Source organism: Medicago truncatula, chromosome 6, assembly GCF_003473485.1.
Source record: "Medicago truncatula cultivar Jemalong A17 chromosome 6, MtrunA17r5.0-ANR, whole genome shotgun sequence".
Lineage (NCBI taxonomy): Eukaryota > Viridiplantae > Streptophyta > Magnoliopsida > Fabales > Fabaceae > Medicago > Medicago truncatula.
In genome coordinates, this window is record NC_053047.1 from 24727614 (window position 1) to 24871432 (window position 143819).

Sequence of the window (143819 nt, forward strand, 5' to 3'; positions counted from 1 at the left end):
CAATAGTATTTAAGAGTATTAAACTTCTTCAAAGAATTAATACAAAAGAGCTGCTTGCTCAAAACAAAGATATAGATCTTGAGTGATTTGTAAACAAAGAAATTCTTGATGAATATTGTCTTTTCTCTTTTTCTCAAAAGTTGTTTTTCTCACTTGCTGAAGTCTTCTATTTATAGGAGAAAAACTCTTGATGAATTCTTCCTTTCTTGCAGCGCAAGAATCATGGGAGCCGTTGAGATGAAACTGTTCCTTTTAAAGTTGAGATCGATCTCTAAATCTGCTGAAGCTTTCCTTTGTACTTTGTTGCTTGCTACGTGAGACATGAGCTTTGTACAGCTCATTTCCTTTTCACTTGTTGCTGTAACATAAGTCTTGAGCCCAAATAAAAGGCTTTTCTTGTACTAGGTAGCTTTCTTGTCATGTTGTGAGGTGACCATAAAGTGAATATCCAAAGGTTCATAGTTTTGTATTTGTCCTACACTCTTGATGTGTTGTCGAAATTATAGTGGTCATTCTCATGCCAACCTTTTTGCACATGACATTAAATATGTTCTTTTTGTTCATATGTTCATTTGTAGTAAGCTTCAAATAATATTTCCTTGTCATGATATAGTATATGCTTGAAATATTTATTGCTTCCTTAAATGTAACATTCCATTGCCCTGTACGTGCTTGGCCTTATTTGAACTTAAATCCATATTTGAGACCAATATTTGAGATCAATCTCTCCATCATAACTTGGTGCTTTCCTTGATAATTGTACAATGCTTTTATACCTTTAACTTAAAAGAGATACTCAAGAGCACAAGTTATATAACAATTAAAATCAGAATTAATAAAGTTTAATTTAATTAGTTTGTTATCTTTAAAACTAAAAATAGGGATTTAGATTTTATATCAACAAGCATACCTACTTTGTTACTACTTTGCAAATATAATGTCTTCTAGTTAATTTTGGCAAAAAAATAGGTATTTTGTTGTAAGCTGCATACAAGATACGTATGATTTTTTTTGTTATTCCAAATCAAAGAACACATCTGTTATTGCTTATAATAAGGAAATCAAGCATAATAATAGGAGTGATATTTGGTAACTGAAATCAAGCATAATAATAGGAGTGATATTTGGTAGCCAAATAACTTAATTCATTCATACACCAGATAAAAAAGATCCAATGGCTTTCGCTCAAAACAAAGGTTCTTCAAAAAATAGAAACTAAGGTTCTTCAACAAATAAAAACCCAGATAATAGAAACATAAACACAGGTTCTTCAAAAAGAAACATGAACACAGAAATAGTTTCCATCTTCCTTCTATACCATTCATCGTGTCAAAGTCTCTTCATCTTTGTAGTGTCTCTTCTATGTCATTCATATTGTCTAACTCTCTCAATCTTCCATCTATGGAATTCTTCAAAACCTAAAAACCAGGAAAATAAATTAAGATTTGATTTTAACTCACAGACATGAACATAATAATATCAAAATAAATAAATTAGTTCTTACCAAAACTATGGAGATTATTTGTTAGGACAATTGCGGCTGTCATGATGCGCATATTCACCACATGCCTTGCAAAGTCTCGTTCTTTTTTGTTGTTGTTCGACAGCCTTCTCTTTGCCACTTTTGATTCTTTTACCACTGCCTTTAGTCTTTGCAAACTGTGGTGGAAGAATTTCTACTTTCTCAGGAATATTTGTTCTGATGTAAGTTCCCAAATCATTTGTCTTGGTTTGCTTAGAACTCCCTTCAAACTCATCCAACTCTTTTTCCATTATAACAGCCCCATTTAACACAATAAGCAGCTTTTCTTTATCTTGCCCAGCCTTCTCCACACACCTAAATAACTTATCCCAGACATTTGAAACGAGTCCACCTTGCCCAGCCTTTTCATAGACAATATCACCTATGTCAAACACAGGTTTTTTATTTGCAAACTTAGTCCACCTATTCAATATGTACTTACTTGGTATTTCATTCAATTTTTTTCCCTTTACAACACAAAGTATGTGTCTACAAGGTATTCCTTCAGCCTGGAACATTTTGCAGGAGCAGTTTGCATTGTGATCAGACAAATTGTACACTACTTCTCGAAGATTACGATTGACCTTACTATTATCATGCACCAGAAATATTTCCATTCCATCTTCCTCTTTCTTATTTTCAATTCCACAATCAAGACAAGCCATCCATAATTCCTTCTGAAATATATAAAAGTTCTCGCGAGTATACACATCTCTTGCATGCCGCTCTATGTCACGATCCAACATTAGTTTTGGTATGGAATGAATTGAACTGTTATCGGCAAGTAACTCCTTATGTCGTTGTGCTTCGATTGCTGAATCAAACCTCATCCAAAATTCAACCAAGTTGACATTAGGATTCAAGAAATTTCCATAAAACGAATTCTCACTTTCTGATCTTGATGTTGTTCTCATTATCCCAGCCAACAAAACGTCTTTAAAGTATGTTGGAATCCACATGCTTCGAATTTCAAACATATATGACAGCCACTCATTCTCTTCTAACTCAAAGTCAAAAATGATATTGTCCCATGTTTCTTCAAACTCATCTGGTGTCTCTGATCCCCAAACACATGATTTGAAAGATTGGTTGAACTCTTCATCATCATTCAAGGAAGCACCTATTTTTTCGGAAACTTTTTTCATTATATGCCACATGCACAATCTATGAAAACAAGTAGGAAAAGTCTGCTTTACAGCCACTTTCATTGCAGGATCTTGATCAGTTATTATAAGAGTTGGCTGACGTCCTCCCATCGCTTCCAAAAACTTTTCAAACAACCATGTGAATGAATCAATTTTCTCATTTGCCAAAAATCCTGCTCCGAAAGTAATAGATTGTCTATGGTGGTTTACACCAGTGAAAGGTGCAAAAATCATAGAATACTTATTTGTTCGATATGTAGTATCGAATGAAACCACATCCCCGAATAATGAATAATTTTTCCTACAAATATTATCTGCCCAAAAAACATACCTTAGTCGGCCTTCTTCATCTACCTCGTATGCATAAAAAAATGATGGATTAAGTTCTTGCTTCCTTCTAAAGTTATCAATAAAAACATTTGCATCAGAATCTTTGAGCAAAGCCTGTAAATCTCTTTTATAATTTTGAAGATCCTTTTGCGTGCATCCAACATTTTCATAACCCCCAAATTGTTCTTTCATTAAGTGGAATGATTTTGAAGGCCCAATATTTGCTCTACCATATGCATGTAATAAGCTCTTGTGCATTGGATTCACCTTTCTTGATGATCTTAGAAATGGCCTCTTCGAGGGTGAAGCAAGTGCATGTGTATGACTTTCATTAAATCGAGCAAGCTCATACTTACCTCCTTCAACCCATTTGAAAACGGCATTTGCATTGCATCCTTCTCTTGTAAGACTCCTTCTTCTAGATTTGACAGCAACTGCATCAAGCACTTCATCTTTTTTCTTATCCGGTAAATAACCTTCTTTCGAGCAAACAAAGTATTTCCAACGTTTCACACCATTTTTATCTGTAGTTTCCGATGATGAACGCACACTAAACCCGACGTTATGTGCATAATTCTGGTAAAACAGTTTACCTTCTGCTAACGTATCAAATATTTGTCCAACCTTCGGCTTCAATTCGTCGTCACAGTTCGGCATGGAATCATTTTCCTATAAAGTAAAACATATATAACGTTTATGAATACTCCAATTTTTGTCCAATTTCAAACAAAATGACATAAAAATTTTGTATGACAACCACGTTTATGAATACTCCATTTCAAACAAAATGATAGGAACGTGTGTGTATATTCACATAAAAGGTATAAGTAATCTAACAGCACCTAGTAATCTAACAACACCATTTATGAATAAATCACTTTGTAACAAACATACAGGAACGTATATGCATGAATAATATAAATTACAATTTGAATAATAGAATTTGTGAAATTACCAATAACTGATTGGCTCCAAGCAAAGAGTTTTCCTGCAAATTCAAGCTTGAGTTTTTGTCCATTGAAAGGAGAAAAAGGAATTTCAGTGGGAAGAGAGAAAAATTGGTTGTTAGTAACAGAGTGAAGAAGAGGAAGTGGGAACGTTTCAGTAGACTGTGTGGAAAAAGAAGCGCGTGTTATGTTTGTTAAGTTTAGAAAAGTGGGTCACATGAGTTTTAAAGTGAGAATTAAATTACAACCATTTGATTTAATCCAAGGGCCATTATTTCACCCTCTCATCTCTCATTATAAATGGTCCTCTCATTTGAGTCATCCTCATGGTTATAAATATTTATATATTTGATTTTAAAATTATAAATAACAAAACGAGTAAATATAATTTTATATTTGTGTTAGTTCATTGAATTTTCACTTTTATTTATTACTTTGATAATCAACTAAGTAAAGAATTATTTGAAAAATATATAGAATTTATAGGATTTTTTTGGTTATGCGGGCTAGCGGACTATCCTCAACCCGTTCGGGCTAGCCCTAACGGATAGCGGGCTTTTTAGGGCCGGGCTAAAAAGCCCTATTAAAATTCGGGCTCAATATTTAAAGCCCAAACCCTATAATTAATCGGGCTAAACGGACCGGCCGATATGGCCCGGTTTTGACAGCTCTACTCCCAGCCCCACCAATAATCAACAACATAAATAGATAAAGACTCATGATATAAGACATGATAGCTTGAATTTATGCATGGATAAAATGTGGGTTAATTAGGATAAAAAAGCTCCGGTATTTTACTTTGTTGTTACCATTCTAAAACAAAACTAAAAAAGGGACAGAGTAATTAACCAAATTTTATAAAAAATAAAATGTAATCAACCAAATAAAAAGGGTAATTTTGTAAAAAAAAAAAAAAAAAAAACCAAAAAATATATATAAAATGTGATACAAAAGCACAAAGTGTCTTCCTCTAAGGAAAGGGTTTAAGAAATTGGACACAAACAAACAAGCAGAGCTTCAGCGTAAGGGTTTCTCATCACAATGGCCGACGATGACTACAATGACTTGGACATCGGGTTCTCTCTCTCTCTCTCTCTCTCTCTCTCTCTCTCACACATACGCACACACACACATTGTCAAACCCACCAAATTAGAGTTTTTCTCCAATTTATTTTTCATTTTTTAAACACCTTATTGATAATTTAGTGTTCTGTTTGTGAAAACCAAATCAAAATGTAACCTTTTTGTTTTTTCTTCCTATATATTCATGTTTTTAAGCTTGTTTTGAACTGTGGGTATGTTTGAATTGGCTTATTTGAGTTTATCTAGTGGCATAAGCAGTTGTGAGCTATGAAGCACAAACACCAAACACGACACTACACGCCAACACCAGTAATAATATGAGTAAATGAATTGTTTGTACGTAATCACATGTGTTGGCGTCGGACACCAACACAACACATGTCGGACTCCGGACACAGCCTTTGATCAGAGGTGCTGGTGCTACAGAGGTTTTAAGACTTTTGGCCGTACTTATGAAAATAGCTTATGACATGATAATAAGCTATTTTCATCTTTTTTGTTTTATTTTTTTTGTAAGTTCTCCAGGACAGGTTATAGAAATAAGTAAAAAAATAATATAACATTATTTTATTTTTTGTTATAGAAATAACTTATACATAAGCGTTTATCATGTAAAACGCTTATGTTATAAGCTGCTAAGTAAACTGTTTAGCGAAACATGGTCTAAGTTATATACATGTCTTTAAAGATTTAAGGTTTTCTTGCACTAAGTTTATTTCAAGTATACACTTAGAATATAATTGACGTATGACCTATGAAGCACTGACACGGACACGACACTGACACCGGTAGTAATTTGAAAAAGTGACAGAATTGAATGTAATAACATGTGTTAGTGTTCTGTTGGTATCGGACACGGACACGTGTCCGACATCGGACACACCTTCGATCAGAAGTGTTAGTGCTATTGAGCATATGAAAGAACAAAATTTTCCTAAAAAAAGATCAGAAAGTTTAATAGGAATGGAGGGAGTATGATTATGCAATTGCCAGTTTATGAGATATGTGTTTTGTAGTATGTTACTAGTGGAACATATCTCTCATACCAAATTTGAATGGTGATGCAGATACGAAGATGAGCCACCAGAGCCTGGGATTGAAGTAAGGAATTCTATACACACTGACTGACACAAACATATATGAATATTAAGGAACATACCGTTGATGAGTTTTTTAAATTATTGGTTGATACTTGATAGGAAGGTGCAGAGGTGGATGCAGATGACAACGACAACAATGATGAGATGGCTGGAGAGCCTATTGAAACCGAGGAAAAGGAACAAGAAGAGCCAACAGAAAGGCCTCGAAAGACATCGAAATATATGACCAAGTATGAGCGTGCACGGATTTTGGGTACCCGTGCTCTTCAAATCAGGTAATTTTTTTTTAGTTTTCATCTTTGTGAAGTTAAGATTTTGTTCTAGTGAATGATTCCTTGTAAATGTTTTAACATGATGTCTTGTCATTTGGTTGATGAAGTATGAATGCACCTGTCATGGTTGAGTTGGAAGGGGAGACTGACCCGCTTGAGGTACGATAAACTTCGGTTTACTCAATTGATGTTTAATTTCACATAATGTTTGCTGCATTTGAGTTTGTCTGAAGGGTTATTGAAAATTGTGCTTGCCTAACTTGTTATGCTAGTATCTAATTTCTTTTGTTTTTTAACAAAAACTAGCATCTGATCTAATTTCGAAACATATGTCGGTATAGACCAGTGGTCTTCATATGGAATGTGGGGAAGATTTCTTTAAGACACTCACTAACTTTGATCATTCACTTTGGTGACCCTCCTTCCTAGTTAATGGAGTCCTTGACTTTAACTATGGCTGTGGAGATTTTTATTTCTTTTTAGTTTCTTATAATTTACCTAATCCATATTTCAAAATAAAAATATACAAAAATATAATGTTAATGTATGGGCTATTCGTATGAAATCCCTTTCCATATTTTCATATTACAATAATAACAAATTTTAATATGGGAAGGCTGATTTTCTTGTGAGGCGGTTTTTTTTTTTTTAAATCAGGTCTTTTATCATTCTCTTATTCTTGCCTATGATTTGTATGTTTAGCTCATAGCAAAGTTTCGTTTCTTATAGGTCATGTTTCCTTTGCCCTGCCCCTGTAAATGAAAAGGTTCCAGGCTTTGGACATTAAAACTTAAACATTCACTTTGTGGATCATTGACGAATTAATGCTCTTTCTAATGTTGAAACTTAAAAGATTATAATGTTGATCGAAAAGAACTGGTTACTTCTATTAAGTTTTGCCCGTTGACTTCAAAACATATTTATACTATTGTCGTTGAATGTTGATTCTGATAAACCTTTGAATAATAAGATTGTAAATATCTCCTTTGGATGGCCAATGCCATATATCAATTCCAAATTGATTTTTAACTATTTTATGTAATTTCAAATTCTTTAGTTTGCATGGGATTTTTCGTTCATGTATCATTTAACAATTTGATACATCTTGGATGTGAATGTCTGATATCTTGTTCACTCAACTTCACAGATTGCCATGAAAGAGCTTCGAGAGAAAAAGATACCCTTTACCATCCGTCGTTATTTGCCTGATGGAAGGTAATTACTGTGCTTGATTCCTTTTTTTTTTTTTTTTTTTTTTTTTTTTAGTTTTGGAAAGGGGTGAGAGGGTATGTTAAGACTTAAGTTGAATTTTCCTTCATGTCATGCGTTTTCTGTTTTTGCAAAATTGTGCAGCTATGAAGACTGGGGAGTTGATGAATTGATTGTGGAAGACTCATGGAAGAGGCAAGTTGGTGGTGATTGATGGCTGAAACTAGAACTGACAAGATTAGTCTGACGTTTAAATACACTAATCATAAACTTGACTTGTAGTGTGGCACTAATTTTGGATGTCTATGTATCTTTGATGCTTATACTTTGATGTTTGTACACTATCATAACCTCTGATTATCGCGTGGTACTAATTTTTCGATGTTTGTACACTATCATAACCTCTGATTATCGCGTGGTACTAATTTTTCGATGTTTATGTCTCATTGATGCTTATACTTTGCTTTAGTTTAACGTCATCGTTAAATATTGAACAAACCACCATTTTGGTCATCAAAAGCATAACTCACTGTCACATTGGTGCTCGATACAAAACCCCTATTAGATCCTTCAATTTGTTAGTCAATTTAGTCTCTGATGTGGAAAATGAAAGAGGCACATGGACTGCTGATGTATTCCCAGCGACCAAAATGAAAAAAAAAAACCAAAAAAATTCTTCATTTCCCAAACATTTTAAAAGAACTTGAATACTTTGATGAAATGCTTGTCATTCTCCGTAGCTGTGTTTGGGTTTGTTGTATTCTTTTTAAGGGTGGCTTGTTTAATTAATGTGCTGTAAACAAAAAAGTATAAAATATTGATGGTTTAGTTGATCGAAAATAGTGAATGTAACTTTGAAAAAAAAAACTTTGAAATTTCAAAATGATAAGATAAAAAATAAATTTGTATATGTTATTGAATGTTGATTCTGATAAAATTTTGAATGATAAAGTTGTAAAGTAAATATTTTATTTGGATGACCAGTGTAGAATATATCAATGATTTAATTTGTTATTTTTTTTTCACATATATATCCTATCAGTGTGATTTGTTTGGACGCATGAGTAAAAATATTTTATACCGTAAATGCATGAAAATCAATCTCATATATCAATTCTCATTTGATTCTTAATAGTTTTATATGGTTAACATATGGTTAATAGTTCTTTCATTTTATAAAGAATACATTAAACTGTTGTTGATACTAACAATGAAAATTGGTTATATATATATATTATGTGTTCTAGAAATCCATAAGCATTATTTTTTTGGGTATACTATATACTTTATATATTAAACTGTTGTTGATACTTTTATAATATTATTTTACTTGTAGTGTATCCTTATTGTTATTTTTTGTAGCATCGTTTTAAATTGAAAACATGTCTAGGTCAAACAACAATATAATAACGACACATGTAACTAGTTAGATTCAATTATTTGATTTTCTCCAATTATCATAGGTGTCGACGTGTCAATGTTTCCCGTGTCCGTGTTTCATATATCTCTAATGTTGTTTTTTTTTTTGTTTTTTTTTTTTTTTCTTTCTGAATCAGGTTATATATCTATTTTTTGAGAATTAAAAAAGTGTATAAAGATAAAAATAATCCAATCACTTGATATATCTAATAGCATGACTGTTTTACCAGTGAAAATATGTTTTTCTTTGATACGACCATTTTCGAATCATGATAAGCTCAAGATAAAAATAAGGACTATAAGAACACAAATTGAGATATATTTTAAAATAATGGACTATAAGAACACAAATTGAGAACAAGGACTTATCAAAAAGAATTTAACTATAACACAAGGAGTAAAAATGTTTCCTAACCATGAACAACTTAGATTTCTTCCAATTTATGTAACAAGAAAAAATTCCAAATGCTATAACATGAACCAGCTAGCATATCAAATGACACCTCCAAACTATGGAGAGAATAATCTGAAACCATACAGGGCATATGATATGCCTTTTCATATGTAGTCCATAACCATAAGTCATACTGCAAGAGTAATATCTATGAGCATATGCCACCAAATTTCTAAAGCATCAATCTATGAGTATCTTGTTGTCTCTAAGAGTAACATGTCAATCAAACGTCCCTAAATTTGATTATGTTTACATAATCTTTATAACAAAGCACTTTCTATGAGCCAAATCTGTCTCTTAAGCCACCTAATCTAAACCAAAATCACATAAAACCCAAGCTACATACACTATCAACACCAAGAGTAGCACCGGAGAATAGAAAACAACATCCTTCCATCAAACCAATAGCAGCAACACGCCTCATCAAAAACAAGCTACATACACTATCACTCGAGACTATGATCACTAGTTCGCCGCATCATCCCCATCATCCTCCATGTCATCCACGCCATGAACACTAGCAGTCCTCTCCTCGTCGTTGACAGGACCACCGAATGCACCATCCCCTTCAGAGTAGACTGGCCTGTCCCCAGGCCACATGCAAGACTGGTAATAATGGGCGGGAGTCAACATCGCATAAGTCGGATCCAAGTGAGCATCATAGAGATGCTGGTAGATCCCCTGCTTACTCCTGAAGACAGCAGCTTGCTGGTCCATCATGAGGAGGTCCCTCTTCTCCTGTTGCCGAGCTCTCTGCTCCTACCTATGATCCTGCTAAGTCAACATGGCAGCAAAAGAAGAAAAGTCGAAAGTGCCAGACTACTGAGACGTAGCATGCTCTGGGAAGTCCTGGTGGGGCATATCCGACTCTGGTATCTCAGGTTCTTGGTGCGGGATGCTGGAGGATGGGTCCGCAAGTCTTTCTGCCACTGTCTTTGCAAGACCCTTAAGAAATTTGTCATCCATAGGTCCCACAAGGGTCTCACTAAAGGGTCCGGCAATCTGCACACATTGGCTTTGGATCAATCCCATAATGAACCCAGGAAAAGACAGCTTGGTGACCTTATGTGTCAGACCACTCAAAGCCACATGCTTCAGCTCTTTGGAAATGATCCTAGAAACATCAACCTCCCCTCCTTTTCAAATATGCCAAATAAGAGGGGTGACGGCCTTTGGGGAGGTGCTGACATGACTCTTGGGCCACACATTGTGCACCAAGAATTTGAAAACGAAAGCGGCTTCAAAAGTCATGTCACCGTAACTGGCCGTGGTTGTATCATCCAATCTTCCTTTGTTATACCGCTTTCCAGGCAACAAGATGTCCCTTACTATCTCGTCATAGTCCCACTCTTTCTCTTCCTCTTTTCGACCATACTCGCATAAAGTAGGGACTGTGGGGTCCTCGGGTGGTGGTAAAGTGAGAGGGTTACCAAGGTAGGCATTGATGATATCTCGGTCAAAAAGAATGGTCTTTCCCCTCACAAAGGTCGTGTACGAGAACTGGGCATCCATGTCCCTTTTATCACACTCGGGCATGGCATTAGCATAGAATTCCTTCACGATGTCCGGGTCGATTAATGTGGGTGGACTTAAGAGCTTGTCCCACTTCCTATCGGTTAACATCTGGAGGAGGTTAGCATAAGGTCCTAAAGGGTTAACTCTGAACACTTTGTCATGCCAAGTTCCCTTGGTTAACTTTAGGAACCTATCATAGTGTTTGTTCGAGGTGAACCGGGTCCTATCAGGATTTCTAGGTAAGGGTATGGATCGGTTAATGGTACCGAAGGATGAAACTGTGGTTTTTCGTTTGGCGGGTAATTGATTTTTCGGTGCCATCTGCAAAACAACCAGAAGAATCCATATATAGAGTATAAACAATTAGCATATTATACAGAAGCAAATGGGTTTAGGCAGATTAGACCATAAAAAAAAAAAAAGGCAAGTATGGGCTCAGTTCGCTTAAGCGACCTCATAAGCGAACATTCATGTGAAAATCTGGGCTCAGTTCGCTTTGAGTTCGTTTAAGCGAACTTGTCAGCGAACAGTCAACAAAAATTGGGTTTCACATGAATATTCGCTTACGCCAACAGTCCCTGTACTTGCGAAATTCAATCAAATTTCAGCAAATTTACCACAATCCAGCATATTTTCAATAGCAATCAACTCCCTAAGCCTCTACATCTCAAAATTGATCAAGAAATGAACCTAAATCACAACATTTTCACAAAAATCATTCAATCCCAAAGTTTTCAAAAGTTACAAAAATGGGTCAAATTCCAAAAGTTGAATGTTCATGGCATTTGTGTTGTGATTCTTGTTCCTTTCATCACTATATTCATATCAAAACAGTCTCTAATCATAGCAAACTAGCCCTAACCTAGCCATTTCTAAAAATGCTTCAAAACTTTTTTTTTTTTTAATTTAAATCAAGAGAAAGGATAGGAAAATCAAACCTGTTAAATGATGAAAGCAAAGACAAGATGAAATGATGTAGTGTGTGAGTGCTTGACTTGAATAAAGTTGGATTTGATTTTTAGGGTTAGTGTGAGTGAAGAGAGAAAAAGTTTTTAGAAAGTGTGGAGAAAAGAAGTTGAAAACCGTAAATGAGAGGAAAATGAGTGGTTGGGATGTTAGTGCAGAGTAATGGTCTTGAGAACCGTTACCTTTGGATTGCCAAGACTCGGTTCGCTTAAGCGAACCTCTGGTCGCTTAAGCGAACCTCTGGTCGCTTAAGCGAACATGACACAATTTCCTCAAAGTTGCTTAAATTTTTGCTTTGCAATGCTTGTGATCTAATGCTACAATGAAAGAAATATAAAATTAACTTACAAAACTGGGTTGCCTCCCAGCAAGCGTTTGTTTCACGTCATAAGCTCGACGCCTTTCTCAATAAAGAATCATGGGTCACTTAGTGAAATTGTCGACGTTTGCCGATCAACTTCACCACTAAAGTAGGGCTTCAATCTTTGCCCATTCACCGTCTAGCTGGACTTTGACATTGGAACTTCCAACACTATCGTTCCATAAGGCTCTTCTTCTCTGATTATAAACGGACCTGACCACTTCGGCTTGAGCTTTCCTAGAAATAACTCAATTTTGAGTTTAAAAAGTAACACCATTTGTCCGGGCTCAAAGTTCTATTTCACAGTCCGCTTGCCATGATAACGTCTCACCTTCTCCTTGTATAATTTAGAGGATTCATACGCTTGAACACGCATTTCTTCCAATTCTTGCATTTGAACCTTCCTCTTTTTCCCCCACTTGCTCTTGCTACAAGAAAAACTGCATTTTGCGACATTTAAAATTGCTGATTGCGACAGTTAGAAGGGTCGCAAATGTACATTTGCGACTGTTTTCCAACAGTCGCGGATGTTGGGGTCGCAACTGTCATTTGCGACCCTTCATAGAACAGTCGCACCATCTGCTGCAAAAGGTGCTGCGACAGTTCCCAACCATCGCAATACTATATCTGCGACCCTTCAGAACTGTCGCAAAGTAGGTGGTTTAATTTAAATTAAATGGACTTGTGACCCCTCACAACTGTCGCAAATGTTCAATTTTGTTAAAAATAAAATAAAATTGAATGTGACAATTTTTGTTGACAATATAAATAAATACTTAAAATACATAAATATATAACTAAAAATTTCTAAATCCCATAAATATAATTATTTTAATAGTAACAATCAAAACAATAGATAAAGTACATGGTTTAAACATTCAAAAACCAAAACACTAGTGGAAATTTAAGTCGCCTAGACGTTCAAAACTATTGTATCAGAGTTAAAAACTATATAAAAATATCTAGGTATCCCTTAATCAAGTTGCTCCATGATCCTCAAGACGATAGCTAGACTCAGATGAATGTCTTTCCAAATAATTTGACAAATGCTTCATTCGCAAATTGACATATCCAACATGTCCCTTTCCAAACCCTTTGACAAATGCTTCATTCTCAAATTGAGTTGGTTTGCATTTCAGCTTGCAATTGTTCCTGCATATAGTAGTTCAGCAAATACTTGTGAAATGTTTTCAATTGACTATATATGCAGTTCAACAAATTACAACAGTTCAACAGAGAAGCTAAACTAGGTTGTGTTCTTTTAGAGGTAGGACTTTTTTATTCCCTTCTAAATATAAGCATATAGCAGAAAAGCTAAACTAAATCACACAGAACAGCAAAACTTAGACAAATGTTTGGAAAATGAATAAGAAATGACACACCAATAATATATTAAACTTACTAGGAAATGACAAATTTTCACCAGCTGTTGTCAGCGATGATGCTGAAATTTGGAGTGCCGGAGATGGAATGTTGGGAGAACAAGTAAGGGCATTAAAAATAGACAAGGAGGAAGAGGAGTAACATCAGCAACACGTGCAACCAACTCAAGTACTGGTGCTAAGCAACACATGTATGAGGGACCGTTAGCCTTTCCCGATTAATTGCATTTTACTACGCGTTCTCCTGCATTGGTAACAAATGAATTCTGAATCACTATTCAATGAAAAGATTTTCACTTATGTAACCATATATAGGTGAGCCTTATTAATCCCAGCAAAATCTTTAACAGTGAAACCAACTCAACAAGAACAAATGATAAACAAACAAAATATTACCCTAGGCAAACTAACAACCCAAGGCTGGTCCAAAGACCAAACCTACTACCCAAGCAGCTGCAACGTGAAATCAATTAGTTTGAATGATTATAACAATAACAATGGAGGTGTGATTCAAAGAAATGATACACAAAGGTTTGTGTGAGTTAGAGTTGATTGTCCTAAAGCTTGGCATTCTTCTCTAAAAATTTCAAAATAATAAGCCTATTAATGTAGGAGGTAAACAAATTATAAAAATAAATTGAGATATTCAAGTATTCAAATATAGAAATCTAAACATTTAGTATAGTGTTTTGAGTTAAAAAAAAATGCTTATAGTACAAACAATTTTCATACAAGTACTTATGTTTAATCTATTCAACTAAAAAAAAAAAGTCATTGTTTTCATATAAGCTATGTACTGTTTTCACAAACTATTTTGGAGTACATGAAACTCAACCCATCAACTATAGAAAAAAGGATGAAAGGCTAATTTGACACTTACATTTGCTGCCCAAAAAGGATGTTGAGACTACCACCGATCTAAACTAAACACTTCTTGCAGCAGGAACACAAATATAAGTAACTATGGATAACCTAAGTAAAACATAGAATGGGTATCAGATATGATAAAAAGGGGAAAAAATGTGAGATTGAAAATTAACCATCTGAGATTCGAATTCAGATTCAGAAATTCATAAAATTGAAAATGAACATTCAAAATCATAGAATGAGTATCATATTCAAACTTTGAAATTAATCATCTCAATGCATAAACAAAAAGAGTGTAATTCAATTTCAAAGTAAATTTAACTATTCAAATAATGGCTGAGAAGGGACTTACAACTCAAGCCAATGTTGCATAGCTAGATTTTGGGTCATTGGCATCATTGTTCTAAACCGCCTTCCACTCATAACACAAAACTAGAACTGAATTTATAATCTCAACAGCCAGTGATTTTTTTTTTTCTGGTTCCATATCCAATTTGTTTGATTCTACCATATGCCCCATATCGCCATCAACACGTGACTTACCACTTCTTCAGGTTCATGCATGAAAACATCAAGCACCAATGCTCCCACCGTATCAAATATGTGCACAACGGCTCTGCAAAAGGGACAATAACCCTGCAACAATCCAACAGTCGACATTGGTTGGACATTGAATAAAAACGTGCCACTTAGTTTCTGAACAATCCAACAGTCGACACTTTGTTGGACATTAATTGTAATTAATTCACTAACATGTCCTTCGAAAATACTACACTATAGCTTAAGATACACCAGAAAATTAAAATTTGGAACCTAATGCAGAATAAGGTAGTAAAGATATGTTCGTCTCCTAATTAACTAGGAACACTCAGCAACAAAGAATTAATAACTCAGATAAATCTTTGATAAAATTAATCACAACACAGTTAACATAGTTTTACCTGTTATTTTGCTTCCTTTAGGTACCAGCAACAACATCATGGTTCTGCTCATGAGTATCAAATTTGTATCATCTCTCTAACCTCGGACTGCTCTTCACTTAGTTTAGCCACATCCCTTTCATAAACTTCTCAACAGACATTGTGGAGTCTAAGAAGTTTGATTGAAAAGTGCAATAAACAAAGAGATTGATGTCAGAATAAAAGCGTGTATGTGTTGAGCATGCAAGTAGTTTAGTTATAATTGAAGAAGAGATATAGGTAGCGGCCCTTCCCCCATATTTTATATGTGTAACTACTTCACCTATATATGGTTAAATGGACAAATACACAACGTTTAAAATAAATACACAACAGCTTACACTACAACCATAAATATGAAATGCTAAATACCAATACTTTATACTAAGTAACATATGAAAACACACTTTGCATAGGCATAAGATCAGTTCATGGCATCCCTCACAAAGAAGCCACCAAGAAGCATACCCATATATACCAGCTTGATTAGAGGACACAAAAAGGATACAAACAAACCTCCAATCTAAAGGATCCTCCTTTCTATCAAGCTCAAACTTTTCTCTTTCACTCATATCCTTAACATGAATAAATCAAAGTAGCCACTAGAAAACTATTTCCTATAACTTGTTTGCAGTAATCAAACAAAAAAAAAAGCTAACTTCATAGAAAACAAAACAGTAAATACCATTCTACTGTAACCAAATAGGTAGACATTATCAAAAACTGTGTTGACAACTTAACATTGAAGAAAATGAACAATACCCAAATCAAATTCTACAAACCAACCTGAACAAATTGGACTCGCGTGACATTAGTTTTGAAAATGAAGAAACTATAGATAATAGCAAACTATTGATTTGTCGCATCAACAACAACAACAATAATAATAATAACAATACAAAAAATTAAGTAGATGAAAATGACCATCCAAAATCTGAAATCAAAGGTTGGATACTTACTTGAAAATTTGTGAAACGAGAACAAGAGCCCAGTGGAAATCTGAAAAATCTGTGAAATGAGATCAAGAACGCAGTGGAAATCTGTTGAAAAACTGAATGGGTCGAGCTAGAGAGTGAACCCAGCAGAAATTTGTTGAAAACGAGAGCTTAATGATAGTGAACCGAATGAGATTGTTGGTCGAGTGTGAAAACGGAATGGGTCGAGCTAGAGAGTGAACCGAATGAAATTGTTGGTGATAGCTTAAATTGAAATTAGAAAATGAAATTGGGGGAATTCTTCGATTGAGTTATGGGTGGTAGAGATTAAGGTTTCAATTTGGGGGAAAGTGAATAAAATTTGGTATTAGGGTTTTGGAAGTATGGGAGAGGGAGAATGAAATTGGAAAAGTGGGAGTGATAGATATTTCGCTAAAGGAAGTGCGTATTAAGGAATTTTAGCGCCCAAAACGCGTTGGGCTCTATTTCAACCGGTAAGTGGCAAGACTTCCCATACACCAATTTAAACGATGTGAAATCCATGGGAACGCCTCATCAAGCTTTAATGACCAATTTATCCGTGATGACAACACGGTCTTCTCTAAGATCCCTTTGAATACTCGATTGGACACTTCGGCTTGACTAAATGATTAGTAACATAAAATATATATATATGTACAAGAAAGAATTTTGCGCAAAATTGCTTAAAATGACAAAATTGTTTCGATATTTATGACATTACTTCACTACTCCCCGGCAGCGGTGCCATTTTGATGTAAGATTTTTACATATATTAAAACTATTTACACGTGAGTATAATAGGATCGTTTCCGCAGGGAGTTGCATATTTCATAAGCATTTTCACAATATTTGTCACATTAAGTGTTTGGGTATAAATTGTTTGTTTGTGTAAAACTATTTTCCTATTCGACATAAAAGTAAAACAGGAAGAGATAGGGCTATTTCGCTTGCGGTCAGAGACATCAACCAAGCGTAACAACTGCAATCTCTCGATCAATTAACGGATTCTAACTTTTTAAACAATATTATCACAATCACTCGACAATATCATTCGTGTCCAAATGATATCGTTATTTATAAGGGATCGTTTAAACATCGATTTCCCAAACATTTAAACGATCACAAAGTCGATTGGATAGTTTAATCGACGATTTCCCAACCGATTAAATTATCCAAAAGCATTAAGTCCTAGATTAAAAGCGATTATCAAATATTAACATCCATGTCTAGAGTGATAACTTAAGATAGATTGCTATTCTATTTCTAGATTCAAAAGTATGTGTCCATATCATTTTGAATCTCAATAAAACATTAAATTCAAGAATAACAACAATATTGAATTAATAGCTAGAACCATATATTAAATGATCAAAAGATTACATAATAGCTTGTTTAAATACCTCAAAACCACAAGAGTAGATGTAGCTACATATGTCTATGATAGCTTTGCAAAGGATGAAGAAAAGATGAGGATTCCATGACAAGATCCATGATGTCTCAACAAATCTTGGCTTGAATCTACTCCTAACTACCTTGCTTTGTGTTTCTCTCTCTAGAAAATGCCCTAACCTCTCTAAAAACCAGAAAAATGTAAAAGACAATGTAAAATAATGGTTGGAAAGAGAAGAGAAAAATATTTATATAGGCCATATTCGTGCTCGTTCGCTTAAGCGAACATCCAGGGAATCTTCCATTGTCCATTGAGGAGTTACCACGTGGTCCTTATCTTCTGAAGTTTGATGAACTTCGCTCCAGCGAACAGTAAGCGAACTTGTGAGCGAACAATTCTGGAGCTCTTTGAAACTTGTTTGCTTAAGCGAACAAGAGGTCGCTTAAGCGAACTGAACTTTTCTTCAGGAGCAAACTGAAAGCGTACTGGTAAGCGAACATTTTGGGGCTCTCTGGAACTGGTTCGCTTAAGCAAACAATAGGTCGCTTAAGCGAACATAACTTTTCTCATGAGCGAACTGAGAGTGTGCTTGTCAGCGAACATATTGGTTGCTCTCTGGAACTTGTTCGCTTAAGCGAACGGACCTTGGTTCATGAGCTTCCTTCTTTTGGTCCTTGTTTGTCATTTCCTGCATAAATTGGGTAGAATCAGACATGTAAAGCATAAATGGTATAAACACACTCAAATGGTAGCTTTTCCTTAGATAACTTTCAAAACAAGTCACTAAATTGCCTAGATTAACACATGAAATATGTTACTTTTGAGCACTTATCAATGTTTCATCAACAAGCTTCCAAACACAAGAGATTCTTCTTGATCAACAAAAATCAAGATATACTATCAGACTTTCTTATGTGGTAACAGCTACACCCATCACCTGAGAAATACTTGAAGAGGAAATCAGATCATTACAGAAGCCCATTTCAAAAATTTGCCTTCAAATAGAACTAGGTATGTCTACTTGAGGGAAAGAAGTATCTGGAAACATCACAATGTCTTTGAAAATCAGATCATACCCAAATTGAAGTTTGTCAATAAATTTGATTGGTTAGACAATTATTTATCTCCAATTGAATCTTCACTGCTTGAGGAATTCTGTAAATTTTGGTTGTAAGCTATGATGACTTAATAAGAACTTTGTCTAGTAGCAAATGCCATTAACTTTGTTTCCTTAAAACATGTCTACTATTGTTATCTCATTTAATCTTTAGGCTGTTACTTCCTCCGTCCCTAATTATAAGATCCTTTTGAGAATTTTTTTTGTCCCTTTTTATAAGACCCCTTTGTTATTTTCAACTACATTAATTATTTATTTACATACATGCCCCTATTTATTATACATCTTTTTCTTCAATCAGCAATAAGTAGCATATGGAAAACATAAACTAACTCTCTCTCTTAAGGATAAAATTGTAAAAACAATAGTGATTACAAACAACTTTAATACAAATATCCGTTTTCTTAATTCCGTGATTTTAACAAAAGAGTCTTATAATTAGAAATGGAGGGAGTATAAGTTTACCCCATTTCAAGGTAATAATACTTACAGGTGACTTCTTGAATGAATCCATGACACCAATGATATTTTATCATTTCAATTGAACCAATCCATAACATAGAAGATTTCCTCATTCCAAGGTAACAAAAAGTTAGAATTTGTTACTAAAAATGAGTCAATAACAATTGATGGTAACAATTTGCAAAGAGGGGAATCGTTCAGTATAGTAAACATTTAGTGATAGAGCAATGCTTTAATGTAAAAGGAGAAAAGCTTGGAGGAGAGTTCTCAACTGTCACCTACTGTTTAAATAAAACCGTTCCTTCTTTTCAATTGAACTTCTTGGTTCCAAACAACTGGTCCGACCTGCCAGATACTCACGGACCTACCTACGTAAATAGAGGAAGAGTTGAGTTAATATTAATAGATTATTTTGTGGCATTGCTGAAGGGAGACAGTGATCATGCAACCCTGCATTCTTTAAGGAAGAGCCTTATCGAGCTCAAAACGATGGTGAAACAAGCAATGGGGAGGCATGGATTTGGTTGCATCCAAGAAAGGTAGGAGCCACCGAGAGTTATAAATCCTGGATAGCGGCAGACCTTAAAAACATTATAGTGGGATAGCGCACACGAGATGATCGCTATCCCAATTTTTTTATACATATTACATAATTATTATTATATATATAAATACTGAAAAATTAAAATAATACTCAATATTCGTAAATAGTCATAGGTCTTAAGCAAACATAGAATGAACTAAATACCAAAACAAGTCAAGAAAACAACAAGTTTAAGCATCTAAGGCTTAGAAGAACTAAACATTAAATTCAAATTAAAAAAATGGTTAATTAAACACGGTTTTTAGCAGCTGTTGCAGCCACAAACAGCAGTGACTTAGATGCTATAGTGGGCACTCCAGCAAACTGCTCCACTGCCGACTTTCAATAGCAGCCATGCATCCTTCTGCTTTGCTATACCGCTACAGATGTGCTATAGCACGCTATTGACATCCTTTTGGGTACAAAAGAATGTCGAGAGGACAAGACAAAACCATGCATTCGCTGGGTCGTCGTGAGGTGAAAAAGGCGGCGATGATAATTGCTTCGAACAAGTGTTAGTGTCAGAAGCAGAAAAGAATGACTAAGTTTTGGTGCAACTAGCCCATTGGATTGGTGTGCTGGGAAGGAAAGAAACAGAACCAGAATCAGTTTGGCCCATTGAGTCGATGCTGGAAAAACACGAAACAAGATCAATGGTGACTGTGTTTACATGATCAAGCTGAAATCTGAGTCAAGATGGAGCAACAGTGAATGACCCAATCATGGTGAACCATAAGGTAACTTTATAGCCAAATGACGTGGCCTTCAGATTATACCACTAAAGGAACTACGCTGGTAGACGACTCAAACTCACGGAATATGCTGCTCAGTCAGCATCCAAAAGAGTTAAAGTACTCCTCGTTTCGAATTCGGTGAAAAAAGCAACTCTTCTCCATGCAAATTTCTCAATACCTGCTCTGATTGTTGCTTGGTCTGCCCACATTATTTTCCAAAGGCAGATAGTCTGTTCTAAATGTCAACTTCCTACAAATGAAGAGAGTAGTAAAAGGGAAGGTATCAGACATACTTCTCAACTAGTAATAATAAAAATATACATACTCAAATAGGAAAATATCCTAAACTTGTGAACAAATCAATTCATACTACGAAAGCAGAGATTGAAATCATGATAAAAGTATGGTTACTCAAGCATATCGAAACCATAATACAACAACCAATTCCGTTTCAAAATCTGAGGGCAATGTAAAGGTATCATTGGACTTTTTATACTTTTTATCTATTTATTCATCTTCCTAACTATTTTCATGTATATTTTAAAGGACAACATACAATGTTATTGAAGATGAAAGCACCATGGGCACAATACCAATACAATATTACAAGAATGAAAACACACCCACACCCCCTTTGCTTAACTCACCACCAGTAAGATCACCAAACTAATAAAACATGGAAAGTTCCCAACCAAATCAAATCCTAATAAAAAAAAATCAGCAATATTGAAAACAGGAAACATGTCAGTAAGATAACTTTATTCTAAAGAATTTTCACTGCTGCAGGAAAAGGAGAGAAGAAAAAAACTCCCACCTTTTTGATCGACCACCCTCACATTGCAACCTATTTCTTTCTTTTTGTTTTTGGATAAATAGAGGGTCAAATACCGAAAAAGAAGACTACGCGTTAACTAAACGTGGAGTCGTAACTCCTACAAAATCAGCAAAAAATAAAGGTCTGCCATGAGTCCGACACTGCTCAGAGAAAATCTACTCAGAATCTTCTTCACAACCCAAAGAAGCCAAAGCATCCACACATTTGTTGGCTTCACAATAAGAGTGGCACACATTCACTTCATGATCCAATTCTAACCATAAGAGTGGCACACATTGCCACCTAGTTCGCTTACAGCATTTTCTGCATAAAAGATGCTGCTATAAGCAGCCGCACTACCACCACCAGTACATTATTTCTTATGCATGATGCCAGAGTGGAATATTCAAATTTAACGTAGGAAGTTAATGCAAATCACAGTTATAGTGATTACTTATTACAATTGATTGATATATTACATCTATAGAGAGAGAGAAGTTCAATGTATAAATTTTAAAGTTGTCTTTGTTTTTCCTCTTTTAATAAAAGTGATTATCAAATACATATTTATACGCAGACTTGTGAGTAACCCATTTTTCCAATATATATGACTTGCATAGACTTATTACTTCATCTCAACAATCAATAAATCATATATATTATACAACACTGCCATATACAGAAATTTTAACGTTCAAAGCTCCTACTTTCTCAAATTGTTTTGTGATTTGACTCACTAAAATTGGGCAATGAAAAGAAAAAAATTCTTATAAGTAAATAAAGCTGATTGACAATACATTGCAAAGATAAAGGATAACTATGGCAAGAAAAAGGATAACTATATTGAAATTAACATTCTGACTTTTGAGTAGTCCACCTTTAACAAAATAAATAAATAAAGAAATCATAATGATTGCACAATTATCATTGAAATTCAAATAACCTACAATATGATAGTGGTCAATCATATGGTAAATAGACAAACATAACGGTACGAAAAGAGAAAAAAATTAAAAACTATGTCATGAGAGTGGTTAGCCGTTAAACATGTAAATTTATAATGATTGTTATGCTGTAATTTTGAGTTATCATTAAATATTTAATAAGTTATTTATTACCAAGAACTTGTAAGCGTGTTATCATATTCCGTTTTTGAAATATTTATTTATTTTAAGCAAGGGAGGAAGATGCATAGAGCATCAACCCTAATTCATTGAAAGGAAAAAAGGAGTGCAAAGAAGAAAAGGGGACTAGGCCGAATCCTTTTTAAAAGATTTACAAACCTAAACTTAGGTAAACCTATCCTATTCATAGTGTACTCCCCCCTGATTTCCTCAGGGATAGAACTATGCCAAGCCAAAAAATTAAGAGGAAGTGTAGTGCTAGATTAGCCATACCATCATCACATGCATTTCCTTCTCTATACACATGGGAAAAAGTGAAATTAATGGATCTAATATAACTCAAACAATTATGCCACCTATTTCTGACGCACCAGGGAATGGATGAAGAAGATTTTAAAGCCAAATAAACTAGCTGGGAATCCGTTTCTAGCCATAAGTGGTTGAAGTTTCTGCTTTGTGCAATTTCCATAGCAATGATGGCAGCCATTAATTCTCCATGGTAAGCATTTACATTTCCCAGATTTTGAGCAACACAGCCTATACACAAACCTTCCTTGTCTCTGAATATATCACCTGTAGAAGCATTTCTAGGGTTTCTAGTTGCAGCACCATCAGTATTTACCTTGGATGGAAAATAGAACATGAAAATTTATTGGAAACAGGTTGTCAATCTATGATCTTCTTAATTCAGTATAATTTTTTCTTTTTTTAAAAAAAAAAAAAAACCAATCTTGTAAATTGATTGAACTAAATTTGTTTTTTCTCGTTTGATAATTTACATTTAAGAGTATATAAATTAAGATGATTATTAAAGTTAACTGGATTTTGAAATTAAATGTGCTCCTTTTAAGGTGTTAAATTTGATTTTTTCGATGTCAATTTTAGTTGGTTAGTTTGCCTTCTTGAAAATGAAAATCAAAGACATTGATATAAATCAGAAGTGCACAAAATAATAAAAATCAAAATACACCACTAACACTCATAACTTTGTCAGTAATGTTTGTTACTTGAGCAGTTGGTTTGTTATTGCACTGCTTCTCTAGTTTAGTCACTCACCTCCATTCGACACACACATCCTTTAAGTGAGGTGCCATGTCAGCGAAGATTAAGTTAAAAGTGGCCTTGGGAGCCAAAACTGCCAAAGATCCAATACATAGGGGGCTGTTTTGTATTTTAATTAGTTAGGAGGCCAAAATCGCAACTTTTGGAAAGATAGGGGGCCAAAAGTGCAATTAAGCCTTTTGAAAACAGAAAACTGTGTACAATTCAACATCAAATGACCAAACCAGATCCAAGATATCATTGTAATGACCAAACCTCTTCTATTATCCCAAACTTATTTTTACATTCCTGAACTGTATCACACACCAGTCAAAGATCACAAATACTACAAGACAGACTAGACAATATATGAACGAATTATAACATAGCAGTCAGAAACCGTAAGTAGCTTATGTCATACTTTAGCTTCTTCAACTGAATATTTTTTGCTGCCAATTGCATCTAGTTTCTAGAACAATACCTGATAAGAAAATTATAAAGTATGTCAAACCTTCCCCCTTTATGTTTGGCAACTAGAGAGTTCAGAATGCTGATAAGAATGAAAAGTGTGCTAGGCATTCATTATGCAAAACTGACCAGAACATAGAGAGGTCTAACTAACATTCAAAGAATAGATTAGTTCCAATTGATACATTGTAAAGACTCCTAAAACTCTCAATCTCAGCCAAATTTCTAACAGACATCATAGGAAAGACACATTGTTGAACTCAATCTCGCTCTCAAAATTCTAAGTCTACCTCATTTAAATTCTCAAATCCTTAATAAACCATTGAGACCATTAAAATATAAAAATGAACATAACAACATGCATAACTGTTTTAATCAATTATTATTCAAAAGAACATACATTTTGCCTTTCAGAGTAATAAATCACGAAGCAATTGATGCGCTTAACAGGGAACAGTTGACGTGCAAACCTACTTTTAACAACCAAAAATTGCATTAGAATTTGAATATGATGAATTAAAATCAACAAAAAGTGTGCTAGGCATTCATTATGCAAAACTGATGAGCAAGTTCATTTCTAGTTCTCACTTTTGTATATAATCTCAGCAAATTTCTAAGATACATCATAGGATAACCACATTGTTGAACTCAATCTCACTCACACAATTCTAGCTCTACCTCAATTCAAAACTCTCAAAACCTTAATAAACCATTGGTATCATAAAAATATGAAAATGAACATTACAACACATGAAGTTTAATTAAAACTAAAGTGACAATGAATACATTGTGTAGTTCAGCATCCTTTGTAAATGCAAATACAAGTGAATAAACAAATTAAGTAAAAAGACTAGACATTGTCGTTCAAATTCAAAAGTAACAATTAATCATCTAAACTAGTACTTTCGTTATAGTAGACCTCTAGCAATCATTTCATGTAGAAGTTTCTCTGCTTTTCGTTCTCATCATTTTTAAAAAGAGCGTGGATAATTGTTTCTTAAGTTACTACATTAGGAATGCAACCATTGTCTTCCATTTTTGACAACAGAGTCAGAGCTTCATAATAGTAAATGCAAATATAACAAAGTAGGCTATTGTTATTTGTTTTCATCATGTCTTAGTTTTGCCTCAAAAAGTAAATGCAAATAATATGTATGCAGACGTGTAGATAACCAATTTTGCCAATATACAGAACTTGTATAGACTTATTGCTTCGGTCAAATACCACTTTTGGTCCTTTTAGTTTGACAAAATTCCCAAGTTAGTCCTTTAAGTTTCAAAAGTTTCAAACAGGTGCTTTTAGTTTGACAGAATTCCCAATTTAGTCTTTAAGTTTCAAAAGTTTCAAACTAAAATGACCTATTTGAAATTTTTGAAACGGTGATGGTGAAATAGTTTATCAACTAAAAGGACCAACTTGGGAATTCTGTCAAACTAAAAAGACCTAATTGAAACTTTCGAAACTTAAAGGACTAACTTGGAAATTCTGTCAAACTAAAAGGACCTAATTGAAACTTTCGAAACTTAAAGGACTAACTTGGGAATTATATCAAACAAAAAGGACCAAAAGTGGTATTTGGCCTATTGCTTCATTTCAACACTCAATAAATCATATAAAAAAAAAACCATATACAAGAACAATATCAACTTTCAAAGCTCCTACCTTCTCAGATTGGTTTTTTATTTGACTCACTAAAAGTGATCGACACTACATTGCAAAGATAATGGACAACTACGTGAAGAAATTCAAACTACCAATATGTGCATTGAAACTCCAACCTCTTATTCTGTTAAAAATATATTTGCAAACTACTTTTTAAGCACAGAAATTTGGTATTAAATGTGATAAATAATCAATCTACTAATAACTAAAACTTATTCATCATGACTATGAAAAAATCACTCACTAACAATCAATGTCCATTATGATATTCTTCCAGCCAGCCTATTTTTTTTTTTTGCAAAATCAACCACTCCTTGGTTCTGCTTCACTGAATATACTACATCAAACTCTTCATTTAGAAATGAAGCTTGTAGCATACGACAAAACTTAATCCTCATGTGAAAATATTCACCTCTACTGAAAATGCAGGCTAGAGACATACACATGAAAACAAGGTTTACAAATTGTGACCAATGTTTCCATAAGTAGAAATAACAACCTTCTAAAAACAAGATTACAAAGTAAAAAAGAAAATGATAATATACCGAAACTGCGATCTTTAAACATCAATTTCACGTAAACAATCATAGATATATTAAATCAACCCATTGTACTTCATGGCACATTTGGATCTCTAGCCAACACAGTAGTAGGCACTGTGAATTTCAAGTGCATAAAAATAAGTCAAATGGTAGTTAAATCGCAAGCAATATGCGGAGCAAATTACATAGTCAGTAAATTATTGAGAAGGAGAAAGCATTTCCCAAATTGACTTCAATGAAATAAATATTTTTTATTTCTAAAAGTAAACAATTACAGCTATCATAACAGTGGTGGAGTATTACAAGAGACAAAAACAGCCAAAAGATATCATAGTAACGGATAAGCACGTGAAAAAGGAGCGTAGAGCTACCTAATATTTCAAGTGTATGAGAGAATTATTAGATAAATTACAACATTGCAATGGTCTCTTATCATTTAAACTTGATAACACCAAATAAAAAAGCTCCTAAAATATATAAAAATTAAAATTGGATAGCTGTCGTCAAAATTCAAAAACCAAATGTATATAGAGAAATCATCTTACCTAGTGTTTCCATTTAAGTAGACCTCTAGCAATCATTTCACGAAGAAGTTTCTCCGCCTTTTCATTCTCATCTTTATGAAAGAAAGCCCGGATGATAGTTTCATAAGTTACAGCATCAGGAATTATGCCATTGTCTTCCATTTTTGACAGCAAGACCTCCGCTTCATCAAATAAACCCACTTTACAAAGTCCATTGATCATAATATTATACGTTTGAACATCTAGACTATAACCCTTGATCAAAAGATCTTGAAAAACATCTCGTGCATTATGAAGTCGTCCTCCTTTGCATAGTCCATCAATAAGTATATTGTATGTGCACATATCTGGTTGAATGCCTTGATCTTTGATTTTCTTAACTAATGCAATAGCCTTGTCAATCTGATGGTTTTTGCATAAAGCATCTATTAAGGAATTGTAAGTGAATATATTGGGTGGATGGCCATGATCATGCATCTCATCAACAAGGTCCCAAGCATAAGAGTATCTCCCAGATTTGCACAAACCATCAATGAGCGAACTGTAAGTTACCGTATTAGGAGCAATTCCTCTGCAACGCATTTCATAAAAGAGACTCAAGGCTTCGTCGACCATTTTAACCTTACATAATCCATTAATCATGATACTATAGCTATGAGCATCAGGAGCCACTCTTATTTTAGAAATAATGATTAGCACATGTTTGGCCTTATTGACTTCATTAACTAGGCAATATCCATCCATTAATGAATTGTAGGTAACAACATCGGGCATCACACATTCTTTCATCATCACAGCTATCACACTTTTAGCTTCTTTCATCTTTCCTTCCTTACATAGAGCATCAACCATTATATTAAAAGTATAAACATCTGGGTTGATGTTTTTCAATACTATTTCATGGAACAAACGAAACGCATCTTTGAATTGACCAACAATACAAAATCCATAAATTAGAGAATTGAAAGTGACAACATTGGGAGAAATTCTCTTTGTAATCATTTCAGAATATAACTCATAGGCATCGTTTACAAGTTTATCTTTACACAAACTATCGATTATTGTGCTGTACATTACCACATTGGTGTTGACCAATTTCCCTTCAATCTTTCTCAACATTTGCAAGGCTGCTCTTGTTTCCCCTATTTTACACAAGCCATTGATCAAGGTCCCATAGCTAACTTGGTCCAAGTGGAATCCAAGTGAAAGCACATGATCGTGAAAGTGCAGAGCCTCCTTGACCTTACCATTAACACACAAACCTTTGATAAGAGTATTAAAGGTAATGGTATCCGGCTGATAACCCATTTTAAGAATCTTGGCCAACATAGAAAAGGAAAAATCCATTTCCCGAAGATGGCAGTAACAATTAATGAGAATATTGAAAGTAACAATATCAGGAATAATTCCGTTGAATTCTAATTGGTGAAAAAGAGAAATAGCAGTAGGGTAGTGTTTGTTGTTAGACTTAACAAGGGAACCTAAAATCTTGTTAAATTGAATGATGGATGGAGAAGGATTCATACGAAACATGTGATTGAATGAAGAAACAGCATTATCAACATCATCAAAATTATTGGGAATGAATGTAGAGTGAGAATATGGTCTTCTTGTTAAGAAGGGAAAAATAAAAGAAGAAGAAGAAAAAGAAGAACGAAACCTGGATGACAATAACAACCAAGACATTTGAGCGTCAGCAACTGGCACTTCGTGGGTGATTGTGAGGGTTTTAAGACACAAACAAAACAAAGCTTCGACGGAAATTAGTGATTTTCCCCAATTCAATTTTCTTTGAGAATTGCCGTTCACACCTTTGATTTGACCGAGAAACACGAGTAAATTACTCAAATATCCATCGGTAGTTAACTGCCGAAATTTTAAAGAATCGGTTGTAGTTAACTGCAGAGGAAAACTTCGGCAGTTAACTGCCGAGTAATTTCCAAAATGAAATTAAATAAGGAAATGAACATAATTTTTCCTTAATAAATATTAATTCCTTAATCCATTAAACATAATTATTTTTATGATTTCATTCATATGATTTTGTTGCCATAAATGAAAAAATATGAGAGATGAATAATATCTGCAATCGGTAGTTAATGGACCTAAAATGATGATTCAATAAAAAAAATGCAACAACAAAAATGTTACAAATGATAGAATAATTATATTTGTAATTATTATTAATTAATTTCATTGATGTCTGTCATTATTCATAGGTTTGACTGACCAATTATTACTTTATACTAATATTTCGATATTATTACTTTAATTAACATGAAAAACGCAACAACAAAAAATAAAAATGTTTGTCATCGATAATTAATGGACCTAAAATGCTGATTCAATAAAAAAAATGCAACAACAAAAAACATTATAAATGATAGAATAATTATATTTGTAATTAATTTCATTGATGTCTTTCATTATTAATAGGTTTGACTAACCTATTATTACTTTATAATATTTTAGATATTATTCATCTCTCTTTCAAATAATTATATTTGTAATTATTCTATTAATAAAACCTCTTTTTTTTTTTTTTTATAGAAATAAAACCTCTTTTCTATTACTAGTAAGAAACGTGATCGAATACTGTAATTGTTTGAAACGTACAAAATAATGATTGAAACATTCAAAATCAATAAATATTAGGCTTAATTACATTTTTGATCCTCGTGTTTTGGCCTACTCACGAAACTGGTCCTGCCCTTTTAAAACAGAACAAAACGGTCCTTCAATTATCATTTTTGTTGCATTTTTCGTCCTACCTCCTATTTTCAAACTCCAGAAACGCAGAGAAATGACAGTTTATGCGGTTTTAGACCTACCCCTATGCTCAACCATGAAATCAACAAGGAATAAAACATGTGGGCACAAGGAATCTATTCTTTTCAGCACACTAACATACAAAACCCTAATTTGAAACATATCTTAGAAATTAGGGTTTTCTTGGTTAGTGTGTTGAATAAAGTGGATTCTTTGTACCCACATGCTTTATTCCTTATTTATTTCATGGTTGAGCATAGGGGGTAGGTCTAAAACTGTCATTTCTCTGCGTTTTTGGAGAATAAAATGGGGGGTAGGACGAAAAATGCAACAAAAATGTTAATTGAAGGATCGTTTTGTTCTGTATTAAAAGGGCATGACTAGTTTCGTGAGTAGGCCAAAACACGAGGACCAAAAGTGTAATTAAGCCTAAATATTATTAATGACAATTTATGGTTTTTGTCAAAAAAAAAAAACAGGTTTGAGGTTTCCTCGGCAGTTAACTGCCGAAGTTTTCAGTTTTCTTCGGAAGTTTACTGCCGAAGTTTTCCTCGGTAGTTAACTGCAGCCGGTTCTATAATTCGGCAGTTAACTGCCGAGGAGCATTTCGGTAAATTACTAGTGTGACACAGCCAATGCATATGTGTCAACATCAATTCTCATTTTGTTTTGTTACTTTCCATATCGTATTAGAAGAGGAAGGTAAAAAACAAAAGACTTGTGTTTAGTCATTTACTTTCATTTCAGTTGTATTTACTTTTATTTTTTCAAAGTTAATTATTTTAAAAAAAAATTGCTTTAATTATTTATACTTTTATTTTTTTTAACCAAATGGGTGCTGGGCCGTATATATATATATTAGTCAGAGTTCGAACCCCGAACCTTGCATATATTATACATTGTTCTTAGCAATTGAGTTAAACCAGTGGCGGAGCCAGAAAATTTACAGAGTCTGGCGAAAAATTTATCGCAAATTCACATGTGACATAATATATATAAATAGTCATATATCAAAATAAAAGAGGATCGTCATTTTTTCTACAAAAGTACAGTTTGAAATAAGAGAGATGAAATATAACCTATCAATAGCGTGCTAAATAAAATTAGGAGGTAAATGCCCTTTCCGAGACCTCTTTCCGGTGAATGTTCGAATAATATCAACATCATCAAGTGACTTGAATATCTCCCGCTCGGTGTAACATATCATCAAGTCATTTAACCACACATTGTTCATCTTGTTGCACAATTTAGTCTTGATAATCTTCATTGCTGAAAAAGCTCTTTCAACGGATGCTGTTGACACCGGCAATATCAAAGCCAACTCAATGAGTTTGTAGACCAATGGAAATACCAAATGTTTCTCAGTTTGAACCATCTTCATAGCCAAACTTTGAACATCTTCACAAGAAGAAAAGGAAGCATGCCTTTTCACTTGAAGAAAGGAACACAAAACAGGCATCAACAACAACAATTCAGATCATTCCAGCAATCATACAAAACTTCTCCAATTTTTCCAACCGATTCTAATTTCATTCAAATTCTGATCACAACAACATTATAGATTAAGAAATCATTCTGAACATCAAATTACAACACATTAAACATGATCCTTACACCATTCCTTTCAAAATCAGCATCAACCCTAATTTCCCAATTTTTATCTCAAGAACAATTCATGTTAAAACAATTTTCAGAAATTATATACTATGATTATTGAGAGATAGTCTCACCCTTACCTTAGATTTTCAGAAAGATTGCACAGCAAAATCGGTTCTTAGGCTCTTCTCTCTTGTTCTTGCTTTTCCTCTCCAAAACTTGTTTCACGTAAAACGTTTTTCTGACTTCTCTTTTTCTTAACTCCCAAAACTTAACTCCCCTTAATTCTATTAATTCTTAATTAACTCCCCACACTCCAAAATAACTCTATTTCTCATATTATTCTAATTATATTAAAATAAATCATATAATAAAATAATACACACCACATAAATCACAAATATTATTTAAAATCACATAAAAGACTCTAAATAATTTCAAAATAAATAAAATAATGACTAGGGCGTTACAACTCTCCCCAACTTAGAGAATTTCGTCCTCGAAATCTTACCTCAAGCAAACAACTCCGGATACGACTGCCGCATCTTGCTCTCCAGCTCCCAAGTCAAACTTTCACCAGTTACTCCACCCCAAACAACCTTCACTAGAGGTATATCCTTGCCTCTCAACTTCTTCAGCTCACGGTCTTCAATCCTCAACGGTAAGGTCTCAACTGTAAGGTTGTCTCTAACCTGCACATCATCTCTCGGGATAACATCCGAAGGATCCGCTACATACTTCCGAAGTTGCGACACGTGAAACACATCATGCAAGTTCGAAAGATGTGGTGGAAAACCAACTCTATATGCCACAGTTCCAACTCTCTCTGAAATCTGATACGGACCAATGAACTTTGGAGTCAACTTCCTCGACTTCAATGCACGTCCTACACCTCCGACCATACAAAGCTTCGAACGGTGCCATACCAATACTCGAATTGTAACTGTTGTTGTATGTGAACTCTATCAACGGTAGGTGACTATCCCAAGCTCCACCTTGCTCAAGTATGTAACACCCCGTTTTCCCAACATAAATATTTCATAAATTAATCAGAGTAAAACACCTTAAACGGAATGTTACACTTCTTTTCTTAAAAATCACAAATGGAATAATTAAATAATTATCCTTCAAATTTCAACTACGTAATAATTAAAACTTTGCAGCGGAATTAATTCAACGACAATAAAAGCTTCAACAACATGTTCCAAAATTGACACAAAGGAATGATAAACATAGCAACAATTTCCCATCCCGTTACGTATCAGAACCCTAAGACACTTGAGCCACCACTCCTACTAATCTTTATTACCTGCAAGTTACCCATACGAAGGGCAACATTTTCAAGCAGAAGGGGTGAGATTCACAATCAATAATAATAATATATAATTCATCAAATGCATCTAACAACTTAAACTCCATCAATTAGTAATAATAATTCTTTTAACGACTCCTAAACCATATCATGTACTCATCATATCAACAGTCATAACTCGATATCATAAACAACATCTTAACAACATCATTTAACTTCATAATCAACATCTTAATCATAATCATATAACATCATACTCATAATTCGTATACAACATGACAACTTCATAATCAATGACATAAACAACGTAACAACATCATATTCATAGTTCATATAACGTCATACTCATAATTCGTAAACAACATGACAACTTCATTAATTCGTATTAACATTCTCCACCAAGCACGTCATTAACAACTCATGAATAGAGGACAACTTAGCAACTATACGTAACATCATCATTTCATAATAATAATGATTCATCAAACATTCCATTAGCAATTCATGAATAAAAGACAACTTATCAACTTAACATAACCATCATCAAGTACATTTAACAACTCATAGGTAACATCACACAATCATCATCACAACATTCATAATCATCATCATGTAACATCATAACAACCTCATATTCAACACCATAAACAGTCATCATAACATCGTAATCAATATCATAAACATCTTCTCATAATAATATAAACGACACAACATAATCATCACATCATAATAATATAAACAACTACATATATTCAACAATAATGTTCTTACTTCTTTAACTTTAGTACACTTACTAATTCAACCAACAACGACGACAACAACAAGATTCAACAACAACGACAACAACTCACTCAACAACGAAAACCACAACTTAATCAACAACAACAACAATTATCCAATATATGTATATATTTCATAATCAACAACATCATCAATAACATGGCAATTCAAACCAACGACAACGACTCATGCAATGACATGACGACACATCTAAGACTCCTCACAAATGCAACTATGCATGTGGTACCATATTCAGGGCCGTGACCCACACCGTTGTCGAATGGTTAAAGCATTCTCATCAGGACATAAGTCCTCACCGCTCAACACCGCTTTGAACAACTAATGTTCCACCGCTTTGAACGACAAGGCGTTCCAGAGCCGAAGCTCTCCCACTTTTATGCTTATGCAACTGACCCACTTGTGTATATCTACATACAACTCAACAACATCAACGACAACCACTACTCATCAATGCATATATGTAAATATGACTTCACCTCGACAATCCAATTAATAATACTTCAACCTTTGAAAAGAATTCAGCAACATGTATAATTTATTTAAATATAAATATACATCACAGTCAACAATAATCCATCATAATTGATCCAATGATTCCAGAAAATACACAATTAATCATAATCAAACTAATGCATCAAGTTCATTCAACATAGTATATGTTCACTTGGTTTCATACTCAATCATCTCCAAATTCACTAAACTCAACAACAGCAACATCAACGACAACGTAGACAACGACAACTGCGCATAAATAATTATGACTTACTCCACAACTTGGTCAACATCAACAACTTAAGACTCCAATACTTTGGACGACATCTTACATCTTAGACCGACACATGCAGCTTAATCAATTTACAACAACAACATAGGCAGCACATAAACATCTCAAGATATAACAATATCAAATGATAATCAACATCAACTTAAACATCTTATATAATCCACATAATGCATATACAAATATATCTTATTACTAACAACATCAAATCATATTATATCTGACTCACTCAACATCAACAGTACTATAATCAACCTCCATTCCTACCCCAAGGGTCAACTCACAACATGAGTTAAATACACTTAAACCTCTTAATTGAACTCATATTACTTCTAGTTTTGAGCCTTGGAATTATCCCATAAGTTTTGGATTAACTTGAAAATGGTTGTGCTGAATTTTCATAAGATTTCCCTAAGACCTACTTTGAGTATTTTCATCATAACTCCTAAACCAAAAATCATTTAAAAGTCAAACCAAAGCCATTGAAAAGCTAACAAAATTATCTAAAACTTTCATGTTTACACCAAAGTCCAATTCAAAACAGAACGCGAAATAACAAAATTTTCGAAGACTCGTTCGCTTAAGCGAAGTGCCTTTTGACAGCATTTCTTATTTCGCGTTCTTGTGTCTTTTTCACACGTTTATGTTTTGAATTGGACTTTGGTGTAAGCATGGAAATTTTAGATAATTTTGTTAGCTTTCCAATGGCTTTAGTTTGACTTTAAAATGATTTTTTGTTTAGGAGTTATGTTGAAAATACTCCAAGTAGGTCTTAGGGAAATCTTATGAAAATTCAGCACAACCATTTCCAAGTTAATCCAAAACTTATGGGATAATTCCAAGGCTCAAAACTAGAAGTAATATGAGTGCAATTAAGGTGTTTAAGAGTATTTAACCCATGTTGTAAGTTGACCCTTGGGGTAGGAATGGAGGTTGATTATAGTACTGTTGATGTTGAGTGAGTCAGATATAATATGATTTGATGTTGTTAGTAATGAGATATATTTGTATATGCATTATGTGGATTTTATAAGATGTTTAAGTTGATGTTGATTATCATTTGATATTGTTATATCTTGAGATGTTTATGTGCTGCCTATGTTGCTGTTGTAAATTGATTAGGCTGCATGTGACGGTCTAAGATGTAAGATGTCGTCCAAAGTATTGGAGTCTTAAGTTGTTGATGTTGACCAAGTTGTGGAGTAACTTATAATTATTTATGCGCAGTTGTCGTTGTCTATGTTGTCGTTGATGTTGCCGTTGTTGAGTTTAGTGACTTTGGAGATGATTGAGTATGAAACCAAGTGAACATATACTATGTTGAATGAACTTGATGCATTAGTTTGATTATGATTAATTGTGTATTTTCTGGAATCATTGGATCAATTATGATGGATTATTGTTGACTGTGATGTATATTTATATTTAAATAAATTATACATGTTGCTGAATTCTTTTCAAAGGTTGAAGTATTATTAATTGGATTGTCGAGGTGAAGTCATATTTACATATATGCATTGATGAGTAGTGGTCGTCGTTGATGTTGTTGAGTTGTATGTAGATATACACAAGTGGGTCAGTTGCATAAGCATAAAAGTGGGAGAGCTTCGGCTCTGGAACGCCTTGTCGTTCAAAGCGGTGGAACACTAGTTGTTCAAAGCGGTGTTGAGCGGTGAGGACTTATGTCCTGATGAGAATGCTTTAACCATTCGACAGCGGTGTGGGTCACGGCCCTGAATATGGTACCACATGCATAGTTGCATTTGTGAGGAGTCTTAGATGTGTCGTCATGTCATTGCATGAGTCGTTGTCTTGGTTTGAATTGCCATGTTATCGATGATGTTGTCGATTATGAAATATATACATATATTGGATAATTGTTGCTGTTGTTGATTAAGTTGTGGTTTTCGTTGTTGTTGTTGTTGATTAAGTTGTTGTCGTCGTTGTTGAGTGAGTTGTTGTTGTTGTTGAATCTTGTTGTTGTCGTCGTTGTTGGTTGAATTAGTAAGTGTTACTAAAGTTAAAGAAGTAAGAACATTATTGTTGAATATATGTAGTTGTTTATATTATTATGATGTGATGATTATGTTGTGTCGTTTATATTATTATGATATGATGAATTATGTTGTTATACAATGAGGTTTATCATATGATGAATTATGTTGTTATGATGTTGTTGATGATATTGATTATAATGTTATGATGACTGTTTATGGTGTTGAATATGAGGTTGTTATGATGTTACATGATAACGATTATGAATGTTGTGATGATAACTACATGATGTTAAGCTATGAGTTGTTAAATGTACTTGATGATGGTTATGTTAAGTTGATAAGTTGTCTTTTATTCATGAATTGCTAATGAAATGTTTGATGAATAATTATTATTATGAATTGATGATGTTACATATAGTTGTTAAGTTGTCTTTTATTCATGAGTTGTTAATGAGATGCTTGGTGGAGAATGTTAATACGAATTAATGATGTTGTTATGTTGTATATGATTATGATTAAGATGTTGATTATGATGCTAAATGATGCTGTTATGATGTTGTTTATGATATCGAGTAATGACTGTTGATATGATGAGTACATGATATGGTTTAGGAGTTGTTAAAAGAATTATTATTACTAATTGATGGAGTTTAAGTTGTTAGATGCATTTGATGAATTATATATTATTATTATTGATTGTGAATCTCACTCCTTCTGCTTGAAAATGTTGCCCTTCGTATGGGTAACTTGCAGGTAATAAAGGTTAGTAGGAGTGGTGGCTCAAGTGTCTTAGGGCTCTGATACGTAACGGGATGGGAAATTGTTGCTATGTTTATCATTCCTTTATGTGTCAATTTTGGAACATGTTGTTGAAGCTTTTATTGTCGTTGAATTAATTCCGCTGCAAAGTTTTAATTATTACGTTGTTGATATTTGAAGGATAATTATTTAATTATTCCATTTGTGATTTTTAAGAAAAGAAGTGTAACATTCCGTTTAAGGTGTTTTACTCTGATTAATTTATGAAATTTTTATGTTGGGAAAACGGGGTGTTACACTTTCAACAGAAAATTCCAATCTAAAGTATCAAAGGCTTTGGTAATATCAATTTTCAAAGCAATGTTCCCTGCATATGACTTCTTATGGAGAAGATTAATAGCTTCTGAGGCTAAACAAAGACAATCTTTTATATTCCTTCCCTGAATAAAGCCTTTTTGGTTCTTTGAGATAATTGTAGGAAGAATTTGTGCTAACCTGTCAGCAATGATCTTTGAAATGACTTTGAATTTGAATTTGGCCATTGCAATTGGTCTAAATTGCTCTATTGTGTCAGCATTATTGGATTTTGGAATGAGAATCAAGATGTTTGCATTGTAGTTTGGAAGTAACCATCCAGATGTAAAAAATTGTAACACAGCATCAATCACTTCTCTTTGAACTATATCCCAATATGTTTGGAAGAAAAAGGCCCTGAAACCATCTGGCCTTGGAGCACTTTCTTTGTTCAAGCTAAACACTGCATTTCTGATTTCTTCATGGCTTGGTAACATAGTTAGCATAGCATTGATGTTTCCCCCAACAAGTTGAGGAATGACCTCCTCCACTAGCATTTGATCCTGCAAAAAAGGGTTAGTACCAAATAAATTCATAAAATAGTTCACAACATGATTGGAAATCTCTTGTGGATCACTAATAATATTCTCTTCAACTCTCAGTGTATTTATGAGTTTAGTTTTACACTTAATTTTTGAAATTCTATGAAAAAAAGAAGTATTCCTATCACCCTCTAAGTGCCAAGATAATCTAGCTTTTTCCAGCCAAAAACACTCTTGCCTCGCTAAAGCTGTGTTTAATTCACACCGAGCCATCTTCTCTTGGTTTAAAAGGTTGTCTGAAGGGTTGGTCAATTGGATTTGGTTTTGGATTGCATGAAGGTTTTGTTCAGCTTGCTTGACATACTGATGAACATTTCCAAACACATTCACATTCCAGCTTTTCAATCTATCTTTCAACAATTTCAGTTTCTTTGTAAGAATATACATTGGACAACCTACTACTCTGGTTTGCCAACTATCTGAAATGAATTCTTTGCAATTCTCATGCATTGACCACATCTTTAAGAACTTAAAGGATGAGGTGAAAAGAACCTCTGTTGTTTTAAATTCCAGAAGAAGGGGATAGTGGTCAGAGGTGAGCCTTATTAAAGTTGAACAAGATGTTGTGCTACATGCATCTAACCAATCTTGATTGCAAATAGACCTGTCCAGTCTCCTTTGAGTGAATCTTCATCCCTATCTTCCATTTTTCCATGTAAAAAGCGCGCCCTTTGTTGGTAAATGTAATAAATCATAAGTATCTGTCCATGCTTGAAAATCTTGCATGGGAGTTCTAGAAGGAGAGCAGCTGCCCTGATGTTCATAAGCTCCCAATATTGTGTTAAAATCACCAATAAAGTTCCAAGGGAGGCTGAACTGACTTAACAAATTACCAAGAGTATTCCACAATTTCCTTCTCTTCAAGTAACAAGTTGATGCATATATTGCTGCCAATGCTAGCTCCTTACCGTTATCAGAGATAGAGAAGGAAACATGTTGATCATCAATTTGGATTATGTTCGGGTTAAGGTGGGTTAGACACAAACACTAGAGGTTAGGTATGTTGTTTTCTCTTACATTCATAGCAAAGGGTTTGTAATTTTGTCTGAGGAACCAATTTTTAGGTAAGTCTTCAAATCTCATCCAAGGCTCTGCAATGAGAATTATATCAGGTTCGTTATTTTGTATTAGGTTTTTGAGTGCCAATCTTGTAGGTTGATTGGCTAAGCCTCTTAGGTTCCAATAAAGGATCTTCATCTAAAAGGTTTGGGGTGTGCAGCCTTTGATCTGGTAGAGTAAAGGTTAGAAGGCGTAGGTTGTGTTTTATGTTGTTTTTGTTTTGGTTTTGGTTTCTGATGTGTTACAATCTTGAAGGGAGGGTTGTCCAAGGTCTGTGCTTGACTATCAACATGTTCCTTCTCTAGATTCTCTAATAAATTGAACTTCAGCCGGCTCATCTTCTGCAATATTTGCCCATGACTGTTTCAAAAATTCTGCATTTTTCTTGACTCTATCTTCTGTAATTTCTTGCTCTTCCTCCTCTTCCTCCTCTGGTAAGTTATTCCCCTCTCCCATTTGTGTTGCATCCACAAATTCAGAGTCTTGTGATGAATTCTCCTCCATTTCATTTTCAATATTCTCCACCAATTGGTCTTCTAAAGCACTAAACCTGTTATTGTTTACAATTGGTTCCACCTCTTGCAAGATGGGAGTTTTGCTTTTACTTTGAGCAGATTTTTCCTGTCTTTCTAATTCTGCATCAATCTCTCTTTGCAGCCTCTCATCTGGCGTTTCAGGTGCATTAGCAACATGTGCGCCTTCAGCTACTTCATTTTGAGCCTTCCCCTGAATACCTCTGCCATCCCTGGTTTGTACATATACTGGTTTAGGATTTTTACCATGTTTCCTCTTATTTTCTGCATCCATCTTCGCAGTTGTCTCTTTCATCGGGACATCAACCTCTTCACAGTTTAGTTTTTTGCAAATCTCCACATAATGTGCTAATGACTTACAATTCGTGCAATAATCAGGTAAATTCTCGTATTCAACATCCACAAAGAATGCATACCCCTTTCTTTCCACAAACAGTTTATACCTTATTGTTTGTGAAACATCCATGTCCACTAAAACCCTAGCATAGTGTCCGAAAGTTCTTTCGATCCTGGGCTTGGCCGTTGTTGAATCAGTACATATAGGAGACCCTAAGCTACCCGCAATCGTAAAAAGAATGTTTTGTACCCAATACTCTTGAGACAAACCATAAAGTCTAACCCAAACTTGAGCATAAGTATTACGCTGATTTTTAGGGCTAAAATCTTTCGACCAAGCGAAAAGTTTAGGAATACCTGGGCTCAGATTCCATGATGCGATCGATCTCACCCTCTTGACATCCTCCAGTGAAGTAAAGATGAATTCATAGTATCCCCTTCCCAGTGATGTGATTCCCCACTGTGACAAATTCTTCCAGTATTGTGAAAGCTTCTTCTTCAAGTCAAAAACTGTCAGTGGTGTTGCGCCTTTGGGCCAGATGATTTTCCCATGGAGATTTAGCTTGCATGCGTCTGTACCAGATTCATATTCATGTTCTGGAATCTCGATTGATCGCATGTCCCCGTTGATTACCGATTGAGGGAGTTGCGAGTTTGGGATGCTACAGACATTCGGAACGACTTGTGCGAAAGTTTTGTTGATTTTTGTTTTGTTGATGGTTGTTTTGATAGGTGTAGGTGAATCATCCAAACATTTCCAAGGTATCTGAAAAGAACCCATGAGAAATGGAGGTTAATTGGCTAAGGCGGTGGTGCAACGGTGTTTTCTTTTAGGTTAAGCAAGAAGATGGTGAAGAGTGTAAATTCTCCACAGCTTCTCTCTCATCTCTCTAAAACCAAGAAAATTGACTCTAGAGGTGTACCACAAGCAGATGTTAAGCTTTTTCTTTTCATAGCCTTTGATGAGCAGCAACATAAAAAAGGGTTAATAATGTTTTTCACCCCTGTAATATATGACATTTTCGGTTTTCGCCCCTATAAAATTTTTGGTTTGATTTGCACCCTCGTAAAATTTTTATTTTCCAGAAAACACCCCCAATAGGCCATTTTCAGAATTTTTTTTTGCAGAAATTTTTCGTTTTTTTATGACCTATTAGGGGGGTGTTCCAAATTTTTTTTATAGGGGGTAAATAAAAATAAAATAAAATTATACGGTGGAAAATTGGAAATGGCCTAATATTACTGGGGGGTAAAGCACCATTAACCCCTTAAAGTATGATTAAAGGAGACCACCAAAGAAAGAGAAGAGAGCCTCTTAACGAGAGAGAACAAGTTTGCATGAGGATGAAAGTCATTCTTATTAGTATCCGCAATAATATCCAAAGCTGTCTGAAAGTAAGATTCTATGATGTGTCACAATCAAATTCTTTTCTAATTACACAAATCTACTCTAAAAAAAGTAAACGCAAATCTGATAGTTTTCAACTGGTCAAATATGCTATTAACCTTTAACAATAAAAAGTATAAAATTGACCCTCAGACCAACCTATTTCACTTTTGTAACAAAAATAGTAGACAAGTTTTTCTTTCAAGAGCAAAAAAAAACTCTAGTCAAAATAAAGTAAAATTAATAGTTGAATAAACAAATTGCTTGTTAAAAAAAATAGTTGAATAAACAAATGGAGATTGCCAAGCATGTTTTTTATTTTTTGAAGAGGATTCTATTCATTTTTGAATTATAACTAATGAAGTTAAATAAAAATCAATGTTATTTTATTTGCTGCTTTTTTTTTTTTTTTAGTATTTCTAACATTTATCACCACATAACTATAAATTATATATTTTTAAAAAAAAAATGCAACTTGTATTTATTTTATAAAGATAGAGTACAACATGTATTTAGGTTACAACACAAAGAGTCTGCAAATACCTGTTTAGGTTACAATTACTATGGACCACCATAACTAAAGTTAAATTTGTTTCAATACCACTGAATTGGTTTTTGTAACACCCCGTTACCCAAAAGTAATATAATAGTAATTAAATACACAACATCAGAGTTCAACCCAACGGGCATGTCACACTACTATTTTCAAAATATCTTAAATAGAATATAAAACTATTTAATTAAACATCTTTCATAAACTTCAATAATTATGCAGCGAAATATTTGCATTAAACAGCAACAACAACGGTTAAATTCTCCATAAAATGATCCTGGCATAGAAGCCTCATCAAAGAAATCTAAACAACCACAGGGCTACATCATCATGTTTCAAAAATTGATACATTGGAAAGAAAAACAATAATAATTCCCATCCCAGGTATCAGAGCCCCAGACACGACACTTGAGCCACCGCCAACTACTCAGGATCACCTGCAAGTTACCCATAGGAAGGGCAACATTTTCAAGCAGAAGGGGTGAGATTCACAACAATAAAATATAGATATTAAAATCATCAATTGAATCTAACACCCTATTAAACATCAATACATTATCTTGTAAATATAAATATATATATTTCACAAAGCAACAACATCATCTTCAAATCAATTCATAATAATATATGTATAAATATATATTCATCAACAACATCATCATCATCATCAATATGGCAATTACAACCAACAACAAAGACTCATGCATGACATGACGACACCACTAAGACCCCTCAATAAATGCAATTATGCATGTGGTACCAAACAGGACCGAAGCCCTCACCGCTTTTGAATGGTTAAAGCATTCATCAGGACCGAAGCCCTCCCCGTTGTGAACAACTAGTGCTCCAGGACATGAGTCCTCCCGCTGTTTATGCATATGCAATGGACCCACTTGTGTATATCTACATACAACTTGACCATGCATACATTCTCATATGACTGCGGAAATAAACGACATGTATGGTTTAGCAAATACAACATACATCACAGTCATTATCAATATCAACAACCAGTGATCCAGCAATCCAGAAAAAAATGCACAATTAAACATAACTATGCTCAAACATCAACATCATTCAACAATATTCAAAACAAAATAAACACCTCAGGTTCTGGGCTACTCGCCTCGCGAGCACATCTGCTCGCTATGGCGAACTCATAAAACGGGTTGCTCTCCATGGCGAGTTCAAGGCGAACTCGAGGCGAGCGAAAATAAGGTGCTCTAGGGAGTTTTGACATTTTTCTCACTCAAACTTCAATTCTAAGCTCCCTATTCATCTTTTTCATCTAAAACTTGCTCCAGTCCTCTTTAAAATCATTTAGGCACATTAAACTATCCCAAAAACATCTTATAACAACAATTTGAAAATCAAGTTTTGATCTGGGTTACTCGCCACAGCTAGTTGGTCTGCTCGTGAGGCGAGCTATGAAGTTGCTCACTCGCGTGGCGAGCACAAGCTACTCGCAAGGCGAGCGATGAACTTATGTACGGGCAAAAAACAAGTTTTTCCCCAAAATCCCATTTTTCTCCAATTCACTCCCCAAATCAGTTTACAGATATGAATTAACTTGCTGTATACACTCAGAACCTATTTCTATCATCAGAACAACAATCTCTACCCCAAAATCATCATTTCATCACAAAACCCAAAATCCCCAATTCTCACCAAAAACTCTGTTAAACTCAAAATCAGAAATTAACATCTACACTACTGAAGCAAACCTCACCCTTACCTTAAAATTGCAGAAGAAATGCACAACAATATGGTTCCTGGACTCTACTTGCTCTTCTCTCCCTTTCTCCCAACTTGACAGTTTCTACGTAAAAACGTTTCTGACTTCTCTTTTCCTAACTTCCCATTACTTAACTCCCCTTTATTTCATTTTACTCCCTCTTAATTCTTATAAATTCTAATTACTCCCCAACCCTCAAAATAATTATTATTTCTCACCTAATTAAATTAATATTAAAACCAACCATATAATAAAATATATCACACCACATAACACCACAAATATTAATTAAAATCACATATAAGACTCTAATTAATTAAAATAAATAAATATATCGACTAGGCGTTACAGTTTTCCATAACACAATATCTAGAAATAATATATTACAAACAAACCAACCATAATTAGCATCAAGAACAACAAAATGCAGCAACCTTGTGATTTCTCAAACTTCATCTTTAGCTATCTTAACTTTTTTGTTCGCAGAATCCTTCTGTTTCACAATAATATCTGGAATGGTGTCTTGCATGACCTTTGGGGATGAAAAATCAAAATCCAAAGCAGATACACATTGGGTTGTGGATGATCTTTAAGATATGCTGCTATCTCATTGTGAGATCTCAGTTGTTTACCTGTAGGTGTTATGTAGTAGGAGTCCAATTTAGAGTAATCATCTCTAAGCACTGAAATTCTCTTGAATTCTTTTGGAGTCTTTGGAATGTTAGGCTTGTATTTGACCCATGTCCGAGAAGAATCATATTTTATATCAGCAGGATCATCACACCTACAATTATCCTTTTTGCTACAATCAAAAGGCTCTTGTTTGATTTTATGAAGGATCTCCTCAAACTCCTCCTGCGTATCAATCTCTCTAAATTTCATGCAAAAAACCCACCAAATATGATATCACAGTCTATCTAATCAGGTCACCCACCAAATTATTCGTGCAAGACTTAAACATGGATAATTTGGACGTGCAAAAATAACCCTTTTTTACTCGTACAATTTTGAAATCCAGACAAATCAACGGGTAGGAAGAGAAAAAATTTCACAACAAATATGAAATTCTCATTCAATTCAACATTGAGTCTATCAGCTTGCATTTTTTCTTCTTGTTATGGAAGACAAATCTATAAGATTTCATTCAATTCAACATTAATTCAACATTGATTATGAAACTAACACATAATTTTTTCTTGATTCTCACAAGATCCAGGTGAAAGATAAATATGCACGCAAAAAAAACTTTTTTTTTCTTACGCCCCTGGGGATTAGAATTAAATTCAAAAGAACCTATAATTAGAGGATCTAAATCCCTCCGATTCAATTAACAAGTAACTATAAACCCTAAAACTAAAAAAGAACATCATCCCAGAAGAGTTAACAAGAATGGATCAAGAAAAAGAGTTGAAAATTAAAGTATGATAAAACCCTAAAAAAAAAAAAAGAGGAATCGAGTGTTGAAAATAATAGTTAGTAATAGTACCTTGCTAGACGAAGTTAGAGTTTTGGAGTTTGCCATTGATTTAGCAAAAAAATATCCGTAATCTCTCACCAACCACCTTTTGTGAAGTTTGTGAAATGAGTGCCCAACCCCAATTTCTTACCAGAGTTATCCATATATAGTCTCACTAAAAGGGCTAGGTTTCCCTCATCTTAATGGGCCTAAGAACTTTCTCATCTCATTAAAATGTTGCTACAAAATTACTTCATTAAAACCCTCAATATTACTCATACACCACTATATTATTAATTATCCCAAGTTAATACCGTTAGTTTTCAATATTTTTAATTTTACACTTTTTTATTCACTATGCTAATATTTACACATCTACCTAGCGGTTTATGTTATTTTCATTGTAACAATCGATTTTTTTTTTCTTTATCAAGGGGAAAATAAAAGAACTAAGCAATCTGTTATCTAAATACCTTAAAATCTATATCCACAAGCAGAGTGATATTCAACTAAGGAGGATAATACTTCCACATCTTCAAGGAATCAACATTGTTAGCACCAAACTAGGTCAACTAGTCAGCACATTCATTGTCTTCTCTCAAAGTATGATTAAAGGAGAAACACTCAAGAAAGAGAAGAGTGCCTCTTAACGAGGGAGAACAACTTTGCATGAGGATGAAAATCATTCTTATTAGTATCTGCAATAAGATCCAAAGCTGTCCGAGAGTAAGATTCTATGATGTGTCACAATCGAATTCTTTTCTAAGTACTAAAATCTACCCTAAATAAAGTAAACGCAAATCTAATAGTTTTCAACTGGTCATATCTGCTATTAACCTTTAACAATAAAAAGTAAAAAAATTGACCCACAAACCAAGCTATTTCACGTTTGTAATAAAAATAGTAGACAAGTTTTTCTTTCAAGAGAAAAAAAAAACTCTAGTTTAAATAAAGTAAAATTAACCGTTGAATGAACAAATTGAGGTAGCCAAACATGTTTTTTTACAAGAGGATGTCATTCATGTTTGAATTATAACTAATGCAGTTAAATAAAAATCAATGTTATTCTATTTGCAGTTTTTTTTATAGTATTTCTAACATTTATCACCACATAACTATAAATTATATATATATTTTTTTAAAATGCAACTTGTATTTATTTTATAAAGATAGAGTACAAGATGTATTTAGGTTAAAACACAAAGAGCCTGCATATACCTGTTTAGGTTACAATTACTATGGACCACCATAACTAAAGTTTAATTTGTTTCAATACCACTGAATTGGTTTGCCATAACACAATATCTAGAAATAATATATTACAAACAAACCAACCATAATTAGCATCAAGAACAACAAAATGCAGCAACCTTGTGATGACATTTCTCAAACTTCATCTTTAGCTATCTTAACTTTTTTGTTCGCAGAATCCTTCTGTTTCACAATAATATCTGGAATGGTGTCTTGCATGACCTTTGGGGATGAAAAATCAAAATCCAAAGCAGATACACCATTGGGCTGTGGATGATCTTTAAGATATGCTGCTATCTCATTGCGAGATCTCAGTTGTTTACCTGTAGGTGTTATGTAGTAGGAGTCCAATTTAGAGTAATCATCTCTAAGCACTGAGATTCTCTTGAATCCTTTTGGAGTCTTTGGAATGTTAGGCTTGTATTTGACCCATGTCCGCGTAGAATCATATTCTATATCAGCAGGATCATCACACCTACAATTATCCTTTTTGCTACAATCAAAAGGCTCTTGTTTGATTTTATGAAGGATCTCCTCAAACTCCTCCTGCGTATCAATCTCTCTAAATTTCATGCAAAGTTTGCATTGTGCCACATATATATCATTCTGGGATATCACTGGTCTCTGTCACAATAATTCACCATCAGTTTATAAAGCAGCAGAAGTTCAGCTTTTAGATTAAACCTAATAAAGACCTATTGATAAAAACCCAAGTCCCGTGTTTAAAAGTGATAAGCTCTGAAAAAGGTTTATGAAGAATGATGACACCTTATAAGCCGGTTCTAGGATGAGTTAGACTAAATATAAAAACCCAATATGATATCACAGTCTATCCAATCAGGTCACCCACCAAATTATTCGTGCAAGACTTAAACATGGATAATTTGGACGTGCAAAAATAACCCTTTTTTACTCGTACAATTTTGAAATCCAGACAAATCAACGGGTAGGAAGAGAAAAAATTTCACAACAAATATGAAATTCTCATTCAATTCAACATTGAGTCTATCAGCTTGCATTTTTTCTTCTTGTTATGAAAGACAAATCTATAAGATTTCATTCAATTCAACATTAATTCAACATTGATTATGAAACTAACATAATTTTATCTTGATTCTCACAAGATCCAGGTGAAAGACAAATATGCACGCAAAAAAAACTTTTTTTTTCTTACGCCCCTGGGGATTAGAATTAAATTCAAAAGCACCTATAATTAGAGGATCTAAATCCCTCTGGTTCAATTAACGAGTAACTATAAACCCTAAAACTAAAAAAGAACATCATCCCAGAAGAGTTAACAAGAATGGATCAAGAAAAAGAGTTGAAAATTAAAGTATGATAAAACCCTAAAAAAAAAAAAAAAAGAAGAATCGAGTGTTGAAAATAATAGTTAGTAATAGTACCTTGCTAGACGAAGTTAGAGTTTTGGAGTCTGCCATTGATTTAGCAAAAAAATATCCGTAATCTCTCACCAACCACCTTTTGTGAAGTTTGTGAAATGAGTGCTCAACCCCAATTTCTTACCAGAGTTATCCATATATAGTCTCACTAAATGGGCTAGGTTTCCCTCATCTTAATGGGCCTAAGAACTTTCTCATCTCATTAAAATGTTGCTACAAAATTACTTCATTAAAACCCTCAATATTACTCATACACCACTATTTTATTAATTATCCCAAGTTAATACCGTTAGTTTTCAATATTTTTACTTTTACACTTTTTTATTCACTATGCTAATATTTACACATCTACCTAGCGGTTTATGTTATTTTCATTGTCACAATCGATTTTTTTTTTCTTTATCAAGGGGAAAATAAAAGAACTAAGCAATCTGTTATCTAAATACCTTAAAATCTATATCCACAAGCAGAGTGATATTCAACTAAGGAGGATAATACTTCCACATCTTCAAGGAATCAACATTGTTAGCACCAAACTAGGTCAACTAGTCAGCACATTCATTGTCTTCTCTCAAAGTATGATTAAAGGAGAAACACACAAGAAAGAGAAGAGTGCCTCTTAACGAGGGAGAACAACTTTGCATGAGGATGAAAATCATTCTTATTAGTATCTGCAATAAGATCCAAAGCTGTCCGAGAGTAAGATTCTATGATGTGTCACAATCGAATTCTTTTCTAAGTACTAAAATCTACCCTAAATAAAGTAAACGCAAATCTAATAGTTTTCAACTGGTCATATACGCTATTAACCTTTAACAATAAAAAGTAAAAAAATTGACCCACAAACCAAGCTATTTCACGTTTGTAATAAAAATAGTAGACAAGTTTTTCTTTCAAGAGAAAAAAAAAACTCTAGTTTAAATAAAGTAAAATTAACTGTTGAATGAACAAATTGAGGTAGCCAAACATGTTTTTTAACAAGAGGATGTCATTCATGTTTGAATTATAACTAATGCAGTTAAATAAAAATAAATGTTATTCTATTTGCAGTTTTTTTTATAGTATTTCTAACATTTATCACCACATAACTATAAATTATATATATATTTTTTTAAAATGCAACTTGTATTTATTTTATAAAGATAGAGTACAAGATGTATTTAGGTTAAAACACAAAGAGCCTGCAAATACCTGTTTAGGTTACAATTACTATGGACCACCATAACTAAAGTTTAATTTGTTTCAATACCACTGAATTGGTTTTCCATAACACAATATCTAGAAATAATATATTACAAACAAACCAACCATAATTAGCATCAAGAACAACAAAATGCAGCAACCTTGTGATGACATTTCTCAAACTTCATCTTTAGCTATCTTAACTTTTTTGTTCGCAGAATCCTTCTGTTTCACAATAATATCTGGAATGGTGTCTTGCATGACCTTTGGGGATGAAAAATCAAAATCCAAAGCAGATACACCATTGGGCTGTGGATGATCTTTAAGATATGCTGCTATCTCATTGCGAGATCTCAGTTGTTTACCTGTAGGTGTTATGTAGTAGGGTCCAATTTAGAGTAATCATCTCTAAGCACTGAGATTCTCTTGAATCCTTTTGGAGTCTTTGGAATGTTAGGCTTGTATTTGACCCATGTCCGCGTAGAATCATATTCTATATCAGCAGGATCATCACACCTACAATTATCCTTTTTGCTACAATCAAAAGGCTCTTGTTTGATTTTCTGAAGGATCTCCTCAAACTCCTCCTGCGTATCAATCTCTCTAAATTTCATGCAAAGTTTGCATTGTGCCACATATATATCATTCTGGGATATCACTGGTCTCTGTCACAATAATTCACCATCAGTTTATAAAGCAGCAGAAGTTCAGCGTTTAGATTAAACCTAATAAAGACCTATTGATAAAAACCCAAGTCCCGTGTTTAAAAGTGATAAGCTCTGAAAAAGGTTTATGAAGAATGATGACACCTTATAAGCCGGTTCTGGAATGAGTTAGACTAAATATAAAAACCCAATATGATATCACAGTCTATCCAATCAGGTCACCCACCAAATTATTCGTGCAAGACTTAAACATGGATAATTTGGACGTGCAAAAATAACCCTTTTTTACTCGTACAATTTTGAAATCCAGACAAATCAACGGGTAGGAAGAGAAAAAATTTCACAACAAATATGAAATTCTCATTCAATTCAACATTGAGTCTATCAGCTTGCATTTTTTCTTCTTGTTATGAAAGACAAATCTATAAGATTTCATTCAATTCAACATTAATTCAACATTGATTATGAAACTAACACATAATTTTATCTTGATTCTCACAAGATCCAGGTGAAAGACAAATATGCACGCAAAAAAAACTTTTTTTTTCTTACGCCCCTGGGGATTAGAATTAAATTCAAAAGCACCTATAATTAAAGGATCTAAATCCCTCTGGTTCAATTAACGAGTAACTATAAACCCTAAAACTAAAAAAGAACATCATCCCAGAAGAGTTAACAAGAATGGATCAAGAAAAAGAGTTGAAAATTAAAGTATGATAAAACCCTAAAAAAAAAAAAAAAAGAGGAATCGAGTGTTGAAAATAATAGTTAGTAATAGTACCTTGCTAGACGAAGTTAGAGTTTTGGAGTCTGCCATTGATTTAGCAAAAAAATATCCGTAATCTCTCACCAACCACCTTTTGTGAAGTTTGTGAAATGAGTGCTCAACCCCAATTTCTTACCAGAGTTATCCATATATAGTCTCACTAAATGGGCTAGGTTTCCCTCATCTTAATGGGCCTAAGAACTTTCTCATCTCATTAAAATGTTGCTACAAAATTACTTCATTAAAACCCTCAATATTACTCATACACCACTATTTTATTAATTATCCCAAGTTAATACCGTTAGTTTTCAATATTTTTACTTTTACACTTTTTTATTCACTATGCTAATATTTACACATCTACCTAGCGGTTTATGTTTTTTTCATTGTCACAATCGATTTTTTTTTTCTTTATCAAGGGGAAAATAAAAGAACTAAGCAATCTGTTATCTAAATACCTTAAAATCTATATCCACAAGCAGAGTGATATTCAACTAAGGAGGATAATACTTCCACATCTTCAAGGAATCAACATTGTTAGCACCAAACTAGGTCAACTAGTCAGCACATTCATTGTCTTCTCTCAAAGTATGATTAAAGGAGAAACACACAAGAAAGAGAAGAGTGCCTCTTAACGAGGGAGAACAACTTTGCATGAGGATGAAAATCATTCTTATTAGTATCTGCAATAAGATCCAAAGCTGTCCGAGAGTAAGATTCTATGATGTGTCACAATCGAATTCTTTTCTAAGTACTAAAATCTACCCTAAATAAAGTAAACGCAAATCTAATAATTTTCAACTGGTCATATCTGCTATTAACCTTTAACAATAAAAAGTAAAAAAATTGACCCACAAACCAAGCTATTTCACGTTTGTAATAAAAATAGTAGACAAGTTTTTCTTTCAAGAGAAAAAAAAAAACTCTAGTTTAAATAAAGTAAAATTAACTGTTGAATGAACAAATTGAGGTAGCCAAACATGTTTTTTAACAAGAGGATGTCATTCATGTTTGAATTATAACTAATGCAGTTAAATAAAAATCAATGTTATTCTATTTGCAGTTTTTTTTATAGTATTTCTAACATTTATCACCACATAACTATAAATTATATATATATTTTTTAAAATGCAACTTGTATTTATTTTATAAAGATAGAGTACAAGATGTATTTAGGTTAAAACACAAAGAGCCTGCAAATACCTGTTTAGGTTACAATTACTATGGACCACCATAACTAAAGTTTAATTTGTTTCAATACCACTGAATTGGTTTTCCATAACACAATATCTAGAAATAATATATTACAAACAAACCAACCATAATTAGCATCAAGAACAACAAAATGCAGCAACCTTGTGATGACATTTCTCAAACTTCATCTTTAGCTATCTTAACTTTTTTGTTCGCAGAATCCTTCTGTTTCACAATAATATCTGGAATGGTGTCTTGCATGACCTTTGGGGATGAAAAATCAAAATCCTAAGCAGATACACCATTGGGTTGTGGATGATCTTTAAGATATGCTGCTATCTCATTGCGAGATCTCAGTTGTTTACCTGTAGGTGTTATGTAGTAGGAGTCCAATTTAGAGTAATCATCTCTAAGCACTGAGATTCTCTTGAATCCTTTTGGAGTCTTTGGAATGTTAGGCTTGTATTTGACCCATGTCCGCGTAGAATCATATTCTATATCAGCAGGATCATCACACCTACAATTATCCTTTTTGCTACAATCAAAAGGCTCTTGTTTGATTTTATGAAGGATCTCCTCAAACTCCTCCTGTGTATCAATCTCTCTAAATTTCATGCAAAGTTTGCATTGTGCCACATATATATCATTCTGGGATATCACTGGTCTCTGTCACAATAATTCACCATCAGTTTATAAAGCAGCAGAAGTTCAGCTTTTAGATTAAACCTAATAAAGACCTATTGATAAAAACCCAAGTCCCGTGTTTAAAAGTGATAAGCTCTGAAAAAGGTTTATGAAGGATGATGACACCTTATAAGCTGGTTTTGGGATGAGTTAGACTAAATATAAAAACCCAATATGATATCACAGTCTATCCAATCAGGTCACCCACCAAATTATTCGTGCAAGACTTAAACATGGATAATTTGGACGTGCAAAAATAACCCTTTTTTACTCGTACAATTTTGAAATCCAGACAAATCAACGGGTAGGAAGAGAAAAAATTTCACAACAAATATGAAATTCTCATTCAATTCAACATTGAGTCTATCAGCTTGCATTTTTTCTTCTTGTTATGAAAGACAAATCTATAAGATTTCATTCAATTCAACATTAATTCAACATTGATTATGAAACTAACACATAATTTTATCTTGATTCTCACAAGATCCAGGTGAAAGACAAATATGCACGCAAAAAAAACTTTTTTTTTCTTACGCCCTTGGGGATCAGAATTAAATTCAAAAGCACCTATACTTAGAGGATCTAAATCCCTCCGATTCAATTAACGAGTAACTATAAACCCTAAAACTAAAAAAGAACATCATCCCAGAAGAGTTAACAAGAATGGATCAAGAAAAAGAGTTGAAAATTAAAGTATGATAAAACCCTAAAAAAAAAAAAAAGAGGAATCGAGTGTTGAAAATAATAGTTAGTAATAGTACCTTGCTAGACGAAGTTAGAGTTTTGGAGTCTGCCATTTATTTAGCAAAAAAATATCCGTAATCTCTCACCAACCACCTTTTGGGAAGTTTGTGAAATGAGTGCTCAACCCCAATTTCTTACCAGAGTTATCCATATATAGTCTCACTAAATGGGCTAGGTTTCCCTCATCTTAATGGGCCTAAGAACTTTCTCATCTCATTAAAATGTTGCTACAAAATTACTTCATTAAAACCCTCAATATTATTCATACACCACTATTTTATAAATTATCCCAAGTTAATACCGTTAGTTTTCAATATTTTTACTTTTACACTTTTTTATTCACTATGCTAATATTTACACATCTACCTAGCGGTTTATGTTATTTTCATTGTCACAATCGATTTTTTTTTCTTTATCAAGGGGAAAATAAAAGAACTAAGCAATCTGTTATCTAAATACCTTAAAATCTATATCCACAAGCAGAGTGATATTCAACTAAGGAGGATAATACTTCCACATCTTCAAGGAATCAACATTGTTAGCACCAAACTAGGTCAACTAGTCAGCACATTTATTGTCTTCTCTCAAAGTATGATTAAAGGAGAAACACTCAAGAAAGAGAAGAGTGCCTCTTAACGAGGGAGAACAACTTTGCATGAGGATGAAAATCATTCTTATTAGTATCTGCAATAAGATCCAAAGCTGTCCGAGAGTAAGATTCTATGATGTGTCACAATCGAATTCTTTTCTAAGTACTAAAATCTACCCTAAATAAAGTAAACGCAAATCTAATAGTTTTCAACTGGTCATATCTGCTATTAACCTTTAACAATAAAAAGTAAAAAAATTGACCCACAAACCAAGCTATTTCACGTTTGTAATAAAAATAGTAGACAAGTTTTTCTTTCAAGAGAAAAAAAAAACTCTAGTTTAAATAAAGTAAAATTAACTGTTGAATGAACAAATTGAGGTAGCCAAACATGTTTTTTAACAAGAGGATGTCATTCATGTTTGAATTATAACTAATGCAGTTAAATAAAAATCAATGTTATTCTATTTGCAGTTTTTTTTATAGTATTTCTAACATTTATCACCACATAACTATAAATTATATATATATTTTTTTAAAATGCAACTTGTATTTATTTTATAAAGATAGAGTACAAGATGTATTTAGGTTAAAACACAAAGAGCCTGCAAATACCTGTTTAGGTTACAATTACTATGGACCACCATAACTAAAGTTTAATTTGTTTCAATACCACTGAATTGGTTTTCCATAACACAATATCTAGAAATAATATATTACAAACAAACCAACCATAATTAGCATCAAGAACAACAAAATGCAGCAACCTTGTGATGACATTTCTCAAACTTCATCTTTAGCTATCTTAACTTTTTTGTTCGCAGAATCCTTCTGTTTCACAATAATATCTGGAATGGTGTCTTGCATGACCTTTGGGGATGAAAAATCAAAATCCTAAGCAGATACACCATTGGGTTGTGGATGATCTTTAAGATATGCTGCTATCTCATTGCGAGATCTCAGTTGTTTACCTGTAGGTGTTATGTAGTAGGAGTCCAATTTAGAGTAATCATCTCTAAGCACTGAGATTCTCTTGAATCCTTTTGGAGTCTTTGGAATGTTAGGCTTGTATTTGACCCATGTCCGCGTAGAATCATATTCTATATCAGCAGGATCATCACACCTACAATTATCCTTTTTGCTACAATCAAAAGGCTCTTGTTTGATTTTATGAAGGATCTCCTCAAACTCCTCCTGCGTATCAATCTCTCTAAATTTCATGCAAAGTTTGCATTGTGCCACATATATATCATTCTGGGATATCACTGGTCTCTGTCACAATAATTCACCATCAGTTTATAAAGCAGCAGAAGTTCAGCTTTTAGATTAAACCTAATAAAGACCTATTGATAAAAACCCAAGTCCCGTGTTTAAAAGTGATAAGCTCTGAAAAAGGTTTATGAAGGATGATGACACCTTATAAGCTGGTTCTGGGATGAGTTAGACTAAATATAAAAACCCAATATGATATCACAGTCTATCCAATCAGGTCACCCACCAAATTATTCGTGCAAGACTTAAACATGGATAATTTGGACGTGCAAAAATAACCCTTTTTTACTCGTACAATTTTGAAATCCAGACAAATCAACGGGTAGGAAGAGAAAAAATTTCACAACAAATATGAAATTCTCATTCAATTCAACATTGAGTCTATCAGCTTGCATTTTTTCTTCTTGTTATGAAAGACAAATCTATAAGATTTCATTCAATTCAACATTAATTCAACATTGATTATGAAACTAACACATAATTTTATCTTGATTCTCACAAGATCCAGGTGAAAGACAAATATGCACGCAAAAAAAACTTTTTTTTTCTTACGCCCTTGGGGATCAGAATTAAATTCAAAAGCACCTATACTTAGAGGATCTAAATCCCTCCGATTCAATTAACGAGTAACTATAAACCCTAAAACTAAAAAAGAACATCATCCCAGAAGAGTTAACAAGAATGGATCAAGAAAAAGAGTTGAAAATTAAAGTATGATAAAACCCTAAAAAAAAAAAAAAGAGGAATCGAGTGTTGAAAATAATAGTTAGTAATAGTACCTTGCTAGACGAAGTTAGAGTTTTGGAGTCTGCCATTTATTTAGCAAAAAAATATCCGTAATCTCTCACCAACCACCTTTTGCGAAGTTTGTGAAATGAGTGCTCAACCCCAATTTCTTACCAGAGTTATCCATATATAGTCTCACTAAATGGGCTAGGTTTCCCTCATCTTAATGGGCCTAAGAACTTTCTCATCTCATTAAAATGTTGCTACAAAATTACTTCATTAAAACCCTCAATATTATTCATACACCACTATTTTATAAATTATCCCAAGTTAATACCGTTAGTTTTCAATATTTTTACTTTTACACTTTTTTATTCACTATGCTAATATTTACACATCTACCTAGCGGTTTATGTTATTTTCATTGTCACAATCGATTTTTTTTTCTTTATCAAGGGGAAAATAAAAGAACTAAGCAATCTGTTATCTAAATACCTTAAAATCTATATCCACAAGCAGAGTGATATTCAACTAAGGAGGATAATACTTCCACATCTTCAAGGAATCAACATTGTTAGCACCAAACTAGGTCAACTAGTCAGCACATTCATTGTCTTCTCTCAAAGTATGATTAAAGGAGAAACACTCAAGAAAGAGAAGAGTGCCTCTTAACGAGGGAGAACAACTTTGCATGAGGATGAAAATCATTCTTATTAGTATCTGCAATAAGATCCAAAGCTGTCCGAGAGTAAGATTCTATGATGTGTCACAATCGAATTCTTTTCTAAGTACTAAAATCTACCCTAAATAAAGTAAACGCAAATCTAATAGTTTTCAACTGGTCATATCTGCTATTAACCTTTAACAATAAAAAGTAAAAAAATTGACCCACAAACCAAGCTATTTCACGTTTGTAATAAAAATAGTAGACAAGTTTTTCTTTCAAGAGAAAAAAAAAACTCTAGTTTAAATAAAGTAAAATTAACTGTTGAATGAACAAATTGAGGTAGCCAAACATGTTTTTTTACAAGAGGATGTCATTCATGTTTGAATTATAACTAATGCAGTTAAATAAAAATCAATGTTATTCTATTTGCAGTTTTTTTTATAGTATTTCTAACATTTATCACCACATAACTATAAATTATAAATATTTTTTTTAAAATGAAACTTGTATTTATTTTATAAAGATAGAGTACAAGATGTATTTAGGTTAAAACACAAAGAGCCTGCAAATACCTGTTTAGGTTACAATTACTATGGACCACCATAACTAAAGCTTAATTTGTTTCAATACTACTGAATTGGTTTTCCATAACACAATATCTAGAAATAATATATTACAAACAAACCAACCATAATTAGCATCAAGAACAACAAAATGCAGCAACCTTGTGATGACATTTCTCAAACTTCATCTTTAGCTATCTTAACTTTTTTGTTCGCAGAATCCTTCTGTTTCACAATAATATCTGGAATGGTGTCTTGCATGACCTTTGGGGATGAAAAATCAAAATCCAAAGCAGATACACCATTGGGTTGTGGATGATCTTTAAGATATGCTGCTATCTCATTGCGAGATCTCAGTTGTTTACCTGTAGGTGTTATGTAGTAGGAGTCCAATTTAGAGTAATCATCTCTAAGCACTGAGATTCTCTTGAATCCTTTTGGAGTCTTTGGAATGTTAGGCTTGTATTTGACCCATGTCCGTGTAGAATCATATTCTATATCAGCAGGATCATCACACCTACAATTATCCTTTTTGCTACAATCAAAAGGCTCTTGTTTGATTTTATGAAGGATCTCCTCAAACTCCTCCTGCGTATCAATCTCTCTAAATTTCATGCAAAGTTTGCATTGTGCCACATATATATCATTCTGGGATATCACTGGTCTCTGTCACAATAATTCACCATCAGTTTATAAAGCAGCAGAAGTTCAGCTTTTAGATTAAACCTAATAAAGACCTATTGATAAAAACCCAAGTCCCGTGTTTAAAAGTGATAAGCTCTGAAAAAGGTTTATGAAGGATGATGACACCTTATAAGCCGGTTCTGGGATGAGTTAGACTAAATATAAAAACCCAATATGATATCACAGTCTATCCAATCAGGTCACCCACCAAATTATTCGTGCAAGACTTAAACATGGATAATTTGGACGTGCAAAAATAACCCTTTTTTACTCGTACAATTTTGAAATCCAGACAAATCAACGGGTAGGAAGAGAAAAAATTTCACAACAAATATGAAATTCTCATTCAATTCAACATTGAGTCTATCAGCTTGCATTTTTTCTTCTTGTTATGAAAGACAAATCTATAAGATTTCATTCAATTCAACATTGATTATGAAACTAACACATAATTTTATCTTGATTCTCACAAGATCCAGGTGAAACACAAATATGCACGCAAAAAAAACTTTTTTTTTCTTACGCCCTTGGGGATCAGAATTAAATTCAAAAGCACCTATACTTAGAGGATCTAAATCCCTCCGATTCAATTAATGAGTAACTATAAACCCTAAAACTAAAAAAGAACATCATCCCAGAAGAGTTAACAAGAATGGATCAAGAAAAAGAGTTGAAAATTAAAGTATGATAAAACCCTAAAAAAAAAAAAAAAGAGGAATCGAGTGTTGAAAATAATAGTTAGTAATAGTACCTTGCTAGACGAAGTTAGAGTTTTGGAGTCTGCCATTGATTTAGCAAAAAAATATCCGTAATCTCTCACCAACCACCTTTTGTGAAGTTTGTGAAATGAGTGCTCAACCCCAATTTCTTACCAGAGTTATCCATATATAGTCTCACTAAATGGGCTAGGTTTCCCTCATCTTAATGGGCCTAAGAACTTTCTCATCTCATTAAAATGTTGCTACAAAATTACTTCATTAAAACCCTCAATATTACTCATACACCACTATTTTATTAATTATCCCAAGTTAATACCGTTAGTTTTCAATATTTTTACTTTTACACTTTTTTATTCACTATGCTAATATTTACACATCTACCTAGCGGTTTATGTTATTTTCATTGTCACAATCGATTTTTTTTTTCTTTATCAAGGGGAAAATAAAAGAACTAAGCAATCTGTTATCTAAATACCTTAAAATCTATATCCACAAGCAGAATGATATTCAACTAAGGAGGATAATACTTCCACATCTTCAAGGAATCAACATTGTTAGCACCAAACTAGGTCAACTAGTCAGCACATTCATTGTCTTCTCTCAAAGTATGATTAAAGGAGAAACACTCAAGAAAGAGAAGAGTGCCTCTTAACGAGGGAGAACAACTTTGCATGAGGATGAAAATCATTCTTATTAGTATCTGCAATAAGATCCAAAGCTGTCCGAGAGTAAGATTCTATGATGTGTCACAATCGAATTCTTTTCTAAGTACTAAAATCTACCCTAAATAAAGTAAACGCAAATCTAATAGTTTTCAACTGGTCATATCTGCCATTAACCTTTAACAATAAAAAGTAGAAAAATTGACCCACAAACCAAGCTATTTCACGTTTGTAATAAAAATAGTAGACAAGTTTTTCTTTTAAGAGAAAAAAAAAACTCTAGTTTAAATAAAGTAAAATTAACTGTTGAATGAACAAATTGAGGTAGCCAAACATGTTTTTTAACAAGAGGATGTCATTCATGTTTGAATTATAACTAATGCAGTTAAATAAAAATAAATGTTATTCTATTTGCAGTTTTTTTTATAGTATTTCTAACATTTATCACCACATAACTATAAATTATATATATATTTTTTTAAAATGCAACTTGTATTTATTTTATAAAGATAGAGTACAAGATGTATTTAGGTTAAAACACAAAGAGCCTGCAAATACCTGTTTAGGTTACAATTACTATGGACCACCATAACTAAAGTTTAATTTGTTTCAATACCACTGAATTGGTTTTCCATAACACAATATCTAGAAATAATATATTACAAACAAACCAACCATAATTAGCATCAAGAACAACAAAATGCAGCAACCTTGTGATGACATTTCTCAAACTTCATCTTTAGCTATCTTAACTTTTTTGTTCGCAAAATCCTTCTGTTTCACAATAATATCTGGAATGGTGTCTTGCATGACCTTTGGGGATGAAAAATCAAAATCCAAAGCAGATACACCATTGGGCTGTGGATGATCTTTAAGATATGCTGCTATCTCATTGCGAGATCTCAGTTGTTTACCTGTAGGTGTTATGTAGTAGGAGTCCAATTTAGAGTAATCATCTCTAAGCACTGAGATTCTCTTGAATCCTTTTGGAGTCTTTGGAATGTTAGGCTTGTATTTGACCCATGTCCGCGTAGAATCATATTCTATATCAGCAGGATCATCACACCTACAATTATCCTTTTTGCTACAATCAAAAGGCTCTTGTTTGATTTTATGAAGGATCTCCTCAAACTCCTCCTGCGCATCAATCTCTCTAAATTTCATGCAAAGTTTGCATTGTGCCACATATATATCATTCTGGGATATCACTGGTCTCTGTCACAATAATTCACCATCAGTTTATAAAGCAGCAGAAGTTCAGCTTTTAGATTAAACCTAATAAAGACCTATTGATAAAAACCCAAGTCCCGTGTTTAAAAGTGATAAGCTCTGAAAAAGGTTTATGAAGAATGATGACACCTTATAAGCCGGTTCTGGGATGAGTTAGACTAAATATAAAAACCCAATATGATATCATAGTCTATCCAATCAGGTCACCCACCATATTATTCGTGCAAGACTTAAACATGGATAATTTGGACGTGCAAAAATAACCCTTTTTTACTCGTACAATTTTGAAATCCAGACAAATCAACGGGTAGGAAGAGAAAAAATTTCACAACAAATATGAAATTCTCATTCAATTCAACATTGAGTCTATCAGCTTGCATTTTTTCTTCTTGTTATGAAAGTCAAATCTATAAGATTTCATTCAATTCAACATTAATTCAACATTGATTATGAAACTAACACATAATTTTATCTTGATTCTCACAAGATCCAGGTGAAAGACAAATATGCACGCAAAAAAAACTTTTTTTTTCTTACGCCCCTGGGGATTAGAATTAAATTCAAAAGCACCTATAATTAGAGGATCTAAATCCCTCTGGTTCAATTAACGAGTAACTATAAACCCTAAAACTAAAAAAGAACATCATCCCAGAAGAGTTAACAAGAATGGATCAAGAAAAAGAGTTGAAAATTAAAGTATGATAAAACCCTAAAAAACAAAAAAAAAAAAAAAGAGGAATCGAGTGTTGAAAATAATAGTTAGTAATAGTACCTTGCTAGACGAAGTTAGAGTTTTGGAGTCTGCCATTGATTTAGCAAAAAAATATCCGTAATCTCTCACCAACCACCTTTTGTGAAGTTTGTGAAATGAGTGCTCAACCCCAATTTCTTACCAGAGTTATCCATATATAGTCTCACTAAATGGGCTAGGTTTCCCTCATCTTAATGGGCCTAAGAACTTTCTCATCTCATTAAAATGTTGCTACAAAATTACTTCATTAAAACCCTCAATATTACTCATACACCACTATTTTATTAATTATCCCAAGTTAATACCGTTAGTTTTCAATATTTTTACTTTTACACTTTTTTATTCACTATGCTAATATTTACACATCTACCTAGCGGTTTATGTTATTTTCATTGTCACAATCGATTTTTTTTTTCTTTATCAAGGGGAAAATAAAAGAACTAAGCAATCTGTTATCTAAATACCTTAAAATCTATATCCACAAGCAGAGTGATATTCAACTAAGGAGGATAATACTTCCACATCTTCAAGGAATCAACATTGTTAGCACCAAACTAGGTCAACTAGTCAGCACATTCATTGTCTTCTCTCAAAGTATGATTAAAGGAGAAACACACAAGAAAGAGAAGAGTGCCTCTTAACGAGGGAGAACAACTTTGCATGAGGATGAAAATCATTCTTATTAGTATCTGCAATAAGATCCAAAGCTGTCCGAGAGTAAGATTCTATGATGTGTCACAATCGAATTCTTTTCTAAGTACTAAAATCTACCCTAAATAAAGTAAACGCAAATCTAATAGTTTTCAACTGGTCATATATGCTATTAACCTTTAACAATAAAAAGTAAAAAAATTGACCCACAAACCAAGCTATTTCACGTTTGTAATAAAAATAGTAGACAAGTTTTTCTTTCAAGAGAAAAAAAAAACTCTAGTTTAAATAAAGTAAAATTAACTGTTGAATGAACAAATTGAGGTAGCCAAACATGTTTTTTAACAAGAGGATGTCATTCATGTTTGAATTATAACTAATGCAGTTAAATAAAAATAAATGTTATTCTATTTGCAGTTTTTTTTATAGTATTTCTAACATTTATCACCACATAACTATAAATTATATATATATTTTTTTAAAATGCAACTTGTATTTATTTTATAAAGATAGAGTACAAGATGTATTTAGGTTAAAACACAAAGAGCCTGCAAATACCTGTTTAGGTTACAATTACTATGGACCACCATAACTAAAGTTTAATTTGTTTCAATACCACTGAATTGGTTTTCCATAACACAATATCTAGAAATAATATATTACAAACAAACCAACCATAATTAGCATCAAGAACAACAAAATGCAGCAACCTTGTGATGACATTTCTCAAACTTCATCTTTAGCTATCTTAACTTTTTTGTTCGCAGAATCCTTCTGTTTCACAATAATATCTGGAATGGTGTTTTGCATGACCTTTGGGGATGAAAAATCAAAATCCAAAGCAGATACACCATTGGGCTGTGGATGATCTTTAAGATATGCTGCTATCTCATTGCGAGATCTCAGTTGTTTACCTGTAGGTGTTATGTAGTAGGAGTCCAATTTAGAGTAATCATCTCTAAGCACTGAGATTCTCTTGAATCCTTTTGGAGTCTTTGGAATGTTAGGCTTGTATTTGACCCATGTCCGCGTAGAATCATATTCTATATCAGCAGGATCATCACACCTACAATTATCCTTTTTGCTACAATCAAAAGGCTCTTGTTTGATTTTATGAAGGATCTCCTCAAACTCCTCCTGCGTATCAATCTCTCTAAATTTCATGCAAAGTTTGCATTGTGCCACATATATATCATTCTGGGATATCACTGGTCTCTGTCACAATAATTCACCATCAGTTTATAAAGCAGCAGAAGTTCAGCTTTTAGATTAAACCTAATAAAGACCTATTGATAAAAACCCAAGTCCCGTGTTTAAAAGTGATAAGCTCTGAAAAAGGTTTATGAAGAATGATGATGTAACACCCCGTTTTCCCAATATACAAATTTCTTAAACAATTATCAGAGTAAAAACCATAAACGGGATATCACATAGAAACGTAATCCAAAACAGTTAAATAATGATTTAACCTTCACAAATTATCTTTAACATAGCAGCGGAAAATCATAATCATAATTCGTAAAACGATTTTGGCACGCAGGCCCAATAAGTATCTCAAAAGAGTTTATCAAAACATAAGCAGTTCACGTAAAAGAATGAAGCATGTTATAGCATATAACCCCATCCCGTTACGTATCAGAGCGACCTAGACGACACAGTGAAGGCAAGGCCAACTCACGAAGCAACTGCACACTAAGCACGATCACCTGCAAGTTACCCATACGAAGGGCAACATTTTCAAGCAGAAGGGGTGAGATTTCATAATAAAATAACATTAATCAATGTAATTGCGAATCATAATTAACATCATAAACATTCCATTATTAACTTTGCATAAATGCTAAACAGTTATCACGTAATCATATATCCAATTCATTATGAACAACGAAACATAATCAAATAACACTTATCACATAATCACATATTCATTCATTATCAACAAGGCATCTTAATCATGACAATGTGACAATGCTCCTAGACTCCTTATATGCATGTGGTACCAATCGTCATCATAAGTATTAATATACTTTAATCGTGCGGAGGACAAAGCTCCTATAAAACGTGCGGAGGACAAAGCTCCTAATTTTCGTGGTGAGGACTAAGCTCAATGATATGCTATGCATGGACACATATGAACAAAACATCATAATCATCGTAAGCATGTGCATTCAATAACTTGATGCAAAACGTCATCATTTTCATTATATTCATATATAAACATTGCATACTCAGTTAAATAACAGCAGCAGCATAGTCAAGTCGCATAACAGCAAGGAGATATCAATATATCAACAACAATTTACTAGAATCATAATCATTTCAATTATATCTTACATATTGCATAATACCTTAATCATGCTCAAATAATATCAACTTAACTCAATAGCTTTACAGACTGCATTAAACGTTATCATAAGGTTTCATTACCAATTCGGGGTTCACTCTGGACCAAAAAGTGCGACACAGATCGCACAAACACATAATCAAGTTCATCCTGGTTGTACTCGCGAGGCGAGAGTACTTACTCGCCATGGCGAGCACCACTCAACTCACAAACTAAGCTTGTTCTGGGTTCCCTCTGATCCTACATTCATTCCTAATCAATACTAGGTAAGTTCAGGTACTCAAAGGCATACAAGATTCAACTAAAAAGGTCGAAACACGAAATATGACATGCACTCTGCCTAAGCTCGCGAGGCGAGGAAGGTTGCTCGCCATGGCGAGTTGAACCAAACAACTCGCGAGGCGAAGGAAGGGGGCTCGCGTGGCGAGCGATGAAGTTCATCACTCGCGAGGCGAGGATCATCACTCGCCGTGGCGAGCGATGAACAGAAGCACGGGCAGACTAGGGTTTTTCTCAAAAATCCAACACACAACATGGTTCAAAGCCTAATTTTGATTCCAGAATTCATCCTAAACATATTCTAAGGTTAAAGGACGGTTTCTACATCAATCTAAACAAGTTTTACCGTTTGATCATCAATTTTTAGGGTTTTAACCTAATTCCAAAACTTTTCTAAATCAATCCTAACTTTGTCAATTAATCATCAGAATTACAACAATCAATGCTATTGAATTACTAGTCTCACCCTTACCTGGTTATGAAGAAATCGCAGCACTCTACCTTGGTTCCTCTAGACTTGGCTTTTTCTCCCTTTTCCAAAAGTTTTCACGTACAATGAGTTTCTAAAATATTAGGTCTTCTCCTATTTATACCTCTTTCTAATAACTTATCTTATCTCACTTTCTCCCCCAAAACTATCTAAAATATCAAAACAGCCCTCAACTAAATATTTTTCAAATCTTTATCTTATTTAACAATAAAATAAATTCTATAATCTTATCAATTCCTCCAAAACTCATAACCTAACACGTCATCAATCAAATCACCAAAATCACCACAATTTATCAAAACATATCAAAATCATACATATATTATATAAATATAATATAATCACTTAAACTCGATTAAATAACTATTAAACGAAAGTGGGCGTTACAACTCTCCCCCACTTAAAGGATTTTCGTCCTCGAAAATTTACCTCAAGCAAACAACTCTGGATAAGACTCCAGCATCTTACTCTCAAGCTCCCACGTCAAGCTTTCACCAGTCGCTCCCGACCAAACGACTCTCACGAGAGGTATCTCCTTGCCTCTCAACGTCTTCACTTTACGATCATCAATCCTTACCGGTAAAGTCTCTACTGTAAGGTTGTCTCTAACTTGCACATCGTCGCTTTGGATTACATGAGATGGATCCGGAACATACTTTCGAAGTTGCGACACATGGAAAACGTTGTGCAAATTCGAAAGATGCGGCGGTAAACCCACTCGGTAAGCCACCGTTCCAACTCTTTCCAATATCTGATACGGACCAATGAACTTCGGGGTCAACTTCTTTGACTTCAAAGCACGTCCTACACCAGTCATAGGAGTGACTCTCAAAAACACGTGGTCTCCTTCTTGGAACTCAAGATCTTTTCTACGCTTATCATGATAACTCTTTTGTCGACTCTGCGACGCCTTCATTTTCTCTTGGATCATCTGAACTTTCTCAGTAGTTTGCTGAACAATCTCTGGTCCTAAGACCACTCTTTCTCCTGATTCAAACCAACACAACGGAGTTCTGCATCTCCGACCATACAAAGCCTCGAACGGTGCCATTCCAATACTAGAATGATAACTATTATTATAAGTGAACTCGATCAACGGAAGATGACTATCCCAAGTTCCTCCTTGCTCAAGAACACAAATTCTCAACAAATCCTCTAGCGACTGAATTGTCCTCTCCGACTGACCATCTGTCTGTGGATGATACGCCGAACTCAATCTCAACTTCGAACCCAAAGCCTCTTGCAAACTTTTCCAAAATCTAGAAGTAAATCTTGGATCTCTATCTGACACAATGCTCGAAGGAACACCATGCAACTTCACAATCTCCTTGATATAAATCTCTGCCAACTGGGCAACGGGGAAACTAATATTAATCGGTAGAAAATGAGCCGACTTCGTCAATCTATCAACAATAACCCAAATTGCGTCGTTCCCTCTAGGAGTATTTGGCAAACTCGTCACAAAATCCATGGATATACTATCCCATTTCCATTCTGGCACGTCTAAAGGTACCATCATTCCAGCAGGTTTCTGATGCTCAACTTTAGACTTCTGACAAACTAAGCAGGAATACACAAACTGTGCCACATCTCGTTTCAAACCAGACCACCAGAAAATCTTCTTTAAATCATGATACATCTTCGTAGCTCCCGGATGAATACTCAAGCTACTCCTATGACTCTCTTCAAGAATCATTTTCTTAATCTCTTCATTGTCTGGGATACAAATTCTTCCTCGGAATCTCAGCACACCTTGATTGTCGATTTTAAAATCACTGTCTTCAGTCTGATCTCTAGCAACCAACAAGTCCACAAACTTGACATCAACTTTCTGCGCTTCCTTGATACTTTTCAGGAATTCACTATCAATCTTCAGCATACCCAGTCTCACACTCTGAGGTGACCATTCGCAAACCAAACTCATATCTCTAAACTGTTCAAGCAATTCGAACTCTCTGACCATCATGGCGGACATATGCAATGTCTTCCTACTCAAGGCATCTGCAACAACATTAGCTTTACCTGGATGATAATTCAAACCAAAGTCATAATCCTTCAACAATTCGAGCCATCTTCGCTGTCTCATATTCAATTCCTTCTGATCGAACAAATACTTCAAACTCTTGTGATCACTAAACACCTCAAACCTCGAACCATACAAGTAATGTCTCCATATCTTCAATACAAAGACTACAGCCGCCAACTCGAGATCATGCGTAGGATAATTCTTCTCATGAACTCTCAACTGTCTTGAAGCATAAGCTACCACTTTACCTTCTTGCATAAGTACACCTCCTAAACCCAACTTGGACGCATCACAATATACCACAAAAGGTTCATCTGACTTCGGCAAAATTAACACTGGAGCAGTCGTCAACCGTTTCTTCAATTCACCGAAACTTTTCTCACAATGAACGTCCCACACAAAAGTTTTACCTTTACAAGTCAACTGCGTTAGCGGAAGAGCTAACTTAGAAAACCCTTCAATAAACCTTCTATAGTAACCAGCTAAACCCAAGAAACTTCTAATCTCAGTAACGGACTTTGGAGTCTCCCACCGTGATACCGCTTCAACTTTAGACGGATCTACTGCAATACCATCACCAGAAATAACATGGCCTAGAAAACTCACTTCTTTCAACCAGAATTCACACTTAGACAATTTAGCATAAAGCTTCTTCTCTTTCAACACTTGTAAGACAATCTTCAGATGCTCAGCATGTTCTTCTTCAGTCTTGGAGTAGATCAAAATATCGTCGATAAACACAACTACGAACCGATCCAAAAATGCATGGAAGATGCGATTCATATACTCCATAAACACTCCAGGTGCATTGATCACACCGAAAGGCATAACTTTATATTCATAGTGACCATAACGCGTTCTGAAAGCCGTCTTCTGCATATCTTCGTCTTTTACTTTAATCTGGTGATAGCCTGATCTCAAATCAATCTTGCTGAAAACTCGTGCACCCACTAGCTGATCCATCAAATCATCAATTCTCGGAAGTGGATACCTATTCTTGATAGTTACCTTGTTCAACTGCCGATAATCAATACACAACCGCATACTACCATCTTTCTTCTTTACTAGCAAAACCGGCGCTCCCCAAGGTGAAACACTTGGTCTAACAAACTTCTTCTCAAGCAAGTCTTCTAACTGTTTCTTCAACTCAGATAACTCAGAAGCAGACATACGATAAGGTGCCATCGAGACCGGCTTCGTTCCAGGAACAAGATCAATAGAAAACTCAACTTCTCTCTCTGGAGGCACATCAGGAATCTCATCTGGAAAAACTTCAGGAAATTCACACACCACCGGTAACCTGTCAATCACTACTTGATTCTCAATAGATAAAGTAGCCATCAACGAAAACATCAAGATACCGTCGCGTTCCAGTTGCTTCAGCTGCTTAGTAGATAAAAACTCTGCACCACTTTCCTCTTCGACGGAAGAGAAATGTACTGACTTGCTAAAACAATTAATAAGAACGTGGTTGTACTCTAACCAGTTCATACCCAAAATCACATCCATACCACTCAAAGGTAGACAAACTAAATCCATTTCAAAATCACGACCAAACATAGACAAAGGACATTTCAAACATACGAGAGAAGTAGTCACCGAACCCTTAGCTGGAGTTTCGACAACCATCTCTCCATTCATATCAGACAAATCAAGACCCAAAGCAGAAACACAATCGAAAGCAATAAAACAATGCGTAGCACCAGTATCAATAATAGCAACTAAAGGAGTATTGTTAATATAGCAAGTACCTCTGATCAAACGATCCTCATTCTCTGTCTGAGTCCCAGTCAAAGCAAAGACCCTACCAGTAGTCGGCGCCCTCTTAGGCTGAGTACACTGTGAACTAATGTGACCCTCTCCGTTGCAATTAAAGCAAACAATGTCTGTACGGTTGCAATCAGCCACCACATGACCCTTCTTACCACACCGGACACACTTCTTGATTTCCTCAGGACAGGCGTTGCTCTTGTGGCCTTTCTCACCACAATTGAAACACACAATCTCTGCAGCATCCTTCTTCTTAGGCCGCCTAACATCGACCATCTTCTGTTTCCCTTTGTCAGCGGGGGCACTGTACGGCTTAGGACGACTCTGCTGTCCCTTGCCCTTCCTCTCATTCACTACCTTGTAGTGAGCCTTGGTATCCTCCTCATAGATCCTGCAGCTATTAACCAAGTCCTGAAAAACTCTCAGCTGTTGGTATCCAATCGCCCTCTTAATGTCGGGCCTCAAACCGTTCTCGAACTTGATGCATCTCGAGAACTCAGCATTCTCTGCAGTATAGTGCGGATAGAACTTAGACAGCTCCACGAACTTGGCAGCATACTCTGTCACGGACATATTTCCTTGCTTCAGCTCAAGGAATTCGATCTCTTTCTTCCCGCGAACATCTTCCGGAAAGTATCTTCTCAGGAACTCTCTCCTGAACACAGCCCAAGTCACGACAGCTCCTTCCTGCTCGAGGGTAGGCAGAATAGCAACCCACCAGTCATCAGCTTCCTCGGCCAGCTGATGAGTACCAAACCGCACTTTCTGATCTTCAGTGCACTGCATAACTCGGAAAATCCTCTCAATCTCCTTAAGCCACGTCTGGGCTCCATCAGGGTCATAACGTCCTTTGAAAGTCGGAGGGTTCTTCTTCATGAACGTCTCCAACATCCTAGCTTCAGCATTTGCACCAGCATTCACGTTAGGTTGTTGTCCCACAGCTTGGGCAACAGCTTGTAGAGCAGCAGCTAACGCAGCATCATTCCTTCCAGCCATTTCTGATATTCTACAAAAGTAGCAACAGCAACATAAGATAGTAATATAAATATTACTAAGACTCGACACGACTCTCTAATTGACCGGACGGATCGACCTGCTCTGATACCAATTGTAACACCCCGTTTTCCCAATATACAAATTTCTTAAACAATTATCAGAGTAAAAACCATAAACGGGATATCACATAGAAACGTAATCCAAAACAGTTAAATAATGATTTAACCTTCACAAATTATCTTTAACATAGCAGCGGAAAATCATAATCATAATTCGTAAAACGATTTTGGCACGCAGGCCCAATAAGTATCTCAAAAGAGTTTATCAAAACATAAGCAGTTCACGTAAAAGAATGAAGCATGTTATAGCATATAACCCCATCCCGTTACGTATCAGAGCGACCTAGACGACACAGTGAAGGCAAGGCCAACTCACGAAGCAACTGCACACTAAGCACGATCACCTGCAAGTTACCCATACGAAGGGCAACATTTTCAAGCAGAAGGGGTGAGATTTCATAATAAAATAACATTAATCAATGTAATTGCGAATCATAATTAACATCATAAACATTCCATTATTAACTTTGCATAAATGCTAAACAGTTATCACGTAATCATATATCCAATTCATTATGAACAACGAAACATAATCAAATAACACTTATCACATAATCACATATTCATTCATTATCAACAAGGCATCTTAATCATGACAATGTGACAATGCTCCTAGACTCCTTATATGCATGTGGTACCAATCGTCATCATAAGTATTAATATACTTTAATCGTGCGGAGGACAAAGCTCCTATAAAACGTGCGGAGGACAAAGCTCCTAATTTTCGTGGTGAGGACTAAGCTCAATGATATGCTATGCATGGACACATATGAACAAAACATCATAATCATCGTAAGCATGTGCATTCAATAACTTGATGCAAAACGTCATCATTTTCATTATATTCATATATAAACATTGCATACTCAGTTAAATAACAGCAGCAGCATAGTCAAGTCGCATAACAGCAAGGAGATATCAATATATCAACAACAATTTACTAGAATCATAATCATTTCAATTATATCTTACATATTGCATAATACCTTAATCATGCTCAAATAATATCAACTTAACTCAATAGCTTTACAGACTGCATTAAACGTTATCATAAGGTTTCATTACCAATTCGGGGTTCACTCTGGACCAAAAAGTGCGACACAGATCGCACAAACACATAATCAAGTTCATCCTGGTTGTACTCGCGAGGCGAGAGTACTTACTCGCCATGGCGAGCACCACTCAACTCACAAACTAAGCTTGTTCTGGGTTCCCTCTGATCCTACATTCATTCCTAATCAATACTAGGTAAGTTCAGGTACTCAAAGGCATACAAGATTCAACTAAAAAGGTCGAAACACGAAATATGACATGCACTCTGCCTAAGCTCGCGAGGCGAGGAAGGTTGCTCGCCATGGCGAGTTGAACCAAACAACTCGCGAGGCGAAGGAAGGGGGCTCGCGTGGCGAGCGATGAAGTTCATCACTCGCGAGGCGAGGATCATCACTCGCCGTGGCGAGCGATGAACAGAAGCACGGGCAGACTAGGGTTTTTCTCAAAAATCCAACACACAACATGGTTCAAAGCCTAATTTTGATTCCAGAATTCATCCTAAACATATTCTAAGGTTAAAGGACGGTTTCTACATCAATCTAAACAAGTTTTACCGTTTGATCATCAATTTTTAGGGTTTTAACCTAATTCCAAAACTTTTCTAAATCAATCCTAACTTTGTCAATTAATCATCAGAATTACAACAATCAATGCTATTGAATTACTAGTCTCACCCTTACCTGGTTATGAAGAAATCGCAGCACTCTACCTTGGTTCCTCTAGACTTGGCTTTTTCTCCCTTTTCCAAAAGTTTTCACGTACAATGAGTTTCTAAAATATTAGGTCTTCTCCTATTTATACCTCTTTCTAATAACTTATCTTATCTCACTTTCTCCCCCAAAACTATCTAAAATATCAAAACAGCCCTCAACTAAATATTTTTCAAATCTTTATCTTATTTAACAATAAAATAAATTCTATAATCTTATCAATTCCTCCAAAACTCATAACCTAACACGTCATCAATCAAATCACCAAAATCACCACAATTTATCAAAACATATCAAAATCATACATATATTATATAAATATAATATAATCACTTAAACTCGATTAAATAACTATTAAACGAAAGTGGGCGTTACAGATGACACCTTATAAGCCGGTTCTGGGATGAGTTAGACTAAATATAAAAACCCAATATGATATCACAGTCTATCCAATCAGGTCACCCACCATATTATTCGTGCAAGACTTAAACATGGATAATTTGGACGTGCAAAAATAACCCTTTTTTACTCGTACAATTTTGAAATCCAGACAAATCAACGGGTAGGAAGAGAAAAAATTTCACAACAAATATGAAATTCTCATTCAATTCAACATTGAGTCTATCAGCTTGCATTTTTTCTTCTTGTTATGAAAGTCAAATCTATAAGATTTCATTCAATTCAACATTAATTCAACATTGATTATGAAACTAACACATAATTTTATCTTGATTCTCACAAGATCCAGGTGAAAGACAAATATGCACGCAAAAAAAACTTTTTTTTTCTTACGCCCCTGGGGATTAGAATTAAATTCAAAAGCACCTATAATTAGAGGATCTAAATCCCTCTGGTTCAATTAACGAGTAACTATAAACCCTAAAACTAAAAAAGAACATCATCCCAGAAGAGTTAACAAGAATGGATCAAGAAAAAGAGTTGAAAATTAAAGTATGATAAAACCCTAAAAAACAAAAAAAAAAAAAAAGAGGAATCGAGTGTTGAAAATAATAGTTAGTAATAGTACCTTGCTAGACGAAGTTAGAGTTTTGGAGTCTGCCATTGATTTAGCAAAAAAATATCCGTAATCTCTCACCAACCACCTTTTGTGAAGTTTGTGAAATGAGTGCTCAACCCCAATTTCTTACCAGAGTTATCCATATATAGTCTCACTAAATGGGCTAGGTTTCCCTCATCTTAATGGGCCTAAGAACTTTCTCATCTCATTAAAATGTTGCTACAAAATTACTTCATTAAAACCCTCAATATTACTCATACACCACTATTTTATTAATTATCCCAAGTTAATACCGTTAGTTTTCAATATTTTTACTTTTACACTTTTTTATTCACTATGCTAATATTTACACATCTACCTAGCGGTTTATGTTATTTTCATTGTCACAATCGATTTTTTTTTTCTTTATCAAGGGGAAAATAAAAGAACTAAGCAATCTGTTATCTAAATACCTTAAAATCTATATCCACAAGCAGAGTGATATTCAACTAAGGAGGATAATACTTCCACATCTTCAAGGAATCAACATTGTTAGCACCAAACTAGGTCAACTAGTCAACACATTCATTGTCTTCTCTCAAAGTATGATTAAAGGAGAAACACACAAGAAAGAGAAGAGTGCCTCTTAACGAGGGAGAACAACTTTGCATGAGGATGAAAATCATTCTTATTAGTATCTGCAATAAGATCCCAAGCTGTCCGAGAGTAAGATTCTATGATGTGTCACAATCGAATTCTTTTCTAAGTACTAAAATCTACCCTAAATAAAGTAAACGCAAATCTAATAGTTTTCAACTGGTCATATATGCTATTAACCTTTAACAATAAAAAGTAAAAAAATTGACCCACAAACCAAGCTATTTCACGTTTGTAATAAAAATAGTAGACAAGTTTTTCTTTCAAGAGAAAAAAAAAACTCTAGTTTAAATAAAGTAAAATTAACTGTTGAATGAACAAATTGAGGTAGCCAAACATGTTTTTTAACAAGAGGATGTCATTCATGTTTGAATTATAACTAATGCAGTTAAATAAAAATAAATGTTATTCTATTTGCAGTTTTTTTTATAGTATTTCTAACATTTATCACCACATAACTATAAATTATATATATATTTTTTTAAAATGCAACTTGTATTTATTTTATAAAGATAGAGTACAAGATGTATTTAGGTTAAAACACAAAGAGCCTGCAAATACCTGTTTAGGTTACAATTACTATGGACCACCATAACTAAAGTTTAATTTGTTTCAATACCACTGAATTGGTTTTCCATAACACAATATCTAGAAATAATATATTACAAACAAACCAACCATAATTAGCATCAAGAACAACAAAATGCAGCAACCTTGTGATGACATTTCTCAAACTTCATCTTTAGCTATCTTAACTTTTTTGTTCGCAGAATCCTTCTGTTTCACAATAATATCTGGAATGGTGTCTTGCATGACCTTTGGGGATGAAAAATCAAAATCCAAAGCAGATACACCATTGGGCTGTGGATGATCTTTAAGATATGCTGCTATCTCATTGCGAGATCTCAGTTGTTTACCTGTAGGTGTTATGTAGTAGGAGTCCAATTTAGAGTAATCATCTCTAAGCACTGAGATTCTCTTGAATCCTTTTGGAGTCTTTGGAATGTTAGGCTTGTATTTGACCCATGTCCGCGTAGAATCATATTCTATATCAGCAGGATCATCACACCTACAATTATCCTTTTTGCTACAATCAAAAGGCTCTTGTTTGATTTTATGAAGGATCTCCTCAAACTCCTCCTGCGTATCAATCTCTCTAAATTTCATGCAAAGTTTGCATTGTGCCACATATATATCATTCTGGGATATCACTGGTCTCTGTCACAATAATTCACCATCAGTTTATAAAGCAGCAGAAGTTCAGCTTTTAGATTAAACCTAATAAAGACCTATTGATAAAAACCCAAGTCCCGTGTTTAAAAGTGATAAGCTCTGAAAAAGGTTTATGAAGAATGATGACACCTTATAAGCCGGTTCTGGGATGAGTTAGACTAAATATAAAAACCCAATATGATATCACAGTCTATCCAATCAGGTCACCCACCATATTATTCGTGCAAGACTTAAACATGGATAATTTGGACGTGCAAAAATAACCCTTTTTTACTCGTACAATTTTGAAATCCAGACAAATCAACGGGTAGGAAGAGAAAAAATTTCACAACAAATATGAAATTCTCATTCAATTCAACATTGAGTCTATCAGCTTGCATTTTTTCTTCTTGTTATGAAAGTCAAATCTATAAGATTTCATTCAATTCAACATTAATTCAACATTGATTATGAAACTAACACATAATTTTATCTTGATTCTCACAAGATCCAGGTGAAAGACAAATATGCACGCAAAAAAAACTTTTTTTTTCTTACGCCCCTGGGGATTAGAATTAAATTCAAAAGCACCTATAATTAGAGGATCTAAATCCCTCTGGTTCAATTAACGAGTAACTATAAACCCTAAAACTAAAAAAGAACATCATCCCAGAAGAGTTAACAAGAATGGATCAAGAAAAAGAGTTGAAAATTAAAGTATGATAAAACCCTAAAAAACAAAAAAAAAAAAAAAGAGGAATCGAGTGTTGAAAATAATAGTTAGTAATAGTACCTTGCTAGACGAAGTTAGAGTTTTGGAGTCTGCCATTGATTTAGCAAAAAAATATCCGTAATCTCTCACCAACCACCTTTTGTGAAGTTTGTGAAATGAGTGCTCAACCCCAATTTCTTACCAGAGTTATCCATATATAGTCTCACTAAATGGGCTAGGTTTCCCTCATCTTAATGGGCCTAAGAACTTTCTCATCTCATTAAAATGTTGCTACAAAATTACTTCATTAAAACCCTCAATATTACTCATACACCACTATTTTATTAATTATCCCAAGTTAATACCGTTAGTTTTCAATATTTTTACTTTTACACTTTTTTATTCACTATGCTAATATTTACACATCTACCTAGCGGTTTATTTTATTTTCATTGTCACAATCGATTTTTTTTTCTTTATCAAGGGGAAAATAAAAGAACTAAGCAATCTGTTATCTAAATACCTTAAAATCTATATCCACAAGCAGAGTGATATTCAACTAAGGAGGATAATACTTCCACATCTTCAACGAATCAACATTGTTAGCACCAAACTAGGTCAACTAGTCAGCACATTCATTGTCTTCTCTCAAAGTATGATTAAAGGAGAAACACACAAGAAAGAGAAGAGTGCCTCTTAACGAGGGAGAACAACTTTGCATGAGGATGAAAATCATTCTTATTAGTATCTGCAATAAGATCCAAAGCTGTCCGAGAGTAAGATTCTATGATGTGTCACAATCGAATTCTTTTCTAAGTACTAAAATCTACCCTAAATAAAGTAAACGCAAATCTAATAGTTTTCAACTGGTCATATCTGCTATTAACCTTTAACAATAAAAAGTAAAAAAATTGACCCACAAACCAAGCTATTTCACGTTTGTAATAAAAATAGTAGACAAGTTTTTCTTTCAAGAGAAAAAAAAAACTCTAGTTTAAATAAAGTAAAATTAACTGTTGAATGAACAAATTGAGGTAGCCAAACATGTTTTTTAACAAGAGGATGTCATTCATGTTTGAATTATAACTAATGCAGTTAAATAAAAATCAATGTTATTCTATTTGCAGTTTTTTTTATAGTATTTCTAACATTTATCACCACATAACTATAAATTATATATATATTTTTTTAAAATGCAACTTGTATTTATTTTATAAAGATAGAGTACAAGATGTATTTAGGTTAAAACACAAAGAGCCTGCAAATACCTGTTTAGGTTACAATTACTATGGACCACCATAACTAAAGTTTAATTTGTTTCAATACCACTGAATTGGTTTTCCATAACACAATATCTAGAAATAATATATTACAAACAAACCAACCATAATTAGCATCAAGAACAACAAAATGCAGCAACCTTGTGATGACATTTCTCAAACTTCATCTTTAGCTATCTTAACTTTTTTGTTCGCAGAATCCTTCTGTTTCACAATAATATCTGGAATGGTGTCTTGCATGACCTTTGGGGATGAAAAATCAAAATCCAAAGCAGATACACCATTGGGCTGTGGATGATCTTTAAGATATGCTGCTATCTCATTGCGAGATCTCAGTTGTTTACCTGTAGGTGTTATGTAGTAGGAGTCCAATTTAGAGTAATCATCTCTAAGCACTGAGATTCTCTTGAATCCTTTTGGAGTCTTTGGAATGTTAGGCTTGTATTTGACCCATGTCCGCGTAGAATCATATTCTATATCAGCAGGATCATCACACCTACAATTATCCTTTTTGCTACAATCAAAAGGCTCTTGTTTGATTTTATGAAGGATCTCCTCAAACTCCTCCTGCGTATCAATCTCTCTAAATTTCATGCAAAGTTTGCATTGTGCCACATATATATCATTCTGGGATATCACTGGTCTCTGTCACAATAATTCACCATCAGTTTATAAAGCAGCAGAAGTTCAGCTTTTAGATTAAACCTAATAAAGACCTATTGATAAAAACCCAAGTCCCGTGTTTAAAAGTGATAAGCTCTGAAAAAGGTTTATGAAGAATGATGACACCTTATAAGCCGGTTCTGGGATGAGTTAGACTAAATATAAAAACCCAATATGATATCACAGTCTATCCAATCAGGTCACCCACCATATTATTCGTGCAAGACTTAAACATGGATAATTTGGACGTGCAAAAATAACCCTTTTTTACTCGTACAATTTTGAAATCCAGACAAATCAACGGGTAGGAAGAGAAAAAATTTCACAACAAATATGAAATTCTCATTCAATTCAACATTGAGTCTATCAGCTTGCATTTTTTCTTCTTGTTATGAAAGTCAAATCTATAAGATTTCATTCAATTCAACATTAATTCAACATTGATTATGAAACTAACACATAATTTTATCTTGATTCTCACAAGATCCAGGTGAAAGACAAATATGCACGCAAAAAAAACTTTTTTTTTCTTACGCCCCTGGGGATTAGAATTAAATTCAAAAGCACCTATAATTAGAGGATCTAAATCCCTCTGGTTCAATTAACGAGTAACTATAAACCCTAAAACTAAAAAAGAACATCATCCCAGAAGAGTTAACAAGAATGGATCAAGAAAAAGAGTTGAAAATTAAAGTATGATAAAACCCTAAAAAAAAAAAAAAAAAAAAAGAGGAATCGAGTGTTGAAAATAATAGTTAGTAATAGTACCTTGCTAGACGAAGTTAGAGTTTTGGAGTCTGCCATTGATTTAGCAAAAAAATATCCGTAATCTCTCACCAACCACCTTTTGTGAAGTTTGTGAAATGAGTGCTCAACCCCAATTTCTTACCAGAGTTATCCATATATAGTCTCACTAAATGGGCTAGGTTTCCCTCATCTTAATGGGCCTAAGAACTTTCTCATCTCATTAAAATGTTGCTACAAAATTACTTCATTAAAACCCTCAATATTACTCATACACCACTATTTTATTAATTATCCCAAGTTAATACCGTTAGTTTTCAATATTTTTACTTTTACACTTTTTTATTCACTATGCTAATATTTACACATCTACCTAGCGGTTTATTTTATTTTCATTGTCACAATCGATTTTTTTTTTCTTTATCAAGGGGAAAATAAAAGAACTAAGCAATCTGTTATCTAAATACCTTAAAATCTATATCCACAAGCAGAGTGATATTCAACTAAGGAGGATAATACTTCCACATCTTCAACGAATCAACATTGTTAGCACCAAACTAGGTCAACTAGTCAGCACATTCATTGTCTTCTCTCAAAGTATGATTAAAGGAGAAACACACAAGAAAGAGAAGAGTGCCTCTTAACGAGGGAGAACAACTTTGCATGAGGATGAAAATCATTCTTATTAGTATCTGCAATAAGATCCAAAGCTGTCCGAGAGTAAGATTCTATGATGTGTCACAATCGAATTCTTTTCTAAGTACTAAAATCTACCCTAAATAAAGTAAACGCAAATCTAATAGTTTTCAACTGGTCATATCTGCTATTAACCTTTAACAATAAAAAGTAAAAAAATTGACCCACAAACCAAGCTATTTCACGTTTGTAATAAAAATAGTAGACAAGTTTTTCTTTCAAGAGAAAAAAAAAACTCTAGTTTAAATAAAGTAAAATTAACTGTTGAATGAACAAATTGAGGTAGCCAAACATGTTTTTTAACAAGAGGATGTCATTCATGTTTGAATTATAACTAATGCAGTTAAATAAAAATCAATGTTATTCTATTTGCAGTTTTTTTTATAGTATTTCTAACATTTATCACCACATAACTATAAATTATATATATATTTTTTTAAAATGCAACTTGTATTTATTTTATAAAGATAGAGTACAAGATGTATTTAGGTTAAAACACAAAGAGCCTGCAAATACCTGTTTAGGTTACAATTACTATGGACCACCATAACTAAAGTTTAATTTGTTTCAATACCACTGAATTGGTTTTCCATAACACAATATCTAGAAATAATATATTACAAACAAACCAACCATAATTAGCATCAAGAACAACAAAATGCAGCAACCTTGTGATGACATTTCTCAAACTTCATCTTTAGCTATCTTAACTTTTTTGTTCGCAGAATCCTTCTGTTTCACAATAATATCTGGAATGGTGTCTTGCATGACCTTTGGGGATGAAAAATCAAAATCCAAAGCAGATACACCATTGGGCTGTGGATGATCTTTAAGATATGCTGCTATCTCATTGCGAGATCTCAGTTGTTTACCTGTAGGTGTTATGTAGTAGGAGTCCAATTTAGAGTAATCATCTCTAAGCACTGAGATTCTCTTGAATCCTTTTGGAGTCTTTGGAATGTTAGGCTTGTATTTGACCCATGTCCGCGTAGAATCATATTCTATATCAGCAGGATCATCACACCTACAATTATCCTTTTTGCTACAATCAAAAGGCTCTTGTTTGATTTTATGAAGGATCTCCTCAAACTCCTCCTGCGTATCAATCTCTCTAAATTTCATGCAAAGTTTGCATTGTGCCACATATATATCATTCTGGGATATCACTGGTCTCTGTCACAATAATTCACCATCAGTTTATAAAGCAGCAGAAGTTCAGCTTTTAGATTAAACCTAATAAAGACCTATTGATAAAAACCCAAGTCCCGTGTTTAAAAGTGATAAGCTCTGAAAAAGGTTTATGAAGAATGATGACACCTTATAAGCCGGTTCTGGGATGAGTTAGACTAAATATAAAAACCCAATATGATATCACAGTCTATCCAATCAGGTCACCCACCATATTATTCGTGCAAGACTTAAACATGGATAATTTGGACGTGCAAAAATAACCCTTTTTTACTCGTACAATTTTGAAATCCAGACAAATCAACGGGTAGGAAGAGAAAAAATTTCACAACAAATATGAAATTCTCATTCAATTCAACATTGAGTCTATCAGCTTGCATTTTTTCTTCTTGTTATGAAAGTCAAATCTATAAGATTTCATTCAATTCAACATTAATTCAACATTGATTATGAAACTAACACATAATTTTATCTTGATTCTCACAAGATCCAGGTGAAAGACAAATATGCACGCAAAAAAAACTTTTTTTTTCTTACGCCCCTGGGGATTAGAATTAAATTCAAAAGCACCTATAATTAGAGGATCTAAATCCCTCTGGTTCAATTAACGAGTAACTATAAACCCTAAAACTAAAAAAGAACATCATCCCAGAAGAGTTAACAAGAATGGATCAAGAAAAAGAGTTGAAAATTAAAGTATGATAAAACCCTAAAAAACAAAAAAAAAAAAAAAGAGGAATCGAGTGTTGAAAATAATAGTTAGTAATAGTACCTTGCTAGACGAAGTTAGAGTTTTGGAGTCTGCCATTGATTTAGCAAAAAAATATCCGTAATCTCTCACCAACCACCTTTTGTGAAGTTTGTGAAATGAGTGCTCAACCCCAATTTCTTACCAGAGTTATCCATATATAGTCTCACTAAATGGGCTAGGTTTCCCTCATCTTAATGGGCCTAAGAACTTTCTCATCTCATTAAAATGTTGCTACAAAATTACTTCATTAAAACCCTCAATATTACTCATACACCACTATTTTATTAATTATCCCAAGTTAATACCGTTAGTTTTCAATATTTTTACTTTTACACTTTTTTATTCACTATGCTAATATTTACACATCTACCTAGCGGTTTATTTTATTTTCATTGTCACAATCGATTTTTTTTTTCTTTATCAAGGGGAAAATAAAAGAACTAAGCAATCTGTTATCTAAATACCTTAAAATCTATATCCACAAGCAGAGTGATATTCAACTAAGGAGGATAATACTTCCACATCTTCAACGAATCAACATTGTTAGCACCAAACTAGGTCAACTAGTCAGCACATTCATTGTCTTCTCTCAAAGTATGATTAAAGGAGAAACACACAAGAAAGAGAAGAGTGCCTCTTAACGAGGGAGAACAACTTTGCATGAGGATGAAAATCATTCTTATTAGTATCTGCAATAAGATCCAAAGCTGTCCGAGAGTAAGATTCTATGATGTGTCACAATCGAATTCTTTTCTAAGTACTAAAATCTACCCTAAATAAAGTAAACGCAAATCTAATAGTTTTCAACTGGTCATATCTGCTATTAACCTTTAACAATAAAAAGTAAAAAATTGACCCACAAACCAAGCTATTTCACGTTTGTAATAAAAATAGTAGACAAGTTTTTCTTTCAAGAGAAAAAAAAAACTCTAGTTTAAATAAAGTAAAATTAACTGTTGAATGAACAAATTGAGGTAGCCAAACATGTTTTTTAACAAGAGGATGTCATTCATGTTTGAATTATAACTAATGCAGTTAAATAAAAATCAATGTTATTCTATTTGCAGTTTTTTTATAGTATTTCTAACATTTATCACCACATAACTATAAATTATATATATATTTTTTTAAAATGCAACTTGTATTTATTTTATAAAGATAGAGTACAAGATGTATTTAGGTTAAAACACAAAGAGCCTGCAAATACCTGTTTAGGTTACAATTACTATGGACCACCATAACTAAAGTTTAATTTGTTTCAATACCACTGAATTGGTTTTCCATAACACAATATCTAGAAATAATATATTACAAACAAACCAACCATAATTAGCATCAAGAACAACAAAATGTAGCAACCTTGTGATGACATTTCTCAAACTTCATCTTTAGCTATCTTAACTTTTTTGTTCGCAGAATCCTTCTGTTTCACAATAATATCTGGAATGGTGTCTTGCATGACCTTTGGGGATGAAAAATCAAAATCCAAAGCAGATACACCATTGGGTTGTGGATGATCTATAAGATATGCTGCTATCTCATTGCGAGATCTCAGTTGTTTACCTGTAGGTGTTATGTAGTAGGAGTCCAATTTAGAGTAATCATCTCTAAGCACTGAGATTCTCTTGAATCCTTTTGGAGTCTTTGGAATGTTAGGCTTGTATTTGACCCATGTCCGCGTAGAATCATATTTTATATCAGCAGGATCATCACACCTACAATTATCCTTTTTGCTACAATCAAAAGGCTCTTGTTTGATTTTATGAAGGATCTCCTCAAACTCCTCCTGCGTATCAATCTCTCTAAATTTCATGCAAAGTTTGCATTGTGCCACATATATATCATTCTGGGATATCACTGGTCTCTGTCACAATAATTCACCATCAGTTTATAAAGCAGCAGAAGTTCAGCTTTTAGATTAAACCTAATAAAGACCTATTGATAAAAACCCAAGTCCCGTGTTTAAAAGTGATAAGCTCTGAAAAAGGTTTATGAAGAATGATGACACCTTATAAGCCGGTTCTGGGATGAGTTAGACTAAATATAAAAACCCAATATGATATCACAGTCTATCCAATCAGGTCACCCACCAAATTATTCGTGCAAGACTTAAACATGGATAATTTGGACGTGCAAAAATAACCCTTTTTTACTCGTACAATTTTGAAATCCAGACAAATCAACGGGTAGGAAGAGAAAAAATTTCACAACAAATATGAAATTCTCATTCAATTCAAAATTGAGTCTATCAGCTTGTATTTTTTCTTCTTGTTATGAAAGACAAATCTATAAGATTTCATTCAATTCAACATTAATTCAACATTGATTATGAAACTAACACATAATTTTATCTTGATTCTCACAAGATCCAGGTGAAAGACAAATATGCACGCAAAAAAAACTTTTTTTTTCTTACGCCCCTGGGGATCAGAATTAAATTCAAAAGCACCTATAATTAGAGGATCTAAATCCCTCCGGTTCAATTAACGAGTAACTATAAACCCTAAAACTAAAAAAGAACATCATCCAAGAAGAGTTAACAAGAATGGATCAAGAAAAAGAGTTGAAAATTAAAGTATGATAAAACCCTAAAAAAAAAAAAAAAAAAAGAGGAATCGAGTGTTGAAAATAATAGTTAGTAATAGTACCTTGCTAGACGAAGTTAGAGTTTTGGAGTCTGCCATTGATTTAGCAAAAAAATATCCGTAATCTCTCACCAACCACCTTTTGCGAAGTTTATGAAATGAGTGCTCAACCCCAATTTCTTACCAGAGTTATCCATATATAGTCTCACTAAATGGGCTAGGTTTCCCTCATCTTAATGGGCCTAAGAACTTTCTCATCTCATTAAAATGTTGCTACAAAATTACTTCATTAAAACCCTCAATATTACTCATACACCACTATTTTATTAATGATCCCAAGTTAATACCGTTAGTTTTCAATATTTTTACTTTTACACTTTTTTATTCACTATGCTAATATTTACACATCTACCTTGCGGTTTATGTTATTTTCATTGTCACAATCGATTTTTTTTTCTTTATCAAGGGGAAAATAAAAGAACTAAGCAATCTGTTATCTAAATACCTTAAAATCTATATCCACAAGCAGAGTGATATTCAACTAAGGAGGATAATACTTCCACATCTTCAACGAATCAACATTGTTAGCACCAAACTAGGTCAACTAGTCAGCACATTCATTGTCTTCTCTCAAAGTATGATTAAAGGAGTAACACTCAAGAAAGAGAAGAGTGCCTCTTAACGAGGGAGAACAACTTTGCATGAGGATGAAAATCATTCTTATTAGTATCTGCAATAAGATCCAAAGCTGTCCGAGAGTAAGATTCTATGATGTGTCACAATCGAATTCTTTTCTAAGTACTAAAATCTACCCTAAATAAAGTAAACGCAAATCTAATAGTTTTCAACTGGTCATATCTGCTATTAACCTTTAACAATAAAAAGTAAAAAAATTGACCCACAAACCAAGCTATTTCACGTTTGTAATAAAAATAGTAGACAAGTTTTTCTTTCAAGAGAAAAAAAAAACTCTAGTTTAAATAAAGTAAAATTAACTGTTGAATGAACAAATTGAGGTAGCCAAACATGTTTTTTAACAAGAGGATGTCATTCATGTTTGAATTATAACTAATGCAGTTAAATAAAAATCAATGTTATTCTATTTGCAGTTTTTTTTATAGTATTTCTAACATTTATCACCACATAACTATAAATTATATATATATTTTTTTAAAATGCAACTTGTATTTATTTTATAAAGATAGAGTACAAGATGTATTTAGGTTAAAACACAAAGAGCCTGCAAATACCTGTTTAGGTTACAATTACTATGGACCACCATAACTAAAGTTTAATTTGTTTCAATACCACTGAATTGGTTTTCCATAACACAATATCTAGAAATAATATATTACAAACAAACCAACCATAATTAGTATCAAGAACAACAAAATGCAGCAACCTTGTGATGACATTTCTCAAACTTCATCTTTAGCTATCTTAACTTTTTTGTTCGCAGAATCCTTCTGTTTCACAATAATATCTGGAATGGTGTCTTGCATGACCTTTGGGGATGAAAAATCAAAATCCAAAGCAGATACACCATTGGGCTGTGGATGATCTTTAAGATATGCTGCTATCTCATTGCGAGATCTCAGTTGTTTACCTGTAGGTGTTATGTAGTAGGAGTCCAATTTAGAGTAATCATCTCTAAGCACTGAGATTCTCTTGAATCCTTTTGGAGTCTTTGGAATGTTAGGCTTGTATTTGACCCATGTCCGCGTAGAATCATATTCTATATCAGCAGGATCATCACACCTACAATTATCCTTTTTGCTACAATCAAAAGGCTCTTGTTTGATTTTATGAAGGATCTCCTCAAACTCCTCCTGCGTATCAATCTCTCTAAATTTCATGCAAAGTTTGCATTGTGCCACATATATATCATTCTGGGATATCACTGGTCTCTGTCACAATAATTCACCATCAGTTTATAAAGCAGCAGAAGTTCAGCTTTTAGATTAAACCTAATAAAGACCTATTGATAAAAACCCAAGTCCCGTGTTTAAAAGTGATAAGCTCTGAAAAAGGTTTATGAAGAATGATGACACCTTATAAGCCGGTTCTGGGATGAGTTAGACTAAATATAAAAACCCAATATGATATCACAGTCTATCCAATCAGGTCACCCACCATATTATTCGTGCAAGACTTAAACATGGATAATTTGGACGTGCAAAAATAACCCTTTTTTACTCGTACAATTTTGAAATCCAGACAAATCAACGGGTAGGAAGAGAAAAAATTTCACAACAAATATGAAATTCTCATTCAATTCAACATTGAGTCTATCAGCTTGCATTTTTTCTTCTTGTTATGAAAGTCAAATCTATAAGATTTCATTCAATTCAACATTAATTCAACATTGATTATGAAACTAACACATAATTTTATCTTGATTCTCACAAGATCCAGGTGAAAGACAAATATGCACGCAAAAAAAACTTTTTTTTCTTACGCCCCTGGGGATTAGAATTAAATTCAAAAGCACCTATAATTAGAGGATCTAAATCCCTCTGGTTCAATTAACGAGTAACTATAAACCCTAAAACTAAAAAAGAACATCATCCCAGAAGAGTTAACAAGAATGGATCAAGAAAAAGAGTTGAAAATTAAAGTATGATAAAACCCTAAAAAACAAAAAAAAAAAAAAAGAGGAATCGAGTGTTGAAAATAATAGTTAGTAATAGTACCTTGCTAGACGAAGTTAGAGTTTTGGAGTCTGCCATTGATTTAGCAAAAAAATATCCGTAATCTCTCACCAACCACCTTTTGTGAAGTTTGTGAAATGAGTGCTCAACCCCAATTTCTTACCAGAGTTATCCATATATAGTCTCACTAAATGGGCTAGGTTTCCCTCATCTTAATGGGCCTAAGAACTTTCTCATCTCATTAAAATGTTGCTACAAAATTACTTCATTAAAACCCTCAATATTACTCATACACCACTATTTTATTAATGATCCCAAGTTAATACCGTTAGTTTTCAATATTTTTACTTTTACACTTTTTTATTCACTATGCTAATATTTACACATCTACCTAGCGGTTTATGTTATTTTCATTGTCACAATCGATTTTTTTTTTCTTTATCAAGGGGAAAATAAAAGAACTAAGCAATCTGTTATCTAAATACCTTAAAATCTATATCCACAAGCAGAGTGATATTCAACTAAGGAGGATAATACTTCCACATCTTCAAGGAATCAACATTGTTAGCACCAAACTAGGTCAACTAGTCAGCACATTCATTGTCTTCTCTCAAAGTATGATTAAAGGAGAAACACTCAAGAAAGAGAAGAGTGCCTCTTAACGAGGGAGAACAACTTTGCATGAGGATGAAAATCATTCTTATTAGTATCTGCAATAAGATCCAAAGCTGTCCGAGAGTAAGATTCTATGATGTGTCAAAATCAATGTTATTCTATTTGCAGTTTTTTTTATAGTATTTCTAACATTTATCACCACATAACTATAAATTAGTAGACCTTCCACCTGTTTTGCTGCACGGGTCATATATATCGAAAATGTAGCAGGCGAAAACAAAATGACATTTATATACCAAACTTAAAACTTTAACGTCACGATAAGTAATGCAATTATATTTTGAAGGAATTCATGTTTATACATTGCAGAAAATTTCTTTGAAACCTGCGTTTGAAGTACACTATCAATGCAAAGGTCATCCGCATTTGTTAGCGGAATTCTACCCGTGTAATTTCCCTCTCTATCCGATCAACATGCCTTCAAATTATGATCCGCCTAAATTGCATCTCTCTTAAGACAACATGAAACCTTAGCCCTATTCACAATGTTAAAAGCTTGCTCTCAAACATTATAAATTGTGTTCCATTGTAAATCACATAATACAAAATTGATGTGTTCGCTATAAAATAAAAAATTGCATTTAATGTTCATCCATTACAATTGTGTTCCATCTTCTATTTTTTGAGTCTTAGTCAATTTACTTTTGCCTCCTTAGAGTTTACTTTAACAAAATAGGTTAAAGCATGTATTCCTTGCATTTGGTTTTTGGCTTCTGTAACAAACAACGTAAAGGAATCCAATTTATAAAATAGCAATGTACTTTGACAATATAAAAGGAGGAGGAGAAGACTGTACACTGGGGAAGAAACTTTGATACACACTTCATTCTTCCACTATGTCAAAAAGTAAGATACCTTCATATCATTTCCATGCCAAATCGAAGGGAAAACAGAAAGAAAGAAAATTCACTACATAGAAGCAAGATGTGAGGAGAAGAAACATATTAATAGAACAATCATTGCATAATCCTCCAAGCTATCTAGTGATCAGGTCTCACTTGATTTCCTGCTATGAATTCGATCCACATACGCAATACAACACAAATGTCTTAACACAAAAAGAAAGTGGTCATTGAGAAAATTAATAACCATTGTTCTGAAACTCGGGCAACTATAGAATTATATGACACTACCATTCTAGTATAATTATAACAAATCAAGTCCTTATAAAGTTAGCACTTTTGCTTTTCTATTTGTAATTGGCATGGCTGAAAAGTTAAAGAATGACTATCAAAACCTACTTGTTTAATCATGATGAATACCCAAAAGCAAAAACGCCCAAAACCCCGACCAAGAACAAATACCCAACCTAAAGGCAAAGTTATGACGTTGAAATCTAGTTAAAGGCACCATATTTCATTCCCATAGCTCCACACCATCAGACTACACAGCACAGGGAAGGGGAATACACGAAAAACCAAACCGATGCCACACCAGGAAGGAACAAAAATGTAGCAGCAACCACTGCAATCTATGCAAAACAGGGGCCAGACAACAGCAAAAAAAAAAAAAGATAGCAGATGGACAGCAGACACGTCCAACAACCACAACATAAGAACACTCCATTGGCAATCTTCCCCCAAACTTAAGGTACACCATAAGAAAGAAGTTGATAACTGCAAACATATTGACTCTCAATAAATGTTCAAATTGAAGAGATTTTTTTTTTAGCAAAGACACATATCTACCATTTTAATATAGGGAAAACATATGCCAAAGTATGCTTAAGTTTCTTAATGAAGGATCTATCTATGGACATTATGAAGCAATCAAGTTTAAATCCTTCATTTGGAAAACATTGAACAAAGACAAATAGCCAATTTTATTGTCTTTTCTTTAGTTCCACTACTGAGAAATAGAAACACCAACCACAAAAATGTTTATATAAACTTCAATAAATGGTCACAGAATGTCAAAAACCAATCAAGATAAAAAATTTCCATAATAATAATAACCAGCAATCAAAAATCACTATAAAAACCTTTCAATAGCAGCAATAAAACACCATAAACCATGAAAATAAATTACATTCAAAAGAATGGACCAAAATTATTAACAATGAAACTTTCTAATAAAGAGAAAATCATAAAAGACAATGGATATGCAAAAATAAAGTAACAATACATTACCTTTCCATTAGAAAATGAACCTGTAAAAATAAAATGAAAATGAGGTGTTAGTTAATGTTAAATAAACCAGAACACAAAATCACATTCACATTAAACAAAATTGATAGAAATAACACTTGTAGAGGTGTTTACACTGAAATTTGGTAAACAATTGCTGGTTTCAAAGAAGTTCACTTGCAAGATCAACCAGTAAATCTTAAGAGCATATTGTGCTTTTATTATCCGTTTCAGACGTAATACTTGTTCTTAAAGAATTTGATAAAAACAAGAACAAAATACAGACAATCGAATCCAACCCAGTTGAATCCAATCGAAGTTAGGTGCAAATAACAGTAAAGAAAATACTTGAAATGCTTAAGTAAATTGCAAAGATGTTTAAAGAAATGTATTGAAATTGCAAAGACTTAATGAAAATTGGTGCACATGTTCATACTTTGCAACTTGTGACTCGTTTGTCGCTTCCATACGGATAGTATTGAGTGTAAGTTTTTAGTATGATTGAATTGTGACCCCTTTTTCCTAAGAAAAACTACTATTTATACAAATAGGCCTATAACTACCTAGCCATAGCCATTCGATTTGAATATCGAATATAGCCGTTACTATATTTTGACCTTATCCACAAAGATGATATCGCTTCGATAACTTCTCCACCCATCGAACCGGAACTAGCGCCTTCGATTCTCGCCACGAACGTATCTTCGATAGATTTTCATAAAGTCAAGTCCATCTTCTTAGGTCAAACCCTTTGACCGTATTAAATGATACCCTTTTCACAAATATTGGCTAACAAATTTCCCCCCAGAAACATTATGTTCGAACTCGTTCTTCGATAAGGAGAAACTGACATTTCTGAAAATAAAACGATTGTCGATAAAGTATAACATCTTTGAGTGACGTCACTTTCTCAAAAAAGGGCATTTTAAGAGTTACTCTTCAAACTGTCCCCACCATGGCTTAGTGGGCCATATTTTATCATTGGGAACCATAAAAAACAACCGTTCCACGCGATTGCTGACATCTGTAAAATATCAAAGGTTATATATAACCCTGAGACCTTATTTTACTTTCACTTTGTCTCCTTTTATCAGTTTTTTACTCTTCTCACTGCACCCTCCTTCTTCCTTACGATAAAACACTGTTCATCGTTTTCAACCAAAAAATCATGTTCATGACTCGCGCTGAGGGTTCATCTTCTCAGACAACAGAACATCATGAAACAACTGATCCTAAACCTCGCGGAAGCATTCAGTTCATGGAAGAACCAGACATCAAAGAAGCTGAAGATGAAATCTGGAAATCCCAAGTAATTATCTCATGCCCCAACTCATCGCATGCATACCTAGGGCCTTTGCCGGATGACTCCGAAGATCTGGAAAAACTAAGTGCTGTTTTCCCTTGTAATGAGGCACAGTTACCTCTCATTTTTTCAAAAGGTCCTTATGACCTAAGTTTTTTGAAATCCATGTTTAGGACTGAGCCTAAAATAGAAAACAATGAGAAATACCTTGGTTGGTTGGACAAAGTAGAAAGAATCAAAGGTTCCTTTTGGAGGAAAATGGGGATTTTTGATCTTATCCAGCTATCCCGACAAGGACCAAAATATCATACTGAAATGATCATTGCTGCCTTACATTTCTGGAATCCTTCGACCAATAGTCTTCATCTAAAATATGGGATGCTCACACCCACTTTGTTAGACGTTGCTGGTCTTATTGGTTTAAAACCTATTGGCCAAACCTTCGACCCTGATACACACTCATCAGAACTGTCTTTCGATTTTACTAGACCTGCTTATGGCAATTTCATAATTGACCATCATGATACCTCCAGTACTGGAGTATCCGATCAAGAGCACATTGCGTTTTTGACTTATTGGCTGTCAATGTATATTTTTTGCTCGAGATCAATTCAGATTCCTAAGAAGTTTACAACTTTAGCTATTCAATTGCATGAAGGGAGAGATATTTGCTTGAGTAAGCTTATTTTGGGATCTCTATATGAGAATCTGAATCAAGTAGTATCTAGCATTAAAGATTTCCAACCTGGTAACAGCCTTATCATACCTGGCCCCATTTGGTTATTCCAATTATGGCTCTTAGCCACTTTCAGAACGAGGTTAGTAGTGCATCTGCCCCCCACTCTTTCGAAAGCTTATGAGGATAGACCAATCAAAGGCTTAGGTTTGGCCATGCTCCAATATGGCAACAGGAGCTCTCCAGATTTGTTTGCTATTGCTTACAATGTTTTCTTAAGTTGTACATCTTTCACCCCTTCGATGGCTCCTTTTACTACTAGGACTCGCGGGCCTACTTGGTTTACAGCAAAGTTTCCAACTGATTCTACTGAAGATGAAGTTGACGTTAATGCCACATGAGAAGCTTATCTAACTCCCACCTTTCTATCTAGTAGAGTTACTGCTGGAAGCCCATATGGAGTGTATGGCTATCAACCCAACCATGTAGCCAGGCAGTTTGGCTTGGTTCAAATTAGGCCAAACTCACTGTACAAATGCGTAGATGACCTGAGGCAACCCCTCATAGAACACGTATGGAGATCCACCTTGCGTCGGGCTCAACGACAAAAACTCATTTTCGAGCCGAAGCCCTTTATTTCATCTTTTGCATGCACAGAAACATTCTATCGATGGTGGCAATGCTATTTCAAGCGCTAAATCGATCGTATAGATCCTGATACTCTACTTCTTGAACTGATTCTTGCTTTTCATGCTGTGCAGAGGAAATCGAAGAAAAACAAAGGTACGCATATTCGAGAAATTCAAGCTTTTCAAAACTTCTTTCAAACTGTATACGACCCTCTGCATCTAAAGAGGACAGTTTATTATGACAAAATTCCCTCAATGACATTTCCTCCTTTCACTCCTAGTAAATATCATTTTGCACTCCATTTTAAAATGAAGTTTCCCTCTTTGCCAACTAGCCAGTTGGCAGTGGCCTTTAGGCCACCCTATCCCAAATGGTTGTTTTGCGATAGTTTAATGGGAATGAAACAAAAATTTATAAATAAAGACAAGGACAAAGTGACTGCCACTAAGTACAACTTGTACACCTTTAGAGGCCATCTACACATAAATCATCCTCACATTCGAATTCTGTCCGAAATAGGATTAGGTATGAAATCTTCCAATTCCTGCAGAATTCAATCAACCTTGAATTTCTTATTTAGATGAAAGAGGAATTTTACTTATCTACTTTATATACTTCTGGCTCGTAGCTCTTCCTTTGGCCTCAGGGGACGTAGAGCATCACGAAGAAGAGAGCTCTCAAAAGACCTCTAAATTGAAATCCGACAAGGCGTCCAAAAAGAAGAAATCTTCGAAGACGGAAAAAAGGAAGCATTCCGAAAAATCTTCCAAGGAAAATAAAGCTTTCACTGTCGAGGATGTTGTAAGTTGTTGTACCCTGATTTTGGACCTAAAAATACTTGTTCAAATTTCTTTTCTACCACTGATAATTGTCAATTTACTGTTGTTTTACTTTGAATCTTCACTTTATTTTCATCTGCATATTTTACTGTCTCTGTCTCAAGGTATTTTCAAATCATGGTTTTGCCTGTGTTTTTCTTGCATAGGATCATCCCAAAGTGTGTTTCTTACATTACAAGTCATTTGAAAACTCTCTGAATCATTGCATTGCTTTTCCTGCATGTTATTTCAAAAATCATACAAAAGGGGTATTTTGGTCATTTCCTGCAGTGGAACCCATTTTAGTCCCTGTGTTTGTCTCTGAGTCTTTTCGGCTTGTTTTACAAATCATCGTTGAGTCTTTGTTTAAAAAAACATTTCAAAATTGTGTCCGAGTCAGTTTGAGTCAGCTTAGTCCCTAGGGGCATTTTAGTCTTTTCCCGTCCAAAATTCGACAGAGAGGTATTTTAAAATACCTCATTGTTGTAATTGGTTCATTTTAGTCCTTTGTTGGTTTTATTTTAGGTTTCACTTTACTTTTTTTTTTCCAATTTACCAATTTTAATTCAATTTTATTTTTAATTGCATTCTGGTCCCTCAAGCAAGTTTCTAGAATTGCACTTTAGTCCAAAGCTTTTTAAATTTGCATTTTAGTCCATTATTATTAATTGCAGTTTAGTCCTCAATTTTACATTTTTTGCAGAAAGGTCCTTAGGTCACAACAAGTCCAAGTCCGAGCCATTTTTCATACATGTCCAGGTGTCACCATTTCATTGGATCTCAAGTACAAGTGGTAGCTTATAAATAGTGCACAGTGTCAGAGAAATACACACAGAGACCCATTCAACCAGTGCCACATCACAAACACATGAAAAACTTCTCTCTCTTGGTAGTTAGGATCAAAACAGAAAATCCACCAAGAACAATTCACAAACCCTAACTTTCAGAACCAAATTTCATCAACAAATTCACCGAAATCGCATCAGTTCTCAGAGATTCATGGATGAATCTTCATCACTGAACTGAAGTCTCTGCAATTCCAGGCGCGAATTCCTCACCGGAGGTGAGAAACTCAAGCATCGATCACAGGGAGAAGAAGAAGAAAAGGAAAAGAGTTTCAAATCGGCGAAGAAGATGAAGAAAGTGAACCGGTGAAGACACCGATTTATTTTCGGTTTCCAAGCAAAATCAACAAAACAGAGCCAAGAATCAAGTTTTTCCGAAGAATCTCGTGAAATCTCCGATTAAAAACTCAGGTAAAACTCAAACTTCATCTTTCTTTCTCAAGAACAGTAACAAAGACGAAACTATGTAGATCTGTAGGAGTTTGAACGGTTACATTCAAAAAGTTGAAAAAACCTAAAAATGATTTTCAAAACCGTATGAAAATTCTAGATCTACGTTGTTTCAAGCCTTGTTTGTAAAAATCAGTGTTAGATTCGTGTTTAGGGTTTAGAGGCGAGTAGAAAGACGTAAAATTTTTGAAGTTCTGGTGAGGTTAGAGGTTGCCGGAAACTGGAGATCTCACCGGAGAAGATGAAGATTCCGGCGGACCTATGAAGGTTCCGGCCAGATCTTCATCTTCCCCGGCCGTTCGTTCATGAGTCTGGCGGAGGAAGTCAGAGAGAGATGAGAGAAGTGAGAAGTTAGAGAGAGAAAGGACAATAGCAAATGAAATAAACCGGTGCTCCCCTCCTTGTATAGGCCAGTGAGCCGGACCGGTCCAACACCGGTCCATTTCCCTTCAATCCTGGCCGTTTGATCTAGGGTTTGATCCCCTGGATCAATCCTGTGGTTCCTGTGCGTTCGGACCCTTTAGGTTTGGGCTTGGGCCTGTTCCCTTTGGTTTAGCTGCGTTTTTGCTGTTTTCTTGCTATTCACACCTTGTTTTCTTGCTGTTTGAACCACTGTTCATTCTAATTTTCTCGTAAAAATTCCTAAAAAAACTTCTATGTGTTTCTTGATACATTTTTGACTTTTTTGTGATGTTTTACATGTTATAAAATTGATAAAAAATATATGTGTTTTACATGTTGAATTTCATGCAATTTCTCGTTTTTCCGTTCGTGATATCTTGATCTATGGTATGAATGTCCGATGTGCAATTTCATGATGAGAATGTCGCTGTTTGTGTGTGTGTTTCGCTGTTTTCGACATGATTTGTTGATTTCTTGCCTTGCAACTATTGCATTTCTCTTTGTATTGTGGTTATCGTCGTTATTTTACCGTTTATCCTATATTCCTTTGTTTGCTCTCCTTGCCATATTTTCATGCCTTATTTTACTAACCATTTTTGTTCTATGTCTCATCCATTTTATAGCATTTCATCATTTCATTCCTATTCATTCTTATGTTAAGTGGACATGTAATAGTTCTAGGTAGTTTAATTTCCTTTTAATTTCTTGCAAGACCATAGCATGTAAACTAGGGCAAAGTGTAAAGGACAATGGACTCTCTATAATGATGTACACCGACACGCACACACGTTGTATGTTTACCACTTAGATGTATGTTTAGGAAACGCAATACTTAGAAAAAATATCATTTTCCCGGAAATAACTCCATAACTCAAACTTTTTTTTTCTCTAATAAACCTTGGAGTCAACACTCCATTGTATTTTCCTTTATTTTCTTAATCAAAACTTCAATGAATCTTAATTTCTACTTAGACACTCTTTCTTTAATAATTGAACCAACCATTCACTGTTGTCTCGTCTCATGCCTTCACGGCCTCCTTCTCTTCTTCAAAACCATTTGCAAAACTTAAAATCAATCAAACACACAAAAACATTTTTTTGAGAGAGAACTACATGGAATTTTGATCCCTTAAAAGGGTATGTAGGCAAGAGGTCAAAACCTCTCCAAGTCCAATAAAATAAAATCTCAAACATTTTCCTCCCTCCGTTCTTAAACTAAATAAATTTTCTTTTCCATAAATAAGCATAAAAATAAAGCGTAGTCATAAACTTAGGAAAACGGTTCCTATAGAATACTATAGTCGTTCCGGATGCTTAACACCTTCCCGTAACGAAAACGACCCCCGAACTTAGAGTTTCAAAGGGTTTTCTCAATTTTCCCCTTCCCAAGAAAAAATAGAGAATATCAAAGATTGAAAGGTTCAAGCCTAATTAATGACTTGACACCCCAAAATCCAGATAACAGAATGGCGACTTCACAGGGGATATTTTAAGCGGGTCACACCTAGTTTTCCGTAGTTTATGTTTACGCTTTATTTTATTGCTTACATATGTGAATATTTGCTTATTTTCGTGTAACATGTGGGGTGAGAATATCAAAAGTCCTACACCCGGGCTGAGTGAACTTAAGAATAGGTAGAGATATAATCGACAATTCAATCCGGGGGTTGCCTCGTGTATTGGGTTATGCGATCAATCTCACATAGCTGAGGCATTTTGGAGGTGATGTTGTCGGCGTGTGTTGTCATGCTTAGGCACTTTGCTTTCAATTGTTCGACGATGCTATGGACCATAGTTACCAAACCCATCCTTGGCCTTTTTAGGGCGTAGTGTGGTGGCTAAACCGAGTGTTGTCTCGAGTTTTAGTCGTCACGCGATACTACACTCAAACTAGACCTTCTTGCGAATAAACATGGAACGGACGTTGTCTCGTGCTACCATGATATGCGTAGGAGAGGTTGCAGTTTGGGAACTTCATTAGAACCTTGGTTACTACTATCGTAAGCCCTAGTTTCGCCGGACGCCGTGCCCACCCGTGGCTCCTCGACCTTGAAACTCAACCCACCATGTTTTCTCTGTAACTGAAAAACAATCATGCATACATGCATTCATGCATAAAACTTTTCCATGCATTCGTCGAAGGGTTTAAACAAATTAAAATTTTGTAAATAATCGCAGGTATGAAGAAGACTAAGTCCTACAAATTCAAGGAAGTGGATTTGGTTAGCTTAAGGGAGTTGGCACTCAAGGTTAAAAGTCCAACCGGTTTCCGACTCCGATATGGTGGTTTGCTTAGCATTCTCCGGACCAATGTTGAAGAGAAGTTGGTACACACTCTGGTGCAATTCTATGACCCGGACTTCCGTTGCTTCACTTTCCCGGACTTTCAGTTGGTTCCTACTCTCGAGGCTTATTCCGATTTGGTGGGTTTACCTATAGCCGAGAGGACGCCCTTCACCGGTCCCGGGTCTTCTCTTACTCCTTTGGTTATCGCTAAGGATCTCTATCTCAAGACTTCCGATGTCTCCAACTATCTCGTCACCAAATCTCACATCCGAGGGTTCACTTCAAAGTATCTACTAGAGAAGGCTAATCTCGACACTACTTGTCAAGACACTCGTGAAGCTATTCTTGCATTACTTATCTATGGGCTCGTTCTCTTTCCAAATCTTGACAACTTCGTGGATATGAACGCTATTGAAATCTTTCATTCCAAGAATCCGGTTCCTACTTTGCTAGCTGACACATACCATGCTATCCATGATCGGACTCTCAAAGGTCGTGGATATATCCTTTGCTGCGTGCCTCTCCTATATAGGTGGTTTATTTCTCACCTTCCGAGATTTTTCCATACCAACCTGGAGAATTGGTCTTACTCACAGCGGATTATGGCTCTCACTCCTAATGAGGTGATCTGGCTTACTCCCGCCGCTCAGGCTAAGGAGATCATTACTGGTTGTGGGGATTTCCTCAACGTACCTCTCCTTGGTACCCGTGGAGGAATCAACTAAAATCCTAAACTTGCTATGAGACAATTTGGTTTCCCGATGAAGGCAAAGCCCATCAATCTTGCTACATCTCCGGAGTTCTTCTACTATTCAAATGCCCCCACCGGACAAAGGGCGGCTTTCGTGGATGCTTGGTCCAAAGTTCGTAGGAAGAGTGTGAAGCATTTGGGTGTGAGATCTGACATTGCTCATGAGGCCTATACCCAGTGGGTGATAGATCGGGCCGAGAAGATTGGTATGCCTTACCCTGCTATGAGATATGTATCTGCATCTGCTCCATCTATACCTTTATCTCTACCTCCCGCGACTCAGGAGATGTATCAGGAGCATCAAACCATGGAGAGTCACGAGAAGCAGATGTGGAAAGCTCGATACAATAAGGCTGAGAATCTGATTATGACTTTGGATGGTAAGGATGAGCAGAAGACTCATGAAAACCTGACGTTGAAAAGAGAGTTAGCTAAAGTCCGGAAGGAACTTGAGGAGAAAGATAAGTTGCTCATGCGGGACCCCAAGAGAGCTAGAGGACGACGTGATTTCTATGCTAGATACTGCGGTTCGGATTCAGAGTCCGAGTCCGACGACCATCCCATCGCTTCCTATGCTTGAGAGTCTTATTTGTCTGTATTGTTAAAATTTCAAAGTCTGCCCTTGGCTTAGCACTTTAAAGGGATTTACCTTGTAAAACTTCGTATTGCTTTTCTCGTTAAATAATGTTTACAAAGTGTCTAATTTGTCTAAAACCCTTCGATGACAAAAAAGAGTCATTTTTGCATCTGCATTTGTACATATCATGCATCATATGCATCATTCATCGGTCACAAAAAGCTTCCAAGTGCTCATCGCCTCCTGGTTCTTCTGCCACAGTTTGAAAGGTGGCTCGTGCCCGAAAGATTTATCAACCTACCAGAGTTCACCAGACTAGATCATACAGAAGAAGGAATAAGGTAGCCATGGAAGAAGAAAATGCTCAGCTCCATACCGAGTTAGCTTCTCTGAGGGAAGAATTGGCTAAGGCCAATGACACCATGACTGCTCTGCTAGCCGCCCAGGAACAACCGGCCACATCCATGCCGGCATCTACAGGTGTGATCCCAACTACATCTCCCAACGCTCAATTTGCTATGCCAAACAGGTTTCCTTATGGACTGTCACCATATTACTCTCCTAATACTGCAGCTGGCGTTTCTGGTACTGTCAATAATGGCCAGATTCCTGGGACGAACCCTGTCTCTATCAATACCACCTTGCCTCAGACAACGGCCACTGTCACTGAGCCCATTGTGCATGCCATATCTCAAGGTGTTAACATCAACGCGCATCGCGGAAACATCCCCATGATTAAAACAATGGAAGAAAGGATGGAGGAACTTGCTAAAGAACTCCGTCGGGAAATCAAAGCTAATCGGGGAAGTAGCGATACTGTTAAGACTCATGATCTCTGCTTGGTACCAAAGGTGGATGTCCCTAAGAAGTTCAAGGTTACAAATTTCGACCGATACAATGGGCTAACTTGTCCACAGAATCACATCATCAAATATGTCCGGAAGATGGCTAACTACTCAGACAATGATTCACTCATGATCCACTGTTTTCAGGATAGTCTAATGGAAGATGCTGCAGAATGGTATACCAGCTTAAGCCAAGACGACATTCACACTTTTGATGAATTGGCTGCTGCTTTCAAAAGCCACTATGGGTTCAACACCAGACTGAAACCAAACAGGGAATTCCTCAGGTCCCTTTGCCAGAAGAAAGATGAAAGCTTCCGTGAGTATGCACAAAGATGGAGGGGGGCGGCTGCCCGTGTTACTCCTACTCTTAATGAAGAGGAGATGACTCAGACATTCCTGAAGACTCTGAAAAAGGATTATGTCGAAAGAATGATCATCGCTGCTCCAAGTGACTTCTCTGAGATGGTCACCATGGGAACCCGCTTAGAAGAGGCTGTCAGAGATGACATTATTGTGTTTGAGAAAGGTGAATCCTCTACAAATGCATCAAGGAAGTATGGCAATGGTCATCATAAGAAGAAAGAGACAGAAGTAGGGATGATATCTGCCGGAACCAGTCAATCCATGGCTACTGTTACCCCCATCAATGCTGCTCAGCTACCTCCGCCGTATCAATACATGCAATACTCTCAGCATCCTTTCTTCCCACCATTTTATCACCAGTATCCGCCATCGCCGGGTCAACCTCAGGTACCCGTCAATGCCATTGCTCAGCAAATGCAGCAACAGCCGCTGGCTCAACAGCAGCAGCAACAAACCAGACCTACCTTTCCTCCGATACCAATGTTGTACGCCGAGCTGCTCCCGACTTTGCTTCTCAAAGGGCACTGCACAACCAGGCAGGGCAAGCCTCCACCTAACCTGTTGCCTCCCAGGTTCCGTTCTGACCTCAAGTGCGATTTCCATCAAGGTGCTTTGGGCCATGATGTTGAAGGATGTTACGCTTTGAAGTACATTGTAAAGAAGCTCATTGACCAGGGAAAGTTAACTTTTGAGAACAATGTCCCTCATGTTCTTGACAATCCTCTTCCGAATCACGCTGCTGTGAACATGATCGAGACTCATGAAGAAGTTCCCAGTCTTGACGTCCGTAATGTTGCAACTCCTCTGGTACCGCTACACATCAAGCTATGCCAAGCCTCCTTGTTTGACCATGATCATGCCAATTGCCCAGAATGCCGCCATAATCCTTGGGGTTGCTACGTTGTTTAGAATGATATCTAGAGCCTGATGAACGACAATTATCTGACTGTCAGCGACATTTGTGTGATTGTGCCAGTCTTTCGTGATCCGCCTGCCAGGAGTATGCCTCCAAAAGGGAGTATCGAGCCTCTAGTGATAAGACTGCCCGAACCAGTACCTTACACTGCTACAAAGGCTATTCCTTACAAGTACAATGCCACCATGATTGAAAATGAGTAGAGGTGCCCCTAGCGTCCTCAACCGTGATAAGCAACATTACCGAGGAGACTACAACCCTGAGGAGCGGAAAAGTCCGCCCGCCGCTGTTCCCAAAGAAGACCGCTATACCCAATGATAAAGTGCCTCCACCAGATGTTTCCCGGCCAGGCCAGTCTATCGAGGATTCCAACTTAGATGAGATTTTGAGGTTAATCAAGAGAAGTGACTACAAGATCGTGGATCAGCTGTTACAAACTTCGTCAAAGATATCCATCTTGTCTTTACTTCTGAGTTCCGCGGCTCACAGAAACACCCTCTTGAAAGTACTAGAACAAGCCTATGTGGACCACGAGGTCACTGTGGACCACTTCGGCAGCATAGTGGGGAATATCACTGCTTGCAATAATCTGTGGTTTGGCGAAGATGAGCTTCCTGAAGCAGGGAAATACCACAATCTGGCTCTACACATCTCTATGAATTGCAAATCTGACATGCTATCGAATGTACTGGTGGACACTGGCTCGTCCTTGAATGTAATGCCTAAATCGACTCTGGATCAGTTGAGCTATCGGGGAACTCCTTTGAGAAGGAGTACCTTTCTGGTTAAAGCCTTCGACGGATCCCGTAAGAACGTTCTTGGGGAGATAGATCTGCTAATAACTATCGGTCCCGAAACCTTTCTAATCACGTTCCAGGTCATGGACATCAATGCTTCTTATAGCTGTCTCCTGGGAAGACCATGGATACATGACGCTGGGGCAGTGACCTCTACCCTGCACCAGAAGTTAAAGTTTGTAAAGAATGGAAAGCTCATTACAGTCCATGGAGAGGAGGCATATTTGGTTAGCCAGCTATCATCTTTCTCTTGCATTGAAGTAGGGTCTACAGAAGGAACCGCTTTTCAAGGTTTGACTATCGAAGGTACGGAGCCCAGGAGGGCTGGAGCTGCTATGGCCTCTTTGAAGGATGCTCAGAGGGCTGTCCAAGAAGGTCAAGCTACCAGCTGGGGCAAGTTAATACAACTCCTTGAGAATAAGCACAGAGAGGGTCTCGGATAATCCCCAACTTCAGGAGTCTCCACATGAACCTTCTACAATGCTGGGTTTGTCAATGCAATTACTGAAGATGCAACTGAATGTAGTCCTGGGCCTATGTTTGTTATACCAGGAGGCATTGCGAGAAATTGGGATGCCATCAACATTCCTTCAATCATGCATAATTCTGAGTAATGTGTCTTGTTGCTTAAGTGTTTTGTTTTTCAAAATAACAATCCTCTCACTCTGCCCGAAGCGGGAGTGATATTTCTGAAAGGGCGTGTTTGTTTCGGCATCGCCGTTATTAATAAAAATCGTCGTTTCTTTCACGGCTTTTTACTTTTAGTGCTTTTTTCCTTGGAAATAATGGTAATGCCAGAAGAAACCAAAACATCTTTATTTTTCTTGTTAATTACAAAGATTTGCAAAAAAAAAAAAAAACCTTTTCTAAAATCATTCAACCATTTTATGCAGTTTGAACCATAATAAACCCGTTGAACATAGTAACCCTACGGTTCCTCCAAATTTTGAATTCCTTGTATACGAAGCCGAAGATGAGGAGGATGATGATATACCATATGAGATCACTCGACTGCTTGAACAAGAGGGAAAAGCCATTCAGCCTCACCAGGAAGAGATCGAGATCATCAACTTGGGTACCAAAGAAAACAAGCGAGAGATCAAGGTCGGTGCTGCTCTTGAGGAGAGGGTTAAAAAGTAGATCTTCCAACTTCTCCGAGAGTATCCAGATATTTTTGCATGGTCATACGAAGATATGCCGGGTCTAGATCCTAAGATTGTGGAACATCGGATACCGACAAAGCCCGAATGCCCTCCCGTTAGACAGAAATTGAGAAGGACTCGTCCAGATATGGCTCTCAAGATTAAGAATGAGGTTCAAAAACAGATTGATGCGGGTTTTCTCATGACAGTCGAGTATCCTGAATGGGTTGCCAACATTGTACCCGTGCCAAAGAAAGATGGGAAAGTTCGGATGTGTGTTGATTACATGGATTTGAATAAGGCTAGTCTCAAAGACAATTTCCCTTTGCCTCACATTGATGTGCTTGTCGATAACACTGCTCAGTCCAAGGTGTTCTCCTTCATGGACGGCTTCTCCGGTTATAACCAGATCAAAATGTCACCTGAAGATAGGAAAAAGACATCGTTCATTACCCCATGGGGCACCTTCTGTTGCAAAGCAATGCCGTTCGGCCTGATAAATGCGGGCGCTACCTATCAAAGAGGATGACTACTTTATTTCATGATATGATTCATAAAGAAGTTGAAGTATACGTGGACGATATGATTGTGAAGTCAAAAGATGAGGAACAGCATGTTAAGTATTTGACAAAAACGTTCGAAAGGTTGAGAAAGTACAAGCTTCGGCTGAACCCCAACATGTTGTCATATTTCACAAAGGTTGAATTACACCATATCCCTCGTGATGAGAACCAAATTGCTGATGCTCTTGCTACTTTATCCTCTATGTTTCGAGTAAACTATTGGAATGATGTGCCAATAATCAAAGTGCAACGCCTTGAAAGACCTTCGCATGTGTTCACTATTGGGGATGTGATCGATCAGACTGGTGAAAATGTGGTTGAAAATAGACCCTGGTATTACGACATCAAGCAGTTCTTGCTAAGCCGTGAGTATCCACCGGGTGCTTCCAACAAAGACAAGAAGACTCTGAGAAGATTGGCTAGTAGGTTCTTGTTAGATGGGAACATTTTGTACAAAAGAAACTACGACATGGTATTGTTAAGATGTGTTGATGAGCATGAGGCAGAGCAATTAATGTATGACGTACATGACGGTACCTTCGGGACCCATGCTACAGGGCATACTATGTCAAGGAAGTTGTTACGAGCCGGTTACTACTGGATGACCATGGAGCATGATTGATGGGATAAAACCGCAAGTGCACGGTCTTATCGAAGTAGTAAAATAAGAGTATCGTTCCGACAGGGAGTTATGAATTCAATTATCTTTTAACAATGATTAGAATTAAAGTATAGGAAGTAGAAAGTTGTATTTTTATATATTTAAAAGAAAATAATAATAAAAGATAAAAGCCTTGGGATTATTGGTTCATCCTAACGACAAGTCCTTCTCAAACCAAACTATTAAACTTATAACTTTATGTTCGACCTAATTTCTCAAGACAGTTTCTCTTTTGTTCCTCTAGCAACCAAGCCTATTTCGCTGACTTGATTACTATTAGATTTTGGTTCCTCTAACAACCAAGCCTATTTCGCTGACTTGATCATTATTAGTTCCCTTGAAGATCGAAACTATATGTCTCAAAGATTGTAAAGACTATTTCACTGCCTTTACAATCTCTGTCTAAATTCACTTGTTCGAATATCAAAGCTCCACTTTCGTTTTATGAATTGATATTTGAGATGATGGATAAACAATTATCAAACCCTCCACTTTCGTTTCCACAGTTTGATAATGGTTGATCCATGTTAAAGCGGTGAATTTAGATAAGGAATTAGGGTTACATAAGATTAAGGTTTAAAGCTTGGTTTGATTAGGATTATGTCATTAGACTTACCCAATAATCCCAAGACAAGAGAAGTCTACTCACTAACGTTCATCGTAGACAAGGAGAAGAAGAGAGAAAGCATAAAAGTAAATAACAATAAAGTAAATGAACTTTTATTAGAAAACAATTGTCACATATTGCATTCCAAGAAAAGATGAATAATTGTGATGGCTAGCTACTCTATTTATAGCACACATTTGACTTAAAATCTAAGCAAGTATATTCTAAGAATATTCCACGAGAGATTGCGCACTAAAATAGAATAGCTCAGAATCCAAGCAAAAGCAGCAAAAGGTATTCTGGAGGGTGGCACGGCCGTGCCAAGGCTAGCACGGGCCGTGCCAGGCTTCTGACTTGTGGGAGACGTATTTTGTCTCTCAATCTTCATATTTTCGTGTCCAATCGGCTCCAAATCCCTTTCTTTTGCTCCAAGATTCAATCCATCCAATATTCTTTCCTGAAATATAATAAATTGCAATTTAAAGTAAACTATCCTAAAAAGGAAATAATACTAATATAAAATTATATAAAATCTAAATAAAACTAAACTAAAAAGCATATTAAAATAGTATATAAATGACTCATCAAACTCCCCCACACTTGAATCTTTGCTTGTCCTCAAGCAAAAGGCATAAACATAGTAGCACTAACAGTTATATCAAATGACAATTTCAATTAAAGCACATGTTTCCTCAAGGGCTTAAATCCCAAATGTACACTAATCACAAACTCAAGCATTTCTTGTAATTTTTATTCAACCCAACGATCAAGTTTCAAGTGAGTGTGTGTGTGAAGTCCAACCCTTTTCGTGCTCCTGTATAAGATAGGCATTATGAGGAAACATGGTCTAATCCTAGCACTAAACCAACCAAGAAAGATTCCTTCTATAATTCATATAAGAGAGATGGAAGTATTTGAGGATCTTTGTTCTTTGCCATTTGCACATTTTAAGTTCTTTATTTAAGGAACAACATCTTCACGTAGGAGGTCGGAGGGCCTACCCCCTTCCCCAATCTAGATCCAATGGTATCCCTTAAAACATCATCTTCACGTAGGAAGTCGGAGGGCCTACCTCCGTCCCCAATCTAGATTCAATGATGCTTTTTAAAGTTTTTTTTCTTAAGATATCAATCATCTTCACGTAGGAAGTCGGAGGGCCTACCTCCTTCCCCAATCTAGATTCAATGATGAGATCTTTGGAATTTATTTGGCTTTTGGCTTTTTATGAACTCCCTTATACTAACTTATACTACTGGCACTTTGAGAATCTTTAAAGGTTAATGCACCACTAAGATTAAAACGCGTTTCCTTAAAATACCTATTCATACATTTACTCAAGGGAAGCAACTTTTGTGTTTTTCTCATTGGAGAATTTTATTCACTTTAAAACAAGATGTGGGTATATCAAGAAGACTTAGAACACAAGAGTTTGCTTTCATGTACAAGAATCAACAAAATAAGAGGAGACAGTGAAAATTTTTGTGTCATGATATTTTCAATAAAAATTAGCTACTTAACCATGCCTTTTACAATAAAACAAAACAAAAGAATAAAGTTCAAGGGAGTTTGGAAACACTACGACTAAAGACACTTTATTAGGCTCCCTCCACACTTAGGAGAAGCATTGTCCTCAATGATTCAAAATAAGAGAAATGAAGAAGAGGAAGAAGAAGAAGGAGGAGGAGGAGTAGTAAGAGAAGAGAGGAAGAGGAAAGCTCACATTTTTCATTGAGTTCTATAGGTAGGACCTTGGAGGTGAAAATGGTGCATCATGTTCCGAAGTATTTGGTTATTTTCTTCGGATATGCGGTTGCCCCTTAGGACATAATTCCTTAGTCCCGACAATTCAACACCTTGCCTTAGTTGCTTGGTGCTTATCCTCTAGTCCTCGGTATGCATCCATGCCCATCTTGCATTTTCATTTGTTTATCCGGCATCATGGTCATGGTGCTCCTCATCATGGTACAATTGTGCACCTTCCTCTTCTTGGTGCAAATGTGCATCTTCCTCGCCTTCATTATCGTGTTCTTCATGTACCTGTGGATCATCAACAACATACAACAAATTTTCTTCCACCTCGATGTTAGTCGGAGATGGGTTAGAAAGTATAATCAAAATAGGCACATTGAGTTTGAGTGCGTAGGACATGGGTGGATGGGGCTTAATGAAGTTCATAAAGATAAGGGTCTTTATGTTAAGCCTATTGTTTCCCTCAATTTTGGTAATCCCTTCGTCCTCACCCACTCCCAATTGCCTAGCTATGTATGTGATGATACCACCCACGACTATCTCTCCCGTACTATCAAACCTATTACCGTCATGGGAAAGGTAATCAAGCAAGTAAAAGCATGTGTTAACGAGGTGGTTGTTAAGCATGGCCCACGACATGAAGAGTTCATCCGTCCTAGTGTTCCTCAATTCGGTCCTACCCCAAATAGTGCAAGTCATTACCCTTTGAAGGTACCTAAGCACCGGGTTGTGAATATGGCTAGCTTTGTTTGAACGTGTGTTAAATTGCCTAAGGTTGGTTATATGTTCCCAAAAGGTGGCGGGTTGATAGTCAACCGGCTTAAGACTTTGATCCCAAGAGTCGTGGATGAACCCCGTGTTAGCGAAGCTCATCTCATCACAAAAGTGTTGGAGAGACATCTCGTAATCAATGTTCATAAGCCGGAAAGAGATTCTATGATTAGGGTTATCAAAATTCATCCTATCCTTTGTAAAAATGATAGAACTTAAAAACTCATAGGTGAAATTTTCATAACCCCGCATAGGTCTTAACATAGCAACCCACCCTAATCGTCTTAGAAATGTAAACACATTGTCACTAAGGCCTAATGTAACCAAGTGATAATTATCAGGGTACCTGCAAGGATGTAAAGGTTTAGAGATGAGATTTATATACCTATCCTTTTGCTTGTTGTCCTTGAATATTATGCCATGATTATTTGCCGGTACTTGCTTCTTTGGGGGAGGTCCTCTTGAAGATGTTGCAACTTCTTTTCCACTTCTTTTGGAAGCCATAGCCTTGACCTTGGTTGGACTTGGTGTGGTTGTGGTGAAGGTGTAAGTGAGTTTTAGGAGTTGGTTGATGGAGGTTGTGAATTTTTTTGGATTGGGTGGATGAAAGTGGATTTTGTATGGATGGTTGCGGTGGGAATGGTTTTTGTGGTTGAATTGGGTAAGAAATTTTGTGAATTGGTGAATGTTTGATGGAGATGTGGAGGTTTGAGGTTTTGTGGTTATGGAGGTTTTAGAGAGAAGTAGGAGGGATGAGAGGGGTTTGGTTTGAAGAATGAGGGAAGAAGATGAAGGAAAATGAGGTTTAACCTTACCTGAGGTCGGGCACGGCCGTGCTGAGGTTGGCACGGGCCGTGCCAAGTTCCTGGAGTTTGGCCTGGTTTTGGAAGGGCAAGGTCTGGCACGGCCGTGCCAAGGTTCTGGAGACCGGGACTTCAAAAATTTTCTTTTTCTTGAATCATAGTCGGACAATTACCTACAAAACAAATAAAAACAAAACACAACAAAACAAAAGCAGTTAAATGCGTGGGTTGCCTCCCACGAAGCGCTTCTTTATAGTCATTAGCTTGACGTTCAAGAGGTTTCTTTACCCTATACCAAATCTTTCCCAAAGGGATAGTGGCGTCAACCTGGCATTCTCTCCCAAATCACACATGTCTTTCTTAATGCTTTCGGATCCTATGACACAAGGTATGGGAAAATTTTCTGGATTCTTAAGTTTAGATGATAATTTGGTTGGAAGTATTTCAATAAAAATTCTAAATTGGTCATCTAACTTTGATTTGACAAAACCTTGTGTTAATGGATTTTTAGGCTCATGAGGTGGTGAAACAAATGGCTTTTCATTTTCTCTTATAGTTTTCTCACTTTGAGGCTCATCACTTCCTATCTCTCCCTCATTGTTCTTAATTGTCACAACGGGGTCCTCTAATTGGTTACCATCCCTAAGAATAATAGAACTTATATGGCCTTTGGGGTTGGTTTCAGTTTGACCTGGAAAGATCCCGGTGGTTTGAGAGGAAGTAGTCACGTGTTGGGCCACTTGAGAGATTTGGGTTTTGAGTATCTTATTGTGAGTTGCTATGGAGTCTACCTTGGATGTGATTTTGGCAAGAGAGTCATTCAAAAATCCTGTTTGGTTTTTAAGCTCTTGGAGTTGCTTGGATTGATTTATAACATAATTTTCCATTAAAAGTTCCAAGCTGGATTTTTGAGGGACTCTTTGGTTGTTTGCATAACTGGGTGGTGTTGCTTGTTGTCCAAAAAGATTTTGAGGGGTTTGATAAAAAAAGTGGTTGTTTCCAAACCCTCGATTATATTGAGCATAGTTTACTTGCTCAGGACTTCTAATAACACTACCTAGTTGGCAATCAATGCCAATATGGCCAAATACACCACAAACTTCACAATGAGGTGATACAGGAGCAGGTGTGACAACACTAGTATTCATTGTATCAAATTTTTGTGTCAGTGTGTCAACCTTAGCAGTTAGATGATCAAGGGAGGAAATTTTGTACATACCTGCCTCTTTTTTAGAGGGTGAAGAAGCAGTGATGACTCTCTCACTTGTCCACTGATAGTGGTTTTGTGCCATGCCCTCGATCAAATCATATGCTGCTGTGTAAGTTTTATTCATCAAAGCTCCACCTGCAGCTGCATCAACATAGATTTTTGTGGTATACGAAAGACCATTATAAAAGGTGCGGATAATAAGCCACTTCTCTAAACCATGATGGGGGCAAAGCCTAAGCATTTCTTTGAAACGCTCCCACGCATCGTAAAGAGATTCACCATCTTTTTGAGTGTATTGAAAAAGCCTCGCCCTGAATTGAGCGGTTTGAGAAAGGGGAAAGAATTGGGCAAGGAAAGCTCGCCTCATTTGGTCCCATGAAGTGATAGAACCAATAGTCAATGAATGAAACCAAGCACTAGCTCTATCCCTTAAGGAAAAAGGAAAGAGGTGCAGCCTTACGGCCTCTTGGTTTGCCTTCAAAGTTCCACTGAGTTTTAAAAAAATTGAAACATGAAGATTCGGATTCTCAGTGGGTGATCCGAAAAATTGATTTTGCTGCACTAGGTAAATAAGTGCAGGTTTTATTTCAAATTTACTACCCTCAACCGTTGGGTACACAATAGCATCGTACGGCTCATCTGAAGATGTGATTGCATACTCTTTGAGAGCACGTTTCTCATCCATGTCGTTATTATTGTCTTTGAGCCATGCCTGAAATCAAAACAGTTAAAGATAGAAAATAAAAAATAAGGAGAAAGGGAGGGAGAGATATATATATATAAAATAAAAATAAAATAAGATAAGGAAATAAAATATATTATAAATATAAAAAAAATAAAAAAATAAAAAGGTAAGAAAAAGGAAATAAAATATTTTATAAATATTTGTATATATACTATTATATTATATTATTTTTTTTTTATATTATATTTTTTTTTTAGACTAACCACTATTAAAAAGTTAATCAAATTACAATAACTCCCCGGCAGCGGCGCCAAAAACTTGATGGGATAAAACCGCAAGTGCACGGTCTTATCGAAGTAGTAAAATAAGAGTATCGTTCCGACAGGGAGTTATGAATTCAATTATCTTTTAACAATGATTAGAATTAAAGTATAGGAAGTAGAAAGTTGTATTTTTATATATTTAAAAGAAAATAATAATAAAAGATAAAAGCCTTGGGATTATTGGTTCATCCTAACGACAAGTCCTTCTCAAACCAAACTATTAAACTTATAACTTTATGTTAGACCTAATTTCTCAAGACAGTTTCTCTTTTGTTCCTCTAGCAACCAAGCCTATTTCGCTGACTTGATTACTATTAGATTTTGGTTCCTCTAACAAACAAGCCTATTTCGCTGACTTGATCATTATTAGTTCCCTTGAAGATCGAAACTATATGTCTCAAAGATTGTAAAGACTATTTCGCTGCCTTTACAATCTCTGTCTAAATTCACTTGTTCGAATATCAAAGCTCCACTTTCGTTTTATGAATTGATATTTGAGATGATGGATAAACAATTATCAAACCCTCCACTTTCGTTTCCACAGTTTGATAATGGTTGATCCATGTTAAAGCGGTGAATTTAGATAAGGAATTAGGGTTACATAAGATTAAGGTTTAAAGCTTGGTTTGATTAGGATTATGTCATTAGACTTACCCAATAATCCCAAGACAAGAGAAGTCTACTCACTGACGTTCATCGTAGACAAGGAGAAGAAGAGAGAAAGCATAAAAGTAAATAACAATAAAGTAAATGAACTTTTATTAGAAAACAATTGTCACATATTGCATTCCAAGAAAAGATGAATAATTGTGATGGCTAGCTACTCTATTTATAGCACACATTTGACTTAAAATCTAAGCAAGTATATTCTAAGAATATTCCACGAGAGATTGCGCACTAAAATAGAATAGCTCAGAATCCAAGCAAAAGCAGCAAAAGGTATTCTGGAGGGTGGCACGGCCGTGCCAAGGCTAGCACGGGCCGTGCCAGGCTTCTGACTTGTGGGAGACGTATTTTGTCTCTCAATCTTCATATTTTCGTGTCCAATCGGCTCCAAATCCCTTTCTTTTGCTCCAAGATTCAATCCATCCAATATTCTTTCCTGAAATATAATAAATTGCAATTTAAAGTAAACTATCCTAAAAAGGAAATAATACTAATATAAAATTATATAAAATCTAAATAAAACTAAACTAAAAAGCATATTAAAATAGTATATAAATGACTCATCAATGATTGCTACCAACACGCCAGAAAGTGCCACAAATGTCAAATCTATGCTGATAAAATTCATGTGCCTCCGCACGCGCTCAATGTTATTTCGTCCCCATGGCCGTTCTCAATGTGGGGCATCGACATGATTGGAAGAATTTAACTGAAGGCTTCAAACGGTCATCGTTTCGTCTTAGTGGCAACTGACTACTTCACCAAATGGGTTGAAGCTGCATCCTATGCCAATGTGACCAAGCAAGTGGTAGCTAAGTTCATCAAGAACAACATCATCTGTCGATATGGTTTTCCCAGCAAGATCATTACTGACAACGGTACTAATCTGAATAATGACGTAGTGCAAGCTCTATGTGAAGAATTCAAAATTGAGCATCATAACTCTTCTCCTTATACGCCTCAGATGAATGGTGCAGTTGAGGCCGCCAACAAGAATATCAAGAAGATTGTTTAGAAGATGGTTACTACTTACAAGGACTGGCATGAGATGCTACCCTATGCTCTACATGGTTACCGTACCACAGTGCGTAGTTCAACCGGGGCAACCCCCTTCTCTCTGGTATATGGTATGGAGGCAGTTCTCCCGTTAGAAGTGGAAATCCCATCTCTCCGTGTAATCATGGAAGCGAAGTTATCCGAGGCTGAATGGTGCCAAAACAGGTATGATCAGTTGAACTTGATTGAAGAAAAGCGTATGAATGCCATGGTTCGTGGGCGGTCGTATCAAGCAAGAATGAAAACTGCTTTTGACAAGAAAGTCCGTCCTCGGGAATTCAAAGAGGGTGAACTCGTGTTGAAAAGAAGGATAAGCCAGCAACCCGACCCAAGGGGTAAGTGGACACCTAACTATGAAGGTCCTTACGTCGTCAAGAAGGCCTTCTCCGGCGGTGCTTTAATTCTCACACATATGGATGGTGTTGAACTTCCAAACCCTGTGAATGCCGATATAGTCAAGAAATTCTTTGTCTAGATGTATGAAAAGAACAGCGTGGAAGGTCGAAAACTCGAAAGGTCGGCCTTGGCAAAAACGCGCTTCCCGGTGGGTCGAAAACCTGAAAGGGCGATCCAGGCAAAATAAGGGACAAAAAAAAAACAAATATGAAAAAAGCTCGCTGAGATTGTACGCAACTCAGGCAAGAATGAGCGTCTCGATGAGCCGAAAACCCGAAAGGGCGGTTCATGCAAAAATGAGATTGAAATGAAAAGACAAATGACTGTATCTGGCAAACCACCATCCCCTTGGGGCATCTGCAGCTGTTAATGACCATCTTCATCAGAAGCTTCTGTGCTTACGAATTCAAAGTTTCTAGGAAATGTAGTGGTTACCGTGTTCAATGTACCACCAACCAATAAAATTGCCATTTTCCAAGCTTTGTAAATCCGTGGAGTCACGCCTTCGGCTGACCACCACTCTTATACATCAATTCGAGCCTGTGCTTTTGTTTGAAACTCTACTTTCTTTCTACTTTCAAAGCTATGTACAAAAAACATTTTCTTTCTATCTTGATAATGACAATGCTTGAAACAAACATCTTGAAAATAAAGAAGTTTTTGTCTGTTTTGAAAGCAAGCTTGAGCAACAAGGTACATTCAAACGAAACGTGCATGAGCGAGCGTATGTCGATGTCTATTTCAATATGTGTTACAAGCAGGCTCTTCCCCAGGATAGTCTGTGGCCAATGGCAAGAATGAAAAAACAGAATGAAAATGCATGAAAATGAATAGGCTCGCTAAGTTGAAAACCCGAAAGGGCGACTTAGGCAAAAATGAGCACCCCGCTGGATTGACAACCCGAAAGGGCAGTTCAGGCAAAAATGGGGCAATGAAAATAATTTATTTCCCCGGTGGATCGAAAACCCGAAAGGGCGATCCAGGCAAAAATGGGATGCAATGAAAAATGAAAAAATTGAGAAAATGACATGCAAAATCTACCAGCATCTACCAGCATCTCTGCCACAGGCATTGGGTATTCGTCTTTAGGGGTAGCGAGATTCAAATCTCTAAAATCTATACATACCCTTATGGTTCCATTTTTCCTTTTAATAGGAACTACATTTGCTAGCCAATCTACATACCTTGCAGGCCTGATGAAGCCGCATTTCAGGAGTCTCTCGATCTCTTCTTTAATCTTTGGTAAGATTTGCGGAGCAAACCTACGAGGAATTTGTTTCACTGGCTTTTTGTCTGGTCGAATTGGTAACTTCAATTCCACCACTTCCCGGTTTAGTCCAGGCATCTCATTGTAATCCCACGCAAAGCAATCTTTGTATTCTTTCAATAGCTCTGCAATTCGATTTTTAAATTCTTTGGGAATCTTGGCGCTTATATAAGTAGGTCTTTTAACGGTGCCATCTCCCAAATCTATTTCTTCGAGGGGATCTTGAGCTTTCATTTTGGTAGTGGATCCCATGGGATCTTCTTTGAAACCCAACGGTTCATCATCATAAATGCAATCCAACCTTTGGTCTTCGATGATATCATCTGCAGATCTTTCCGTCGGTTGCTCGATCACCTCTTGTTGCAAGTTTTCGGCCTGTTTGGCCGCTTTAAACTTATTTTCGGCCAAGTAGGCCGTAATTTTCTCCCAAATATTGGGTTCTGTCATGATCTATTCTTTGATATCCCACCTAGTTGGCGGGGTAGCATACTTAGAAAAACCCGGTGTAAGGCTATCAACAACCTTCTTGTATGCGAGAGCTCTAGTTTCGAGCACGTCTTCATTTTCTGCATGAATTTCCTGTTGATTGACCATCACATAATCATGACCTCTAAATTCTTTTTCCCATACAAACCCAGCTTCTGGCTGCAGTTTCATGGAATAGATCTCATCGTTCGAAATCATACATTTGGGTCCTGGGGACATTACTGGAGCTATATGTGCTAGTTGCTTATCGAAATTCTTCTTGGTGATAGTGTTTACTTCGGCCAAGAAATAACTTTGATCAGCCTCAACATTTTCGACTAATCCATCATCTTTCCATATGGCAATCCTTTGGTGCACAGTGGAAGGGACTGCGCCCACACCATGTATCCATTCTCTGCCTAGTAGAACATTGAAATTAGCCTTTGACGGGACCACCATAAACATTGTTGTTCTGCTTACGCTACCCACCACTAACTCCAATTTGATAGCACCAAGGGAATTCCCTGATGTACCCTCATAATTAGTGAGAATGACATTGTGAGGTTTCAAATCAGAATCACAAAGTCCGATCTTCCCCCAGAAATGACTGAGGGAGCAGGTTGACAGTAGCTCCTCCATCAACTAATACCTTATTCACTCCAACGCCATTTATCTTGGCTTGAATAAACAAAGGCTTAAGATGTAACTTCATCGAAGCATCTGGCTTTTCAAAAACAACATGTTGTTCTTCAACACAACCATTGTTCATAACATAATAACATAGTGGCTTATGCGTCACCATTTCATCAACGAAGTCACTTTCAACTTCATTAACTTCTGACTGAACGTTGTATTCCACAGGTAGAATTTGTAACACCCCATTTTCCCAACATAAAAATTTCATAAAAATAATCAGAGTATTCACATAAAACAGAATGTCACATTCTTTTCTTAAAACCATAAACTGAATAAATAACTATTTATCCTTTAAAATTCAATAACAAAATCTTTAATACTTCGCAGCGGAATTTATTCAATAACTAAACGGTCTTTGGCACGAAGGCCTCTTCATAAATGTCTCATAAAAATCTAATCTAAAAACATAGTCATAAATCTTCAAAAACAATACGTAAGGAATAGAAAAGCAATAACAAAAGATCTCATCCCGTTACGTATCAGAGCACCTAAGACACACGAGAGAGAAAGCTCACACAACATCAACTATTCTTGGTTACCTGCAAGTTACTCATACGAAGAGCAACATTTCCAAGCAGAAGAGGTGAGATTTCACAAAACAATAATATCAAGAATATAATTCAATAATTATATTTAACAACATAAATAACTTCATCTATTAGTAATAATAATTCTTCATGTAATAATTCTTAATAGTTCAACCAACTTCTAATCATCATTTCATAATAACATAACAACACAACTTAATCATCAGTTAATAATAATAATCATATACAGCATGACATAATCATCACTTAATGATAATAATCATATAAACAAACAACATATTCATCTTAATCATAATCATGTGAACAAACAACATATTCATCATCTTATATTGATATAACAACAACATAAACAACAATGATTAATAAATATTAATACTTCACTTAGTTCTTTATTAACAACTCATTGACAAATGACAACTCAACGACAACGACAACGCAACTTCTACAACTTATCAACTCGACAACTTGGCAATCTTGACAACTCGACAACTTGACAACTTGACTATGCAACTTAATCTTCTAATCATGCATGTGGTACCAATCTTTGAGCGTAAATAGGCTCTAGGGCATCAAGCCCTCAACTTTATTTGGCGTAAAAAGGCTCCCAGGGTATCAAGCCCTCAACTTAATTGAGCAAAGGCTCCAGGGCATCAAGCCCCTAACAATGAAATGCTAATGCATGGACTCGACCTCTTAATATCTTAAAAAATCGACAACCTCTTATATAATCCAATAATTTAGAACTTCATCATCTTAATCAACTTAGACCGACTCATGCAGCTTAGTTAAATAACAACAGAAACACAACAGTATACAAAAACAGCATGACATAATAATATCAAATGCAAGTCAACAATGTCTCAATTATTCACATATAATTCAAGTAATGCATATACAATTATATCACAATATAACAACATCAAATAATAATCAACATCTTAAAACATCATATATACATATAACACTTCATCAATCATGGACAATATCGTATTCACAACATATACATTCATATACTAATTAATCAATCATATTCAATTATTCACTGTGACCTACGTGCAGTAATTTGACTATAACTCAAGTTCTATAAATCTTTTTGAAGTCAAACCAACGGCATTAGAAAGCTAACATTCATACCTACAACTTTCGTGTTTACACGTAAGACCAATTCTGTACCAATCAACACCATTTTACATTTCAAATTCGGACAAAGTTGTGCTGAAATTCATAAAAATTCACTGTGACCTACGTGCAGTAATTTGACCATAACTCATAAAGCAAAAATCATTTTCAAGTCAAACCGACGCCACTGGAAAGCTAACACAATTATCTACAACTTTCATGTTTACACCAAAGGCTAATTCAAAACAGAAACGTGTGAAAAAGACGCAAGAACATGAAACAGGACATGCTGTCAGAGAGCAACTCGGGAAAAAACACACTTTTCACCCCAAAATCCCAATTTTAACTTCCCTATGCCCAAATTTGATCCCAAAGTTTGTCTAAACATTTATATACATCAAAAGAGACTCAAAACCATATAAAACTTGACCCAAAACATTATTTTAGAAAATCATCAAATAATCACTTTTAACCCTAATTCCCAAATTCTCAAAAACTAAAACCTACAACATGTTAAATCCAATTTTCAGAATCAATGACTTAAGACTATTGAATGTTAGTCCCACCCTTACCTTATTACTCAAAATCGCCGCTTTCTAGGTCTTTCTCCCTTCTCTTAGCTTTTTCTCCTTTTCTCCAAAATTGATCGTACGTTATGTTTTTTTTCTAAACTAGGTTTCTCCTATTTATAATCCTTTATTCTATTTTATCTTATTTCTCTTTCTCCCCAAAACTCTCTCAAATCTCCTAACAACCCTTAAACTCAATATTATTTTATTTTCAAATCTTATTCTATTAAATAATATAATAAGCTACCTAATAAATCATATAATCATATAATATATTCTAAACTCTTCTTAATAAATTCTAGATTCAATTAAACAATTAAATAAAACAAATAATTCAAAGAGAGCGTTATAGAATTGATACCACATTGCATACTATGTCGAGACTAGGGTCAGATCCAGTGAAATTCGAAGTCATTTCTTCATCCTCCTTGGGATGGTTTTTCTTCAAGATTGATAAGGGCGGTGAGATTCTTTCTGTTGCTGGCTTTTTAACCATTTCAAAAACGGCTTTCTGCTTCCCTTTCCCTTTGTCAATATTGGTGATGTCTTGTAAAGCAGTTGCTTTTTTCTGGCGCTGGTATCTACGCCATTGAGTTTGTATCATAGGTTGCTTACCTTTGTAGTTATTATTTGTAAGCGTACCTACTAGGCACTTCCGGCGTCTCCTGTCGAGGAGCAGGGATCTTTCTCTTCACCCATTTGGTTGGGGGAGCAGAATATCCAGATTTCTTGCCTCCTGAAAAGACCCAAGTGTCAGTGGGGGACCTTGCAGATGGGTTGAAAGTTCCCCTCCAATTATTCCTTCGAGAATTTCCAGCGGAATGGTCCTTGTACGGGACACCCCTTTTGTCAAAACCAAATTTAGGGCGATTGTCTTTCCATCTGCCTTTCCACTTTGTCTGTGGTTGAAAACCCTCAATTGCTTTTGCGGCTTCCTTATCGAAGACTGCGCTGCATCTGGGACAAAGCATAGCATTGGTGTTGGAGATTTTGCAGCGGTTGAGAAAATCAACTAAATCTTCTTCATCTTTAGGATATGCCCCCTTCATATTCTCATTGAATTGGTCTTCAGTGACCATATTGTTATCTGGAACATGGTCTTCAGTAACCATCTCAACGTCATTAAGTAGTGCCTTTCCCAATGGTAGTTTGCTATCGCTTGACTCTTCAACATCCACCATATTTATGCCAATCACTTCAACATACATGGAGTCGGCTTTCTTTGAAGATTCGACATCAGGTTTTGGGTCCTTTTAGACTTTTCTCCAAATTTCAGTCTTCCTTCATCGAGAGCCTTCTGCACAAAATCCCTAAATCGAGTGCAACGGGATAAGTTATGTCCCAAAAAAACCATGGAATTTACAAAAACCTCTCTTCTTCCTCTGTTCCAGAGGAGGAAGTTTCATGCTGTTTGGCACTAGAATTATGCCATCAGTAACTAGAAGATCAAAAATCTCTTCACATTTAGATACAGCAAAAGTGTATGTTTTCGGGGGATATTTATCATTTTTAGGTTCTTTTATATTTTTCCCATTCGATGGCCTTAGTAACTTACAAGTATAAGGCGGCCCATCTTTTAATTCTGCGAGATTTATTTCGTTATCATCAACAGAATCTGATCCCCAATTGAATTCTGGCTCACTATCTCCAGTATCGATATAAGCAACTTTTTCTTTCTTAGGAAACCTATTTGTTCTGGCTTTTTCTGCTTTAAGTCTCTCGACTTGGTGGACTCTATATGCTAATTGTGTCATATCCCTAAGATATTGTGTATCTAACTTCTTTCGAACAGAATAATCTAGGCCACCAGCGGCCATTTCGACCAACTCATGTTCTGGCACAGATGTGAAACATCTGGCTTTAAGGAGTCGAAATCTATTCAGGTAGTCATCTATTGACTTGTGTGTCTTTCGTCGAACACTAGCCAATTCCTTCAAACTAATCTTAGATTGGCCCATGTAAAATTGTTCATGGAATGCCTTTTCCAATTGATTCCAACTGACTATGGAATGAGGAGGCAACGTTGTGAACCATGTGAATGCGTTCTTTGTCAGAGAACTTGGGAAATATTTCAATTTTAAATTCTCATTATTCGCCAAATCTCCAGCCTCCATAATATATCGAGCAATATGTTCGACTGTTGACTCATTTGTTTCCCCGACGAATTTAGTGAATTTGGGGATTTTGTGGTTTCTAGGCATTTCCGTTTCTAACACGAATTCGGATAAAGCCGAAACGAAATTCGGACGGTGTAATCCGGTATTGAAACCATTTTAGGCCAACAATGCTTCGACTATGTTAGCTATATTATTCTGGCCCTCGTAATTGTTTCGGCGGGCCTGCATGACCACTTGGTCCGCATTCTAGTGTCTGTTCACCATTACAGGAATCCTAACAGGCTCCTCTGGTATTTCAGGCTGCACTTCTTGTGCTTGATTTTCAGGCACTGGATTTATCTGTTCTTCGACAGGTGTCTCTCTTTGCCTGACATTTGTATTTCAAATCGTGCTACTAGTCGGGCTAGGTTGTGTAGACCCTATCGGTGGTGGTTGATTGGTCGCTGTTCCTGATGCAGAAGCGGCGTTCGATGCCGCTGCGCCAAGAACGGGAGGAGGACGCGTCATTTCAGGAAGTAATTTATTGTTCCTCAAACGCATGCACAACGCAGACCAAAAGTTTTTTAAAATTTTAAAGTTCAATAGTAAAAAGCACAAAAGGTCCCACCGGGCGTGCCAATTTGCTTACACTGAAATTTGGTAAACAATCGCTGGTTTCAAAGATGTTCACTTGCAAGATCAACCAGTAAATCTTAAGAGCATATTGTGCTTTTATTATCCGTTTCAGACGTAATACTTGTTCTTAAAGAACTTTGATAAAAACAATAACAAAATACAGACAATCGAATCCAACCCAGTTGAATCCAATTGAAGTTTAGTGCAAATAACAGTAAAGAAAATACTTGAAATGCTTAAGTAAATTGCAAAGATGTTTAAAGAAATGTATTGAAATTGCAAAGACTTAATGAAAATTGGTGCACATGTTCATACTTTGCAACTTGTGACTCATTTGTCGCTTCCATACAGACAGTATTGAGTGTAAGTTTGGCTTGGGATCTTGGAGTTTGCTCCTCCAGAGGTCTCAGGTTCGATTCCCTCTGGTGCCAATTTCGGTGGGCTAAGTCCATACAGAGCTTGCTCTGGCTTTTAATGGGGCCCCCGCAAGTGGGCGGTGGGATTGGTCCCCTCGGATTAGTCGATTCTTGGATCAGATACCGAGTTTTCAAAAAAAAAAAAAAAAAAAGTAGTTAATGTAATTTTTTAGTATGATTTAATTGTGACCCCTTTTTCCTAAGAAAAACTACTATTTATACAAATAGGCCTATAACTACCTAGCCATAGCCATTCGATTTGAATATCGAATATAGCCGTTACTATATTTTGACCTTATCCACAATGATGATATCGCTTCGATAACTTCTCCATCCATCGAACCGGAACTAGCGCCTTCGATTCTTGCCACGAACGTATCTTCGATAGATTTTCATGAAGTCAATTCCATCTTCTTAGGTCAAACCCTTTGACCGTATTAAATGATACCCTTTTCACAAATATTGGCTAACAAGAGGCACCTAAGTTTGAAAACGCACACAACAGTCAAAATACAACAACTTAAACATGCATGTTCAAACCCACCTTAAACAGAACAAATTTATATCAAAGACAAATTGAAATAGTATAACTAATAACGAAATAGTCAATTAAATTGGAATCCAAATGAGAAAAAAGTAATCGAATTATAAATTGAGAAAGAATAAATCCATTACCTCTATTGATGGTCAAATTTATGATTTGAGGAATCTTAATACAATTGTGATTTTTGAGATAGAGAGTTGATTAAAAAAGTTACTGCCGTAATGATCTTCTCTGTCTCTGTCTTCCGCAAATCTTCTTCTTCGTCTGGTATAGATATGAGGTTTGAGTTGTGGATAGGAATTAGAGGGAACATGGAGTTGATGATTTTGGAAGAAAAATGGAAGAAGGTGACAGAAATGAAAGAAGAATGAATGGAAGAAATGGTGAAAAAGATCCATAAGTGAGAGAGAGAATGAGAGAGGCGTGTGAATATGAAAAGAGAGAGAAACTGAGAGGCGTGAGCTAAGAAAAGAGAAAGAAATAAATGAGATGCTAGAAAATAGGTGATAATTAATGTGGCAAACAATTAGGTAGTAGTTGTGAGATTTGAATTTCAAATTCAAATTTAATGAGCATTTTCCCGCTACATAGGTTTAGGGTTTTGGCAAAAAGGGCATGCATTATGAACCTTCGTATTATATATTAAGATATTTTTTTTTATAAAAATACAACTTGTATTTATTTTATAAAGATAAAGTACATCATGTATTTAGGTTACAACATAAACAGCCTGCAAATATCTATTTAGGTTACAATTACAATGAACCACCAGAACGAAAGTTAAATTTGTTTCACTACCACTGAATTGGCGTTACTTAACACTATATCTAGAAATAATATATCACAACAAAAGCATGCAGCAACCTTGTGATGACTTTTCTCAAACTTCATCTTTAGTTTTCTTAGCTTTTTTTTTTCCGCAGAATCCTTCTGTTTCACAATAAATTCTGGGACAGTGTCTTGCATAACCTTTGGGGATGAAAAATTAAATTCCGAAGCAGATACACCACTTGGTTGTGGATGATCTTTAAGATATATTGCTATCTCATTGCGGGTTCTCTGATTTTTACCTGTAGGTGTGATGTAGTTAGAGTCCAATTTAGAGTAATCCTTTCTAAGCACCATGATTCTCTTGAAACCTTGTGGAGTCTTTGGAATGTTAGGCTTGTAAATGACCCATGTTCGAGAAGAATCATATTCGATATCAGCAGGATCATATACCGTAGAGCGCGTATAACCTTAGTGTGACCTTTATTGCCTTAGGAAAAACTGGAAGGCAAATTTAAGTTCATGCTTCAATTACCTTTGAATTAACAAGACCACACACGTTAAGATCATAATGTGACCAGCAGGTGCAGTTAGCCATCAGTGGGATAAACTTTAATCAATTGGGAGATTAAGACCCCACACGTAATGATCACCGTGTGATCAACAGGTGCAACTTGACGACCGATTAGGGTAGAAACGTCCCACGACCTCATCACATTGATAGTTAATGATATGAAAGGGCATCTTGATCACTGATCAGAATATGTTTTTTCCTTACGAAACCTGATAAAAATCTTAACAAGAGAAGGAAAAAAAAAATCATGAAATTCTTCGTGCAAGGGAAAGAGAAATTTAATAACGTGAGATTGATGGCAAAAGCTATGGTGCATAAGGATTTCCTTATGCACCATACATAAGCAAATCACAACCATTGGATCTTGTAATAATTCTAGGGTGGGGAGCTCAGGTCACACTTTCACAACATTCTCACTGCTCCGCTCAACATTCTCACGGCTTCGCTCGTTCTCACTGCTCCGCTCAACGTTCTCACGGCTCTGCTTAACTCACACACTATCTCCGACGTGCTCACTGCCCGGACCTGCTCACCGCTCCGACGTGCTCACCCTTTCTCGCTGCTGCGACGTGGTTTCACCGGCGAGGTCACGGCGACGTGATTTGACCGGCGAGTTATCACGGATTTCACTCCTTGCTCGCACTCCGACTTGATTTCGTACTGCATTTTGAAGAGGTAATCATGTATATGATTTAGGTTTTGATTCAAATTTCTGATTTAGGTTTTGATTCCAATTTATGATTTCCCATTACTTAGGTAAAGGAACAATTTAGCAATTGGATAAGGATTCAAATTTCTGATTTAGGTTTTGATTCAAAATTTTTGATTTTGAAGAGGTAATCAATGTAAACTTCATTTAGCAATGATATTTTTTAGGAACAATTAAATAAGAAGGTTTTCGTCTCTATGAAAAAGTCAAAGTTGAAGGAAAATACCTCTTTCTTATTTTGATGAATAATAACTTTGTTATCCTTGAGAAATTATCGCCCCAAACGATGAACATTGAAATGTTATTTTTTAAAACTCCAATTTCTGTGCTGTTATGCTCTTGCTTTTATTGAAATTTCTGTTATGCTCTTGTATGACAAAATGTGTGAAAGGATCTTCATGAAATGTAAAGATTGGAGAGTATGATACTTGCTTAGTTCATTATTGTCTGAAAATTGCTTACCAGTTTTCTTCTATAGAGAGAGATGTGAGTTCAGTAATCGTCATGGGTTTATTAGAACCAATGCATCTTAGTATTCATTACTAAAATATGTTGTTAAACTCACTTTGTTGTTCCAATTTTATTTGGCTTGTCCTGTGCTTTTCAGTTTCACAACTTTGTTCTCATTTGCGAGTTAAACTCACTTTGTTCCAATTTCATTAGATTTCGAGTTTACAAGCGAGTAAACTTGAAATTGCTATCTAAATATAACCATTGAATCGTACAGTTTTGCTAGATAAGTCGCAATTATAACAACCTCGACAAATTACCATATATTATAAGTGTATGTACAAAAGAAATTCAGAACTCAACTTTTACAAACATTACAACGTGCAATTCTCAAACTTCATCTAGCAATTGGATAAGGATCAATTTCTGATATGATATGTAAAGGAACAATTTAGCTTCATATCTAATGGTTCTTTGTTCTTAATAGTGTTTGTTACTGTTTTCAATGGATTTGATATTAACTTTATCTGAGAGTGGACAACTGAGTGTTGAAACTTCATCAGTGATTCATGATAGTTCTCAATGTTACTCCCCTAGCAATAAAGAATCATGGAAGTCTTTACTCTTTCAATCTATTAAAGAGATTGAAGATTTTTATGGTAATTATGCATATAACACTGGATTTTCTATTAGGACTATGTTGAAGTCGAAGAATAATTCACAAAATAAGAAATCAGATAAGGTACGTTATGTGCGTTATGTTTGTAACAAACAAGGTTTCAAGAAGGGAAGTTTGCTTAATCCTAACAACAGGCCAACATCAGACAGTCCACTGGTTATTGAGTTTGTGAAATTGAAAGAAAAACTTGAGGAAAGGGTTGGTTGTAAAGCTGGAATATCTTTGAAGCTGGATGAAGTTTTGAATGTGTATAAGATTTATAGATGGGATGTGGCTCACTGTCATCCATTACATAAACCAGAGCATTTGTGTTACCTGAGATCATTTCGAGAAGTAAATGAAGTTCAAGGACAACTAGCTCTAATAAATTCTAAAGTTGGAATGTCGATGAGAACGTCTTATGAAGTTATTGGTCAAGGAGTTGGAGGTACGGAGAATCTTCCTTTTCGATTTTCAGACTTAAAGAACTATCTAATGACAATTCGTCAAAAGGAGATGGTGGTTGGTGAAGCAACTGTAATTCAATAATTCTTTAGAAATGAAGCTCTCTCGAAACCATCTTTTTAGTATGATATCCAAGTTGATGCTGCAGAAGACATAGCTAGCATTTTTTGGGCAGATGGAATTATGCAACTGGATTATTCTCTATTTGGTGATGTCATCAGTTTTGATACAACTTACCGAACAATCAATCAATATCGGCCATTAGGTTAGTATCTTTTACTTCTCTCAGGTTTTTAATTAGTGTTTACTTTCATTATGTTGTATTTTGTTCTGGCATGGTTAGTATAGGTACGAGTACATTTTGAACTGCCTAGTGTCTAGGTGTGTCTGTCATATGTCTGAGATTGACTGTAAGATCATTGATAAAGTTGCAGTCATTTTTACTTAGCCAGAAATTGTCTTGTGTGATCTATCTATAGTACATACTTATTAGAATACTTAGTGTCTAGGTGTGTTTTATCATTGAGTTTATTCACTGCTGAGGCGTGATTTCTTATAATTTGTGATTACAGACTAGCATAAATGCATTATAATTTAGGGTTGGTTTCATTATTTAGTGCAAGTTATATATGTGTTGTATTTTTTTTTTCTGATTTAGGTCATTTATTGGTCATTATTTCAGCTGCCTTTATTGGTTTTGACAATCATCGTAAGAGTGTTTTATTTGGTGCTGCGCTATTGTATGATGAGACATCAGCTACTTTTGATTGGTTGTTTACAACATTCTTGAAGTGTATGTCCAATAAGAAATCACAGACTATATATACACACCAGGCTAGTGCGTTATTGTGTTCAATTCCGAATATTTTTCCAGGTGTTTTTCATGGGCTTTGTTCATGGAACATGGCAGAGAATGCAAAGAAAAATCTTGGCTCCCGTGCAAACAGTGTACTTTTCGATAAGTTAACTAATTTGGTTTCAAATGTAGACGATGAATCAGATTTCGACTATAATTGGGATCAGATGATGAAAAATTGTTTTAATGGAAGGCCTACTTCAGACTTTAGGTGGCTTGTCCAAACTTACGGAAATCGTATGCATTGGTCTTCAGCTTGGGTGAAGTCACATTTTACAGCTGGTCTGAAAACAACTCAGTTAAGTGAGTCTTTCAATGCTTTTCTTCGTGGATTTTTGCAGCCAGACCATTCACTTGTTCGATTCTTTAGTCATTTCAACATTATGGTTCAGAGAATGAGGGATAATCATGCTGAGTTAGACTTCAAGGCTGCAAACACTAGAACAAAAAATAATTATCTCAACAGTCAGTTGATGCGGTCCGTTGTAAACAAGTACAAACCAGCTTGCTTTGCATTTATTCACAGGCAGTATGACCTTTCCTTCAAATACTATTATGAGGAGGACACAACAAAAGGGTCTGCATTGAACAAGTTTTTCAAAGTTTTCACAATTGAAAAGGTTGATGATAATTATGATGATGTTGATAATGATAATGACGGGCCTTCCAATGTCGATGTTTTGGATGCAGAACTTCAAGAAAACCTTTTCCCAAGTTTTGAAGATCATGATCGACTTGATGAAAGGGTTGTCACAGTTGACATTAGAAGCAAAAGTTTTAGTTGTTCATGTCGTATGTTTGAGAACAGGGGCTTCTTATGTCGAAATGTTTTGAAGATCTTGGAGTTCTTAGGTGGTTATGTGCAATATGTTTTAAAGCGTTGGACTAGAGATGTGCGTCCGTCTGTTGATAAGCTGAAATCTAGCATCAATGTTGGCACTGAAGACATCACTCAAGCACAACGATATCAACAAATTTGTGTTGTTACCGTTCAGCATTCTACACGTTTTTGTGCAGATCCGGAGGCATCTGAAATTTTTCTCAACGGTGTTCTTGAAGCTAGGAAAAAGGCAGAGGAGTTGCTTCTTTCTAAAGGTATTCGTCCAGACCCATCTTCCGTGACGCCATCCAAGTCTTCAAAAGTAGCTGCTGTCGATGAACCATCTGCTGGGGTGAAGTCCACTGCACCAAAGTTCAAAGAAAGACCAAATCCAATTAAGTCAAAGAAGCAACTTAAAAGTGATTATGAAAAAGCTAGAGAAAGGCAGAAATTCCTTATAAATCGGAAGAAACAAAAGAAAGATAATGAAGCTTTAAAAAAAAACGGTCACTGATTGATTGTTTGTATGTTATAAGTTTGTAATAGATTTTATCGGGAATATTTTGATATGATCCATTGGAAATTATACATTTCACATTCTTTATTGTTACAAAACCATTAGAAAATTAGTTTGGTTTCACATAGAACACTATCAAAACCATTAAATCATACTTATGGTTTCAGTAATATTTTTTATTTAAAAATAATGATTTAAATAATGATTAATTCACATTTGGTTATAAGTGTGTACTATTAAGTGGTTACTTAATAATGATTTAATTGTTTATCACATTTATTTTATTACAAAACCATTAGACAATTATTTTGGTTTCACATTGAAAACTATCAAAACCATTAAACCATACGTATGGTTTCAGTAATAATTTCAGTGCATAACATCTTAATCATTATTTATAACCATTATTTTTAATAAAACCATTAAACCATTACGCAATTATCTTGGTTTTACATACAACACTATCAAAACCATTAAACCATACTTATGGTTTCAGTATTTGTTTGATTAAGATAAAATGAACATTATACTATGAAAGATTGATGAAGGATTTTTACTTCTCATAAAACTACTTACACGTAAGTATAATAGGATCGTGTCCACAAGGAGTTGCGTATTTCATAAGCATTTTCACAATATTTGTCACGTTAAGTGTTTGGGTATAAATTGTTTGTTTGTGTAAAACTATTTTCCTAATTGACATAAAAGTAAAACGAGAAGAGATAGGGCTATTCCGCTTGCGGTCAGAGACATCAACCAAGCGTAACAGCTGAAATCTCTCGATCGATTAACGGATTCTAGCTTTTTAAACTATATTATCACAATCACTCGATAATATCGTTCGTGTCCAAATGATATCGTTATTTCTAAGGGATCATTTAAACATCGATTTTCCAAACATTTAAACGATCAAAAAGTCGATTGGGTAGTTTAATCGACGATTTCCCAACCGATTAAATTACCCAAAAGCATTAAGTCCTAGATTTAAAGTGATTATTGTAACACCCCGTTTTCCCAATATAAAAATTTCTTAAACATTTATCAGAGTAAACAGCATAAACGGGATATCACGTACAAACTTAGTCCAAAATCAATTAAATAACAATTTAACTTTCAACAATTTACTTAAACAATGCAGCGGAAATTATTTCATAATTCATAAATCTTTTTGGCACGTAGGCCCCATCAAAGTATATCAAAAGTTAATCAACATTATAAAAATAACATAAATGTTTCACGTAATAGAATGAAGCATGCATATCAAAACCCCATCCCGTTACGTATCAGAGCGACCTAGACGACACAGTGAGGCAAGGCCACTCACAACAGCAACTGCACACTTAAGCACGATCACCTGCAAGTTACTCATACGAAGAGCAACATTTTCAAGCAGAAGAGGTGAGATTTCTTAAAACAATATTATTAATCGATATAATACAAATCATAATTAACATCATAATCAGTCTTAATCAACATTGCATCTTAGATAAACATGTATCACATAATCACAACTTATTCATCATCAACACATAAACATCTTTGAAACTCAACAAATGCGACAATGCAACTTAGACACTTATATGCATGTGGTACCAATCGTTATCATAAGTATTAATATACTTTCATCGTGCGGAGGACAAAGCTCCTAAAACGTGCGGAGGACAAAGCTCCTAATCGCGGTGAGGACAAAGCTCAATGAATGCTAATGCATGGACTCTAACAACAAAACATCTTAATCAACTTATCACATATACATCCAATAATTTGGAGTTCATCATCAGCTTATACATAGACATGCAACTTAGTTAAATAACATTTGCAGCATAATCAAATCACAGCAGGTTTAATAACAATTCATTCTCAACAAATTCTTGATCGTTCAACAATAATTCAAGTAAAGGCAATCAATCCATATTTCATTTCATTATCCCTTAACAGTTCATAAAATCTTCACAGTTCACAGTCATTATCTCTAATAAGTCTCATTAACACCTAAAGTTCCTTTTCTAACCAATCCAAACAGCTCAAGTCTCACAATCCTCAAACGCACTCAGTTCTGGAAGTGCTCGCGAGGCGAGAGCATCTGCTCGCCATGGCGAGTACAAGCCAGAATTCCAACTAAGGTTGTTCCAGGTTCAATCTCGTTCTAAATCCTTCCCTAATCAATAGTAGGCACCTAAAGGTACTCAAAGGCATCTAAGGTTCAACTCAAAAGTCAAAAATTCAGAAAACGACAAGCTCTCTGGTCAAGCTCGCTATGGCGAGTAAGGTTGTTCGCCGTGGCGAGCGGCACTAAGCAACTCGCGAGGCGAAGGATTATGGCTCGTGTGGCGAGCGATGAAGTTCATCACTCGCCGTGGCGAGGATCATTGCTCGAGAGGCAAGCGATGAATTTCGCTACGGGCAGTAGTGCAGTTTTCACCTAAAATCATCCAATCTCTCGGCTCTAAGCCTAATTTCAATTCCAGAATTCATCCTAAACATATTCTAAGGTTATAGGACGGTTTCTACATCAATCTAACTCAGTTTTACCGTTTGATCATCAATTTTAGGGTTTTAACCTAATTCCAAAACTTCTCTAAATCAATACTAACTTTGTCAATTATTCATCAGAACTATATCAATTAACAATACTGAATTAATAGTCTCACCCTTACCTTGTATTGAAGAAATCGCAACACTCTAAGGTGGTTCTCCCTTCTCTTGGCTTTTTCTCCCTTTTCTCCAAAAACGTACGTACAACAATGTTTTTCTAAAACTAGGTCTATCTCTTATATACTTCTCCCTAATATCTTATCTTATCTCACTTTCTCCCCCAAAACTATCTAAAATCTCAAAACAGCCCTCAACTAAATATTTTTCATATTTTTATTTTCTTATCAAATCTTATTTTATTTAACAATAAAACAAGTCTCATAATCTTATCTCATCACCAAAACACATCAAATCTTTCAAATCAACTTAAATCATATTAAATCAACAAAACTCACACATATATTATATAAATATAATATAATCGCCTAAACTCGATTAAATAATTAATTAAACGAAAGTGGGCGTTACAACTCTCCCCCACTTAAAAGATTTTCGTCCTCGAAAATTTACCTCAAGCAAATAACTCTGGATAAGACTCCAGCATCTTACTCTCAAGCTCCCACGTCAAGCTTTCACCAGTCGCTCCAGCCCAAACGACTCTAACAAGGGGTATTTCCTTGACTCTCAACGTCTTCACTTTACGATCATCAATCCTCACCGGTAAAGTTTCTACCGTAAGGTTGTCTCTGACTTGCACATCATCACTTTGGATCACATGAGATGGATCCGGAACATACTTCCGAAGTTGCGACACATGGAACACATCGTGCAAATTCGAAAGATGCGGTGGTAATCCCACTCGATACGCCACCGTTCCTACTCTTTCCGATATCTGATACGGACCAATAAATCTCGGAGTCAACTTCTTTGACTTCAAAGCACGTCCAACACCAGTCACAGGGGTGACTCTCAAAAACACGTGGTCTCCTTCTTGAAACTCAAGATCTTTCCTACGCTTATCATGATAACTCTTTTGTCGACTCTACGACGCTTTCATTTTCTCTTGAATCATTTTAACTTTCTCAGTAGTCTGCTGAACAATCTCTGGTCCTAAGACCACTCTTTCACCTGACTCAAACCAACACAATGGAGTTCTGCATCTCCGACCATACAAAGCCTCAAAAGTTGCCATTCCAATACTAGAATGATAACTATTGTTGTATGTGAACTCGATCAACGGATGATGACTATCCCAAGTTCCTCCTTGCTCAAGAACACAAACTCTCAACAAATCCTCTAGAGACTGAATTGTCCTCTCCGACTGACCATCTGTCTGCGGATGGTAAGCCGAACTCAATCTTAACTTCGAACCCAAAGCCTCTTGCAAACTTTTCCAAAATCTAGAACTAAATCTTGGATCTCTATCTGATACAATACTCGAAGGAACACCATGTAACCTTACAATCTCCTCTATCAATTTTCAGCATTCCCAATTTCACTTTTTGAGGTGACCATTCACAAACCAAACTCAAATCTCTGAATTGTTCAAGTAACTCGAACTCTCTAACCATCAAAGCGGACATATGCAATGTCTTCCTGCTCAAGGCATCTGCAACAACGTTAGCTTTACCTGGATGATAATTCAAACCAAAGTCATAATCTTTCAACAATTCTAGCCATCTACGCTGCCTCATGTTCAATTCCTTCTGATCAAACAAATACTTCAAACTCTTGTGATCGCTAAACACCTCAAACCTTGAACCATACAAGTAATGTCTCCATATCTTCAATACAAAGACCACAGCCGCCAACTCTAAATCATGCGTCAGGTAATTCTTCTCATGAATTCTCAATTGTCTTGAGGCATAAGCTACCACTTTACCATCTTGCATAAGTACACCGCCTAAACCCAACTTGGACGCATCACAATACACCACAAAAAGCTCATCGGACTTCGGCAAAATCAAAACTGGAGCAGTCGTCAAACGTTTCTTCAATTCACTAAAACTGTTCTCACAATGAACATCCCACACAAAAGTTTTACCTTTACAAGTCAACTGCGTTAACGGAAGTGCTAACTTGGAAAATCCTTTCATAAACCTTCTGTAGTAACCAGCTAAACCCAAGAAACTTCTAATCTCAGTGATTGACTTAGGAGTCTCCCATTGTGACACCGCTTCAACTTTAGACGGATCCAATGCAATACCATCACCAGAAATAACATGGCCAAGAAAACTTACTTCTTTCAACCAGAATTCACACTTAGACAATTTAGCATAAAGTTTCTTCTCTTTCAACACTTGCAAGACAATCTTCAGATGCTCTGCATGTTCTTCTTCAATCTTGGAGGAAATCAAAATGTCATCAATAAACACAACTACGAACCGATCCAAAAATGCATGGAAGATGCGATTCATATACTCCATAAACACTCCTGGTGCATTGGTCACACCGAAAGGCATAACTTTATATTCATAGTGACCATAACGCGTTCTGAAAGCTGTCTTCTGCATATCTTCATCTTTCACTTTAATCTGGTGATACCCTGATCTCAAATCAATCTTGCTGAAAACTTTTGCACCCACTAACTGATCCATCAAATCATCAATTCTCGGTAATGGATACCTATTCTTGATAGTTACCTTGTTTAACTGACGATAGTCACTACACAATCTCATGCTACCATCTTTCTTCTTTACTAGCAAAACTGGCGCTCCCCAAGGCGAAACACTTGGTCTAACAAATTTCTTTTCGAGCAAATCTTCTAACTGTTTCTTCAACTCAGCTAACTCGGAAGCAGACATACGATAAGGTGCCATCGACACCGGCTTCGTTCCAGGAACAAGATCAATAGAAAACTCGACTTCCCTTTCTGGAGGCACATCAGGAATTTCATCTGGAAAAACTTCAGGAAAGTCGCACACCACTTGAAGATTATCAATCGCTGCTTGATTCTCAATAGATAAAGAAGCCATCAACGAAAACATCAAAATACCATCGCGTTCCATTTGCTTCAGCTGCTGAGTAGATAAGAACTCTGCACCACTTTCGTCTTCAACGGAAGAGAAATACACTGACTTGCTAAAACAATTAATATGAACATGGTTGTACTCTAACGAATTCATACCCAAAATCACATCCATACCGCTCAAAGGTAGACAAACTAAATCCATTTCAAAGTCACGACCAAACATAGACAAAGGACATCGCAAACATATACGAGAGAAGTAGTCACCGAACCCTTAGCTGGAGTTTCGACAACCATCTCTCCATTCATATCAGACAAATCAAGACCTAAGGCAGAAACACAATCGAAAGCAATAAAGCAATGCATAGCACCAGTATCAATAATAGCAACTAAAGGAGTATTATTAATATAGCAAGTAACTCTGATCAAACGATCCTCATTCTCTGTCTGAGTACCAGCCAGAGCAAAAACTCGACCCGTAGTAGGCGCCCTCTTCGGCTGCGTGCATTGGGAACCGATATGACCCTCTTCATTACAGTTGAAGCACGCAATATCATTACGCTTGCAATCAGCTACAATATGACCTTTCTTGCCACACCGAACACATTTCTTGATCTCTACAGGACAAACATTACTCTTGTGGCCTTTCTCACCACAATTGTAACAAGTAATCTCAACTGGAGCATCCTTCTTCTTTGGCCGCCTATCAACGACCATTCTCTGTTTGCCCTTATCAGCAGGGGCGCTATAGGGCTTAGGGCGACTCTGCTGGCCCTTGGTCTTCCGCTCATTCACAACCTTGTAATGAGCCTTAGTATCTTCCTCGTAGATTCTATAGCTATTCACTAAATCAACGAAAACATGGATCTGTTGGTATCCGATCGCCCTCTTGATGTCGGGCCTCAAACCATTCTCGAATTTAATGCATTTCGAGAAACTCAGCAGTCTCAGCAGCATAATGCGGATAGAACTTTGCCAACTCCACAAACTTGGCAGCATACTCTGTCACAGACATGTTCCCTTGCTTCAACTCAAGGAACTCGATCTCTTTCTTCCCGCGAACATTCTCCGGAAAGTATCTTCTCAGGAACTCTCTCCTAAACACAGCCCAAGTCACAGCAGATCCATCTTGCTCAAGGTTAGGTAACAGACTAACCCACCAATCATCAGCTTCCTCAGCTAGCTGATGAGTACCAAATCGTACTTTCTGGACCTTAGTGCACTGCATCACACGGAAAATCCTATCAATCTCCTTAAGCCACGTCTGGGCTCCATCGGGGTCATATCTTCCCTTGAAAGTTGGAGGGTGATTTCTCATGAAGGTCTCCAACATCCTGGTCTTAGTGTTCACACTAGCATTCGCGTTAGGTTGTTGTCCCAGACCTTGGGCAACACCTTGTAGAGCAGCAGCTAACGCAGCTGATGAGATAAAACCGCAAGTGCACGGTCTTACCGAAGTAGTATAAAAGAGTATCGTTCCGACAGGGAGTAGTTCAATTCAATTAACCTTTAGAGATGATTAGAGGAGAGAAGAGAATTGTAAGTTGGGGGTTTTTAAACGGTTAAAAAGCAATATAATAAAAGAGCCTTGGGATCGTTGGTTTCATCTAAATAACAAGTCCTTCTCAAACCAAAACCATAAGCTTATAATGTTATGTTAGACCTAATTTCTCAAGACAGTTTCTCTTAAGTTCCTCTAGCAACCAAGCCTATTTCGCTGACTTGATTACTATTGGATTTTGGTTCCTCTAACAACCAAGCCTATTTCGATGACTTGATTGTTATTAGTTCCCTTGAAGATCGAAACTATATGTCTCAAAGATTGCAAAGCCTATTTCGCTGACTTTGCAATCCTTGTCAGGATTCACTTGTTCGAATATCAAAGCTCCACTTTCGTTTTATGAATTGATATTTGGAATAATGGACGAACAATTATCAAACCCTCCACTTTCGTTTCCACAGTTTGATAATGGTTAATCCATGTTAAGACGGTGAATTCAGATAAGAAATTAAGGTTACATAAGATTAAGGCTTAGGGCTTGGTTTGATTAGGATTATGTCATTTAGACTTATCCAACAATCCCAAGACAAGAAGAAGTCTACTCACTCATGTTCATCGTAGACATGGGGGAGAAGAGAGAAAGCATAAAAGTAAAAGACAAGAAAGTAAAGGAAAATAAAAGAACTTTATTTAGAAAAGCAATTGTCACTTATTGTATTCCAAGTAAAGATGAATATTTGTGATGGCTAGCTACTCTATTTATAGTACACAATTGACCTAAAATCTAAGCAAGTATATTCCAAGAATATTCCTCGGTAGATTGTGCGCCAAAATAGAATAGCTTGGAGTCCAAGCAAAAGCAGCAAAAGGTCTCTGGAGGGTGGCACGGCCGTGCCAAGGCTAGCACGGGCCGTGCCAAGCTTCTGACTTGTGGGAGATATATTTTGTTTCCCAATCTTCGTATTTTCGTGTCCAACCTGCTCCAAATCCCTTTCTTTTGCTCCAAGACTCAATCCATCCAATATTCTTCCCTGAAATATAATAAATTGCAATTTAAAGTAAACTATCCTAAAAAGGAAATAATACTAATATAAAATTATATAAAATCTAAATAAAACTAAACTAAAAAGCATATTAAAATAGCATATAAATGACTCATCAAACTCCCCCATACTTGAATCTTTGCTTGTCCTCAAGCAAAAGGCATAAACATAGTAGCATCAACAGTTAAATCAAATGACAATTTAATTAAAGCACATGTCTCCTCAAGGGCTTAAATCCCAAAATGTACACTAATCACAAACTCAAGTATTTCTTGAAATCTTTATTCGACCCAACGATCAAGTTTCAAGTGAGTGTGTGTGTGAAGTCCAACCCTTTTCTTGCTCCTGTATAAGATAGGCATTATGAGGAAACATGGTATAATCCTAGCACTAAACCAACCAAGAAAGATTCCTTCTATAATTCATATAAGAGAGATGGGAGTATTTGAGAATCTTTGTTCATTGCCATTTGCACATTTAAGTTCTTTATTTAAGGAACAACATCTTCACGTAGGAGGTCGGAGGGCCTACCCCCTTCCCCAATCTAGATTCAATGGTGCTTTTTAAAGTTTTTCTCAGGATAACAATCACCTTCACGTAGGAAGTCGGAGGGCCTACCTCCTTCCCCAATCTAGATTCAGTGATGAGATCTTGGAATTTATTTGGCTTTTTGGCTTTTTTATGAACTCCCATACTCTAACTTATACTACTGGCACTTTGAGAATCTTTAAAATACCTATTCATACATTTACTCAAGGGAAGCAACTTTGTGTTTTTCTCATTGGAGAATTTTATTCACTTTAAAACAAGATGTGGGTATATCAAGAAGACTTAAAACACAAGAGCTTGCTTTCATGTACAAGAATCAACAAAATAAGAGGAGACAATGAAAATTTTTATGTCATGATGTTTTCAATAAAAATTAGCTACTTAACCATGCCTTTTACAATAAAACAAAACAAAAGAATAAAGTTCAAGGGAGTTTGGAAACACTACGACTAAAGACACTTTATTAGGCTCCCCCCACACTTAGGAGAAGCATTGTCCTCAATGATTCAAGATAAAAGAAAAGTAGAAGAGAAGGAGAGGTAGAAGAGTGAGATAGAGATTGAAGAGATAAGGTGAAAAAGAGGAAGAGGAAAGCTCACATTTTTATTGAGGTCCATAGGGAGGGCCTTGGAGGTGGAAGTGTTGCATCATGTTCCGAAGCATTTGGTTATTTTCTTCGGATATGCGGTTGCCCCGTAGGACATCATTTCTTAGCCCAGATAATTCAACACCTTGCCTTTGTTGCTCGGTGCTTATCCTTTGTACCTCGGTTTGCATCCATGCCCATCTTTCATTGTTGTCGTTATGGTCATGGGGCTCTTCTTCATGGTGCATGTGTGCACCTTCTTCGTCACCTTGATTATGCTCTTCATGTACCTGTAATCCATCACCAACATACAACAAATTTTCCTCCACCTCGGGGTTAGTCCGAGATGGGTTAGGAAGTAGAAATAAAAGTGGTATGCGAAGTTGAAGTGCATAAGTCATGGGTGGGTGAATCTTAATGAAGTTCATTGCAACAAGGGTTTCAATATTAAGTCTATTGTTGCCCTCAATTGGATTTATCCCATCTTCCTCACCCACTCCAAACTTCCTAGCGATGAAGGTAATGATACCACCGACTACTATTTCAGCTCTATTGTCAGGTCTAGCTCCTATGGAGGAAAGGTAGTCAAGTAGGTAGAAACAAGTATTAACGGGATTGTTACTAAGCATTGCCCAAAGCATAAAAAGTTCATCCGTCCTAGTTGTTCCTACTTCTTTTCTACCCCAAATGGTACAAGCCATGACTCTCTGGAGGTATCTAAGCACGGGGTTGTGAATGTTACTAGCCTTGTTGTTGCGAGGATTGTATTGCCTTAACCCGGTAATGCGTTTCCAAAAGAGAGCGGGGTCATAGTGTTCTGACTTTAAATTTGGATTCCAAGAGTCATGGATGAACCCCGCATTTGCAAAGTCCATCTCTAAACAGAAATTTTCAAGAGACATCTCGTAATCCATATTCAAAAGTCGGAAAGAGACTCTATGATCGGGGTTGTCACAATTCACATTATCCTTTGTAAATTCAATAGAACTGAGGAATTCATAAGTGAAATTTTTGAAGCCTGTCATAGGTCTAAGCATATCAACCCATCCTAAATTTCCTAGTAAGCTAAACACATTATCCCTTAGTCCTAGCACACTCAAAGTATAAGGATCTGGATATCGACAAGGATGCAAAGGTTTAGAGAGAAGAATTTTATACCTGTCCCTTTGCTTGGTATCCTTGAAGATTATGCCATGATTCTTGGCTTGCGTTTTCTTCTTTGGTTGTGGTCCTCCGGAAGAGCTTGCTCCACCTTTCCTAGATGCCATTAATCCGGAACCTTGGTTGACCTTTTGTGTTTTGGGAGATGTTTTGGGTAGAAAAGGTTGGTTGGGTGATGGGGTTGGGGTTTGAGTAAGTGTTAGGAGTTGGGTTTGGTGTTTTTGTGAAGAATTTGTGGGTTTTGTAGTTGGTTGAATGGGGGCTACAAATTTGGTGTTTTTTGGTTGGGATGGAAGAAAGTTGTTTTTGATGGAAGGGTTAAGATTGAAATGTGGATTGTGGTTAATGGGGTGAAGAAATTTTGAGAATTGGTGAGGTTTTAAGGGAGGTATGGAGTTTGTAAGGTTTTGTGGTTATGGAGGTTTTAGAGAAAAATGGGAGGATGAGGGATGTGAGTGGTTGAGAATGAGGGAAGAAGAAGATGAAAAGGTGGGTTTATCCTTACCTGTAGTCGGGCACGGCCGTGCCAACCTTAGCACGGGTCGTGCCAACTTTCTGGAGTTTAGATGGTATTGGATGGGTATGGTCTGGCACGGCCGTGCCAGTGTGAGCACGAGCCGTGCCAAGGTTCTAGACATTGGGCCTCAAAATTTTTCTCGTTTTCTTGAATCACCTTTGGACAATTACCTACAAAAGAACTTAAAAACAAAACGAAAGCAGTTAAATACGTGGGTTGCCTCCCACGAAGCGCTTCTTTATAGTCATTAGCTTGACGTTATAAGAAAGTGTCCTTAGAATGGATCAAATAGGTCATATTGTGTAGATGGCGCTAATAAGCGTTCTTTCACATTATGACCTTTAATCATATTACAAGAATAAAGGGCGGGACCTTTCATATAATTCTCCAACTCAAATCCTATCAACTCATTACTCACTTGGAAAACAATCCTACCGTTTTGAACATCTACTATAGCACCCGCAGTGGCGAGAAAGGGTCGTCCTAAGATTATAGGGCACGCATTGTCCTCATCTATGTCAAGCACCATGAAATCAGTTGGGATGTTTATCCCTTCTATCTTAACGGGGATGTCCTCGACATATCCGACAGGTTGGATATCAGAACGATCGGCTAACTTCAATGTTGTTTCGGTAGGCTTTAGCTGGCCCAACCTCAGCCTTGTAAAGAGGGGTAAGGGCAACAGACTAACACTAGCTCCTAAGTCACACAAGGCTCGGTTGAAGGTTTCATTCCCTATCATACAAGGGATGGCAAAACTTCCTGGATCTCTAAGCTTTGTAGGTGGCTTCTTGATGATTGCACTATTGTCCTTTGTCAAAGCTATTGTTTCATTATGGTCTATAGCCTTTTTCTTTGAAAAAATTTATTTTAAAAACTTGGCGTTTAGAGGCATACGAGACAAAGCTTCAGCATAGGGGATTTTAACGCAAATCTTTCGAATTATGTTAAAGAGTTTAGTGAATTGAGCCTCCAAGTTGAGCTTAGTAAGCCTTAAAGGTGTTAGGGCTTTGTTCTTATCAAGCGGTTTCTCACTTTTTATCATACCATTCTTACCTAGACACCTAACACTCTCCCTCTTGACATTTTTGGCCTTAGTAACAGTCTCTTCCATCTTACTACCCCCTAGAAAAGTAGCGTTGACATGGGCTTTGGGGTTTGTTTCAGGCTGACCAGGAAAGACTCCTGGTGTTTGAGAAGAGGTGGCCACTTGTTGGGCCACCTGGGAGATTTGGGTCTCAAGCATTTTGGTGTGCGTGGCGATGGAATCAACCTTGGTATTGAGTTTGGAGAGAGAGTCGTTCAGAAATCCTGTTTGGTTTTTCAATTCTTGAAGATTTTTATTTTGATTTGCAATGCAATTTTCCAGTAAAATCTCCAAACTTGATTTCTGAGCCACTCTCTGGTTGTTTGTATAGCCAGGTGGTGCTGCTTGTCCATAGGAACCTTGAGGATTTTTGTAAAAATTTTGGTTAGGCCTCATTCCTTGGTTGTATTGAGCGTAATTCAGTTGCTCGATGTTGGCAGCACTACCTAACTGACAATCAACACCTATATGACCAGTTATACCACAGATTTCACAAGGAAGGGATGCAGAAGAAGGTGGGACAACATTAACATTAAGTTTTTCAATTTTTTGGGTTAATGCCTCAACCTTAGCAGCAAGGTGGTTATATTCAGAGACTTCGTATATACCTGCCTCTTTCTTAGAGGGAGTAGGAGTGGTGACGGCTCTCTCGTTGGTCCATTGGTAGTGATTCTGAGCCATGTCTTCAATCAAAGCATAAGCCTCCGTGTAGTTTTTGTTCATTAGAGCTCCACCTGCAGCTGCATCAACAGACATCTTAGTGGTATATGACAAGCCATTATAAAACGTGTGGACTATAAGCCACTTCTCTAGGCCATGGTGGGGACAAAGTCTAAGCATTTCCTTGAAACGCTCCCACGCCTCATAGAGAGACTCCCCATCTTTTTGGTTGAAACGCGTGATTTGGTCTCTAAGCTTAGCGGTTTTAGATGGGGGGAAAAATCGGGCGAGGAATGCTCGCCTCATATCGTCCCATGAAGTAATGGAACCGACTTCTAGGGAATGGAACCAAGCGCTAGCTCTATCCCTTAAGGAAAAGGGAAAGAGATGAAGTCTTACGGCTTCTTGGTTCTCTTTTATGGTGCCACTGAGTCTAAGGAAGGAAGAAATATGGAGATTTGGATCCTCAGTGGGTGATCCAGAAAACTGGTTTTGCTGCACTAAATTGAGTAGTGCAGGCTTGATTTCGAAGTTATTACCCGCAACCGTTGGGTACACGATAATAGCTTGTGGCTCTTCCGTTGAAGGAGTAGCATACTCTTTGAGAGTACGTTCAGCCATAGCGGTGTTATTTTGTGCCTCTCTCTTTTTCTTATGAAAAAATCTTTCGATCTCAGGAATGAATTCTCTGAGACTTTTACTTCTTCGCATAAGAAACCGAGAACCCAAGAAGTTAGTGGTAAAACAAAAGAAAGAAGTAGAAGAAAAGAGGAAGAGAAAAGAGTTCTAATCAAAAGGAAAGAGTTAATCAAATTAGTTTACTCCCCGGCAGCGGCGCCAAAAACTTGATGAGATAAAACCGCAAGTGCACGGTCTTACCGAAGTAGTATAAAAGAGTATCGTTCCGACAGGGAGTAGTTCAATTTAATTAACCTTTAGAGATGATTAGAGGAGAGAAGAGAATTGTAAGTTGGGGGTTTTTAAACGGTTAAAAAGCAATATAATAAAAGAGCCTTGGGATCGTTGGTTTCATCTAAATAACAAGTCCTTCTCAAACCAAAACCATAAGCTTATAATGTTATGTTAGACCTAATTTCTCAAGACAGTTTCTCTTAAGTTCCTCTAGCAACCAAGCCTATTTCGCTGACTTGATTACTATTGGATTTTGGTTCCTCTAACAACCAAGCCTATTTCGCTGACTTGATTGTTATTAGTTCCCTTGAAGATCGAAACTATATGTCTCAAAGATTGCAAAGCCTATTTCGCTGACTTTGCAATCCTTGTTTGGATTCACTTGTTCGAATATCAAAGCTCCACTTTCGTTTTATGAATTGATATTTGGAATAATGGACGAACAATTATCAAACCCTCCACTTTCGTTTCCACAGTTTGATAATGGTTAATCCATGTTAAGACGGTGAATTCAGATAAGAAATTAGGGTTACATAAGATTAAGGCTTAGGGCTTGGTTTGATTAGGATTATGTCATTTAGACTTATCCAACAATCCCAAGACAAGAAGAAGTCTACTCACTCATGTTCATCGTAGACATGGGGGAGAAGAGAGAAAGCATAAAAGTAAAAGACAAGAAAGTAAAGGAAAATAAAAGAACTTTATTTAGAAAAGCAGTTGTCACTTATTGTATTCCAAGTAAAGATGAATATTTGTGATGGCTAGGTACTCTATTTATAGTACACAATTGACCTAAAATCTAAGCAAGTATATTCCAAGAATATTCCTCGGTAGATTGTGCACCAAAATAGAATAGCTTGGAGTCCAAGCAAAAGCAGCAAAAGGTCTCTGGAGGGTGGCACGGCCGTGCCAAGGCTAGCACGGGCCGTGCCAAGCTTCTGACTTGTGGGAGATATATTTTGTTTCCCAATCTTCGTATTTTCGTGTCCAATCTGCTCCAAATCCCTTTCTTTTGCTCCAAGACTCAATCCATCCAATATTCTTCCCTGAAATATAATAAATTGCAATTTAAAGTAAACTATCCTAAAAAGGAAATAATACTAATATAAAATTATATAAAATCTAAATAAAACTAAACTAAAAAGCATATTAAAATAGCATATAGATGACTCATCAGCAGCATCGTTCCTTCCAGCCATTTCTGATATTCTACAACAAGTAGCATCAACAACATAAGTAAGTAATACAAATATTACTAAGACTCGACAAGACTCTTCTAATTAACCGGACGGACCGACCTGCTCTGATACCAATTGTAACACCCCGTTTTCCCAATATAAAAATTTCTTAAACATTTATCAGAGTAAACAGCATAAACGGGATATCATGTACAAACTTAGTCCAAAATCAGTTAAATAACAATTTAACTTTCAACAATTTACTTAAACAATGCAGCGGAAATTATTTCATAATTCATAAATCTTTTTGGCACGTAGGCCCCATCAAAGTATATCAAAAGTTAATCAACATTATAAATCCTTCCCTAATCAATAGTAGGCACCTAAAGGTACTCAAAGGCATCTAAGGTTCAACTTAAAAGTCAAAAACTCAGAAAACGACAAGCTCTCTGGTCAAGCTCGCTATGGCGAGTAAGGTTGTTCGCCGTCGCGAGCAACACTAAGCAACTCGCGAGGTGAAGGGTTATGACTCGCGTGGCGAGCGATGAAGTTCATCCCTCGCCGTGGCGAGGATCATTGCTCGGGAGGCAAGCGATGAATTTCGCTACGGGCAGTAGTGCAGTTTTCACCTAAAATCATCCAATCTCTCGGCTCTAAGCCTAATTTCAATTCCAGAATTCATCCTAAACATATTCTAAGGTTATAGGACGGTTTCTACATCAATCTAACTCAGTTTTACCGTTTGATCATCAATTTTAGGGTTTTAACCTAATTCCAAAACTTCTCTAAATCAATACTAACTTTGTCAATTATTCATCAGAACTATATCAATTAACAATACTGAATTAATAGTCTCACCCTTACCTTGTATTGAAGAAATCGCAGCACTCTAAGGTGGTTCTCCCTTCTCTTGGCTTTTTCTCCCTTTTCTCCAAAAACGTACGTACAACAATGTTTTTCTAAAACTAGGTCTATCTCTTATATACTTCTCCCTAATATCTTATCTTATCTCACTTTCTCCCCCAAAACTATCTAAAATCTCAAAACAGCCCTCAACTAAATATTTTTCATATTTTTATTTTCTTATCAAATCTTATTTTATTTAACAATAAAACAAGTCTCATAATCTTATCTCATCACCAAAACACATCAAATCTTTCAAATCAACTTAAATCATATTAAATCAACAAAACTCACACATATATTATATAAATATAATATAATCGCCTAAACTCGATTAAATAAATAATTAAACGAAAGTGGGCGTTACAATTATCAAGTATTAACATCCACATCTAGAGTGACAACTTAAGATAGATTGTTACTCTATTTCTAGATTCAAAAGTATGTGTCCATATCATTTTGAATCTCAATAAAACAATAAAAGCAAGAATAACAACAATATTGAATAAATAGCTAGAACCATATATTAAATGATCAAAAGATTACATAATAGCTTGTTTGAATACCTCAAAACTACAAGAGTAGATGTAGCTACATATGTCTATGATAGCTTTGCAAAGGATGAAGAAAGGATGAAGATTCCATGACAAGATCCATGATGTCTCAACAAATATTGGCTTGAATCTACTCCTAACTACCTTGCTTTGTGTTTCTGTCTCTAGAAAAGCCCTAGTCTCTCTCTAAATAGCGAAACTCCCTGTGAGTTTTTCGCCAATAGCGACTTTTTCGCTAATGGCGAGTTTCTTGAAGTCCTTCTTATGACTTCGCCCCCAGCTTCGCTGATGGCGAAACTCCCTATGCCATTTTCGCTAATAGCGACTTTCTTGTGAACTTTGGCAATTCTTGCTCGTTGCTTGTATTTTCCTGCACAAAAAGGGTAAAGTAAGGCATGCAAAGCAAAAATGGCATTTAGGCACATAATTGAAGCTTTTCTATCAATAATTTGTAAAACAACTCATCAAACATGCCTAAACTAAACACATAAATTAGATCATTTTGAGCACTTATCACACATCTTCACATATTCACCAAAATATCACCAAGTATATATTTCTCCAATGTTTCACCAAGCACATAAGAAGGTATGACACCTGTCAAGTTATGCAATGCGCCTAGACACGACTCTATATGCATGTGGTACCAGTCACGATCAAGGTCGTCACCTCAAGATACAACTATATCATCATCACCTTCGTTGAATACAAAGTATTCTAATCATTGTCGTTGTATAAATAGTATCCTAATCACCGTCCTTGGATAGAAATATCCTACTTATGAATGCATGAACATATGACTCTATAATGCTTACGATCAAACATCACCTTGATAGACTTTTTAGCAAGTGTACTAAAACTATCGAAGTGATAAAATTTACAAGTTCGTATCCACAGGGACTGTGTTAATCTCAATTTAGCAATAAGGTTAATATCTAGGATGTGTAAATTATTTTAGTGCTCGAGGCAGTAGTTTTGATTGCATAAAATTAAATAAATAGAAAATAAAGGTAGTTTTGGAAAAGATAAGGAGAGATAGATGATATCAGGTCTTTCGAATCATCTATGTTCCCCTAATTGGTATACTGCACCTATTCTTATGAATGATTATCTAGTTCCACGATAGTTAACAAAATAGTCCTAATCAATCCCTTGGGTTAGGACCCTCTTTTCAAACTACAACCCCTAATTCCTTAGGTGGTCTAATAATCGAGGTTAACACTATTGAATTATTAGTCTCACCCTTACCTTGAATTGAAGAAATCGCAGCACTCTACCTTGATTCCTCTAGACTTGGCTTTTCTCCCTTTTTCCAAAAACAGTCGTACGTACGTTATGTTTTTCTAAACTAGGTCTAACCTTTTATATCTCCTCTTAAAATACTTATCTTATCTCACTTCCTCCCCCAAAACTATCTAAAATATCAAAACAACCCTCAACTAAATATTTTATATTATTTTCAAATCTTTATTCTATTTAACAATAAAATAATTCTCATATCATAATCAAATCCTCCAAAACTCATAACTTATCACGTCATCAAACAAATCACTAAATTCACCACAAATCATCAAAACATATCAAAATCATGCATATACTATATAATTATAATATAATTGCCTAAACTCGATTAAATAACGATTAAACGAAAGTGGGCGTTACAACTCTCCCCCACTAAAAAGATTTTCGTCCTCGAAAATTTACCTCATGCAAACAACTCTGGATAAGACTCCAGCATCTTTCTCTCAAGCTCCCACGTCAAGCTTTCACCAGTCGCTCCCGTCCAAACGACTCTCACGAGAGGTATCTCCTTGCCCCTCAACGTCTTCACTTTACGATCATCAATCCTCAACGGTAAAGTTTCTACCGTAAGGTTGTCTCTAACTTGCACATCGTCACTCTGAATTACATGAGATGGATCCGGAACATACTTTCGAAGTTGCGACACATGGAAAACGTTGTGCAAATTCGCAAGATGCGGCGGTAAACCCACTCGGTAAGCCACCGTTCCAACTCTTTCCAATATCTGATACGGACCAATGAACTTCGGGGTCAACTTCTTTGACTTCAAAGCACGTCCTACACCAGTCATAGGAGTGACTCTCAAAAACACGTGGTCTCCTTCCTGAAATTCAAGATCTTTTCTACGCTTATCATGATAACTCTTTTGTCGACTCTGCGACGCCTTCATTTTCTCTTGGATCATCCGAACTTTCTCAGTAGTTTGCTGAACAATCTCTGGTCCTAAGACCGCTCTTTCTCCTGATTCAAACCAACACAACGGAGTTCTGCATCTCCGACCATACAAAGCCTCGAACGGTGCCATTCCAATACTAGAATGATAACTATTATTATAAGTGAACTCGATCAACGGAAGATGACTGTCCCAAGTTCCTCCTTGTTCAAGAACACAAATTCTCAACAAATCCTCTAGCGACTGAATTGTCCTCTCCGACTGATCATCTGTCTGTGGATGATACGCCGAACTCAATCTCAACTTCGAACCCAAGGCCTCTTGCAAACTTTTCCAAAATCTAGAAGTAAATCTTGGATCTCTATCTGACACGATGCTCGAAGGAACACCATGCAACTTCACAATCTCCTTGATATAAATCTCTGCCAACTGGGCAACAGGGAAACTAATATTAATAGGTAGAAAATGAGCTGACTTCGTCAATCTATCAACAATAACCCAAATTGCGTCGTTCCCTCTAGGAGTATTCGGCAAACTCGTCACAAAATCCATCGATATACTATCCCATTTCCATTCCGGCACATCTAAAGGTACCATCATCCCAGCGGGTTTCTGATGCTCGACCTTCGACTTCTGACAAACTAAACAGGAATACACAAACTGTGCCACATCTCGTTTCAATCCAGACCACCAGAAAATCTTCTTTAGATCATGATACATCTTCGTAGCTCCCGGGTGAATACTCAAGCTACTTCTATGACTCTCTTCAAGAATCATCTTCTTAATCTCTTCATTGTCCGGAATACAAATTCTTCCTCGGAATCTCAACACACCTTGATTGTCGATTTTAAAATCCTTGTCTTCAGTCTGATCTCTAGCAACCAACAAGTCCACAAACTTTACATCAACTTTCTGTGCTTCCTTGATGCTTTTCAGAAATTCACTATCAATCTTCAGCATA

General features: G+C 35.6%; 14 protein-coding genes, 1 long non-coding RNA gene, 2 other non-coding genes and 3 pseudogenes across 27 annotated transcripts; 4 read left to right on the forward strand and 16 right to left on the reverse strand.

Annotated features, from left to right (window-relative positions):
* Nucleotides 1-1518: 1518 nt before the first annotated feature.
* Nucleotides 1519-4015, reverse strand: LOC120576059 (protein FAR1-RELATED SEQUENCE 5-like). Its single transcript, XM_039827022.1, has 2 exons — nucleotides 3953-4015; nucleotides 1519-3666 (listed from the first exon to the last, which is right to left on the reverse strand). Exons 1-2 carry the CDS (start codon nucleotides 4013-4015, stop codon nucleotides 1519-1521), a joined length of 2211 nt encoding a protein of 736 aa, XP_039682956.1.
* Nucleotides 4016-4907: 892 nt separating this feature from the next.
* Nucleotides 4908-8003, forward strand: LOC25479674 (DNA-directed RNA polymerases II, IV and V subunit 6A). The gene is made up of 6 exons (XM_013587904.3): nucleotides 4908-5020; nucleotides 6095-6128; nucleotides 6227-6402; nucleotides 6507-6558; nucleotides 7547-7614; nucleotides 7753-8003. Exons 1-6 carry the CDS (start codon nucleotides 4986-4988, stop codon nucleotides 7820-7822), a joined length of 435 nt encoding a protein of 144 aa, XP_013443358.1. The 5' UTR covers nucleotides 4908-4985; the 3' UTR covers nucleotides 7823-8003.
* A 5114-nt stretch (nucleotides 8004-13117) lies between these two features.
* LOC112418416 (uncharacterized) lies at nucleotides 13118-17084 on the reverse strand. 3 transcript variants are annotated; one of them, XR_005642148.1, is made up of 7 exons: nucleotides 16491-17084; nucleotides 16000-16106; nucleotides 15514-15661; nucleotides 14925-15208; nucleotides 14586-14677; nucleotides 13726-13949; nucleotides 13118-13475 (listed from the first exon to the last, which is right to left on the reverse strand). It is a non-coding gene; the product is annotated as an uncharacterized lncRNA (long non-coding RNA). The 3 variants fall into 3 exon arrangements; XR_005642147.1 differs by lacking the exon at nucleotides 16000-16106 and having other exon boundaries at nucleotides 14925-15188; nucleotides 16491-17080; XR_003008630.2 differs by lacking the exon at nucleotides 16000-16106 and having other exon boundaries at nucleotides 16491-17077.
* Nucleotides 17085-19403: 2319 nt separating this feature from the next.
* On the reverse strand, nucleotides 19404-28720 carry LOC25479678 (putative pentatricopeptide repeat-containing protein At1g12700, mitochondrial). 5 transcript variants are annotated; one of them, XR_005642230.1, is made up of 4 exons: nucleotides 26971-28720; nucleotides 24621-24690; nucleotides 23083-24233; nucleotides 20177-21023 (listed from the first exon to the last, which is right to left on the reverse strand). XR_005642230.1 is itself a non-coding variant. In XM_013587908.3 (2 exons), the coding sequence occupies exon 1, from the start codon at nucleotides 28633-28635 to the stop codon at nucleotides 26971-26973; it is 1665 nt and encodes a 554-aa protein (XP_013443362.2). In that variant the 5' UTR covers nucleotides 28636-28720; the 3' UTR covers nucleotides 20177-21023. The 5 variants fall into 5 exon arrangements, 1 of the variants encoding a protein (XP_013443362.2); XR_005642229.1 differs by having other exon boundaries at nucleotides 24621-24693; XR_003008634.2 differs by lacking the exons at nucleotides 23083-24233; nucleotides 24621-24690 and adding an exon at nucleotides 19404-19824 and having other exon boundaries at nucleotides 20952-21023.
* An 8537-nt stretch (nucleotides 28721-37257) lies between these two features.
* Nucleotides 37258-38319, reverse strand: LOC112418418 (uncharacterized). Its single transcript, XM_024774761.1, has one exon. It carries the CDS (start codon nucleotides 38317-38319, stop codon nucleotides 37258-37260), a length of 1062 nt encoding a protein of 353 aa, XP_024630529.1.
* Nucleotides 38320-46070: 7751 nt separating this feature from the next.
* LOC120575923 (methyl-CpG-binding domain-containing protein 4) lies at nucleotides 46071-47677 on the reverse strand. Its single transcript, XM_039826805.1, has 2 exons — nucleotides 47574-47677; nucleotides 46071-46794 (listed from the first exon to the last, which is right to left on the reverse strand). Exons 1-2 carry the CDS (start codon nucleotides 47607-47609, stop codon nucleotides 46306-46308), a joined length of 525 nt encoding a protein of 174 aa, XP_039682739.1. The 5' UTR covers nucleotides 47610-47677; the 3' UTR covers nucleotides 46071-46305.
* A 1119-nt stretch (nucleotides 47678-48796) lies between these two features.
* On the reverse strand, nucleotides 48797-50302 carry LOC120575926 (methyl-CpG-binding domain-containing protein 4-like; annotated as a pseudogene).
* A 1119-nt stretch (nucleotides 50303-51421) lies between these two features.
* Nucleotides 51422-52914, reverse strand: LOC120575928 (methyl-CpG-binding domain-containing protein 4-like; annotated as a pseudogene).
* Nucleotides 52915-54044: 1130 nt separating this feature from the next.
* Nucleotides 54045-55538, reverse strand: LOC120575927 (methyl-CpG-binding domain-containing protein 4-like; annotated as a pseudogene).
* Nucleotides 55539-56568: 1030 nt separating this feature from the next.
* Nucleotides 56569-58161, reverse strand: LOC120575924 (methyl-CpG-binding domain-containing protein 4). Its single transcript, XM_039826806.1, has 2 exons — nucleotides 58058-58161; nucleotides 56569-57288 (listed from the first exon to the last, which is right to left on the reverse strand). The coding sequence occupies exons 1-2, from the start codon at nucleotides 58091-58093 to the stop codon at nucleotides 56800-56802; spliced, it is 525 nt and encodes a 174-aa protein (XP_039682740.1). The 5' UTR covers nucleotides 58094-58161; the 3' UTR covers nucleotides 56569-56799.
* A 1119-nt stretch (nucleotides 58162-59280) lies between these two features.
* Nucleotides 59281-60793, reverse strand: LOC120575925 (methyl-CpG-binding domain-containing protein 4). Its single transcript, XM_039826807.1, has 2 exons — nucleotides 60690-60793; nucleotides 59281-59902 (listed from the first exon to the last, which is right to left on the reverse strand). Exons 1-2 carry the CDS (start codon nucleotides 60723-60725, stop codon nucleotides 59414-59416), a joined length of 525 nt encoding a protein of 174 aa, XP_039682741.1. The 5' UTR covers nucleotides 60726-60793; the 3' UTR covers nucleotides 59281-59413.
* A 1119-nt stretch (nucleotides 60794-61912) lies between these two features.
* LOC120575922 (methyl-CpG-binding domain-containing protein 4) lies at nucleotides 61913-72237 on the reverse strand. Its single transcript, XM_039826804.1, has 2 exons — nucleotides 72134-72237; nucleotides 61913-62534 (listed from the first exon to the last, which is right to left on the reverse strand). Exons 1-2 carry the CDS (start codon nucleotides 72167-72169, stop codon nucleotides 62046-62048), a joined length of 525 nt encoding a protein of 174 aa, XP_039682738.1. The 5' UTR covers nucleotides 72170-72237; the 3' UTR covers nucleotides 61913-62045.
* Nucleotides 72238-73356: 1119 nt separating this feature from the next.
* LOC120580900 (methyl-CpG-binding domain-containing protein 4) lies at nucleotides 73357-74869 on the reverse strand. Its single transcript, XM_039835123.1, has 2 exons — nucleotides 74766-74869; nucleotides 73357-73978 (listed from the first exon to the last, which is right to left on the reverse strand). The coding sequence occupies exons 1-2, from the start codon at nucleotides 74799-74801 to the stop codon at nucleotides 73490-73492; spliced, it is 525 nt and encodes a 174-aa protein (XP_039691057.1). The 5' UTR covers nucleotides 74802-74869; the 3' UTR covers nucleotides 73357-73489.
* Nucleotides 74870-75987: 1118 nt separating this feature from the next.
* LOC120580897 (methyl-CpG-binding domain-containing protein 4) lies at nucleotides 75988-77499 on the reverse strand. The gene is made up of 2 exons (XM_039835118.1): nucleotides 77396-77499; nucleotides 75988-76609 (listed from the first exon to the last, which is right to left on the reverse strand). Exons 1-2 carry the CDS (start codon nucleotides 77429-77431, stop codon nucleotides 76121-76123), a joined length of 525 nt encoding a protein of 174 aa, XP_039691052.1. The 5' UTR covers nucleotides 77432-77499; the 3' UTR covers nucleotides 75988-76120.
* A 1119-nt stretch (nucleotides 77500-78618) lies between these two features.
* LOC120580899 (methyl-CpG-binding domain-containing protein 4) lies at nucleotides 78619-80131 on the reverse strand. Its single transcript, XM_039835122.1, has 2 exons — nucleotides 80028-80131; nucleotides 78619-79240 (listed from the first exon to the last, which is right to left on the reverse strand). Exons 1-2 carry the CDS (start codon nucleotides 80061-80063, stop codon nucleotides 78752-78754), a joined length of 525 nt encoding a protein of 174 aa, XP_039691056.1. The 5' UTR covers nucleotides 80064-80131; the 3' UTR covers nucleotides 78619-78751.
* A 1117-nt stretch (nucleotides 80132-81248) lies between these two features.
* On the reverse strand, nucleotides 81249-82741 carry LOC120575891 (methyl-CpG-binding domain-containing protein 4). The gene is made up of 2 exons (XM_039826738.1): nucleotides 82655-82741; nucleotides 81249-81870 (listed from the first exon to the last, which is right to left on the reverse strand). The coding sequence occupies exons 1-2, from the start codon at nucleotides 82688-82690 to the stop codon at nucleotides 81382-81384; spliced, it is 525 nt and encodes a 174-aa protein (XP_039682672.1). The 5' UTR covers nucleotides 82691-82741; the 3' UTR covers nucleotides 81249-81381.
* Nucleotides 82742-83876: 1135 nt separating this feature from the next.
* Nucleotides 83877-119145, reverse strand: LOC112418415 (methyl-CpG-binding domain-containing protein 4). Of its 5 annotated transcripts, none has more exons than XR_005642246.1 (4): nucleotides 118825-119145; nucleotides 88047-88066; nucleotides 86714-86826; nucleotides 84366-84498 (listed from the first exon to the last, which is right to left on the reverse strand). XR_005642246.1 is itself a non-coding variant. In XM_039827171.1 (2 exons), the coding sequence occupies exons 1-2, from the start codon at nucleotides 85318-85320 to the stop codon at nucleotides 84010-84012; spliced, it is 525 nt and encodes a 174-aa protein (XP_039683105.1). In that variant the 5' UTR covers nucleotides 85321-85384; the 3' UTR covers nucleotides 83877-84009. The 5 variants fall into 5 exon arrangements, 1 of the variants encoding a protein (XP_039683105.1); XR_003008629.2 differs by having other exon boundaries at nucleotides 86714-87533; XR_005642245.1 differs by lacking the exon at nucleotides 86714-86826 and having other exon boundaries at nucleotides 84362-84498.
* LOC112422269 (small nucleolar RNA R71) lies at nucleotides 107424-107530 on the forward strand. The gene has a single exon (XR_003012636.2). It is a non-coding gene; the product is annotated as a small nucleolar RNA R71 (small nucleolar RNA).
* A 2554-nt stretch (nucleotides 119146-121699) lies between the features above and the next one.
* LOC120576060 (protein FAR1-RELATED SEQUENCE 5-like) lies at nucleotides 121700-124507 on the forward strand. The gene is made up of 4 exons (XM_039827023.1): nucleotides 121700-122389; nucleotides 122441-122582; nucleotides 123000-123110; nucleotides 123192-124507. Exons 1-4 carry the CDS (start codon nucleotides 121700-121702, stop codon nucleotides 124505-124507), a joined length of 2259 nt encoding a protein of 752 aa, XP_039682957.1.
* A 12761-nt stretch (nucleotides 124508-137268) lies between these two features.
* Nucleotides 137269-137375, forward strand: LOC120576234 (small nucleolar RNA R71). Its single transcript, XR_005642311.1, has one exon. It is a non-coding gene; the product is annotated as a small nucleolar RNA R71 (small nucleolar RNA).
* The last annotated feature ends 6444 nt before the right edge of the window (nucleotides 137376-143819 follow it).

Bases quoted from the DNA above. Each gene is read 5' to 3' on its own strand.
- LOC120576059 (XM_039827022.1), bottom strand. From the start codon at position 4,015: ATGGACAAAAACTCAAGCTTGAATTTGCAGGAAAACTCTTTGCTTGGA. The intron at 3,667-3,952 runs GTAATTTCACAA...TTTACTTTATAG, and splicing joins TTGGAGCCAATCAGTTATTG to GAAAATGATTCCATGCCGAA.
- LOC25479674 (XM_013587904.3), top strand. From the start codon at position 4,986: ATGGCCGACGATGACTACAATGACTTGGACATCGG. The intron at 6,129-6,226 runs GTAAGGAATTCT...GATACTTGATAG, and splicing joins CACCAGAGCCTGGGATTGAA to GAAGGTGCAGAGGTGGATGC. The intron at 7,615-7,752 runs GTAATTACTGTG...AAAATTGTGCAG, and splicing joins CGTTATTTGCCTGATGGAAG to CTATGAAGACTGGGGAGTTG.
- LOC25479678 (XM_013587908.3), bottom strand. From the start codon at position 28,635: ATGTCTTGGTTGTTATTGTCATCCAGGTTTCGTTCTTCTTTTTCTTCT.
- LOC112418418 (XM_024774761.1), bottom strand. From the start codon at position 38,319: ATGTGGTCAATGCATGAGAATTGCAAAGAATTCATTTCAGATAGTTGG.
- LOC120575923 (XM_039826805.1), bottom strand. From the start codon at position 47,609: ATGGCAGACTCCAAAACTCTAACTTCGTCTAGCAAG. The intron at 46,795-47,573 runs GTACTATTACTA...TTATTGTGACAG, and splicing joins CTCTAACTTCGTCTAGCAAG to AGACCAGTGATATCCCAGAA.
- LOC120575924 (XM_039826806.1), bottom strand. From the start codon at position 58,093: ATGGCAGACTCCAAAACTCTAACTTCGTCTAGCAAG. The intron at 57,289-58,057 runs GTACTATTACTA...TTATTGTGACAG, and splicing joins CTCTAACTTCGTCTAGCAAG to AGACCAGTGATATCCCAGAA.
- LOC120575925 (XM_039826807.1), bottom strand. From the start codon at position 60,725: ATGGCAGACTCCAAAACTCTAACTTCGTCTAGCAAG. The intron at 59,903-60,689 runs GTACTATTACTA...TTATTGTGACAG, and splicing joins CTCTAACTTCGTCTAGCAAG to AGACCAGTGATATCCCAGAA.
- LOC120575922 (XM_039826804.1), bottom strand. From the start codon at position 72,169: ATGGCAGACTCCAAAACTCTAACTTCGTCTAGCAAG. The intron at 62,535-72,133 runs GTACTATTACTA...TTATTGTGACAG, and splicing joins CTCTAACTTCGTCTAGCAAG to AGACCAGTGATATCCCAGAA.
- LOC120580900 (XM_039835123.1), bottom strand. From the start codon at position 74,801: ATGGCAGACTCCAAAACTCTAACTTCGTCTAGCAAG. The intron at 73,979-74,765 runs GTACTATTACTA...TTATTGTGACAG, and splicing joins CTCTAACTTCGTCTAGCAAG to AGACCAGTGATATCCCAGAA.
- LOC120580897 (XM_039835118.1), bottom strand. From the start codon at position 77,431: ATGGCAGACTCCAAAACTCTAACTTCGTCTAGCAAG. The intron at 76,610-77,395 runs GTACTATTACTA...TTATTGTGACAG, and splicing joins CTCTAACTTCGTCTAGCAAG to AGACCAGTGATATCCCAGAA.
- LOC120580899 (XM_039835122.1), bottom strand. From the start codon at position 80,063: ATGGCAGACTCCAAAACTCTAACTTCGTCTAGCAAG. The intron at 79,241-80,027 runs GTACTATTACTA...TTATTGTGACAG, and splicing joins CTCTAACTTCGTCTAGCAAG to AGACCAGTGATATCCCAGAA.
- LOC120575891 (XM_039826738.1), bottom strand. From the start codon at position 82,690: ATGGCAGACTCCAAAACTCTAACTTCGTCTAGCAAG. The intron at 81,871-82,654 runs GTACTATTACTA...TTATTGTGACAG, and splicing joins CTCTAACTTCGTCTAGCAAG to AGACCAGTGATATCCCAGAA.
- LOC112418415 (XM_039827171.1), bottom strand. From the start codon at position 85,320: ATGGCAGACTCCAAAACTCTAACTTCGTCTAGCAAG. The intron at 84,499-85,284 runs GTACTATTACTA...TTATTGTGACAG, and splicing joins CTCTAACTTCGTCTAGCAAG to AGACCAGTGATATCCCAGAA.
- LOC120576060 (XM_039827023.1), top strand. From the start codon at position 121,700: ATGGATTTGATATTAACTTTATCTGAGAGTGGACAACTGAGTGTTGAA. The intron at 122,390-122,440 runs GTAATTCAATAA...CCATCTTTTTAG, and splicing joins TGGTGGTTGGTGAAGCAACT to TATGATATCCAAGTTGATGC. The intron at 123,111-123,191 runs GTATGTCCAATA...ATATTTTTCCAG, and splicing joins GTTTACAACATTCTTGAAGT to GTGTTTTTCATGGGCTTTGT.